General features: G+C 46.4%; 2 protein-coding genes and 2 pseudogenes across 9 annotated transcripts; all 4 read right to left on the bottom strand.

Annotated features, from left to right (window-relative positions):
* Positions 1 to 19888: 19888 nt before the first annotated feature.
* LOC139181368 (zinc finger protein 75D-like) lies at positions 19889 to 34523 on the bottom strand. Of its 7 annotated transcripts, none has more exons than XM_070784597.1 (8): positions 34299 to 34517; positions 31476 to 31999; positions 30125 to 30314; positions 29335 to 29426; positions 28879 to 29005; positions 23227 to 23378; positions 23010 to 23076; positions 19889 to 21457 (listed from the first exon to the last, which is right to left on the bottom strand). In XM_070784597.1, exons 1-7 carry the CDS (start codon positions 34348 to 34350, stop codon positions 23032 to 23034), a joined length of 1182 nt encoding a protein of 393 aa, XP_070640698.1. In that variant the 5' UTR covers positions 34351 to 34517; the 3' UTR covers positions 19889 to 21457; positions 23010 to 23031. The 7 variants fall into 7 exon arrangements, 3 of the variants coding, with proteins under 3 accessions (XP_070640698.1, XP_070640699.1, XP_070640697.1); XM_070784598.1 differs by having other exon boundaries at positions 19906 to 20091; positions 23227 to 23321; positions 34299 to 34523; XM_070784596.1 differs by having other exon boundaries at positions 19908 to 20091; positions 34299 to 34516.
* A 14099-nt stretch (positions 34524 to 48622) lies between these two features.
* LOC139181370 (small integral membrane protein 10-like protein 2A) lies at positions 48623 to 55711 on the bottom strand (annotated as a pseudogene).
* A 26905-nt stretch (positions 55712 to 82616) lies between these two features.
* Positions 82617 to 125458, bottom strand: LOC139181318 (zinc finger protein 75D-like). 2 transcript variants are annotated; one of them, XM_070784342.1, is made up of 7 exons: positions 125321 to 125458; positions 92056 to 92579; positions 90689 to 90878; positions 89896 to 89987; positions 89440 to 89566; positions 85746 to 86114; positions 82617 to 82806 (listed from the first exon to the last, which is right to left on the bottom strand). In XM_070784342.1, exons 1-6 carry the CDS (start codon positions 125340 to 125342, stop codon positions 85888 to 85890), a joined length of 1182 nt encoding a protein of 393 aa, XP_070640443.1. In that variant the 5' UTR covers positions 125343 to 125458; the 3' UTR covers positions 82617 to 82806; positions 85746 to 85887. The 2 variants fall into 2 exon arrangements, with proteins under 2 accessions (XP_070640443.1, XP_070640445.1); XM_070784344.1 differs by lacking the exon at positions 125321 to 125458 and adding an exon at positions 94579 to 94857.
* Positions 122180 to 125898, bottom strand: LOC139181319 (small integral membrane protein 10-like protein 2A; annotated as a pseudogene).
* Positions 125899 to 144179: the final 18281 nt, after the last annotated feature.

Raw genomic sequence — 144179 nt, 5'->3', positions numbered from 1 at the left:
TCCTCACTCACATCATGCATTTTGTGATAGCATTGGCACAAGGTGAGTTGTCCTGTGCCATAAAACCATTGACATGAATCTTGAAGAAAGGCAGGTTTCCAAGCAAAGTGATAGCCTCCTTGAAGCATAGCTTAAAAGAACACTTTCAGGACTAAAACATCCTGGCTTGTCAAGTCCCTTCTGAGTCTTAGGCAGAACCAATGTGAAGAAAGACAGAGTCTAGGGTAAATACATAGTTCACTAACATAGCTTAAGAAAAACATTTCCATAAGAAAAATGTATGGTTACCTCAGGGTTTGAGGCAAGTTAAGTTCAGGTGGAACCAGGTAAAGTCATGGCAACACAAAATTTTAAAAGAAATTAGAGAAGGGAAAAATCCGACACTTGTAGTTTGTTTCCTCCTGCTGCTTAAGGGAGAGAGAAAAAGTGTCTGACACTTGCTGCCTATCTCCTCCATTTGGAGACGCCTTTCCTTCCTGCCTGATACCCTCTCTAAAGGACATGGGAAATGTGGGGTTCAGGGTGCAAGTTGGCTCTGGCCTGAGTCAGAATTCTCTAAAGCAAGGGTCATGGGAAATGTTTGGCCCAGCTCTTAAGTTCCCTTTGGCCTGGGTCAGATTTCTGAGCCACAGAAGTCATAGGAAATGTGGGGATCAGGGCATCAGTTGTCTCTCACCTGAGTCAGACTTCTCTAAAGTCAAGGTCATGGGAAAGGTTGCATCCAGATGGTAAGATAGCTCTGGTGAGTCAGACTTCAATGCCGCAAGGGACATTCAAAATGAGGGGTTCTGGGTGTAGTGCGCTCTGGCTTGTGTCAGACTACTCTAAGCAAGGGTTATGGGAAATGTTGGGTCTGGAGGTAAGCTACCTCTGGCCTGAATCAGACATCTGTGCCGCAAAAGCCTTGGGTAATGTAAGCTCTGGGCAGAAGTTGAAAGTCGCTTGTTGTCAGAATTCTGTGCCATTGTGCAGAGCAGGGATATTGTGAATTGTGAGGTGTCTCATCTCTGTGTGTGGGTATGCTTTTAGAACTTTCCACGTTTGCTTTTGGCACTCTTCCGCTGAGCACACTCTGCACATTGGTTGGAAAAAGGAAGTCAGGTAGGTCTTGTCAATGAGCCGTCCTTGATACAGGCCTTTGTTTCCTTCCGGGCATGCACCAATGAGCCTGGATGTCCAGGAAACTCCTGAGTCAGGTGTGACGACTGGAGGATGAAAACCTTGGTTTCCTCTTGCTGGAGAGGGCTATGCCCCCAGGCTGTATCTGTCTCTCCCCTTGTGGATCTGCTAGATAGCCTTTTCTGCTAGGTGGTGGCTTCACTTCCATATGCGTCTTCAGGTTGGTGGGAATGATACTGCCTCAAGGGGACCTTATCTGCACTCTCAAGGAAGAAGGTGTTGTTAGTACCACAGTGAAGGGGAAGTTACACATTGTTTGTGGTGTTGTGCTACAGGAGTGGGTGAGCAGAAAGGGGAGCTCATTTTGGGGAGGGAAAGGGCCCAGTAGTTCCCCCATTTAAGGTCTTGCTTCCTCTTGATTAGGGAAATTTGGGTCAGCAGGGGTATGAGGAAGAGGCTCGGAGAGTGGACTGACAGTGGAGAGGACAAGGATCTTTGGTGTGAAACATATGGGAGACACTGTGAGTTCAGGGCTCTTTCTCCTGTCATCTAATCGTGTTCACTCACACTACCATTGGGTGGCCATAACTGTGATATAGAAGATAGTAAAGCACGTGGATAGGTGTGAAGTTTGTGAATTTGGACCTCTATTGAATGTTAGGCATTAATATTGGGTTCAAGTCTTCACTTTTCATTTTCCTAGTGAATTGTGGTCCTCTCTGCCAGGAGATGATTTCCCTACCTCTGCACTTTCTGCACACTGTTTAATTTTGTTTATAATGTTTCCTCCTCTTGCATAATAACATAACCTGAGGGAGTTCTGAGAAGGAACACCTCTTGCTTCTGCGGATGCTGTAATCCTCCTGAGATGCTACCTTCCCTCACCTTTTCATGATTTTCTCCTGCAGCTTTACTGACTCTTGTGCACTGCTTTGATGGTCTTTTCTTTCTCTGAGTGTCCAGGAGCTCTAGCACTTTCTGGTTTCAACTGCTTAAGTTGTTCTCTGACCTAGCACCACGCTTTGCAAGGATTTTCCTGCCAGGTCCTTAAAGGAGCATTCCTGAGTTGTCAAATTGGCAAGAGGCTTATTGAGCTTTTTAAATGATTTCCACACATATAAAGAGGCAGATGAAGAACTGACACGTTTTCCAAAGTTAACCTTCTAAAGCAAATGGAGGAGTGAAGGTGTGCTGTCAGTTTAATAGGGAAAATTAAAGCTTTGTTTCTTATGTAGCTTTGTATTTGCCTCCAATACCCTAACATGAGAAATCAGGTCTCTGCAGATTTCTGTCCCCCACAAATTGTGATTGCCACACCCTGGGCCAAATTCAGGCCACAGGGAACTTCTTTCAGTGGAACTTGTGCCAACAGTACCACAAGCAAGAGGAATAAGTAGGAGCCATTGTTCACCCTCCAGTTCATTTATATGTTGACCTTGTCCAACATGGGGTGGGTGGCTACCCATACTGCTCCTCGGGCGAAGCCATGGTCCTTGTCTTCTATGTGCACATGCACAGTCACACCCTGTTCCACATGGCCGCCACACATGTAGGGCACATGCTTGCACAAGGCTCATGTAACTTTGGATTGAGGGGGCAAACTTGGGTGCCTGGACAGCCTAAGGCAAGGAGGGCTAAGGAGGTCATTAAAACCTTGTGCTCATTGAAATCATCCTCCTGAGGAAAATAAAGCAAGACTGTGATAGTCTGTCCTGATTGAAGATGTGCCCGCTGGGTGGTGGGCTCAGGTTTCTCCCCAATTATTCAAAAGGACCTTCAAGACTGCAGGTGTCAGCAACACACATCTTGCCATCACGGTCAAGGGATCCCCAAAGCTGCAATGTGTGACCTCCCGCCCAAGGGGTTCCTCTGTATGTGGAGGTTGAAGGTCTTCTATACAGTCATTACAGCTGAAATTTCTTTCTTTGTCTCAGTATAATGACCTACTGGTGTTAAAGAATAACTTATCCATTAAGATGTGAGCTACCAGACTTAGCTATGCAAGTCCAAGTCAGCAGGCAGGAGAGAAACATGCTGAGATTTGGATGATGGAGCAGGTGGGACTACTTCTCACCAGTACTCCAAATACAGGATCTGTGGTTATCAATTACAAAATTAATCAATGGGCATGTTTTCTGTGTTATAAGAGACCAAGGCATTTTGAACCTGGGGAAGACTTGAGAGAGTGAGCATAATTTTTTCCATTTATTGAGGGCTTTTTATGGGCCAGGCTGTATGTTTCTCCCTCATAACTATTGATGTAAGGATAAATGTGATGATGCAAGGGCATCTATGTGAAACACAGGATATCCTGACACTCAGAAGGAGGGTCTCAGTGCACAGGCACATTCATATAGCAGCACACATAACTCCTGAACCTGGTGTGCACCTTTAGAACTCTGTTCTTCCAGTGGAGGTCAAGGACCTTGTAAATCGCTAAGGCTCACCTGCCCCTTCCACACCCCACCTCCCCCCACCCCCCCCCCCACACACACACATTCAGAGAGCAGGGGATCGCTGCCTAATTCTACTCATGTTTTTCCTTGAATGTGGTCTCACCTAGGAGATAAATGAATGGGTGACAGGTAGGTTATAGGAGAACAGGATCAGTAGGGACCTGCCCATTCTGGGTTCCTTTTCTGCTTTTTGTTCTGATTCTTTTCCCCACCGAAGGAATGCCAAGACATGAAAGGCCTAGACCACCTTTCTGCCAAGACTTTGGGATTGACTGGTGGTCATCTCATGATATTTGGGATGGATCTCCAGGCACGGAGGTATTCTGGTGATGCTTGGAGGAAGGGTGGACTCAGACTGGAAAGGCTGTGAGTATCTTGGAAGCCCCTAGGGCACAAGTCTCCTCTAGACAGAGGCAAATGCAGGCTAGTCTGTGCCTTGCTTCCAGTACTGGTGTCCTCTCAGCCTTCCTCCTGCCTCCCCATTCGTTTTTCTGTCACTATATCCCTCCAGTGATTTCTTTTTCCATCTGTCTGTATCCCAGGGACACAGGCTAGGACACAGGCTACAATTTCGTCCTAGTCTCCAGCCACAGTGGCACCGACATGAAGGTCCAGTTCCTGCTATGTGTGGTCTGAGTTTCTCTGCTGATTGTGACAAGTGATGTGGGTCTACTGGGGCAGCCATTACTCTTCCAGATGTAGATCTACTCTTAGTGACTGAACCAAGTCCCAGAAGATGACACACGACAATTTTCATACCCTGGTCCAGCCCTATGTTGTGGCAGCATGGAGCCCATCTCCTGAGGGAAGGACGAGGGTGGCAACTCTGACACTAAGGATTCCCGGTTCCACTGAACTTCACTGGTTAATGTCACTGTCCTAAGCCAGAATGCCATCACTACAAAAACCAGACACAAGTCTGGATTTACCAGGGACACCCTCACACTGACCAATGATCGATGGGCCAAGTTCTTGATCAGGCAATCCACAGAGAATAGTTCCAGAAGTCCAGTGAATATCTGGTATAATTTTCATTCAAATGCTTTTTGTCTGCCCCCGAGTATTATTCAAACACATGCAAAAAACAAACAAACACACACATGCAAACCAAAGAACTTAAGACTCGCCTTTTCCCTATAACATGTACAATGTTGGTTGGAAAATCTAACATTAAGAAAGCAGGGAAACCGGTGCTTTCATTCCATTCATGAGTGGATCAAATTTGAGAGACATCTTTTGTAGGAGCTTTGCACATATAATATAAAGTTGATAATGTGAATGACCTTTTGTCAGTGTGTGTGTGTGTTTACCTACACGTATGGAAGCCCTGGTGAACACTACTTCAGTGCAGACACTCAATGCTTTGACAGAAGGAGGAGCATCAAAGATCTGGACAGGCAGGCAAGTAGTGTCAGTAACAGGCCCACACCTGACCCCAGGAAGGGATGCCAGGAGGTGTGGCCATGCCAGGCCTCCCAAGGGAGGTACCAGAAGCATGGTTTAGGCAGGCAGATCCTCTAGGATATCTGGAGGCCAGCCCTCAGCCAGGTGGTGAGGGCTAAGTCTAGAGTCTGCCTCAGGGAGGCAGGATAGAGATCTGGCTCACGGGCTCTTGGAGGGATCCACTAAGGGCTGCCAATCCTTGGGGTCTCCATGCATGGCTGCTGAAACTCAAAATGCATCTGACACTTGCATTCAAGCACTACTGCAGGTGGCCACGGAGGTGGTCATTCCTCTTCTCAAGATGGTCCCCACAGGACTGACCTGGTTTAACATGTGGTTAATGGCTGCCTTTATGGCTTCTCTGGTGACACCATGGTCCTTGCCTTCGATGTCTGCACCCACAGCCACGCCCTGTTCCACGGGGCAGCAGACATGTTGTGCTTGTGCATGTGAAAGGCTCACGTGGTGTTGGAGTACGGTGACCATGGGTGCTCTGTCTCCCTCTTCTTCTGACCCTGCACTGACACCCAAATGGTAGATTTGAAAACAAATTGGATCTCAGTGGAGCTTACCACATCCAACTCATGTTTCTTTGCCTTGGGCCACTTATCTTTTTTCCCTTCATCATTTGCAAGTTATATCATTAACTCTCTTCGTCTCCCATGAGGCCAGAATATGTGTTCTTCCCTGAGAAGGCCATGTTCTTTCACATTCATGCTCCTCTGCACTCAGTTCAATTCAGTCACTGACTCGTGTCTGACTCTTTGCGACCCCATGAATCGCAGCACACCAGGCCTCCCTGTCCATCACCAACTCCCGGAGTTTACCCAAACTCACGTCCATCGAGTCAGTGATGCCATCCAGCCATCTCATCCTCTGTCATCCCCCACTCCTCCTGCCCCCAATCCATCCCAGCATCAGGGTCTTTTCCAATGAGTCAACTCTTTGCATGAGGTGGCCAAAGTATTGGAGTTTCAGCTTCAGCATCAGTCCTTCCAGTGAACACCCAGGAGTAATCTCCTTTAGGATGGACTGGTTGGATCTCCTTGCAGTCCAAGGGACTCTCAAGAGTCTTCTCCAACACCATAGTTCAAAAGCATCAATTCTGATGAGGAAACCAGAATTAAAAGAGACACGTGTACCCCAGTGTTCATCGCAGCACTGTTTATAATAGCCAGGACATGGAAGCAACCTAGATGTCCATCAGCAGATGAATGGATAAGAAAGCTGTGGTCGGGGGAGGAGCTAAGATGGCGGAGGAGTAGGACCGGGAGAACACTCTCTCCCCCACAAATTCATCAGAAGAACATTTAAACGCCGAGTAAATTCCACAAAACAACTTCTGAATGCCGGCAGAGGACATCAGGCACCCAGAAAAGCACCCCAAGTCTTCGAAAGGAGGTAGGAAAAAATATAAAAGACAAAAAAAGGGACAAAAGAGGGAGGGACGGAGTTCCATCCTGGGAAGGGAGTCTTAAAAAGAGAGACGTTTCCAAACACCAGGAAACCTCACTGCCGAATCTGTGCCGAGCCTTGGAAGCACAGAGGGCAACATAACAGGGAAGAAAAATAAATAAACAATTAAAACCCGCACATTGCGAGCCCTACGCTAACTCCCCCAGCGGAGAAGCAGCGCAGACACCTGCATCCGCCATTAGCAAGCGGGGGCTGGGCAGGGAGGCGCGGCGCGGGCTGCATCGCAAGAATCTGGCCTGAATACCCCGAGCGCTATCTGAGCGAAATAATTTGGGCTAGCAAACCAGACTGTGGAATATCTACCACGCGAAAAGCCAGCCCTAACCTATGACACCGCCAGGCCCGCGCACGGAACAAAGGACTGAACAGAGATACCGGCGGCAGACCATCCCCCTCTGGTGATAGGCAGCCAGAGCCGGAAGGGGACAATCGCTGCCCCAGAGAGACATTATCTACAAAACTGTAAGCAGGCTTCTTTGCTAACTAAAACTTCTTGGGGGTCTGGACGGTCAACATCTGCCTGAGAAGGTGTGCTGGTGCACACCTAGATAACCGAGCGGCAGGGAGGCGACAAGTCACAGCAATTGCGCGTGCCAAACACCTCATCACCTGAGCTGCTCGGATCTGGGAAGGGCACAAAACGCAGGCCCAACCGAGAGTCTATGCCTCTGAGGACTACCCGAGTGCCTGAACCTGAGCGGCTTGGACCTGGGAAGTACAGGCAGCCCAGGGCCGGCCATGGATGGTTCCCGGCGGAGCAACCTAGAGCCTGAGCAGTGTGGGCAGAGAGGCTACATGCACCGTGAACAGGGGGCAGACCCAATGTGGCTGAGGCACTGCGAGCACACACCAGTGTTATTTGTTTGCAGCATCCCTCCCTACCTCCCCACCTCCCCTCAGTGGGACTGAACAAGTGAGCCTAAAAAAAAAAAAAAAAAAAAAGTGTCCTCCACCGTCCCCTTTGTGTCAGGGCAGAAACCAGACACTGAAGAGACCAGCAAACAGAAGAAGTTATAACAGAGGGAACCGCCTTGGAAGCTACAGGCAATAGATTAAAACCCTGTGGTTACTACCAACTACATAGGAAGGGGCCTATAGATCTTGAGAAATATAAGTCAGACCAAGGAACTAGCCAAAAATGAACTGAACCCACAATACTCACAACAAAACCGGAGAAAGTCCTAGATATATTTTTACTATTTGTACGATCATTCTTTCTTTCTTTCTTTTTTTAATTTTTTTTAATTAAAAAAAAATTTAAGTCCTCTATTATTCCTTTAATTTCCACTTTTATAACCGATTACTTTGCAAAAAAAAAAAAGACCCTATTTTTTTAAAGCAAACTTCATATACATATATATATATATATTTTATAATTTTTTGACCTTTTTTTTTCCTTCTTTTCTCTAACATTGTATTTTTGAAATTCCAAACTCTACTCTAGATTTTTAATTTTAGCTTTTTGGTATTTGTTATCAATTTTGTACCTATAGTTTTTTTTTTTTTAATAATTTCTGTGACCCTTTTTATTTTTTATTTTTCTTTTTCTCTGTTTCTTTCTCTTCTTCTTTTAAATAACATTGTATATCTGAAATTCCAAACTCTACTCTAGATTTTTAATTTATGCTTTTTGGTATTTGTTATCAATTTTGTACCTGTATTTTTTTTTATAATTTATGCGACTTTGTTGGTTCTTGTTTGTTTTTTTTTTTTCCTCTCTCTTTTTCTTCTTCTTTTTTTAACATTGTATTTTTGAAATTCCAAACTCTACTCTAGATTTTTAACTTTTGCTTTTTGGTATTAGTTATCAATTTTGTACCTATATTTTCTTTATAATTTTCACGACCTTGTTTGTTTTTGTTTGTTCATTTTTTCTCTCTTTCTTTTCCTTCTTCTTTTCTTTAACATCGTATTTTTAAAATTCCAAACTCTACTCTAGATTTTTAATTTTTGCTTTTATGTATTTGTTACCAATTTTGTACCTTTAAGAACCCAATCTTCAGTACCCATTTTTCACTAGGGAGCGAGATTACTGGCTTAACTGCTCTCTCTCCCTTTGGACTCTCCTTTTTCTCCACCAGGTCGCCTGTGTCTCCTCCCTAACCCCTCTCTACTCTACCCAACTCTGTGAATTTCTGTGTGTTCCAGACAGTAGAGAACACTTATGGAACTGATTACTGGCTGGATCTGTCTCCCTCCTTTTCATTCCCCCCATGTATCCTCCTGGCCACCTCTGCCACCTTCCTCCTTCTTCTCTTCTCTATATAACTCTGTGAACAACTCTGACCGGTCCAGTGGTGGAGTGCACATAAGGAAGAGATTACTGAACAGCCCACTCTCTCCTCTACTGATTCCACCTCATCTCATTCGGGTCACCTCTAACTCCCTCCTCACTCTTCTCTTCTCCATATAACGCTGTAAACCTCTCTGGGTGAAACAAGTTTCAGGGCAAGACATACCAAGCAAATTCTTCAGCAGCAAGGAACACAGCCCTGAGCTCCAAGATACAGGCAGCCCAAAGTCACCCCAAAACCATAGACATCCCATAACTCATTACTGGACATTTCATTGCACTCCAGAGAGAAGAAATACAGCTCCACCCACCAGAACACCGACACAAGCTTCCCTAACCAAGAAATCTTGACAAGCCACCTGTACAAACCCACACAGAGCGAGGAAACGCCACAATAAAGAGAACTCCACAAACTGCCAGAATACAGAAAGGACACCCCAAACTCAGCAATTTAAACAAGATGAAGAGACAGAGGAATACCCAGCAGATAAAGGAACAGGATAAATGCCCACCAAACCAAACAAAAGTGGAAGAGATAGGGAATCTACCTGATAAAGAATTCCGAATAATGATAGTGAAATTGATCCAAAATCTTGAAATCAAAATGGAATCACAGATAAATAGCTTGGAGACAAAGATTGAGAAGATGCAAGAAAGGTTTAACAAGGACCTAGAAGAAATAAAAAAGAGTCAATATATAATGAATAATGCAATAAATGAAATTAAAAACACTCTGGAGGCAAAAGATAGTAGAATAACAGAGGCAGAAGATAGGATTAGTGAATTAGAAGATAGAATGGTAGAAATAAATGAATCAGAGAGGATAAAAGAAAAATGAATTAAAAGAAATGAGGACAATCTCAGAGACCTCCAGGACAATATTAAACGCTACAACATTCGAATCATAGGGGTCCCAGAAGAAGAAGACAAAAAGAAAGACCACGAGAAAATACTTGAAGAGATAATAGTTGAAAACTTCCCTAAAATGGGGAAGGAAATAATCACCCAAGTCCAAGAAACCCAGAGAGTCCCAAACAGGATAAACCCAAGGCGAAACACCCCAAGACACATATTAATCAAATTAACAAAGATCAAACACAAAGAACAAATAGTAAAAGCAGCAAGGGAAAAACAACAAATAACACACAAGGGAATTCCCATAAGGATAACAGCTGATCTTTCAATAGAAACTCTTCAAGCCAGGAGGGAATGGCAAGACATACTTAAAGTGATGAGAGAAAATAACCTACAGCCCAGGTTATTGTACCCAGCAAGGATCTCATTCAAATATGAAGGAGAAATCAAAAGCTTCTCAGACAAGCAAAAGCTGAGAGAATTCAGCACCACCAAACCAGCTCTCCAACAAATACTAAAGGATATTCTCTAGACAGGAAACACAAAAACGGTGTATAAACTCAAACCCAAAACAATAAAGTAAATGGCAACGGGATCATACTTATCAGTAATTACCTTAAACGTAAATGGGTTGAATGCCCCAGCCAAAAGACAAAGACTGGCTGAATGGATACAAAAACAAGACCCCTACATATGTTGTCTACAAGAGACCCACCTCAAAACAGGGGACACATACAGACTGAAAGTGAAGGGCTGGAAAAAGATTTTCCATGCAAATAGGGACCAAAAGAAAGCAGGAGTAGCGATACTTATATCAGATAAAATAGACTTTAAAACAAAGGCTGTGAAAAGAGACAAAGATGGTCACTACATAATGATCAAAGGATCAATCCAAGAAGAAGCTATAACAATTATAAATATATATGCACCCAACACGGGAGCGCCGCAATATGTAAGACAAATGCTAACAAGTATGAAAGGAGAAATTAACAATAACACAATAATAGTGGGAGACTTTAATTCCCCACTCACACCTATGGATAGATCAACTAAACAGAAAATTAAAAGGAAACACAAACGTTAAATGATACAATAGACCAGTTAGACCTAATTGATATCTATAGGACATTTCATCCCAAAACAATGAATTTCACCTTTTTCTCAAGCGCACATGGAACCTTCTCCAGGATAGATCACATCCTGGGCCATAAATCTAGCCTTGGTAAATTCAAAAAAATAGAAAGCATTCCAAGCATCTTTTCTGACCACAATGCAGTAAAATTAGATCTCAATTACAGGAGAAAAACTATTAAAAATGCCAACATATGGAGGCTGAACAACACGCTGCTGAATAACCAACAAATCACAGAAGAAATCAAAAAAGAAATCAAAATTTGCATAGAAACTAATGAAAATGAAAACACAACAACTCAAAACCTGTGGGACACTTTAAAAGCAGTCCTAAGGGGAAAGTTCATAGCAATACAGGCATACCTCAAGAAACAAGAAAAAAGTCAAATAAATAACCTAACCCTACACCTAAAGAAAGGTAATAGAAGGCTATAAAAATGAAAGTTAAAAGAGTAATAACCAAAATTTTTTAAAAATCAAAAAATAATCATAGTAAAAATACATCTAGGCATTTCTCTGGACCTTTTGTGGGCAGTGTGGGGTCAGTTCAGTGTCACTTCAGTTCAGTTCAGTCGCTCAGTCGTGTCTGACTCTTTGCGACCACATGAATCGCAGCACGCCAGGCCTCCCTGTCCATCACCAACTCCCGGAGTTCACTCAGACTCATGTCCATCGAGTCAGTGATGACATCCAGCCATCTCATCCTGTCGTCCCCTTCTCCTCCTGCCCCCAATCCCTCCCAGCATCAGAGTCTTTTCCAATGAGTCGACTCTTCGCATGAGGTGGCCAAAGTACTGGAGTTTCAGCTTTAGCATCATTCCTTCCAAAGAAATCCCAGGGCTGATCTCCTTCAGAATGGACTGGTTGGATCTCCTTGCAGTCCAAGGGACTCTCAAGAGTCTTCTCCAACACCACAGTTCAAAAGCATCAATTCTTTGGCACTCAGCCTTCTTCACAGTCCAACTCTCACATCCATACATGACCACAGGAAAAACCATAGCCTTGACTAGACGAACCTTTGTTGGCAAAGGAATGTCTCTGCTTTTGAATACGCTATCTAGATTGGTCATAACTTTCCTTCCAAGGAGTAAGTGTCTTTTAATTTCATGGCTGCAGTCACCATCTGCAGTGATTTTGGAGCCCCCCAAAATAAAGTCTGACCCTGTTTCCACTGTTTCCCCACCTATTTCCCATGAAGTGGTGGGACCGGATGCCATGATCCTCATTTTCTGAATGTTGAGCTTTAAGCCAACTTTTTCACTCTCCATTTTCACTTTCATCAAGAGGCTTTTAGTTCCTTTTCACTTTCTGCCATAAGAGTGGTGTCATCGGCATATCTGAGGTTATTGATGTTTCTCTTGGCAATCTTGATTCCAGCTTGTGCTTCTTCCAGCCCAGCGTTTCTCATGATGTACTCTGCATATAAGTTAAATAATCAGGGTGACAATATACAGCCTTGACGTACTCCTTTTCCTATTTGGAACCAGTCAGATAACCCCTTATTCTGGCTTGTCTATCTGGCATATATATCTTATATATATTCTGGCTCATCTCTGGCTTGAGATCTTGTTTTCAAGGTCTATAGGTGCCTCTCAAGTGCACAGTCTCAACATTAACTGCAGGGTTTTATTCTGTTGCACTTGTCACTTGCAGAGTGGTTCCCCCTTCTTTGTTTATTTTGGCTTCCTCTGTTTTCAGTTCTCTTCCATGTCTAATTTCTGCCCTGACTCAAGGGGGTGAAGGTGGCCACTTATTTAGGCTCATTTGTTTAGTTGTGTTGTGGGGAGGGAGGGGCACTGCAAACAAATACCACTGGCATGTGTGGGGAGTGCTTGCAGTGGAGGGACCACACTGGGTTTGCCACAGCCCAAGGTGGTGTGTACTTCCTGGGTCCACACTGCTCAGGCTCCAGGGTGCTCTGCAAGGGCATTGTCCCAAGTGGGCCCTGCATTTTGTGCACTTCCCAGGTCTAAGCCACTCAGGTTCTAGGGTGCTCTGCAGGGGCACAGACCCAGATGGGCTGTGGGTTTTGTGCCTTTCCCAGGTCTGAGCAACTCAGGTAACTGGGCGCTTGGTGAGTGCACTGTCCCAGGTGGGCCATGCATCTTGTGCACCGCACCGGTCCTGGCCACTTGGTTTCCTAGGTGCACAGTGACAGCCTCAGGTGTGCTACGTATCTCCTCTGGGGAGCTGATCTCAGGTTGTGACACTCCTGGCAGATGTGAACTGTCCAGTATCCCAGGAAGACATGATTAGCAACTGGGAGCCTGCTCACAGTTTGATAGAAGATGCAGTCTCTGGGGCCAAGATTGCAGCAGCCCCTTGCCTTCCAGCTCTGGCTGTCACACAGCTGCCTCTCTGGCACTGGGGAGGGAGGGCCCTAAATGGCAGCTGGCTTGCTCTCATTTGGTATTCGCTCAATCCTTTGTTCTGTGAGCACACCAGGGGTCATCGTGTAGCATTAGAGCCTTTCACAGGAAAGGTTTATTTCTTGTTTTTCATCTCTCTAGCAATCCCACGGTTTAGGTTGCTATCTCACATTGGCTTCCTCAGATTGTCCTCAGGGCATTCAGGCCCGGTCCTTACCATAAGGATCGATGATGCAGCCTGTACCTCCCAGTCCAGCCCCCACCTGCTGCTGGTGGAAGAGAGTGTCTGTGCCGCTTCTCCATCTCTGCTTGTAGTTGTGGTGAGGCGCATATTCTGTAGGGTATCCCCCCCGTCCTGTTATGTTGCCCGCTGAGATCCCAAAACTCCCCACAGACACACCTATGAAAGGGTTTTCTACAATGTGGAAACTTCTCCTTCACGACTCCCTTTCCAGGACGGGTCTCTGTTTCTAAATCTTTTGTCTGTTTTCATCTTTTATATTTTGTCCTACCTCCTTTTGAATAGATTGGGATGCTTTTCTGAGTGCCTGGTGTCCTCTGCCAGTGTTCAGAAATTATTTTGTGGAAGTAGCTCCACATTCAAACGATCTTTTGATGGATTTGGGGGTGAGAAAGTGGTCTCCCTATCCTTTTCCTCCACCATCTTGGGACCACCCCCCTTCTCTTTCTCATCTTGCCCATATCAAAACTGTCTGTGCTGGATGGCTGTTCCTGTACCTGAAGGTCATGGACACACAACACCCACAAGGCTTTGTGATGTCCTTCAAGAATTCCACATGCAGATGGCGCTGCCCCACTAAGTTTTCCAGTTATTTAAGTATCTACAGTCTCACATTGAGATATACTCCCTCTACTTTCTTCCTGTACCCCAAGACCTCTCTTCTCTTTCTTACCTGGCTCTTCTGAAGACTGGGTGTGCAGGAGGCACTGTCCCTATGACTGAAGGCCTTGGCAACACAACACCCACAGGCTTTTCTGATTTAGTTCAACAAATCCACTAGCAGATGGTGCTGCTCCACTACATTTCCTGAATTCTACCTGGCTCTACAGCCTCACATTGACATTTACTCTCCCACTCCCTTCCTGTGCCCCGAGACCTGTCTTTTCTTTCTTCTCTTGCCCTTATCAAACGTGACTGTGCAGGAGTGACTCTCCCTGTCGCTGAAAGCCTTGTTGACACAACACCTCCATGGCTCTCAGATGTAGTTCAAGGAATACACCATCAGAGGGCACTGATTCACTAGCTCTTCGAGTTCTACTTGGCTCCACAGTCTCACAATGATATCTACTCCCACTCCCTTCCTGTGCCTCAAGACCTCTCTTCTCTTTCTTCTTTTGTTCATATCAAAATTGTACGAGGGTGACTGTCTCTGTGTCTGAAGACCTTAGCAACACAATACTCCAAGGGACTTCTGGTGTAATTCAAGGAATCCACCAGCAGATGGCTCTTCTCCACTAGTATAGAAATCGGAAGCACAGAATCAGTTAATAGGTTCTTTTTTTATTTATGTATTTATTTGACTGTGATGGGTCATCCTTGCTTCAGTGGGCTTTTATCTAGTTGCAGCGATCCAGGGCTTCTCTTGGTTCAATTTTATGGGCTTCTCATTGCTGTGACTTGTTTCCTAGCACAGGCCCTAGTGATGGCTTCAATAGTTGTGGCGCCCTGGCTTAGTTCCCCCTTGGCATGTGGGGTCTTCCTGTACCAGAAATTGAACCTCTGTCCCTTGCACTGGCAGGTGGAATCTTAACCACTGGGACCCCAAGGGAAGACCTGGAAGGTGAAGTCTTAACTACTAGACCACTGTGGAAGTTCCCCCAGGTCATAGATTTAGATGCAGACATATGACGGGAGCTTGGTCCAAGAAACAAAGCATGAACAGGGTGCAACTGACCAAAATCGTGAAGAAATGCCTCAGCTGAACATCAAGCAAACTGGCTGCTAACCTTGAATCTCCCACCCCTAGTTCTGTGGCTTTTGTACATCATTGTGAGTCTTTTTAAACTCACTTAAAATACAGTTCACTTACGTTAACCTCTCAGTCCTCAAGCTACCAGGGCGTAGTGCTTCTCAAACTTTAATGTGCATGGAATCACCAGGCATATTATGAAAGTGCAAGTCCTGGTTCAATAGGCCTGTGATGGAGGCCTCAGAGCCAGAAATTCCCAGGTGATGCTAATGCTGCTGGTCCCTAGACCACACTTTGAGTAGCAAGCAAGCATATACTACAGAAGTGGCTTAAGGGCTCTCACTGCTGGTGTGGATGGAAGGTCAGAGGCAGAACTTTAGTCATCACGCCCTTGCAAGCTTCAGCCAGTGCCTTGCCTTTTGAGGTCCTGAGACTGTGGAGCTCGTCTGATCAGCTCTCAATCAAGCTGATCAGTAACAAAGATTTATCCTGGAGGATAGACTGCTTCCATGTGGTCAATGTTCCCCTTGGTCAGTGTTCATTGATTGATGTAAAATGAGTGGCCAACACATCCCCAGGGCTTTCTGATGTAGTTCATGAGATCCACCAGCAGATGGTAGGTTATTGAGTTACACTAGGCTCTACGGCCTCACATTGACATCCGCTCCTCCCACTCCTATGCTGTGCCCCAAGACCTCACTTCTCTTTCTCCTCTTGCCCTTATCAAAACTGACTCTTCTCGGGTGACTGTTCCTGTTGTTGAGGCCTTAGGAACACATCTCCCCTGGACCTTTCTGATGCAGTTCAAGGAATCCACAAGTAGAAGACGCTGCTCAAATATATTTTCGAGTTATACAAGATTCTATAGCCTCACGTTGACATCCACCACCACCCCCACTCCCTTCCTGTGCCCCCAAAGCTATCTTCTCTTTCTTCTCTTGACCTTATCAAAACTGGCTGTGCAGCAGTGACTGTGTCTGTGGTGAAGCCTTTGGCAACACAACACCCCAAGGGCTTTCTGATATAGTTCAAGGAATCAACCAGCAGATGGTGATGCTCCACTAACATAGATATCAGAACCTCATAATCAGTTCATAGGTTCTTTATAATTTTTTATTTATATATTTACTTTGGCTGTGCTGGGTCTTTGGAGAAGGCAATGGCACCCCACTCCAGTACTCTTGCCTGGAGAATCCCATGGATGGAGGAGCCTGGTGGGCTGCAGTCCATGGGGTCCCTAAGAGTCGGACATGACTGAACGACTTCACTTTCACTTTTCACTTTCATGCATTGGAAAAGGAAATGGCAACCCACTCCAGTGTTCTTGCCTGGCGAATCCCAGGGACAGGGGAGCCTGGTGGGAGGCTGTCTATGGGGTCGCACAGAGTCGGACACGACTGAAGCAACTTAGCAGCGGCAGCTGGGTCTTTGTTGCTGTGGTGGGCCTTTCTCTAGCTGCGGTGAGCCAGGGATACTCTTTTTTGCAGCGTTCAGACTTCTCATTGCCCTGACTTCTCTTGGTTCAGAGCACAGGACCTATGGCACCAGGGCTTCCACAGTTGTGGAGCCCAGCTTCGTTGCTCCGTGCAAAGTGGAATCTTCCCGGACCAGGGATCGAAGCCACGTGTCATGCACTGGCGGGCTGATTCTCAACCAATGAACCACCTGGGGAGCCCCCGAGGCTGAAATCTTAACTACTGGACCTCCAGGGAAGTCCCACAAGTCATGGATTTAGATGCAGGGACATGTGACAGGGGCTTTGTCCCAGAAACAAGGCATGAACTTGTCCTCTGGGATCAGAGGGAATCTGCCACAGGGTGCAACTGACCAGAATAGTGCAGAAAAGCCTAAGCCGAAAGTCAGGAAACCTGGCTGCTACCTTGCATCTCCCACCCACTAGTTGTGTAGCTTTGGGTGCATCATTATGAATCTTCCTTAGTTTGTTTGTACAACACAGTTCACTTACGTCAACCTCTTGGCCCTCAAGCTTCCAGGGAGTAGTGCTTCTCAGTACTGCACTACTTTGCAGGTGGCATGTATTTTGGTGTTGTCTCATGATATCTAGTTAATTTTTGTATGTTATGTGAGTTTGTTTTTAAAGATGTGCTTTTCCAATGTTTCCAGTAGTTTGCTAAAAATGTTATTTTTCTCTGTTGTACTGAATTTACATCTCAGTCAGAAGGCAATAGTCTTTCTGACTTACTTCACTCTGTATAATAGTTCCATCCACCTCGTAATTAGCCTCCAATTAAAATAAATTAAAAAAAGGCAATCGTCCATATAGTTTTGAGTATATTGTGAACTCTGTTCTGATCCATTGATCTGTAAATCTATCTTTATACCAAGATCACACTGAATTATTGTTGATCTATATCAAGTTTTGAAATGAAGTAGTATAAATCCTGCATCTTTGTTCTTTTTCAAAAATTTTGGCTCTCCTTAGCCTTTTGTATTTCTATGGAAAGGTGGAATCACTTTGTCAATTTATTTTCAAAGTCCTACTGTTGCTTCATTGGGAATGCTTTGAATCTATAGGTCAGTTTTCTAGAGCTCCCATCCAGCAATATTGAGTGTTCAAATCTGTGAGCATGAGATATCAATTTATGTTTGTAGTATTTAATTCCTTCTGTAATTTTCAGTGTACAGGTCTTCCAGAAATTTTGTCAAATTTATCCCAAAGTACTAGTATTTCTGCAAAGAAAACATATAAATGGCTACCAAACAAATGAACAGATGCTCCATGTCATTGAAAGTTGAAAGTGTCAGCTGCTCAGTCATGTCCAACTCTTTTGCAATTCCAGGGACTGTAGCCCACCAGGCTCCTCTGTCCATGAAATTCTCCAGGCAAGAATACCGGAGTGGGTAGCCATTACTTTCTCCAGGGGATCTTCCCAACCTAGGGATCAAACCCTGGTCTCCTGCACTGCAGGCAGATTCTTTACTGTCTGAGCCACCAGCAAGTCCAATTTCACATCATTAGCCTTAGGGAAATGCACATGAAAATTGCTTCACACATACTAGGATAACCGTAAATTAGAAAAGAAAAATAACAACTGTTGGAGAGTGTGGAATCATCATACATTACTAAGTGGGACTGTAAATGGTGCAGCCTCTATGTAAAACAGTTTGGTGAGTTCTTCCACTAGTTAAACATAGAATTAACATGTTATCCAGCAATTCTACTCCTAGTTGTGGACCCCCAAAATTGAAATCAGGTGTTCAAACAAAACCTGTACTTGAATGTCCATAGTAACCCTATTCACAATGGCAAAAAGGTAGAAACAACACAAATGTCCACAAACATATGACTGGATAAATAAAATGTCATATATCCATAAAATGGAATTTTATTCTCCCATTAAAAGAAACATACAATAATGTGAATGAACTACAGATAATGTGAATGAACTACAAAATATTACACTAAGAAGCCAGGTATAAAAGGTTACATATCATGATTCCATTTGTATGAAATACCCATAAAAAGTATATACATAGAGACAGAAAGCACGTTTGTATTTGCCAAGGAGTAGGGTAGGGAGGTATTGATGACTGACAATGCACATGGTGTTCTCATCTGTGGTGATGGAAATATTCTAGAATTAGATAATGGTGATGGTTACATATTGGGGATGTACTTCATGCTACTGAATTTGATACTTTAAAATGGTTAAAATGGTGACATTTGTTGTCTATTTTGCCATAATAGAAGACCCATCTCATCATAAATTTAAGGATTTGTTCATACTTTCTCAATCTGTTCCACTGATCTATGTGACTATCTTTGTACAAGATTCATACTGTTTTGATTACTGTGGCTTTATGACTTCTGGAATAGGTATGATAAATCCTTCAACTGTTTTCCTTTTTCAAAATGTTTTGGCTATTTAAGGTGATATAAATGTATATTCCGCATACATTTTAAGATCAGCTTGTCAATTTCTACAGGAAATTCAGCTGAGATTTTGATAGATATTGGGCTCAATCTACAGATAAACTTGGGGAAGGTTGCCATATTGAGTCTCCCAACCCATGAACTATCTTTACTAAGTTTAAATTTTCTCAGCTATGTCTTATAATGTTTTAAGTAATTTTTAGTTTTCAGGTCTTATTCATTTTTATGGGATTTATCCCTAATGTTTTATTCTTTTGAAGGCTATTGTGTATCCAGTTGCTTTCTTAACTTCATTTTTGGAATTTTTGGTGCTAGTATGTACAAGTATAAGCGATATTTTGATGTTGATATTGTGTCCTGTTGGCCTTGCTAAATTTGTTTATGGGTCTAGTGGCTTTTTTGTGTCTGTGCTTTACTTGTTATTTTCTCCATACAGGATGATCTGTGAATAAATAAAGCTTTATTTCTTCCTTTCCAATTCGGATGGATTTGTCAGGGTAGGGGGCTTATTCCATTTGCTCAAGCTTCCACTACAATGATGAATAGAAATGGCAAGAGTAGACACCATGCATTGTTCCCAATATTAGGAACATTCTTTCACCATTAAATATTATGTGCACTGAGGTTTTTTATAGACTATTTGCCAGAAGAATGAGTTCCTAACAATTTCAATGTTCTTAAAAGATTTTAAAATCATGAATGGGTACTGAATTTCACCAAATCCATTTTTTAAATCTTTTGGAATGATTATGTATTACCCCTTTGTTCTATTAATATGAAGTATAACATTCAATGGTTTCCTGCCATGACCCCACCCAATTATAGCCCTCAGGATGCTCCCCTCCCCCAGCTTCTGGCCACCAGAGTCGGGTGAGCTCACCAACAGACCCTTTCCTCCAAGGGGCACCACACCAGAAACAAGAGGCCTCTGTGTTTTTTTGTTTTTTTTTTTTATTGAACTAAAATAATTTTCTTTATTAACTTATACAGACACAAGATTTGACAACACTGAAAACAAGAACATTTCTCTGACCAGACTGCGCTGACTGGTGGAGAGTTCATCACACACAGAAAAGGGAAAGCTGTCTTATTCAAGTCGGTGATGGTGTAGAACCTCCACTGCCTGAAAAAGAGATTGCAAATAAAGTACACAGAGAGGAGAGCAGCAGAGGCCTAGTGAGGAGATGAGGAAGAGGTGGGAGAGCAGCAGCAGCAGCAAACTACTCAAGATCAAAATGGTAAGAAAAATAGTGGCAGGAGCACGTGCTGAGGACGTGTCCCCGCCCCTCCCACAGCCAATACCTTTGGGGGCGGACAGCCCCAGCCAGAGCCCCATGGGGAGGGGGGATTCTCTGCAGGTGATGATGGGTCTCTAAGCCCGGGGCCCCTGAATCTCCAACATACTTTCTCCACTTTAGGAAGCGGCCTCCCAGGGCCCAGGCAGCTCCAACAGAGCTGGGAGCCTGGGGAGGACAGGATGCCCGTCCCCCAGAGCACACCCACTAAACAGCTCAGCACCGTCTGCATCGCACAGCCACTCATGTGTGCATAAACACTCACACACACGCATTCACACATGCACACTGACATGTATATTCACACCCACACACACACTCTCACACCAGTACCTTCACACACCCACATCTGTGCACTCATACCCATACACTCATCCACACTTATACACCCACACATCCCCATGCTCACACTCAAGCCCTCATGCATGAACATGCAAATTCACACACACATCCCCACACTCACATGCACTCAACATGCGCACTCACACACAGGCACGCACATATTAAGTAAAGACCCTCCCTAGTGCCCTCCCCAGGTCCTCTCAGGCTGGCCCAGGAAGAGGCTGCGGCTGGGGATCCAGTCACCCAGAGCGTGAGACCCGAACTTGAAAAGGGCACATTTACGCATCAGCCCCAAGGAGGCCCCTGGTCCTCCGCTCCTCTCCTCCCCTGCAGCCCATGTCACAGTCTCTCAGAACTCCAGGGATGCAGTCCAAAGGCTGGCAGTCTCCCGGAAATGGTCCTGGAGGGACACAGTTGGGGTGGAGGAGGGGCCACCAGGACCAGGGGTTTCCAGGCAACTTGGCACAAGGGAGGAAGCCATCAGCACCCTTCCGTCTGTGGGAATCTGCGGGGGGCATGTAGTAGCCTGGGTGCAGCCTCAGGCCTCGGGGTGAGGCAGGCAGAGCTCTTCAGCCGGGCCCTGGGTGGCTGAGAAGGGCACATGGTGTGAGGCTCAGCCCCTGTGTCCCAGGGGCAACCAGGCTGCTGTGGTTCTTAGTCCCAGGAACTGAGGACCAGGACCGCGAGCAATCAGTGAGGGGGCAGATGTGGATGTGGGATGGGGGTGAGGGCCAGGGCCTCTCCCAGCTCCCCTCAGTGCCGCTCCTGGTGCACCAGTCAGCAGCACAGCCAGGACCGCTGCAGGCCCATCCAGAGCAGATGCTCCTGTGTGATCCTAGCAGGAGGGACAGCCTGGAGACAGAGATATGGGGTCATGCGTGGGTCTCAGCTCCACGCCACCCACTTGTATCCCTTCCCTCCTATTACACTCGGCCCCAGGAGCCAGCCACCACCCCACCCAAACTGAGAGGCCTGTGCCACTCGACACCAAGGAACCCCTGGTTAAGCCTTGCGTGGGGCTTGGGTTAGGGTGGGGAGGTTTGTGTGTAAGGACCTTGCTCCCCAAGGGGGTTCTGGGATTCATCTCTCCTGTGACCATATCAGCTCAGACTGTCCCCCAGTTCTTCCCTGTAACTTGCTCTCACCTTCCCTGCCACGGGCCTCTCTCTCTCTCTAGATCTCTTGGGAGTCTGTGCTCCCCTCCCCCATCCCACTGTGCCAGATCTCCCAGAGACTGGGGTGCAGGTAGGCAGTGAAGACCCAGAGGCAGGTTCAGCTCCCCCACTTTGATCTATGTGACAAGGGCAAATGTCTCCCTTCCCAGAGCCCAGCAGGTGGGGAGAACCTGCTCCACCAGAGTGTCTCTAGCTCCATCCTTCCTTCCCCATGCCAGTACTGGATCACCAGGCCACCCCTTCCCTCGGGCTCTCCACCTGGAAGGCCCTGCCTCTCCTCGAGGGGTCAGGCTCTTCTCTCGGGTGCTCCCCAGGCAACTCTAGGGTCAGGGGTGCCCCAGGCAGGGATTTGACTCTCTGGACAAGACCACAGAAGGGGCGGTTCACCTTCTATAAAACCAGTTCCTGCAAGAAAAACATGGGGACTTGAGAGCTGCCTCTTCACCCAGAGATGTCCCCGTCTCCCCAGTTGTTGCCTACCCTACAAGCCTCTTCTCCATCTGCTCTCCCACCCCGGCCTGACAGCTGCCCTCCACTCAAGGAGACCCCCACTTTCCCAAATCCTTTGGGACACAGGGGCTGCTGGAGGCTGTCCAGGACTGGAGCAGCACATTCTGTGGCACCAGGAGGGCACTGGTAGGAGGTGGAGGGAGCGTGGCTGAGATGGGGCAGGGCTGGGAGGAACATGTCTTTCCCTCTCTTCCCTGTCCCCTGATGCAAAGCTTTGGAGGGTGGAGAGGAACAAGAGAGACAACAGGAGCAGGCAGAGAGCAGTCCCACAGACCCGCCAGGAGGAAGTCTTGTGAAGGGCTGAGAAAGAGACAGACCTGGGCTTGGGCCAAGAACACAACCATCCATCCAGGCTGCCTCTCGAGGGGTGGAGGACAAGGGGGCCAGCATCCTCTCTCTTCTAGGGCTTTCTCAGGGCCTCTCCAGGGCCATTTCCCTCCATTCCCCCGTGTTCAGGTGACACTACCGGGGCCATGGTCCGAGGTGATGGGCTGATCCTCGGAGATGCCCAGGAAGTCGCCTCTCATCCCCAAGTTGGAAATATGACAAGGTTGTCCAGAGGGCCTGCGTGCACCCTGCCTTGCCTGCTCTCGGCTCGGCAGCTTTCCAGGCTGGCTTCCACGGGTCCCTTCCTCCCCCAAGCCCCCCAGGGGCTGGATATGTAGATGCCACAGCAACAGCCTCCCTCCAGCCCGCAAGTCCAACCTCTGGTCTCCTACCTTTTTGGTCAGGGTCAATCATTCATGTTTCTAATGAAGAATTTCTTCCTTCTGCTCCCTCCTTCGGCTAAAGTGAAACAACAGGTTGGCTGCACTCAGATAATTTCCTTGAGTTTCATGGAAAGGGCCCATTTTGAGAGTTTCAGTGCAGTTTGTCACCAGCCACGAAGTGGCTGGCGAGGGCTGGGGCTTCGGGACTGCGAGGTCGTTTCCGTACCCTGCATGTATCACCGTGATTTTCCTTGCCCACTGTTGTCTCAGCATCTTTCATTGTGGCCTTTCCTAATACTTCGCATCCTGATGGTTGTATCTCTAATGTAGGAAGAGATACAGGTGGGTCATTTTCAGGGTCATTTGTGAGCTTTAACCCTGTTGGAATAAACAGAAGAATCAGCCATCTGTTTCCCGGAACAAGAAAACTGTCGGCATGGAAGAAAAATCAATGCTGACAGCTTTTTAAAAATACAGGAACAAGGGATTTTTGGTCCAATCTGGACAAAATGGCACAGACCCATTTTCCCCTGGACTTCCTTTCTGGGCACAACTACAAATCCATTTAAGAATGCAAGATACAATGAACAGAGAATTCTATAAAGTGGTAAGAGGAAGGCAAAATGGGTTGGGACTCCAGGACTAGAAGAGTAACACAGTAGGTATCTTACATCCCCACATCCAAAAATGTAGGCAACCCAGATCTCGTGTTTTCCAAATCTCAACTGAGCAACAGAAGGCTGCCTCAATAGGCTAACTCTATCCACAATCGGAAATGGGAAACCGTCTGACAACATCAGAACTCCAATCGGAGACATCAGATTTGTCATGCAGAACTAGCAAGATGGACCTAGCTAACCAGCCACTAGCAGCCGGCCCCAGGAAGCCTCTTCATCCCTAAGGGTCAGAGGTTCCCACTGAGAGACACTCTAGCCTAAGTAAAGATCTTCCTCATTCCTCACTCTCTGGCAGCATGAGCAGGAGCACATGGGAATCCCAGCAGTACCACATAAATCGAGGAGACCAAAATAATACCATAAAGGCTCTGAAAATTAAGCTGTCACTAGACACATATTCCACAAAGTAGAAAAGAACTTACATGCTAAACTAAAACAGAGTGACTGCCCATTAAAATATTTAAATAGGACTCAGACTCTCCTAACATAATAGACAAAATGATCAGGATACAAAAAAACAGATCACAAATCACATAGAACACCTAGAACCCAAAAAAAAAAAACACAAAACACAACTTGAGTGAGAAAAAGCAATCTGACAAAAATGGAATCAGATTGGTAATCAAAACCACAAAGGCAAGAGAAAAATTTTAAATATATGGGGACAAATGGAAATATACTTCTTAATAATCCATGATTCAAAGAGAAAGTCTCAAGGGAAATTTAAAAATACATACTTAAATGAAAATGAAATTATATAATATAATCAAAATATGTGGAATGCAGCTATAGGAATGCTCAGAGGAAAATGTATAGCCCTAAAGGCACACAACAGAAAAGAGGAAAGCTCTCAAATAAATAATCTACGTTTCTACCTCAAGAAACTAGAATAAAAGGAAAATAAAAATTGAAGGAATAATAAAGATCACAGCAAAAATTAAACAAAAAACTTGCTCCTCAAAAAATTAATAGAACTGATAAACCTGTATTAACTTAGGCAAAAATGAAAGAAGATGCAAACCATCCATATCAGGAAGGAACTGGGTCTATCACTACACGTTCTGCAGCAATTAAAGAGATAATAAGGGAATACTATCAGCAACTTATGTTCACAAATGTTAAAAGTTAGGGGGAAATGGGTAAATTTCTCAAAATCTACAAACTACCAGAATTCAACCAGTGTGAAATAGATAATCTGAATAGCACTCTGAAAATTAAAACTTGAACTCATAATTAAAAAGCTGCCAAAACAGACATCTCCAGATTCATATAGTGTTACTGGAGCATTCTACAAAGTATCTATACAATTAACACCACTTTTATATCATCTCTTCCAGAAAACAAGAACTATTACCCAAATCATTTCATAAGGCCAGTAATTACCCTGATAACAAAATCACACAAAGACAGTACTCAGAAGGAAAACTACAGACTAACATCTCCCATGAACTTCAACACGAAAATCCTCAACAAAATATTGGCAAGCTGAATGTAACAGTATGTAAGCATTATATACCGTGATCAAGTAGGATTTCCATATTTGAAATCAACCAACATAACCCACCATATATCAACAAGCTTTGAAAGATCATAATCCCATTGACTGACACAGAAAAGTATTTGACAAACCCTACATCCATTAACGATAAAAAAACTCAAGAGAGACGTCCCTGGTGGACCAGTGGCTAAGACTCCACATTCCCAATACAAGCGGCCCAGGTTCAATTCCTGGTCAGGGAACTAGATACCGAAAGGACGCAACGAAGAATTTGTATGCCACAACTAAGTGTTCACACACTTCAACTAAAGAGATCCCGAGTGCTGCAATGAAGACCCAGCATAGCCAAAAATAAATAAATAAAACCCTAGGAAAGTTAGGAATTATTATCAACCTGATAAAGTATCAATAAAAACCCTGCACGAACATCACATGTAAAAGCGAAAGACATAACGTTTCCATGATAAAACTGAGAAGAAGGCAAGGATGTTTGCTCTCGCCATTCATATTCAACATTGTACCAGAAGTTGGACCTACTGCAACAAGGCAACAAATAAATAAAGAAATAAAAAGCACTGTAGATCATGTGACTATGTATAAAAACCCCAAGAAATTTACCAAAAAACGCCTTCCTAGAACTCATAAGCAAGTTCAGTAGGGTCACAGGATAAAAGAAGAAAACATAAAATTAGAGGCAGACCTATATAAAAACACTGAACATTTGTTTTAACAAAAATTTAAAATAATACCATTTACAGTTATGCCAATGAAAATTAAATGCTCCTGCATATACTTGGCAAACATGTAGAGGATCTGCACACTGAAAATTATAAAAAGTAGATGAATAACTATACTCTAACACAAACATAGATAAAATAAATTTTTTTCTCTATCAGAAAGTTGGTGATGGGACTTCCCTGGTGGTCCAGTGGTTAAGAATCCACCTTCCAATGCAGGGGACTCAGGTCTGATCCCTGGTTGGGGAACTAAAATCCCACATGCCCCAGGGCAATGAAGCTAGCACCCTGCAACTAGAGAGAGCCCTCGAGCTCTAACTAGGGAGGCTGCACACCACAGTAAAGACCCAGTGTAGCCAAAATAGATAAGTAGATAACATTTTTTAAATGATGAAAGAAATCAAAGAAAACTTGCAAAACATACTGTGTTCATTGTTTGGAAAAATCAACACAGTAAAGAGATCATTCCTCCTCAAATTCACATATAGTTTAATGTTATTTCTAGCAAAATTCCAAAAAAGTTTCTTATAGATAAGCGTATTCTAAACTTTACATGGAAAGGGACAGGCCCTAGCATAGCTTAAAATAAAATTGATCTTGACAAAATAAAGTGGGAAGAAAGACTCACACATAACTCGATGGAACAAAACAGATACACAAGTATGCCCAACTGATTTTGACCAAAGTGCAAAAGCAATTCAATGGAGGAAGGCCAGCCTTTTCAATAAACAAGGCTGAAGCAACTGGACCTACACAGGCAAAAACACAAATGAGCTTCAATCTAAATTTCGTATCTTATATAGAATCTACTCAATATGAATCACAGACTTAAATGCAAACTTAAAAAACTTTTAGGAAAAACATAGAAAATTTTAGGGATCTATGGCTAGCCCTGATAGCAAAGATACAACCGGTAAAAAGAAAAGTGAAAAACTGGGCATCAAAATAAAAAACTTACTCTGTGGAAACCCATGGGAAGAGGATAAAAGGAAAAATATACAGACTTGGGGAAACTACTTGCAAACCATATACGCTAGAAAGCACTACAATCTATACAAGAACTCTCAAAATTCAACACTTAAAAAACAACCAAATGAAAACCATGGCAAAGGCCGTTTCACTGAAGATAATATAAAGATGGCAAATAAGCACATGAAAAACTACATCATCATCAGCTATTAGCGAAATGCAAGTCCAAGCCACAATGAGATAACATTACATACTTAACAGAAAGCCAAAAAATTTTTAAGTGGTAATACTATTAAACAACGGCAAGAATGTGGAGAAAGGATCACATCCATTGCTGGCCAGGAAGGTCAAATAATGCAGCCACTCTGAAAACCAGTTTAGCATTCAACATCTGATTACCATATGAAACGGCAATTTCACTCTTTAACTCTCTATCCCAGAGAAACGCAAACTTACCATCTCTACACAAAATTCTGTACAGGAATGTTCATGGCAGCTTTATTCACAATAGCCCAAGACTGAAGACAGCAAAAATATCTTTCAATGGTTTATCAATATTACAGAACACTTCTCAGCAGTAAAAATGAATGAACTACTGATACACACAATAACTTAGATGAATTTCCAGGGAATTATTGTGAAGGAGAAAAGTTAATCTCCCAAAGCTGTATTTTTGAAATGACAAAATTTTTGAAAACTGTAAGCAGATCAGTGGTTGGCACAGGTTGGTGATGAGGTAGGGTGTGGGAGGGAAGGGTGTGTTGTTGTATTGATAAAAGGGCAACAGGAAGGATCCTTGTGGTAATGGATCTGCATTGGGGTGGTGAATATACAAACCTCCACGTGATCAAATCTTATATAACTAAATACATACACACCCACCAATGAATACAAGGAAAATGAAAGTATGAATACGGTCAGTGGACTGTACCCATTTTATTATCCTGGTTGTGACGTCATGTACGTTTGCAAAAGTTATCACTGAGGGAAAATGGGTAAAGCGTATATGGGTTCTTTGTAATTAAATGTAATTAAAATTACATTTTAAATATGCTTGTGAATCTACAAGTCAGTCAATAAAGAGGTTAATTTTTAAAAAATATAGAGGAACAAAATCTTAAAATTGTTAAGCCTTTATAAAGGCTCCTATTAAGGAATTTTCTCCTCTTCCTATATGTACGTTTACCTCAAAGAGACTCACCAAGAATGTCCTCGAACTCTTAGGGACGTTGGGTCTGTGGTTCTTGCCCTTGTGCTAAACAGATCACTTTAAGTTTAGGGTGCAATGATAACGCTCTGAGAATAAAACTTGGAGGTCATGGACTGCCATCTAAATTCCAGACTTATTTTCAGAAAAAGCGAATAACTCTCTATACTTTTATTTACTCCAAACATTTAAATGGGCAGAATCTTAAACTCAGTATCTTCTTTATATTCTACCGTGGCTGTGGCTGGATGTACAATGAGGAAGCTAGGAACTAACCCTAAGGACACATGGAAACGTCGTGGGACAGGAGTCTTGTGGTATTCCAGCAGACCTGGTTAGAGATGAGGTGGCAGAGACCAGGATGGTAAGAGCAGAAGAGGTTGAGACATGGTTGTATTCAGGAGCTATTTTGAAGACAGAGTTAAGAGTACTTGCTCCCTGATTGGCTGGGGGGTAGGGATAACCAAAGGACTGGAAAAAAGGATAACTGAGAGTTTTGGGGCCTGAACAACTGGGTAAACTGTGCTTTCTACGGACATGGAAAAGATCTGGCAAGAGTGGGCTTGCAGGGTAGGGCAAGAGTATGATAGATCAAGCAGTCTACTTAGGAGAAAGAGGTGTATTTGTAAAAAGCTCTCCAGGTGATCTGGATCTGCCTTCCCTCTCCCCTCACACCATCAAGCTGAGAACCAACCCACTGCTGGGACACTCTCACAGGTGTGCATTTTCCATGAACTGAGGATGTAACAGATTGCTCAACTGCTGTACAAAGGAAAGGAAGACTCTTTACCTACAGAGGCGACATCCTCATAGAGTTCCTGCATTACATCAAGGTAGAGGGTCTTCTCATCAGGGGTCATTATTTTCCATTCTTCCTTGGAAAAATACAAGGCCACATCTTCAAATGTCAATGGACTCTAGAGAAGAGAGTAAGTTGTAGTTCAGTACTCGCTACAACAGAAGCCGTCCTATCACTCATTTCTGAATTACATGGGAGGCCAGTTACCAAAAAAGTTAAGAGAAGATTCAAGGGAAAAGGAGTGAGATGACAGGAAAGGTGCCCAAGAGATCAGTACACAGCTTGGGAGGTGCCCAATCCCACAGCGCCAATCCTAGTTGCCTAGGGAACACCCTGGGCTAATGTGCCTCAGAGCATCTGCTGTGTAAGGCAGGATCATGGGCAGCAGAGAAAAGCAGACAAGGCCACATTCAGGCTGCCTGAAAACGCTTGTAAAGTACAGCTCACCTGGGACATAGGCAAGGTGAGCTTAGATGCCAACTTGCAGCTTGGGGTGCTTTTCTCCTCAGAAAAGGTTGGACTCTCTTCAGCAGGCACAGCTGTGGGGAAGGAGCCAGAAAAAAAAATATATTTTTTCTGTTTATGAATACCCCAAACCAACTTCTACAGTTTAGGACTCCCTCAGTAAAGACAGCTCACCTTCACGTGTGTGTGTGCACACGCGAGCTCACACATCTGCACCACAAGTGGCCTTCTCATAAATTAGAACCAAAAAGCCACCACTCCATAGAACTGGTTCCCAGTTTTCATTAAATGAAAGGAAATCCACTGCTTTTCCTCTCATTAAAGAAAATGTTCACTGAGCTAGGCAAGCATTAGAGGTGTTTGAAAATTAAAACCTTGGTGGGAAACATGGGAGATTTCTTTTATCACTTTTTTCCTGGTGTACAATTCTCTTCCCATTCTGCCACTGACAGCCCATTTCTGATCCCAATTTCTCCTCTAACTTCTAATGGTGAGATGACCCCCCTGCCTTGTCCCTGCTCTACCTTCTTCTCCCCTCTCAAATTTCTATAGAGAAAGGTCCACATTGTGAATACCAGGGTTCTGTGGTTTGGATGCTTCTGTACCCCAGAATGGCCTTCACCTTCACCCACCACAGACCTACTGTACTCTCACTAGAAACACATCCTAACTGAAAGCATGACTGGGCACCTGGAAAATTCCCATGCAATGCTCCCTGAACCAATTACTATCACAGCTCCCAGGAGAATATAATGATGATGAAACTCCTCACCTCCTTTATCCACAGGCTGGCTTTCTTTGTGAGTATTCCAGTCCGGATCCTGCAGTACTTGGTATATATTCGAACATGCTTCCTGGAACACACCCACTGGCTGGGGCTCTGCTGGCTTCCACTTAAAGCCTGGGGCCACTGCTGTTCCTCCCAAGAGCGCTGTGTCATTTCCCAGTTGATGGGTTGTGACCTAAAAATAACCCCCATCCTCATTAGAAAAGAGCTTTTGGTTTTGGGGTGGTGATGGAAGAACAAATAAGAGTAGAGTCCAGGTTTGGGGAGCAGTAAGGAAATTTTTAAAAATGAAGAGATATTGCGCTCACAAAGAACTGTACACATGATCTGGGAAAATCAGATTAAAATGAGAGAAGCTATGACTTGCTTGCCTCCACACCTCCTTGGACAGTCACAGCTCAGGCCAAGAGCAGGGTAGGGGTAGGCTGTCTGTTCTCTCACTGCCTCCAATCTCTTGCTTTCTAGACTTGGATCCTTGCTTTAGTGGACTTTGATTTTCTAGTTTCCTCTAAAGAATAAGAAAATGAATAAAAGAGGGTTTTCTGTCAGGTGGATTTTCCAATCCTCCCACGTCCAGGGAACAATTTCATGGAGAAAGGGGATGCAGCGGAGGAAAAAATGGGGAAAGAGCTGGATTCAACTTTCTGCCATATACTTCAGGTGTATAAGACACTTGTGCTCCTCAAGGCGGGGCTCTCAAGGAGAAGTAGGCTGCCATCGCCCCAGGGCAGACCTGGTTACCCACTCACCAGCAAGGCCAAGGCAAAGCAATGAAGGCAGGCCACGGAGACGCTTTTCTCCTGGCCCTGCGATGTGTGTTCCCAGCCCAGAGAGCACCACCCCTCAGCATTCAGATTTTCTCCATTTTATTGTTAGCTTTTTTCTTCTTTCTGATCCTTGTTTCCCTTTTCTCTTTCCATTTCCTCTCTTTGCAGTCTCCCCAGAAAGGTTTGATTTATACTTTGGCTGCTACCCTCTCCTGCCTTTGACCTTTAAAACCCTGCATTTGGAGGTTTTTTTCTCCCTTCCTAGCATTTTCTTGCCTTTTATTTCTTGGCTGCTAGGTCCTATCTCCTTGGCCATGCTAGGCCAGGCCCACCACCTTCAATTCACCCTGGCCCTAAAGAGGGCAAAATGCATTTCTTTTTCTAAGGCCAGGAAAAGACTCTCAGGAACTCCCCAACCTGGAAGCTGTCAGTGCAAGCCTGTGATTTCAGATTGCACTTAGTTATTCTAAAGGAACAACAGAAGAGTGACTTAATCCATCTCATTCTCCAATTATTGACCCCACTTTCACCCTCTTTCACAGTGTACATGTAAGAATCTTTCTGCTCACCTCATTGCTTATTCCACCACATTCTCTGTGAAAGCGGTCTACCAGGGCCACAGCCTCTTTGACGTTCTGTGGATGATACTTCTGCACCCAGTTCTGGATATGACTGGGCAGAACGTCCAGGAACTGCTCCAGCACCAGCAACTCCAAGATTTGCTCTTTTGAGTGGATCTCTGGCCTCAGCCACTGAGAGCATAATTCCTGCAGGTGGCTGACAGCCTCATACGGTCCAGGTGTGTCATGGTAACAGAAGCTCCGGAAGTGCTGGCGAGCACTCTCAGGATGAAGACTGCCCATCTGTGGGCTGGATTTCTTACTCTTATTGGAACTCTCTTTCACAGACCTCTTAGTCCCCTGTAAAACCTCCACATGTGGGTACAAGCATGCAGGCGCCTTCACAGGGCTCATCATTATTTGCTCTGGGAACAGCTTTTCTTCTATTTGTGACATCCTCCTGGGCCACCTGATAACTGAGGCCTTGTCAGCTTTGGTACAAAACCAATGAGTGGATCTTCTCCCCAAGGGCACTGAGAGAGGGGAGGGAAAAAAAAGTACACGTCAAGAAGAAAGCCACATGACGCACATTTACTTACTTATCAGAGAAGAAGAACAGAAAGTTATCAGAAAAGGAGGAACAGAAGTAACCGTTCTGCCTCCTCTTTAAAATTAACTGCCACTCGTGAAGGCTCAAGACTCAGGACATGTTTTCAACCTTTCCTCTGTTACCCAACTTTGAAACAAATATACAACTCTGGAAAGAGAAATGCTAGTTCATCACTTTTTCTTTAAGGTTGAGGGATGAAAAAACTTACATGCATTTGCTAAAAGGAGCTTTGATGTTATCCAATACTTAATCTGTGCACTTCCTGTCCCACCTTTATAAATGGGGGTATTTGACTTTCTCTACATTTTAATAGATCATTCCAGTTTCTTATCCTCACTGAGATGAGGGACAACTGCTCTGTCCCTTCATCTTCTTATGCAGACTGATTCCTTTGCTTCATGGAACATCTAGATTATCTTTTTCAGCATATTAATACTTGAAGGGAAACTGAAACACTCAGATCAGAAAAAAATTAGAGAAAGTGTGACCTTATTCCTATCAGCAAGTTTCGCACACTAAGCTATTAGATGGCATTAACACTGCTTCTTTGGCACCTTCTGGGAACACATATGAATGTCACTGTGCCCCTTGTTCACAGAACACAATGGCACCCCACTCCAGTACTCTTGCCTGGAGGGGGGAGCCTGGTGGGCTGCCGTCCATGGGGTCCCACAGAGTCGGACACGACTGAAACGACTTAGCAGCAGCAGCAGCAGCAGCAGGAGCCCCTTTCTACCTGTGTATGAAATTTTCTGCTCACTTAACTAGAAAAACTGACAGCTCGATTTGTTTCCAAGATATCCAAACGTCACACTCTTAAAACACACACACACACACACACACACACACACACACACACACGGAGAAACAGGGACGATAAAGGTTGTTCGGAAACAAGAAAGGTCCTAGAAAAGGTAACCCTTGTCTTGACTTGACATTTCCTCAGGGTCATAGAGATTTTTAAGCAAGGCTGACGATGGCCTTGAGAGTCTGATTTTCTCAGAGGTGACCCAAGAGAAACAACAACAAGGCTCTTTCAAGGAAGCCACAGGTGTTCAAAGGAATGGCTCCAGAGGTACAGGGACACTTCCTGCATTTCTCTGTCAGCAGAAACTAATGTCTTGGAGGCTGAAATGACCTCTTTCTCGGAGCTTCCCTGCTAGCTCAGTTCCGCCTGCAATGCAGGAGACCCCAGTTCGATTCCTAGGCCGGGAAGATCTGCTGGAGAAGGGACAGGCTACCCACTCCAGTATTCTTGGGACTTCCCCCTTGTGGCTCCGGTGGTAAAGAATCCGCCCACAATGTGGGAGACCTAGGTTCGACCCCTGGGTTGGGAAGATCCCCTGGAGACGGGAAACGCTACAGTTTCCCCAGTGTTCTGGCCTGGAGAATTCCACGGACTGCATTCGCAGAGAGTTGGACACAACTGCGCGACTTTCAAATTCACCAGTAATATGCTCATAAGCCGGCAGAAACGGGCAAGTTTCGCTGGGTGCCCTGGTAGGCCTTTCCGCCCTACGGCCCACCTCCACCTTCTGGGTCCAAAGTACCAAAAGCTCTCAACACACCAGCGGCCTCCGAGGCTACTTCAGCAGCAACCCTGGGGTTTGTTTCCACACGGTGTCCAGAAGTTTGCTTCCGGAGGTTAGATATGACTGTAGGTGCCGGCCTGAGTACCGGCCTCCTCGAGAACAGGTATCGCCGGGTCTCAGACCCACCCGCCGCCCGGCAAAGAAGCCACAGCGACATCGAAAAGGCCGCCCGCCCCGGCTAACTTCCGCCCTTCCCCCCACCCCCGCTGGCTCCTGAGGTATCTCTAAGGGTATGGCTCGGGATTTCTCGAGGCTCTCCCGACCAAACCCCCAAGGAAAATCAGCGTCTCGATTACCTCCACCCAGCTCTGGCTTCCGTGGACGCCAATTCCCTCTTCCTGGGCTCGGCTATCAAGTCACCACACCTCACGCCGTCGCGGGGAGGCAGGCAGGTGCGGGTTCCCGCGCCCCCGGGGGCGGTGCCGGGAAGGCGCGAGGCCCCGGGCGCGCGCGGACCTTGCGAGTTCAGTCACCGGCGTGACCCCTCTAGCGCCTCGAGACCGTACCCCGGCTCGCCATTCTGGGGTCTCGTGCTGTGGGCCGGGCGCCCACCGGAAACGAAAGGATGGCTTCCGGTGGCTGCGTGATAGCCACGCCCATCACACCCCCCCCCTCCTCTGCCCCCCAAACCTGCGTAGGCGCGCACACGCGAGTCAGGAAGCGTCCCGCACGTCCGCCCCATCCTGGGGTCAGCCCCGGATGCAGAAAAAAAGGACAGTTCAGGTCACCGAGTCTCGGGCTCACGGGAGTCCTGGCGGCGCCGCGAAGGAGGTTGTCTCCTGCGAGCGTCCGCGATCTCGGACCCCCCGACTTGCCGCGTGTCTTGCGTCCAGATTACTGCCGAATCGCGTTCCAACAGCCGGGGGTCTTTTCTCCCAGGAAGTTCGCCTGGCTAGGACCCCTATCTCCGAAAGTCATCACTAGGATTGTCCCGGGGACTCGAGTTAAGAGGCTTTTGGTCCTCCTGGCCAGACCCCTCGCTGGATCAGGAGCAGCAGTCCCTGATATTTTAAAAATCCTTTTCTGGTTTGCAGGCACGTGCTTCCCAACTATTATTGTTTATTCTTGATGCTGCTGCTGCTGCTGTGGCCGCCGCCGCCAAGTCGCTTGAGTCGTGTCCGACTCCGTGCGACCCCATGGACGGCAGCCCACCAGGCTCCCCCGGTCCCTGGGAGTCTCCAGGCAAGAACACTGGAGTGGGTTGCCATTTTCTTCTCCAATGCATGCAAGTGAAAAGTGAAAGTGAAGTCGCTCAGTCGTGTCTGACCCTCAGCGACCCCACGGACTGCAGCCTTCCAGGCTCCTCCGTCCATGGGATTTTCCAGGCAAGAGTACTGGAGTGGGGTGCCACGGCCTTCTCCGTTATTCTTGTTAGCTAGGTTTGAACCTCGTGGTGTCCCTTCCGTTTACATTTCACTTTGACGTATAAAGAAATTCAGATACAGGACGCGGCGTCCGCAGAGTCACGTGGATTACAGGTGGCAGATTTTAGACCAATTGTAGGTCTCCTGTTGTCATACCCCATGCTTTTGCTACTGTATTATGCATCCCTGAAGAACAGGACTCTTGTTTCATCTTACACGTCCTGTACTGCTTAGCCTAGTTCTTTGGAGAAGGCATCTTTCTAAGAACCCGGATATCTCATGTTGTCAGTGTCTCAAAATTTTCATTGTTTACCTATTATTGAGCCATTTGGCGGAGAAGGCAATGGCACCCCACTCCAGTACTCTTGCCTGGAAAATCCTATGCTCAGAGGAGCCTGGTAGGCTGCAGTCCATGGGGTGGATAAGAGTCGGAGAAGTCTGTGCGACTTCACTTTCACTTTTCACTTTCATGTATTGGAGAAGGAAATGGCAACCCACTCCCGTATTCTTGCCTCGAGAATCCCAGGGACAGGGGAGCCTGGTGGGCTTCCGTCTATGGGGTCGCACAGATTCGGACACGACTGAAGCGACTTTTCAGCAGCAGAGCCATTTGGACAAAAGTTATCTGTAAGACTCGAAGACAAGAAATTATGTGTAGCTCAGTTGTACACTGGAGATGAAACTGACCTTAGTGTGAAAAATCAGTGTGAGAAACTCCTCTGGCAAGGATACCAGAGATCTACATGCCAAGGAGGAAAATAAACAAGAGTGCCTGTTCGCCTTTTAACATGCAAAATAAGATTACACTCAGAAGATAAGGTTAACCCTTATTTGCAGAGCAAAGCTGCCCTAAAGTGTGAGAGGACACCGTGCATTATCTGTGATTGTAAAACTAGTAAACATGTTTGCTTCACCAAGGAGTCGTTTTCAGAATGATTCTTTCAAAGCTGTGTTCCTGAGGTCAGGCCTTTTCAACCGAATGTTTTACAACAATGGAAGAAAAGTCAGAGCATTGTTGCTTCTGGATAATTCCAGGCTTACCTTTCAGCTGGGTCACTCACCAGTGAGGATGGTCAGATAAAGGCATTTTCTTTTTCCTCTTTTTTAAATAGTGAGATTTGTAAACCATGTGAAATTTAATATTAATCTGCTCGAAGTTATTCCTTATAATTGTCTTCAATAGAAATTAGATTATACAGTTAGCCATTTAGAATGAATATGGAAATAAGTATAATGATCTCTTCAGTTTTCCTTATAACCTACTATGGCTTATATGCTTCAAAGAAAAGAAAAAAAAATTTAAATGGCTAGAGACTCCAGGAAGACAGGTTGTAATTCACTTAAATTTCGTTACATTTTATTAATATGATTAGTGGTTTAAACATACATTGACCCGTTTTAAAACGTTTTTCCGTTATAAAACTCTGCATAATTAAAGGTTTATAGTTTTCTTATAATTTAAATCCATAACGCCCAGATCCCTTCCATACTTATGTTTTGTCTAATATGTTTGAAACACTAAGTAAAAAAGAGAAACTATGAAAAAACTGTGTAAAAAGGATTTTCTTTCCTGTAAACACTTCAACTTTGAGTCACCCAAGGAATCAAGATGAGATCCTGAGCAGCAAACAACTTTATAGGTGGACGGAAGAATACTGGAGTGGGTTACCATGTCCTCTTCCAGTGGATCTTCTTGACCCAGGGATGGAACCCGTGTCTCTTACATCTCCTGCATTGGCAGATGGGTTCTTTACCACTAGTGAAAGCTTACCAGAAGGGGGGCTCAATTGGGGACTAGGTGAAGACCCCTGTTGGAATGCCTTTTTAGTGCCTAAGAGCAATTATATGGGCCTCCTCTTTGCTCCGGCGTCAAGGGAAACATTCCAAGTAGGAGCAACATCAGTTTGGTGACATCATAAGATCTGTATGGGGGCTATTACAGCGGCTGCAGTGGGGAGAGGGTATATCCTTATGAGACTTACCATTCACATCAATTACCATCTTACCCAGACAGAACTGCATGCTCACTGGTTCCGGTTTTGTTCCCTGTGACTTCTGCACTGATGTTCTGCAGAACCATGCTGGTCACCCTAACTTTGCCTCACTCTACCAGGAACTGCCCAACACCCCACAATATCTGAACATGTATTGTGGCTCTCATGTGGTAGGCAAAAGGATCACTTCACATAGGAAGGTGTCAGATTACCTACCACCTTTCTTACCTTAACCAGGGGAGAACTTCAGTTCCAGCCTGGAGACCCCTCCCCCTGCCACCCACCACCTCTCATCAATGCCCAGATTACGGAGCCCAGAGTCCCACTCGGTATCTGGTGTGATGCACACCCAGAGCCATATCTTCATCCATCATGCTTGTAGTCATCACAAATAATAACATCTACAAGTGGGAGCTTTTTCAACATACATATCTTACTGAAAAACATAAGCATTTTACAAATGCTTCTGCCAGCTGGGTTTGTCTCCTCCAAAACACTTGGGAAAGGGCTTGCATGTATCTTTTCAAGCTAGCATTTTTCTTTTTCTTTTGTGATACGTACCCAGGAGTGGAATTGCTGGATCATATGGTAGCTCTATTTTTTTGTTTGTTTGTTTCTGAGGAACATCCATATTGTTTTCCATAGTGGCTGCACCAATTACATTTCCACCAGTGGTGTAGGAAGATTCATATTTCTTCACATTTTTGTCAATACTTGTTACAGCTCTTCTTTTTCATAATGGCCATTCTAACAAGTGTGATGTGATATCACATTATCATTTTGATTTGCATTTCCCTGATGGTTAACAGCATAGTGCATCATTTTTTTCTATTTATTTTTAATTAAAAGATAATTGCTTTACAGAATTTTGTTGTTTTCAGTCAAACCTCAAAATGAATCAGCCATAGGTATATATATGTCCCTTACTTCTTGAACCTCCCTTCTATCTCCCTCCCCATCCCATCCCTCTACTCTAGGTTGTGGGTCTCAAACAGAGACCGTGTTTGATTTCCCTGAAACATACGGCAAATTCCCACTGCCTATCTATTTTACATATGGTAATTTAAGTTTCCATGTTACTCTCTCCATACATTTCACCCTCTTCTCCCCTCTCCCTGTGTCCATTAGTCTGTTCTCTATGTCTGTTTCTCCACTGCTGTCCTGCAAATAAATTGTTTGTTACCATCGTTCTAGATTTTGGGTATATGCATTCAGTTCAATCACTCAGTCGTGTCCGACTGGTTCCCAGCCCATGGACTGCAGCATGCCAGGCTTTCCTGTCCATCACCAACTCCCGGAGTTTACTCAAATTCATGTCCATTGAGTCAGTGATGCCATCCAACCATCTCATCCTCTGTCATCCCCTTCTCCTCCCGCCTTCAATCTTTCCCAGCATCAGGGTGTTTTCCAATGAGTCAGTTCTTTCCATCGGGTGGCCAAAGTATTGGAGTTTCAGCATCAGCATCAGTCACTGAATATTCAGGACTGACTTCCTTTAGGATTGACTGGTTAGATCTCCTTCCAGTCCAAGAGACTCTGAAGAGTCTCCTCCAACACCACAGTTCAAAAGCACCAATTCTTCAGCGCTCAGCTTTCTTTATAGTCCAACTCTCACATCCATACATGACTACTGGAAAAACCATAGCTTTGACTAGATGGACCTTTGTTGGCAAAGTAATGTCTCTGATTTTTAACATGCTGTCTAGGTTGGTCATAGCTTTTCTTCCATGGAGCAAGCGTCTTTTAATTTCATGGCTGCAATCACCATCTGCAGTGATTTTGGAGCCCAAGAAAATAAAGTCTGTCACTGTGTCCATTGTTTCCCCATCTATTTGCCATGAAGTGATGGGACCAGATGCCATGAGCTTAGTTTCCTGTATGTTGAGTTTTAAGCCAGCTTTTTCTTTCTCCTCTTTCACTTCTACCAAGAGGCTCTTTAGTTCTTCCTCACTCTCTGCCATAAAGGTGGTGTCATCTGCATATCTGAGGTTATTGAGATTTCTCCCGGCAATCTTGATTCCAGCTTGTACTTCATCCAGCCTGGCATTTCTCATGATGTATTCTGCATAGAAGTTAAATAAGCAGGGTGACAATATACAGACTTGACACGCTCCTTTCCTGCTTTGGAACCAGTCTATTGTTCCATGTACAGTTCTAACTGTTGCTTCTTGACCTTGACCTTCTTGATATATGCATTAGTGTACGACATTTATTTTTCTCTTTCTACTTACTTCACTCTGATAGGCTCTAGTTTCATCCACCTCATTAGAACGGACTCAAATGCATTCCTTTTATGGCTGAGTAATATTCCATTGTGTATATGTACCACAACTTCTTTATCCATTCATCTGTCAATGGACATCTAGGTTGCTTCCATGTTCTAGCTATTGTAAATAGTGCTGCAATGAACAGTGGAGTACATGTGTCTTTTTCAATTTTGGTTTCCTCAGGGTATATGCCTCTGAGTGGGATTGCTTGGTCATACGGTGGTTTTATTCCTGGTTTTTTAAGTAATCTCCATACCATCTTCCATAGTGGCTGTATCAATTTACATTCCCACCAACAGCACAGGAGGGTTCCTTTTTCTCCACGTTTATTGTTTGTAGACTTTTTGATGAGGGCCATTCTGACTAGTGTGAGGTGATATCTCATTGTAGTTTTGACTTGCATTTCTCTAATACTAAGTGATGTTGAGCATCTTCTCATGTACTTGTTAGCCATCTGTATGTCTTTGGAGAAATGTCTGTTTAGGTCTTCTCCCCACTTTTTGATTGGGTTGTTTGTTTTTCTGGTATTGAGTTGTATGAGCTGCTTATATATTTTGCAAATTAATCCTCTGTCAGTTGTTTCATTTGCTATTATTTTCTCCCATTCTGAGGGTTGTCTTTTCACCTTGTTTATAGTTTCCTTTGCTGTGCCAAAGCTTTTAAGTTTAATTAGGTCCCATTTGTTTACTCTTGTTTTTATTTCTATTACTCTAGGTGGTGGATCATAGAGGATCTTGCTTTGATTTATGTCATCAAGTGTTCTGCCTGTGTTTTCCTCTAAGAGTTTTATAGTTTCTGGTCTTACATGTATGTCTTTAATCCTTTTTGAGTTTATCTTTGTGTGTGGTGTTAGGAAGTGTTCTAATTTCATTCTGTACATGTAGCTGTCTAGTTTTCCCAGCACCACTTATTGAAGAGGCTATCTTTGCCCCATTGTATATTCTTACCTGCTTTGTCAAAAATAAGGTATGGATAGATGCATGAATTTATTTCTGGATCTTTTTCCATTGGTCTATATTTCTGTTTTTGTGCCAGTACCATGCTGTCTTGATGACTGTAGCTTTGTAGTATTATCTGAAGTCAGGAAGGGTGATTCCTCCAGCTCCATTCTTCTTTCCCAAGACCGCTTTGGCTATTCGGGGTCTTTTGTGTTTCCAAATGAATTGTGAAATTTTTGTTCTAGTTCTGTGAAAAATGCCATTGGTAATTCGATAGGGATCACATTGAATCTGTATATTGCTTCTGGTAGTATAGTCATTTTCACAATATTGATTCTTCCTACCCAGGAACATGGAATATCTCTCCACCTGTTTTTTTAATCTTTGATTTCTTTCATCAGTGTCTTATAATTTTCTGTATACAGGATACAGTTCTTTTGTCTCCTTGGGTAGGTTTATTCCTATATATTTTATTCTTTTTGTTGCAATGGTGAATAGGATTCATTCCTTAATTTCTTTTCCTGATTTTTCATTGTTAGTGTATAGGGATGCAAGTGATTTCTGTGTATTGATTTTGTATCCTGCAACATTGCTAAATTCACTGATTATCTCTAGTAATTTTCTGATAGTATCTTTAAGGTTTTCTATGTATAGTATCATGTCATCTGCAAACAGTGAGAGCTTTACTTCTTCTTTTCCAGTCGGGATTCCTTTTATTTCTTTTTCTTCTCTGATTGCTGTAGCTAGGACTTCCAAAACTATGTTGAATAATAGTGGTGAGAGCATCTTTTAATGTACCTGTTGGCCATCTGGGCTTCCCTGGTGGCTCAGAAGTAAAGAATCTGCCTGCGATGTGAGAGACCTGGGTTTGATCCTTAGGATGGGATGATCCGCTGGAGAAGGGAATGGCAACCCACTCCAGTATTCTTGCCTGGAGAAGTCCATGGACAGAGAAGCCTGGCCAGCTACAGTCCATGGAGTCTGCAAAGAGTCAGACACAAGTGAGTGAGTAACACTGGTCATCTGTATGTCTTTGGGAAAATTTCTATTCGGATCCTCTGCCCAGTTTTAATGGCACTATTCACTTTTCTGCTCTTGAGTTGTATGAGGTTTTTACATATTCTATTTCTTCCTTCAGGTGATCTTCCCTACCCAGGGGTCAAATCTGGGTCTCCTGAGTTGCAGGCAGATTCTTTACCATCTGAGCCACCAGGGAAGTTCCCATATTTTTTTTGGATATTAGCCCCTTATCAGATACATGACATGCAAGTATTTTGACCCATTTAATAGTTGCCTTTTCATTTCATTGATGGTTTCCTTTGCTGGGCAGAGGCCTTTTAGTTTAATATAGCCCTGCTTGCTTATTTTTTGCTTTTGTTCCTTTGATTTTGGTGTCAGAACCTCCTGACTTCTTCTGTGACCATGCATAGGAGCATACCAATCACTCTAATTCTGCCTTACCTTAGCAGGGTCAGGAGATTTCCTTAAACATTCTTATAGTCCTCAAATATGTATGTGTGGCCTTTGTGTTGTGGCCCAAAGGATAATTTCTTATAGGGATCTATTTATTTACCTACTCTCTTTCTTTCCTTAATGAATTGTTAAGCCTCAGAAATCACCAGTTATGCAGGGCAGCTTGAGAGACCTGGTATCTCACAGTGGGGCGTTTAGTCATCTAGTATCAGGGAGGCAATGAAAAGATGAAGAGAGCATGCTGTTCCTCTAGTATATGCCAGGAAGACTCTCATCTATTGGCTTGACATAGGCTTCTTACAGCCACCTGATATGCCCTACAGCACCATCACACAGCACACCACATGGCCTAGTACACTCACTTGCATTGGGTGGAGTCACCTGCAAAAGTTTCTTTTCCTATAAGGCTGTGTATTGTTCATGGACCTAGAAACTGAAAACATTATTCCTGCATCGAGGATGTCTGAATTATCTTACAAGCCAATAAAATGGAGGAATACAACAGATCCAAAAATTGCTTATTTAGTGTTATTCATAAGGCCTTCCAGTTCACCTTTGAAAGCAATTTCCTGCACGTACTCATATAGGGTTGATTTTGAATTAATTGCATAGTGGTAGGAAAGAGACGGAGAAGGCAATGGCACCTCACTCCAGTACTCTTGCCTGGAAAATCCCATGGGCGGAGGAGCCTGGTAGGCTGCAGTCCATGGGGTCGCTGAGGGTCGGGCACAACTGAGCGACTTCACTTTCACTTTCCTGCATTGGAGAAGGAAATGGCAACCCACTCCAATGTTCTTGCCTGGAGAATCCCAGGGATGGGGGAGCCTGGTGGGCTGCCATCTGTGGGGTCACACAGAGTCTGACACGACTGAAGTGACTTAGCAGCAGCAGCAGGAAAGAGAAGGGGGCAGAGATCGATTCTGATTGTGTATGGGTTGATACTTATTGCTCATAGATGATGAGAACATGCAGTATCTCTGTATTATTTTTCAACTTCCATGTGTTTTGATCATTGTCATGAAGTTTGTGAAATGCAATCTGTTTGGCGAGAAGCTACAAATGCAGGCCCTGGTGCACATGAAGTGCTCTTTTACCTCATTAGTCTCTGGAGAGCAAGAAAACAAACCTCACAGTGCACAATGTGCATCAGCGAGACGGGGTCAGAGGTGCTCTGGAGATGCAGTTTCATCCTAAACTTTGTGATTTCTTGAAAGATATTGAGAGAAGAATGGGATGGCTATATTTATGAACCATGTTATCTAGGAGAAGGAGGGTGAAATTGGCATTGGTTGGGGTGGGGCTGAAAACCTGGGAATGGGTAGACAGTGACAGGAAACTTGTAGAGAGTCAACAGCAACATAAGTTGTATCTAAACCAAAGCAAGGCTGATGGGGGATGGATTCAAGAAACAACAGGAAGTAGAGTCTTACTAACTGGATGCATGAGGGAGAAGGACACAGCCAGTAAAGAGATGACTCCTGATTTTGGAGTGGATGGTGGTGACACCACACAAGATAGGGAACCAAAAAAGAAAAGAAGGGTATTTTGGGTTTTTAGAAAAGACAAATTCAACTTGGAACAGTTGACTATGAACACTTGAGTGTGCCAAAAGCAGCTAGATCTCTGATGAGAATCTGCTTGGTTACCACTAAGGGTTGGTTCTTGATATTGCAGGGTAATGAACTCATTTTTGCAAGAGTCAAAAATTAAGATATACTCACCAGAGACTGATCTACAAGCTAGAATGCCAATCAGAACTACAGTGGGAACTATAATGGTCAGGGTAAAATACCAACACGAATTAGAAAGCAGAAAGTATTCTTGAGGGAAAGTGATGCCAGAACAGATGTATTTTAACTGGGGACCTCAGAAGCCCCAGGTGAAAAATAATAGTCTGCAGTTCCATAAATCTTCCAGAGGAAAACAATGTGGTTGACTTTGCAGGTTTAAGTCCTCTGTGGCATAAAAGGCTGAGCAAATCCGTATGCTCCATGGAGCACACAGGTGATGGAAAAGCATAGATAGGGATTGGTGGAGGCAGAGGGCAGAACCGAGGGAGGGCAGGAATCTAGCGGAGCTCTCAGCCTTCAGTTGCCCTCCCAGCGGCCCCACTCCCCGAACGCAGAAGGAGAGGCAGTAGTACCAACTGGCTTGCTCCTGTGGCTGCGGGAGGCCAAAGCTTCAGGTACACCAAAGAGACAGCAGGGGGAGGCTGTGAGGGGGTTTCAGCTGTAGTACACCCTGAAAGTCGCAGGGTGGCTTTGTCTTTCCCAAATCCAGGGAAGGTTGATGAATAGAATCCCTTCCATTTCCTGTTTTCTTTTTTCTTCCTTTGGATCTCGGCTACCCACTCTGTGCAGCTGAGGGCAAGCAGATGAGAACTGGGTGAAGGAGCTACAGATGAGGCGGAAGGAGTGAGTTGTTTCCGGATGGTGCGCAGTGGAGGCGCCCCCGCAGCCGGGTTCACACAGAAGTTGCCGCCCACCGAACCCGTCCCAGGACGAGCCAGGCCCTTACCCATGCTCGCGGCTGCACTGGACCCACGACAGTCGCCAGGTGGGTGCTACCCACGCCAATTTGACCAGTCACGAAGCTGCGGCTCAGAAATGCCGAGTGGCCTGCCCTGGTTAAGTGGTAGAGCTGCTGTGTCTAAATAGAGAGTTTATGCCCTTGACCCTGACGCGGTGCTCCGTTTTGACGTCCTGAGACTAAGCAGCTCTTCTGACCAGCTCAGAATCAAGCTGATCACTAACGAAGACGGGTCCTCATGGATAGACCGCTTCTGCGTGTCAGCCACTGTGCTCAGTGTCCACTGATTGATGTGATGTGAATTGCCAACACAACACCCCCTGGTTTTCTGATATAATTCAAAGAATCCACCAGTAGATGGCGCAGCTCCACTGGGTTTTCGAGTTATAGGAGGCTCTGCACACTCACGTTGACATATATTACTCCCACTCCCTTCGTGTGTCCCAAGGCCTCTCTTCTCTTTCTTATCTTGCCCTTATCAAAACTGGCTGTGCACGGATGACTGTCCCTGTCGCTGAAGGCCTTGGCAACACAACACCTTTAGGGCTTTCTGATGTAGTTCAAGGGATCAACCAGCAGGTGGCGATGCTCCACTCAGAAATCGGAAGAATGTAATCGGTTCCTGCTGCTGCTGCTAAGTCGCTTCAGTCGTGTCCGACTCTGTGCGACCCCATAGATGGCAGCCCACCAGGCCCCGCCGTCCCTGGGATTCTCCAGGCAAGAACACTGGAGTGGGTTGCCATTTCCTCCACCAATGCATGAAAGTGAAAAGTGAAAGTGAAGTCGCTCAGTCGTGTCCGACTCTTAGCGACCCCATGGACTGCAGCCTACCAGGCTCCTCCGTCCATGGGATTTTCCAGGCAAGAGTACTGGTGTGGGGTGCCATTGCGGTTCCTAAGTTATTTATTTTGGCTGTGCTGGGTCTTTTCTCTGGCTACAGCGAGCCAGGGCTACTCTTGGTTTCAGTACGTGGGCTTTTCATTGCCGTGGCTTCTCTTGTTTCGAAGCACAGGCTCTAGGGCCAGAAGGCTTCAACGGTTGTGGCTACCTGGCTTCGTTGCTCTGTGGCAAGTGGGATCTTCCTGGACCAGAGATGGAAGCCCTGTGCAGTGAACTGGCAGGATAATTCTCAACCACTGAACCATCAAGGGAGCACTGGAAGGTGAAATCTTAACTGCTGGATAACCAAGGAAGTCTCACAAGTCATGGATTTAGATGCAAGGACATATGACAGGGGCTTGGTTGCAGAAACAAGACATGAACTTGTCCCCTGGGACCAGAGGGGAATCTGCCACAGGGTGCAACTGATCAGAATCGTGCAGAAAAGCCTGAGCTGAAAGTCAGGAAACCTGGATGCTAATCTTGGCTCTGCCACCCATTAGTTTTGTGGTTTTGGGTACGTCACTGTACGTCCTTTTTCAGTTCATTTAAAATACAGTTTACTTATGTCAACCTCTCGACTCTCAAGATATCAGGGAGTAGTGCTTTTCAAATTCTAATGTGCACTGGAATCACCAGTTATTATGAAAGTGTAAGTCCTAATTCAATAGGCCTGTGGTGGAGGCCTCAGAGTGACAAGTTCCCAGGTGATACTGATGCTGCTGGTCCCTGGACCACACTTTGACTAGCAGGCAAGCGTCCACTACAGAAGTGGCTCAAGGGCGCTCACTGCTGGTGTGGAGGCCAGAGGCAGGACTCTAGTCACCAGCCCCTCCCCAGCTTCAGCAAGAGCAGCTTGTCTTTTGATGTCCTGAGACTGAGCAGCTGTTCTGACCAGCTCTGAATCGAGCTGATCACTAAAAAGATGGGGTCTTGTGTACAGACCACTTCCACGAGTCAGTCACCGTGCTCACTGTTCAGTGATTGATGTGTACTGGTTCACATGTTCCTCAGAGAACCATGGAATTACTCACCATCTCGCAGACGAAGTGAACGACAGAGAATCTGAATGTGCTCAGTCGCTCAGTCCTGTCTTACCCTTTATGACCCCCCATGGACCATAGCCCGCCAGGCTCCTCTGTCCTTGAAATTCTCCAGGCAAGAATGCTGGAGTGGGTAGCCATTCCCTTCTCCAGGGGATTTTCCTGACCCAGGGATCGAACCCGCCTCTCAAGCGGGTTTCAAGCAGATTCTTTACCACTCAGCCACCAGGGAAGCCCAGAGAGTCTGAAGGACCTGGCCAAAGTGACTCCGCTCAAGAGTCTGGGTTCGAACCCAGCTAGTTTCCCCTCCCAAGTCTGCTCCAAGCACCACGTGCCTGGTGTATAAGAGGTAATGACAATTTCCAGTACTGCTGGTGTTCTGAAAAGTCCCTGGTGACTTAAGGGGGTACCCTGCATCCCAGATGTACTTGCAAATCTTGTGGTGTGCATAGAAATCTGAAGCACATAGTCAGTTCATAGATTCTTATTTGCTCAAGATCTTGCACCTCCTATAACTTGAAAACCTGTATATCTCGTCCTCACGGTTTGTTCATTACAGAAAGCAAATTCTGCCAAAACTTGGTGAAGGCTCCATGCTCCAGTCCAAGGCTGGCCAGAGCTGATGGATCCCTTGAACTATATCAGAAAACCCTGTGGGTATTGTGTGACCAAGAACTTCATTGACAGAAACAGTCATGCATATACAGTCTGTTTTGTTTTTTAAATTGAAGTACAGCTGATATACAATATTATGTTAGTTTTAGGAGCACAGCAAAGTGATTCGGTTTTATATACGTATATTCTTTTTAAAATTTTTCTGAGTTATTAGAAAATAGTGAACATCGTTGCCTATGCTTTACAGTAAATCCTTGTTTATTTTATATATAGTAGTGTGTATACGGGAGAAGGCGATGGCATCCCACTCCAGTACTCTTGCCTGGAAAATCCCATGGACGGAGGAGCCTAGTAGGCTGCAGTCCATGGGGTCACGAAGAGTCGGACACGACTGAGCGACTTCGCTTTCACTTTTCACTTTCATGCATTGGAGGAGGAAATGGCAACCCACTCCAGTGTTCTTGCCTAGAGAATCCCAGGGACAGCGGGGCCTGGTGGGCTGCCATCTATGGGGTCGCACAGAGTCGGACACGACTGAAGTGACTTAGCAGCAGCAGCGGTGTGTATACGTTAATACCATACTCCTAATTTATCAAGTGTTTAATTTCCAAAATATACAAACAGATCAGGAAACTCAATATAAAAAAATGAAAAAAATGGGCAGAAAAGCTAAACAGACATTTCTAAAAAAAAGACATAGATGCTAAGGGGATGAGAAGAGAGGTCTTGGGGCACAGAAAGGGAGTGGGAGGAATGGTGCCAAGATGAGGTTGTAGAGCCTCTGCTTTAGCCATATAACTGGGATTCCCAGGGTGACAGAGACTGGCTTTCTGTTAAATTTGACCTTGCAGAAAGGGCGCCCGGCAAGGCAAGGTCAAACTGCAGTATTTCGCAGGTGGCATGTACATGGAGATTTGCCATCATCATGAAGTCATAGAAAATGAGAAAACAGAAACATAGAGAAAATAGTCTACTGGTCTCAAAACATCAAAGAGAACTGAGAAGTTGCTTCCCTGGGGCCTGCACTACTGTGCCTGTAGGCCAGGAAACGGGTGCAGGGAGGCACGGTGCCATGCCCACATGCCCAGAGCTGGTGATCTGTGGAGCTGGAACCCACCCGGCCTTTCATTCCTGGGCTGGGGCTCTGCCCTCTGTACTCCTGGGTGCAAAACCCTGTTGTAGAGAGAGGTAGGAAAAGCAGGATGGAGAACACTCCACGGGGTCTGGGTTAAGGATGTGCACAACATCTGAATAAAAAATGCTTTAAAAAGTGCTCCGATCTGCCGTGGTATTCACCTGGAAACAACTTTCGATAAGACTTTCCAAAAAAATTGCCTCGAGAACATCGATGGAATTACCTTCCAGTTGTATCTGGGGCATTCATTGGAATTCCTGCCACATGTGTCCTGACATTTCTTTTTAATCTGCACCATGTAAAAATGCAATCTTTGGCTGCCAGTCTCTGGGAACTGGGAAAGTCACCTATTGCCGGGGTCCAGCCCCGGCTGATCCAGGGTATTCGAAGGAGAGACGGCCTAGGCGACTATTTATAAGCTAATTAGAGATATAAAGAGTAATAGAATGAGCATAGCTCAGTCGGAAAATTCAGTGGAGAAAAGAGGCTGAGTAGCTTGGTTTACGCGGAAAATCAATATAACCGGTGACACCAGGTTAGCTCTGACCACGGAGGCCGCAGGCGCTCTCTCGAATAGCGGAAGGTGCCCCACCTTAGACACCTTCTCGAGTGGGTCTTAGAAGCCCAGGCAAATAAATGGTCGCAGAGGATATCCGCGCTCCAGATCGAGACTTCAGCCAGAAGTTAAAGGGAAGAATGACATGGGGAGACCAAGCGTTGGTGAGCAAGGCCCATAGCTTTATTTTCAACAGGGGTTTTTATACCCTAAGTTACACATAGAGGATAATAGGGGATGCAAAGTCAGCAGTTTTTGATCCTTATCAAAAACCAGGGTTTCTTTCCTGCAAATGTATCGTATACAAATGGTTTAGGTGATTTACATCATCTTCTGGCCAGAAGGCCTATTAACATTTTATGACTCTTGACAAGGACTTATCAACAAAGACTTATTTTCTCTAAGAGTAATTATTTTAAGGTTTGGCACCATCTTCCGAAGATAAAATTGCATTCCTATAGGGCGAATGTGTAATCGGTTTACAACAAAGGAAAGAATTTATTACTTTAAGGGTCTAAAGTTACTAACACCAAGGCCACTACATATTTTTTCTACATACCAACTATTAATTAATACATATCCAAGGATACAATTCAGGGGATGTGAAAACTTGGCAGCAGGCATTGACTCATCAATGAAATCTTTTACTAGTTTTATTCTGACAGTTTCTAACTCTCTGAGAGGCTCTAAGCTATTTGAATATCTTAAGCTTCCCGTGCCTCTCAAGGCTGGGAGACTGTAAACAATCCTTTGCATAGCTGTAGGAGTCCGGGTAAACTTGTCAGGCGAGTTAGAGAGCCATCTGAGGGGTTTGGATTTAAACACTCCTAATTGCCCAGGAATTTTATTAATTGGAGCTGTAAGTTAACTCTTTGACAGAGAGAGCGAGATGGTGGTGGGGGACAGCCCCCCAGTAAAGTCAGAGGTGAGAGCACAAAGCAATAAAGTAGGCAGACTCTGGTTTTTTTGGGGTAGATGCTCAAGAATATCCGGGGGGACTCCTGAGGCTCGATCCCGCCTTTGCGTATACCGAGCCTCCTTCCTCATGACCTTTGTCACGAGTGGAATGCCTCACCGGCTCCCGGGAACCTATGGCTCTGCTGGTCCGGGTGGCCAGGCTGCTCTGAGTTAACCTTGGACCTGGAGCTGGCCATAGCAATGACACCCCAGATTACTTCCTGGGTACACGAGGGGTCGCATTCCTCCTGACTGAACCCTCCCATGAGCCCTGCACCTATTATGCTCTCACATGGTCTGTGTGGGCTCCTCTGTCTGGTCCATGGGTTCAGTGCTCAGGGCCTACTTTGGGGTCGGGCATGGAGAGGAGCCCAGGAAATATGTCTTGCCAAATGAGCGGCTCAGGGTCTCTGAAGAATCACCTTCCCTGAGGCCCTCTGGGTGCCACTGTGACCCCATTATCAGGGTGAATGTTAATGAGCTACAGGGGATGTGTGGCATAAATTGGGGTGTGGGAGGCAGGGGAAGGAGGGATTCCTGAGAAGACCTCGGATTTCTGGGTAAGGGATGTTGTGGGTGGATGAGCATGGCGGTTGCTGCAGATGGACCCTGTGGTGGCCACAGAGAGGGAGGGCTGTCATGGCAGCCACTGAGGGAAGCCTCGAGAAAGGCTTGGTGACCAGGCAAGGGAGAAGCTGGCCTGAGGTAGCCTTGGGGACTGCTCTGCAGAAGAGGCAGAGGCTCCCAGGTTCAGTCTGGTTCCCAGTGCTGAGGTGGAACACAGCCTCAAGATAATCAGGGGCTTCTGCCACTGTCAGTGGGGCAGTGGGGAGTGAGATTGTCTCTGAGTGCGCAGGGTTGGGGGGGATACCCAGTGCCTTGGTGGGGAGCTGTGGCCCATGGAGGCCTACTGTTTGTGGAGGTTGGGAAAGTCGGTCATAGGCCCCAGGAGGCGCTCTGGCCAGAAGGGAAGCCCCACCATGCTGGCTTTCATGGGTAGGCACTGTCTGGGCATCTTCCTCCTGCCTGGTTGGGTGTGGGGGGCAGCAGAAGGGCTGGAATGGGCCTCCCTGGAGGGGCTGGGCAAGTGGGTGCAGGGAGCTGAGAGCTGGACGGGGTGCAGGGTGCAGGCTCAGAAGCAGCCTCAGGCCCAGGAAAATCATGGGTGCCAAGAAGGAGACCCAGAGGCAGCGAGAACACTGGACCAGAAGCCACAGGCTGTGCCTGGGCCCAGATGCTGAGTCAGCCCTTAGCTCAGGGTGGTGGAAGTGAAGGAGCAGAGCAGGAGGTGGCAGGAAGACACAGCAGGAGAGGTCTGGCTGAGACCAGAGGCTGAGGCTAAGGAGGGAGAGCAGACAATCATCTCTTGGGGCGGCCGAGGGTGCCCAGATAAGGGCTGGGGAGGCTGTGTGCTCTTCCTCCCTGCCTGGGTAGGTGAATGCAGGTGTGGAGGTAGGGTCTGAGCTGGATCCTGGTCTAAGGGTGGGCAGAGTCAGGAGGCAGACAGGGAGGATGGGGAGCAGAGAATGAGTCCCTCCAGTGGGGTGACAGGACCCTCAGGGAATGTCAGGGCCAGGCCTTAAGATCTGCCAGTAGCTCAGAGCCTTGGTCCTGTCGTGGGACTCTGCTTAAGCACAGGTCTTAGCCACCCCACGACCTGACGTTTCTGTTTCTGTGCGCAGAAGAGGGCCCTACCTTCCTTCCTCTGAGGTGGGTGCTGTGCTTCTCTGCAGGCCTCCCTCCCACAGCCTCTGACCACCACCCCCGCTCCCTCTGCAGCAGTCTCGGAGTCCCCACCCCGGGCCCTGTGATGGGACAGCTTGAGTCTAAGGTGGAGGGAAGGGAAGCTGGTCTCTGGTCCCCAACGTTGATCTTCTTCAAACCTGGGCACCAACCTGGCTGCCAGGGAAGCGATGGGTCCCTGCCACCTGCTGCTGCAGAGGGGCCTCCGGGTGACACAAAATGATCTGCAGACGGTCCATTTCACCTCACCTACCCCAGCCCATCCTTGGGGTTCAACTGAATTAAGTGCTTTCTAACACCAGGCTTTAAAATAAAGAAAACACTTAGCTGTCTGGTTATTCAAATAGTTTGTGAATGGGACAAACTGGGACACTCGCTACATCTTAGGCCAGGCCTGTGCTGCTGACTTCTCATCATGGGAGCAGCGCTCCAAGTCAAGTCCTGTCTCAGAGCATCTTCTGAACAGGCCACCATCCCTGCCATGACCCTACCCACTTATAGCCCTCAGGATGCTCCCCTACCCCAGCTTCTGGCCACCAGAGTAGGGTGAGCTCACCCCTAGCCCCTCTCCTCCAAGGGGGCACCACACCAGAAACAAGAGGCCTCCAGTTTTCATTTTATTCAATTCAAAGAATATTTTTTATTAACTTAGACAGACACAAGATGTGACAACACTGGAAACAAGAACATTTCTCTGACCAGACTGCGCTGACTGGTGCAGAGTTCATCACACACAGAAAAGGAACAGTGGTCTTATTCAAGTCAGTGATTGTGTGTAAGCTCCACTGCCTGAAAACCAGACTGCAAATAAAGTGCAAAGAGAGCAGCAGGGGCCCAGTCGGGAGATGAGGAAGAGACGGGAGAGCAGAAGCAGCGAACGACTCGAGATCAAAACGGTAAGAAGAGCAGTGGCAGGAACACGTGCTGAGGACGTATCCCCGCCCCTCCCACGGCCAACATCTTTGGGGGCGGACAGCCCCAGCCAGAGCCCCACAAGGAGTGGGGATTCTCTGAAGGTGACGAGGGGTCTCTGAGCCCGGGGCCCCTGAATCTCCAACATACTTTATCCACTTTGGGAAGCAGCCTCCCAGGGCCCAGGCAGCTCCAACAGAGCCACGAGCCCGGGAAGGACAGGGAGCCCGTCCTGCACTGCACACCAGCTAAACAGCTCTGCACCCTCTGCAGCGCATAGTCACTCGTGTGTACACAAGCAATCACACACTTGTGCACAGACACACACCCATTCACAAATGCACACTGACACGTGTATTCACACACACACACTCACATCCGCACATTCACACACAAACATCTGTGCATTCATGCATCTGTACTCATACCCACACACTCATCCACACACCCCCTCACACACTCACACACTCAAGCCCTCATGCATGTGCATACATACTCGCACATACATGCCCACACACACCCCACACTCACACATGCACTCAACATGTGCGCTCACACATCCATTCTCACACAGGCACACACATATTAAGTAAAGACACTCCCTAGTGCCCTCCCCAGGTCCTCTCAGGCTGGCCCAGGAAGGGGCTGCAGCTGGGGATCCAGTCACCCAGAGGGTGAGATCCAAACTTGAAAAGGGCACATTTACGCATCAGCCCCAAGGAGGCCCCTGGTCCTCCGCTCCTCTCCTCCCCTGCAGCCCAAGTCACAGTCTCTCAGAACTCCAGGGATGCAGTCCAAAGGCTGGCAGTCTCCCGGAAGTGGTCCTGGAGGGACACAGTTGGGGTGGAGAAGGGGCCACCAGGACCAGGGGTTTCCAGGCAACTTGGCACAAGGGAGGAAGCCATCAGCGCCCTTCCATCTCTGGGAATCTGCGGGGGGCATGTGGTAGCCTGGGTGCAGCCTCAGGCCTCGGGGTGAGGCAGGCAGAGCTCTTCAGCCGGGCCCTGGGCGGCTGAGAAGGGTACATGGTGTGAGGCTCAGCCCCTCTGTCCCAGGGGCAACCAGGCTGCTGTGGTTCTTAGTCCCAGGAACTGAGGACCAGGACCGCAAGCAATCAGTGAGGGGGCAGATGTGGATGTGGGATGGGGGTGAGGGCCAGGGCCTCTCCCGGCTCCCCTCAGTGCCGCTCCTGGTGCACCAGTCAGCAGCACAGCCAGGACCGCTGCAGGCCCATCCAGAGCAGATGCTCCTGTGTGATCCTAGCAGGAGGGGCAGCCTGGAGACAGAGACATGGGGTCATGCGTGGGTCTCAGCTCCACCCCAGCCACTTGTATCCCTTGCCTCCTATTACACTCGGCCCCAGGAGCCAGCCGACACCCCCACCCATACTGAGAGACCTGTGCCACTCAACACCAAGGAACCTCTGGTTAAGCCTTGCATGGGGCTTGGGTTGGGGTGGGGAGGCCTGACTGTGTGTGAATACCTTGCTCCCCAGGGGTTCTGGGACTCATCGCTCCTGTGACCATCTCAGCTTAGACTGTCCCCTGGTTCTTCCCTGTGACTTGCCATACACCCCACCTTCCCTGCCACGGGCCTTTCTCTCTAGGTCCCTTGGGAGCCTGTGCTCCCTTCCCCCATCCCACTGTGCCAGGTCTCCCAGAGACTGGGGGGCAGGTGGGGAATTCAGGCCCGGAGGCAGGTTCAGCTCCCCCACTTCTGATCTATGTGACAAGGGCAAATGTCTCCCTTCCCAGAGCCCAGCAGATGGGGAGAACAGAGCTCCACCAGAGTGTCTCTAGCTCCATCCTTCCTCCCTCATGCCAGTACTGGATCACCAGGCCACCCCTCCCCTTGGGCTCTCCACCTGGAAGGCCCTGCCTCTCCTCGAGGGGTCAGGCCCTTCTCTCGGGCGCTCCCCAGGCAACTCTAGGGTCAGGGGTGCCCCAGGCAGGGATTTGATTCTCTTGACCACAGAGGGGGCAGTTCACCTTCTATAACACCAGTTCTTGCAAGAAAAACATGGGGACTTGAGAGTTTCCTCCTCACCCAAAGACGTCCCTGTCTCCCCAACTGTCGCCTACCCTACAAGCCTCTTCTCCATCTGCTCTCCCATCCCAGCCTGACAGCTGCCCTCCACTCAAGGAGACCCCCACTTTCCCAAATCCTTTGGGACACAGGGGCTGCTGGAGGCTGTCCAGGACTGGGGCAGCGCATTCTGTGGCACCAGGAGGGCACTGATAGGAGGTGGAGGGAGCGTGGCTGAGATGGGGCAGGGCTGGGAGGAACACGTATTTCCCTCTTCCCTGTCCCCTGATGCAAAGCTTTGGAGGGTGGAGAGGAGCAAGAGAGACAGCAGGAGCAGGCAGAGAGCAGTCCCAGAGACCTGCCAGGAGGAAGTCTTGTGAAGGGCTGAGAAAGAGACAGACCTGGGCTTGGGCCAAGAACACAACCATCCGTCCAGGCTGCCTCTCGAGGGGTGGAGGACAAGGGGGCCAGCATCCGCTCTCTTCCAGGGCTTTCTGGGCCTCTCCTGGGCCATTTCCCTCTATTCCCCTGTGTTCAGGTGACACTACCGGGGCCGTGGGCCAAGGTGATGGGCTGACCCTCGGAGATGCCCAGGCAGCTGCCCCTCATCCCCATCTTGGATATATGACAAGGGAGTCCAGAGGGCCTGCATGCACCCTGCCTTGCCTGCTCTCGGCCAGGCAGCTTTCCAGGCTGGTTTCCTCAGGTCCCTTCCTCGTCTCCCCAAGCCACCCGGCAGCCTGGACATCTAGATGTCATGGCCACCACCTCCCTCCAGCCCGCAAGGCCAACCTCTGGCCTCCTACCTTTTCGGTCGGGGTCAGTCATTCATGTTCCTACTGAAGAATTTCTTCCTTCTGCTCCCCGCTTCGGCCAAAGTGAGGCAACAGGTCGGCTGCACTCAGATAATTTTCTCGAGTTCGATGCAAAGGGCCCGTTTTGAGAGTTTCAGTGCAGTTCGTCACCGGCCGCGAAGTGGCTGGCCAGAGCCGGGGCTCGGTGGTTGCGTCCTCCGCGGAGGTCTAGGGCCCGGAGGCCTGATCCGCTCCTTCCTCGCCCCCCGGAGCGTCCCGGCGGCCCCCGGCCCAGTGATCCTTCATGCTGATGCCCCTGCCGTCGCGGCCGGGCGAAGGTGGTAGCGGGCGTTCACTCGATCCTCACCTGCAGGCGCACGTTGAGCATCACCGAGGCCACGATGTAGAAATAGGGGAAGTTCCTGCGCAGACGCCAGGCCAGGTCGAAGAAGGCGATCAACGTGCGCGTGAGCCCCTTTCAGAAGGCACCGTAGGAGCCGCGGATCGCGGCTGAGCGCGCCAGCCGCACTGCCACGCCCGACAGGGCCGCTGCTGCCACCGCCGCAGACAGAGCCCCCGACGCCGCCATGGGCCCGGGCCGGCGCGGGCCCCGCGGACCGACCGCAGCACGAGCTGGCGGACAGGTGGACGCGAGGCCTGGAGCCGCTGGCCAACAGCAGTCGCGTCCCACTCCGCCCTGTTCCGCCGCGCCCCGCCTTCAGTCTCCCCTCAGGGGCTGGGCTCTCGATGACTCCTCCGCCACAGCCAAGGCCCCACCTGAGCTGCCTAGGGACAGCTCCGCCCCCTCGCCTGCACGCACATTGGCGACCGCCTGCGCAGCTCCGCCCCTAGCATGGCCCTGCCCCTTGTCGGGTACCACAGAGCTGCTGCGAACGACTCAGCCCCCACCCCCCGGTACCTGCCCCTCCGAGAAGCCCCGCCTCCTCCCAGACTCCTAAGAGAGCCGGAGGGCCTGAAAGCTTTTTTTGTCAAGTGCTGCGCTCCTGGGATCCTTTTGCAGAATGCGCTATTCTGCAAGGAAGGCCCACCCGGAGCTCTTTACCCGTTTACACCATCCCCTTTCCCTCACTGTCTCCGCAGAAAATCTGGCCAGCTAGCCACTGTACTTTTAATTCATGTTTTTTCTGGTAACTCTGCACTGTGGAATTTCACCAAACCTACATGCTCATTTTCCCCCCGTTCATGTGTATTTCGTGAATGCTCCTTTACCCCCATTGTCCTTACCTTTCATCCCATGGTGATTTCTATGCACTCCTCTTAGTCTGTCTTTGCCCTGGATGCTGCGCAAGGTCTTCTCAGCTATACATTTGCCCTCATTCATTGCTGTTTATCTGCTCTTGGGTTTTAAAGCCCTTTCGTGGTTTCACCTAATGTTTATCTAAACCAAATCCAATTCAAAGTCCATGACATTTTCAGAATTATTGAAATGTGCTTGCTTCATTGTAGTCAGGACTTTTAAAAAACCGTCTGCAAAAGTTGATTCATGAAGATTTCATCCCAGTTTTCACAAGGAGGGCTGGCCTAAGTTAATACCTTACTAATTCCTCTCAGAATGCCTGTTCAGTCATACTGAATATCTCTGTGACATCTGTATAAATGTTTAAGAAATCCAGCAGATTCATATACACTGATTGAGCAGTTGTCCTGGAGAAGAGAGAGTTTGAGAGGCACTAGGTTATTGGATCACAACAATATAACCATGCATGAATACGAATGCATAAAAAAAATCAGGGTAGATAAATGTCACATTATTGAACATCATTTACTCTGGTTAAGGAAGTAGGAAGAAAGACATACCTTTTGTTTTTCGTGTATATGTATGTATATCCATTTGTGTATCTGTAACTATTACTTGTATAATACAACAAAAATATTTGAAACAGAAGGGGCCACATGAATATAGACTTAAGCTACATAGAAACCTTTTTTTTTTTTTTTTCCTAGACTGGATCCTGCCTCATTCATGTGCAGAGCCTGTTCCCTCCAATCATTTCTGAAACCTCTTCTTGGCCACATCTCATTTATCTTTAGCATTTTATTTTGAAATAATTATAGACTCAGGGAAGTTGCACAAATAGCACAAAAAAGACCTTGTGCCTTTTACCCACGTACCCCAATGGTGACATGTTCTGTAGATGCAGTATAATATTAAAACTAGGAAACTGACACTGGTATATTACTCTTGACTAGACTACAGGCCCAATTCGGGTTTCTCCATTTTTCTAACCTGCATTAATTTGTGTGTATGTGTGCCTGTATCGCTCTAGCAATTTTATCCCATGTCAGGATTCATGCAACCACCACTATGATCAAGATACAAAAATATTCCAACACCACAAAAGAACTGATTTGAGCCACCTCTTTGTACTTACTCAGCAACCCTATACATATTTTGTTAGAGTTTCATCTATTTCATTTCCTTTAGAATGGCTGTAAATGGTACTGTGTGCTTAATTTTGGTTTCCACATGTTCACTTTTCATATACAGAATGCAATTATTTTTAAAATTTATTTATTTGGCTGCACCAAGGTCTTAGTTGTGGCACACAGGATCTTCCGTCTTCGTTGTGGCATGTGGGATCTAATTCCCTACCCAGGGATAGAACCTGAGTCCCCCTGCGCTGGGAGATCAGGGTCTTAGCTACTGAACCACCAGGGAAGTCCCTGCAATTGAATTTTTAATGAAACTTTTTATTTAGAGGTAACTGTAGATTTACATACAGTTGCAAGAAAAAAATAGATCCCGCGTACATTTTACCCAATTTTCCACAGTTTTCCACATCTTTCAAAACTGCAGTATGGTGCAATATCAAAATCAGGACATTGACACAATCTACCGATCTTGTTCAGATTTCCCCAATTTACTTTTTCGTTTGTGTGTGTGTGTTTGTGAATTGTTCTATGCAGTTTTATCACATATGTGCATTCATGCATCCACCATCACAGTCAAGATACAGAACAGTTTCATAACTATAAGGATCCCTCATGTTGCCCTTTTTTTTGACCACACCCACTTCTCTCCTGTTCGCCTTCCTTAATGCTTCACAACCACTAATCTGCTGTCTATTTCTATAATTTAGTCTTTTTGAGAATGTTGTAAAAATGGAATCTTATAGGATGTAACTTTTGGGGATTGGGTTTTTTTTTTTTTTTCTTTTACTTTGGAGATTGGCTTTTTCACTCAGTCTGGGATTTTTTTTTTTTTCTCATTCTTCTTTGGAGAGTCATCCAAGTTGCTGGAAATGTCAAGTGTCAATAGTTCACTGCTTTTATTGCTAAGTTAGTATTCCTTCGCATGGTTGCACCAGAATTTGTATACCTCCTACCCAAGAAGGACACCAGGGCTTCCAGTTTGGAACTATTAGGGATAAAGCTGCTGTGAATATTTGTTCACTGATTATTGTGTGAACAAAATTTTCTCTTTATCTGGGATAAATGCCCAAGAGTACAATTTCTAAGCTGTATGGTAAGTGCCTGTTTAGTTTCATAAGACTCAGTTAAAATTTCCAATGTGGCTGTAACATTTTACACTCTGGGTCAGCAATTTCTGAATATATTGTTTCTCTACATCCTTGTCAGCCTTTGATGTTATCACTATTTTTAAAAATTTTAGCCCTTATGATAGGTGTATTGTGATATCTTATTGTGGTTTTAATTTATATTGGGGTTAGCCTAAAAGTTAATTGAAACTTTTTGGCTAACCCAATATTTCCCTTATGGCTAATAATGGCGAAAATCTGTTTATGTGCTTATTTTCTATCTGTATATTGTCTGTGCATGCACGCTAAGTCGCTTCAGTTGTGTCTGACTCTTCACGACCCTATGGACTGTAGCCTGCCAGGCTCCTCTGTCCATGGGATTCTCCTGGCAAGAATACTGGAGTGGGTTGCCATGCCCTCCTCCAGGGAATCCATGGATCAAACCCACATCTCTTATGTCTCCTGCATTGGCAAGTGGGTTCTTTAAAACTAGCGCCACCTGGGAAACCCCATATATCCTCCTTAGCTAAATGTCTTGTCATGTTCTAATTGAACTGCTTGTTTTTATTATTAAGTTTCGTGAGTTCTATATAATATATTCTAGATATGACTCTTTTGTTGGATAGATGGTTTGCAAATATTTTTCCACCCAATCTGTAGCTTGTATTTTCATTCTGTTAACAAGGGCTTTCTCACAGCACAATTTTTGATTTGATGAGGTCCAATTTATTTATGGATCATGGCTCTGGTATTATATGTCAGAACTTTTTACCAGGCCTTAGGTCTCAAAGATATTCTCCTATGTTTTCTTTTAAATTTTTTAAAGTTTTATTTCACATTTAAGTCTGTAGTCCATTTTGAGTCCATATTTATGTAGGGTTTGGAGGTTTAAATCCAGGTTCAATTTTTGACTAAAAATGCCCAATTGCTAGAGCACAGTTTGTTTAAAAAAGCTATCCCTCCTCCCTTGAATTTTTTTTCTTTCATCTTTGTCAAAAACCAGTGGAGCATATTTCTGTGGGTCTATTTTGATGTTCTCTCTTCTGTTGCTTTGGTCTATGTGTCTATCCATCCTCTCTCCAATATCACACTATTTTGATTACTGTAGCTATAGAGTATATGTTACTATTGGTTAGAGTGATTCCTCACACTTTATTTTTCTTCTTCAACATTTATTTAGCTATTCTAGGGCTGGTGTTCATCTGTACAAATTTTAGGATAAACTTGTCTATGGGTACAAAATGCTTGCTAGCAAGTGTTAAACTTACAGATCAGTTTGGGTGAGAATGGACATCATTTATATGTTTAATATTTCAGTCCATGAACACAGTTGTTATTGTTGCTGTTCAGTCGCTAAGTCATGTCCAGCTCTTTGCAACTCCATGAACTGCAGCAGGCCAAGTTCCCTGTCCTTCACCATCTCCCAGAGTTTTCTCAAACTCAAGTCCATTGCATCGGTGATGCCATCCAACCATCTCATCCTCTGTCATCCCCTTCTCCTCCTGCCTTAAATCTTTTCAAGTAACAGGGTCTTTTCCAAATAAGTCAGCTCTTCGCATCAGGTAGCCAAAGTATTGGAGCTTCAGCTTCAGCATCAGTCCTTCCAATGAGTATTCAGGATTGATTTCCTTTAGGATTGACTTGTTTGATATCCTTGCAGTCCAAGGGACTTTCAAGAGTCTTCTCCAGAATCATACTTCGAAAGCATCAGTTCTTTGGCTCTCAGCCTTTTTTATGGTCCAACTCTCACATCTGTACATGACTACTGAAAAACCACAGCGTTGACTATATGGACCTCTATCGGCAAAGCAATGTCTCTGCTTTTTAGTATGTTGTTTAGGTTTGTCAATAGCTTTTCTTCCAAGGAGCAAGCATCTTTTAATTTTGTGTCTGCAGTCACTGTTTGCAGTGATTTTGGAACCCAAGAAAATAAAATCTGTCACTGTCGCAATTTTTTCCCCATCTATTTGCCATGAAGTGATGGGACCAGATGCCATGATCTTGGTTTTTTGAATGTTGAGTTTTAAGCCAGCTTTTTCACTCTCCTCTTTGACCTTCACCAAGAGGCTCTTTAGTTCCTCATTGCTTTCTGCCATTAGGGTGGTGTCATCTGCATATCTGAGGTTGTTAATATTTCTTCTGGCAATCTTGATTCCAGCTTATGACTCATTTGGCATTTCCCATGAGTATATCTCTTTATTTATTTATTTATATCCTTGATTTCTTTCACCAAAATTGGTATGATTTTCTGCATTCAGATCCTGTACATGTTTAATAAATTTCCCCAAAATTTGTGTAATTTTCTGCATTCAGATCCTGTACATGTTTAATAAATATGTTCTTAGGTATTCATTTTCTTTGAAGCAATTATAAATTATATATATATATATATATATTAGTTTACATTTTTACATGCTTATTGTTACCATATAGAAATTATGGAGAATTAATTAGAAGTGTGATTTTTTCCAACACATTTGGAGACTTTCTTGCTATCCTTCTGTTATTAATTTCTAGTTTGATCCCATTGTGGTCAGAAATTAAACTCTGTATACTTTCAATGCTTTTAAATACTTAAAGATTTGTTTTAAGACTTTAAGAAAAGCATTCTTCTGGAGTGTTTCCAGAGGAAGGCAATGTGGGTGATAAAAGAGCTGGATCCATGTCTTGTGATGAATGGATGAAAGAAACATTTGTGGTTTAGAGCAGCAGAGAATTGGTTGCCAACAGACCTTTTTGGCACCAAGGACTGATTCTGTGGAAGACAATGTTTCCATGGAACAGTGTTGGGGGGTGGTTTCAGGATGATTCAAATGCATTGCATTTATTGTGCACTTTATTCCTATTATTATCACATCAGCTCCACCTCAGATCATTAAGCATTAGATCCCAGAGGTGGGAGACACCTGGTTTAGAGAACAAAGACTTGGAAAGGACATATGACAGCATGTTCAAATACTTGAAAGTTTACCAGGCCCAAGAGAAATGAAATTACCGCTGTACTATTGCATGGTTTGGAATTAAGACCGGAGGGCTGCAACCGTCCTTGGTCAACCTAGGGAATGGATAGACTTGAGGAGTAGTGAGACGACTGCCATCTTAAGTATACTAGCATCACCTAGAAATTAATTGTTGGTCTAGGATATTGTTAAACTAAGTTTTCCATGATGAGGCCATTAAACTAGATGGCACAAAAGATCCTTCACAGTTCCAGGCTTGGTTGCTTTCAAGTTCACCATTGTTTATGTTATAAAATAAAGTAATTTTACTTTGTTGTGTGTAAGAAGCATAAAACTATGCTTAGAATGAATAAATCTTTAAAACACCATGAAAATTTGAAGTGAGGTTCTTGTGTACAGCATAGAATTTGGTGGTGTTTTTAAAAAATCTACTCTGCTAATTTCTTTTAATTGTTATTCCTACACCATTTACATTTAAAGTAATTATGTCATATTTAAGCTTAAGTCTGCTGCTTTATTATTTGTTTTCTGTTTCTCATTCCTCTGTTTTCCTTTTCTTGCTTTCTTGTAGGACACCTAAGCATTTTTTGGAAATTACTTTTGAATATAGCTCTTCATATAGTTTATTTTATTGTTTTATTTTATAGTTTTCAATGCAATATACATGTGTACATATCCCAGTTTACTGGTATCATCATTTCAATCACTTCATCAAGTAGAAAAATTTTGCTTCCATTTTGGTTCCTCTATCCTCCCACATTTAAATAGAAATAACTTAAGTATTTCCTCTGTGCACATTGAACTCACATCACATGATGGTACAGTTTTCGCTTTAACGATGAAACATGATCTTAAAAAATTCATGAGGAGTATTCTATTTGCCTTAACTTTTACTCACTTTATCGCTCTTCTTTCCTAAAGACCCATCCTTGTTGTGTTATAATTTCCTTCCTGGTTAATGAATTTCCTTTAGCCATTCTTTAAAGGTAGGTCTGTTGGCAACCAACTCTCTTAGATTTCCTTCATCTGAGAATATATTTATTTCACTTTCATTCCTGAAGGTTGTATTTGCTAGATACAGAATTGGCTGTTGACATAAAAAGGAACGAAATGTGCTATTTGAAGAAACATGGATGGATCTAGACACTGTCATACAGAGTGAAGCAAGTCAGAACGAGAAAAACAAATACTGTATATCACTTATATGTGGAATCTAGAAAACTGATGCAGATGAACTTATTTGCAAAGCAGAAATAGAGACACAGATATAGAGAACAAACATATGGATACAAAGAGGGGAAGGGGTGGGATGAATTGGGAGATTGAGATTGACATATATACTCTACTATGTATAAAATAGATAACTAATGAGAACCTACTTGTATAGCACAGGGAACTCTACTCAATGCTCTGTGGTAACCTAAATGGGAAGGAAACCCAAATCCAAAAAAGTTATATGTATATGTATTGGAGATGGAAATGGCAACCAACTTCAGTATTCTTGCCTGGGAAATCCCATGGACAGAGGAGATAGACAGGCTACAGTCCATGGGGTTGCAAAAGAGTTGGACATGAATTAGGGACTAAACAACAGCAACATTTATATGTACAGCTGATTCATTTTGCTGCACACTGAGAAACTAACAAAACATTGTAAAGCAACCATACTCCAATAAAAATTAATTAAAAATAAAAGCTAAAAACTAATAATAATTGGCTACTGACAGTGGGTAGAAAAGCAAAGGATTGATTAGTCCTGCCCTCTTATTTTCATGAGGAGGTTGAAGCGGGTATTGAAGACCAGCTCCCCACCCAGCCCTGCTGAAACTGCAGAAAAGAGACTTGGAGGAAGGTGACTATTGGCAAAAAGGTGCCCTGCTCTGTTAGGCCACCTTTTCCCAGTCCCTTGGTTATGGGGAAGAGCTTTTCTTGGAGCTTTTCTTTGTTGATGGTTCTGGATTGCAGGCTCCTCCAGTGCCCTTTTGGGGATATGTGAGAGGCAAAATAACACCCAGGGAGTTCACTGCCAGGCCTTTCCTTAAGCCCAAGGGTCCTGATGGAGTCCCTACTTCCACCTTTTCCTGTGTTTGAGGCATAATTAACATACAATGAAATGCAGTGCTAATAAGAACACATTTTGATGAGTTCTGTTAAAAGTATTCATTCCCCTGTGTAGCTATTGCCACAATCAGGATACCGAATATTTCCATCACAGCAGAAAGTTCCTTTCTACAGACAACGCCTTCTCTTCATGCCCAGTCCACCCTTGATCTGTTTTCTGTCATTCTACATTTGTTTTTGCTATTATAGATGTGTTATTCTGTTTCACATAAATGGAATTATACACTATGAACTCTAGCCTCCTGTGCTAAGCATATTATTTTTTGTTGTTTTGTTTTTTAATCTTTTTAAATTTGAACTAAAAAGCCTCTTGATGAAAGTGAAAGAGGAGAGTGAAAAAGTTGGCTTAAAGCTCAACATTCAGAAAACGAGGATCATGGCATCTGGTCCCATTACTTCATGGGACATAAATGGGGAAACAGTGGAAACAGTGTCAGACTTTATTTTTTGGGCTCCAAAATCACTGCAGATGGTGATTGCAGCCATAAAATTAAAAGACGCTTACTCCTTGGAAGAAAAGTTATGTCCAACCTAGATAGCATATTGAAAAGCAGAGACATTACTTTGCCAACAAAGGTCCGTCTAGTCAAGGCTATGGTTTTTCCAGTGGTCATGTATGGATGTGAGAGTTGGACTGTGAAGAAAGCTGAGCACTGAAGAATTGATGCTTTTGAACTGTGGTGTTGGAGAAGACTCTTGAGAGTCCTTGGACTGCAAGGAGATCCAACCAGTCCATCCTAAAGGAAATCAGTCCTGGGTGTTCATTGGAAGGACTGATGCTAAAGCTGAAACTCCAGTACTTTGGTCACCTCATGCGAAGAGTTGACTTATTGGAAAAGACTCTGATGCTGGGAGGGATTGGGGGCAGGAGGAGAAGGGGACAACAGAGGATGAGATGGCTGGATGGCATCACTGACTTGATGAACATGAGTTTGAGTGAACTCTGGGAGTTGGTGATGGACAGGGAGGCCTGGTGTGCTGCGATTCATGGGGTCACAAAGAGTCGGACATGACTGAGCAACTGAACCGAACTGATAGTTGATTTACAATATTATGTTAGTTTCCGGTGTACAGCAAGGTGATTCAGTTATACATACACATGTATTTTTTTCCCCAAATTCTTTTCCCATTTAGGTTGTTACATAATATTGAGCAGAATTCTCTGTACTATACTGTAGGTCCTTGTTTTCTTACCCATTTTAAATATAGTAGTGTGCATATAAGCATATTATTTTTGAGATTCATCCTTGTTGTTGCAAGTAAATATTTAATTCCTTTTTATTGCTAAGTAGTTTTCTATTATATAGATATGTCACTAATCACTGAGCAATTCACTTATGGTAATCAGCCTTTAAGTCTTCACCCAGTGATCCCAGCTGCTTGGTATTCACTCCCTTGGACAATTGCGGTCTTGAATGTAGGCTTGACCTACTGACATACATTTAATAACAACCCTTGGCAGTTTGATTCTTTTTTGAAAAATTAATTTGTTTTAATTGGAGGCTAATTACTTTACAATATTGTGGTGGTTTTTACCATACATTGACACGCATCAGCCACGGGTGTATACGTGTTCCCCAACCCTGAACCCCATCCCACCTCCCTCCCCAGCCCGTCTGAAGTGAAAAGTTGCTCAGTTGTGTCCGCTCAGTTGTGTCCGCTCAGTTGTGTCCGACTCTTTGTGACCCCCTGGACTATACAGTCCATGGAATTCTCCAGGCCAGATTACTGGAGTGGGTAGCCTTTCCCTTCTCCAGGGGATCTTCCCAATCCAGGGATTGAACCCAGGTCTCCCGCATTGCAGGCAGATTCTTTACAGGCTGAGCCACAAGGGAAGCCCAAGAATACTGGAGTGGGTAGCCTATCCCTTCTCCAGTGGATCTTCCTGACTCAAAAATCGAACCAGGTCTCCTACATTGCAGGTGGATTCTTTACCAACTGAACTATCAGGGAAGCCCTTACATATGGTAATAAACATGTTTCAATGCTGTTCTCTCAAATCATCCCGCCCTCGTGTACTGATATTTCACTGTGGATTTCTTTTGCATTTCCCTTACAAGTAATGATGCTGAGTATCTTTTCATGTGTGTGTTTGCCATTCAGTATCTATTTTCTTGTAGGGTATCCATTCAAATCTTTTACTCCTTTAACAAATTAGCTTGTTTACTTATTATTGAGTTGTAAGAGGGCTTTATGGGTTTCACTGGTCGCTCAGTGGTAAAGAATCTGCCTGCCGATGCAGGAGACATGGGTTTGATCCCTGGGTCAAGAAGATTCCCTGGAGGAAGCCATGGTAACCCACTCCAGTATTCCTGCCTGGGAAATCTAATGGACGAGGAGCCTGGCAGGCTATAGTCTGTGTGTTAGCAAAAGAATCGATCATGACTTAGCAACTAAACAACAACAATAAGAGGGCTTTATATTGATATATTCTAGATATCAAGCATTTGAGGGATATATGTTTTGAAAGTACTTTTTTCAACTCTGTGGCTTGCCATTAAGTATCACAAAGTATTTCAAAGATGACTTTTCTTTCAAATTTTGATGAAATTTATCAGTGTTTTCTTTATGGTTCATGGTTTTTGATGCTATGTAAGAAATCTGTGCATGTTACAAAGTTGCCAAGACCTCCTAAGCCTTGTTTTTGAGTTCTTTTAGTTTTACACTTTGATCTGTTACACACTTCAAAATAATTTTTGGTTTCCCCTGCCCTGCTGCAGTGGTGGCTGGGCACTTCTCGCTCATGGTGCAAAGGACTGCCAAGAGAGTAGGCAGGTGGGCCCGCTGGAGTTGTCTGCACACAGGAGAGAATTTGCCTGGTCTGGCCAAAAAATGTGTGCATATGGCATGGGATAAAAGAGAATGTTCATTTTATTTTTTTAGACACTTTTATTGAAGTAAAATTGACTCACAACATAAGGAATATATTTAAAGTATATGATTTAATAACTATTTAAGTATGTATGCCCACTTGAAATTACCAATCAGTACAATCAAGTGAATGTATCCATCACCCACAGGTCTTCTCAGGCCCCTTTGTAATTTCTTCCTCCTGTCCTTTCCTGTTTCCCACTTCTCATCAACCACCGATCTAGTTTCTGTCATTACAGATTCATAGAGGAAGGGGCACTCACCAGCAGCCACAATTGCAGAGGGACACAGCCACTGCGAGAGACACAGTGGAACTGAGTAGGACCCTATGGGGCCATAACCCTCCCCCATATCTTTTACTTTGGTTTCTCTCTGAAGTACCTAGATGATTCTATGTGATGCAAATTTCCTGAGTTTTTCCGATGCTAAACCCACCAAAATCAAATGGAAGAAATTAACTACTTGAGGATCATGATCACTAGTCCCTAGAACTTCTGGCGCCTAAGAATTGATCACCACCAGCCAAGCAGAGAATTGTGCACAAGCTGATCATAGGCCCTGACACATGCCTCCCTCATTTGGCCTTTAAAAGCGCTATGCTGCAACCTTCTGGGGAATTCAGGGTTTTAAAGTAGGATGCACTTGTCATCCTTGTATTGGAACCCTTAGGAAAAATGCTGCATTTTCCTTCACCACAACCTGGTGTTAGTATATTGGCTTGACTGCCTGTGGATGAATGGACCCAAGTTTGGTCTGGTGACAATAATGACAATTCAGGGTTGTGGTAGGGATTAAACACTTTGGCCTCTCCCCTCCCCCATCCTTGGAATTCATGAAGTTGCTTACCGTTGACCAAACCCAACCACCAGCCAGAGGCTGAGGGAACCCAGTCTGTGAGTTCCAGTCTTCTGGTACACATAGCACACAGCGATAGTTACGTGTACAGAGCATGCACAATAGTCAATTTTTCAGGACCTGTTGTTGGAAAAATTCAATACTGGTTAGCCTAGGGACTTGTGAAGAAAGTGGAGCCAGACCTAATTGTCAAGACCAGCCAGAAAAGTAGTACATCTCTATTTAGGGAGGTAGGAGTACTGGCAGAGGCAGCAATTCTCTCCTATCCTCTGTGCCATCACTAAAGTTGGTGCTGAAATGCATTCCCTGGGTCTCTAGAGACAGGAACTAACAGTAGGGGTAGGGTCACTCCAGGGCATTGCTGATTTGCTCCATAGTAGAGACAACCTACTCCTCTCACTGGTCAGTAGCATCTTTTTCCAGTCTATTTGTGTTCCTCTGTTCACTGTGGGTGCTGCTGTAACAAACAGATTGAGCTTATTAGACGGTTCTCATTTAAAATTAATCTAACTTTGACCTTCTCAGCACCAAAGTTCTGGTCTTTATTCTTCTAAGCACCAAAGTTCTGGTCTTTATTATTATGATTTACTAAAAAAAAAAAAAAAAAAAAAAGCCTTATCTTACTTGAGATAAATGCTCCAAGTGGTGTTATCAGAATGTCTTCAATCTCCCTGGTATTGATTAGCCAGTATGTAGCAGGGCTCTGGTAACTGGATCTGAGGACTTGTTTTTGCATTTTTAATCCTCTCAGCTTTGAATGTGTTCAGTTACTACTCAGTTCGTGGTTTGGGAGGAAATATAATTAAGACAGTTAGCTAGCTATTCAATTTAAAAACACACAACCCATGTGATGTGTCATCATCTTATAATCAGTAATCCCATGTGGGGAAAACTATTTCCACTCCTTGCATGTAAAAAATAATTTAACCTTTGATGTTAAAACACGTGGCATAACACAGAAAGCATCTGCAATGAATGAAAGATACTTTCAATAAAACATAATTTACACACAAAAAAGAAAGCCTCACCATAGTAGGAAGCAGCAGGAAGATGGACTGGACAGGAGTGTACAATAGGAGGACTCCTCTGGTGGCTTTGAGGAAGCTCACAGGTTGCTCAGTGGTAAAGAATCTGCCTATTGTGTAGGAGATGCAGGTTCGATCCCTGGGTGAAGAAGATCCCTTGGAGGAGGAAATGGCAACTCACTCCAGTGTTCTTGCCTGGGGAATCCCATGGACAGAGGAGCCTTGGGTCTACAGTCCATGGGGTCACAAAGGGTTGGACAAGACTGACTGAATGTGAATGGCTCAGGTGCCTTTGTCCCTGGGGTGAGGATGTAGATCTAAATATTATTTATTTCATGAATTTTTTGTGGGGGGAGGTCCCAAGGCGGCAGAGGAATAGGCCAGGGAGACTACTTTATTCCCCTCAAATTCATCAAAAGGTCATTTGAATGTTGAGCAACTTCTACAAAACAACTTCTGAATGCTGGTAGAGGACACCAGGCACCCAGAAAGGCAGCCCAATCTTTTCAAAAGGAGGTAGGACAAAATATAAAAGACAAAAACAGAAACAAAGGATTTAGGAACAGAGACCCATCCTGGGGAGAGGGGGTGAAGAAGGAGAAGTTTACACACAACAGAAAACCCTCTCATGGGCACGTCAGTGGGGAGCTTTGGGATCTCAGAGGGTAACATAACTGGGAAAAAAAAAAAGCCCATAGAATACATGCCTAACCACGAATATTTGTGGAGAAGCAGCTCAGAAGTTCACATCTGGCAGCAGTGAGTGGGGCCTGGGCAGGGAAGCATGGGCTGATTCATCGGTCCTTAGGGTAAGGACCAGACTTGAATGACCTGAGGACAATCTGAGGGAGTTAATGCGACATAAAAACCCAAACCTTGGGATTGCGAATGAGCCAAGAAAAAAAAAAAAAAAACGACCTTTCCTACGAAAGGCTCTAATGCCATACGGTGACCCCTGGCATGCTCAGAGAACAAAGGGTTGTGCCCTAGAGAACAAGCCCGTTGCTGTTTAGGGCCTTCCCTCCCCAGAGCCAGAGAGGCAGCTGTGTGACAGCCAGAGCCAGAGGGCAAGGGGCTGCTGCCCTCTTGGCCCCAGAGACTGCAGCTTCCACCAAACTGTGAGCAGGCTCCCAGTTGCTAACCGTGTCTTCCTGGGATCCTGGGCAGTTCACATCTGCCAGGAGTGTCACGGCCTGAGAGCAGCTCCCCAGAGGAGTCACACAGCACACCTGGAACTGTACCCTCACCTGGGAAACCAAGCAGCCAGACCGGGGAAGTGCATAAAATTCATGGCCCACCGGGTGCTCGCCAAGCACCCAGTATCCTGAGTGGGTTGGACCAGGGAAGGGCATAAAACTCACAGCCCTTCTGGGTCTGTGGCCTTGTGGAGCACCTGAGGACCTGAGTGGCTTAGACCTGGGAAGTGAATAAAACACAGGGCCCACTTGGGACAATGCCCTTGCAGAGCACCCTGGAGCCTGAGCAGGGTGGACCCAGGAAGGACACGCCACCTTGGGCTGTGGCAAACCCAGTGTGGTCCCTCCACTGCAAGCACTCCCCACACATGCCAGTGGTTTTTGTTTGCAGTGTCCCTCCCTCCCCACAACACAACTAAACAAGTGAGCCTAAATAAGTGGCCACCTTCGCCCCCTTGTATCAGGGCAGAAATTAGACATGGAAGAGACTTGCAAACAGAGGAAGCCAAAATAAACAAAGGGGGAACCACTCTGGAAGTGACAGGTGCAACAGATTAAAACCCTGCAGTTAATGCCGAGACTGTGCACTTGAGAGGCACCTATAGACCTTTTGAGAACAAGTACAAGCCAGAATAAGGGATTATCTGACACTGAACTGACCCCACACTGCCCACAACAGTTCTAGAGAAATACCTAGATATATTTTTACTATTATCATGTTTAGAGTTTTAAAAATTTTGATTCTTTATTACTCCTTTAACTTTCATTTTATAGCCTATAACCTTTCTTTAAAAAAAACCCTATTTTTAAAGACAATCTCTTCAACAAGTGGTGCTGGGAAAACTGGTCAACCACTTGTAATAGAATGAAACTAGAACACTTTCTAACACCATACACAAAAATAAACTCAAAATGGATTAAAGATTCAAATGCAGGACTAGAAACTATAACATTCCTAGAGGAGAACATATTCAAAGCACTCCCTTACATAAATCACAGTAGGATCCTCTATGACACACCTCCCAGAGTAATGGAAATAAAAGCAAAAATAAACAAATGGGACCTAATTAAAATTAAAAGCTTCTGTACAATAAAGGAAACTATAAGCAAGGTGAAAAGACAGCCTTCAAAATGGCAGAAAATAATAGCAAATGAAGCAACGGACAAAGAATTAATCTCAAAAATATACAAGCAACTCCCGCAGCTCAGTTCCAGAAAAATAAACGACCCAATCAAAAAGTGGGCCAAAGAACTAAATAGACATTTCTCCAAAGAAGACATATAGATGGCTAACAAACACATGAAAAGATGCTCAACATCATTCATTATCAGAGAAATGCAAATCCAACCACAATGAGGTACCATTTCACCCCAGTCAGAATGGCTGCTATCCAAAAGTCTACAAGCAATAAATGCTGGAGAGGATGTGGAGAAAAGGGAACCCTCTTACACTGTTGGTGGGAATGCAAACTAGTACAGCCACTATGGAGAACAGTGTGGAGATTCCTTAAAATAGAAATAGAACTGCCATACGACCCAGCAATCCCACTGCTGGGCGAAACCAGAATTGAAAGAGACACATGTACCCCCAATGTTCATCGCAGCACTGTTTATAATAGCCAGGACATGGAAGCAACCTAGATGCCCATCAGCAGATGAATGGATAAGAAAGCTGTGGTACATATATACAATGGAGTATTACTCAGCCATTAAAAAGAATACATTTGAATCAGTTCTAATGAGACGGATGAAACTGGAACCTCTTATACAGAGTGAAGTAAGCCAGAAAGAAAAACACCAATACAGTATACTAACGCATATATATGGAATTTAGAAAGATGGTAACAATAACCCTGTGTACGAGACAGCAAAAGAGACACTGATGTGTAGATCAGTCTTATGGACTCTGTGGGAGAGGGAGAGGGAGAGGGAGAGGGTGGGGAGATTTGGGAGAATGGCATTGAAACATGTATAATATCATGTATGAAACGAGTCACCAGTCCAGGTTCGATGCACGATACTGGATGCTTGGGGCTGGTGCACTGGGACGACCCAGAGGGAGGGTATGGGGAGGGATGAGGGAGGAGGGTTCAGGATGGGGAACACGTGTATACCTGTGGCGGATTCATTTCGATATTTGGCAAAACTAATACAATATTGTAAAATTTAAAAATAAAATAAAATTTAAAAAAAAGTAGGATTGATGTTAATTCTTCTTTAAAAGTTTGGTACAGTTAAGCCCCATGAAGCCATATGAGCCTGGTTTATTAACTGTGGTAAATTATTTGAGTTATGAAATTCAATCTATTAACTTTTTAAAGTCCAGTTAGATTTCTTATTTCTTTTTGAATCAGTTTTGATATTTTGTGTCTTTCTAGGAATGTTTCCATCTCATCTTGGTTATCTAATTTCTTGGCATACAACAAGTTCCTAGTACTCCTTTATAATTTTCTTTTTGACTGTCTGCATGCCATGTGAGATCTTAGTTCTCTGGCCAGGGATCAAACCCAGGCCCCTGCATTGGGAGTGCAGAGTCTTAAGCACTGGACCACCAGGGAAGTCATCCACTTTATTGTTGCTGCTCAGTCACTAAATACTGTCTGAGTCTTTGTGACATCATGGACTGCAGCACGCCAGGCTTCTCTGTCCTTCACCATCTCCCAGAGCTTGCTCAAACTCATGTCCATTGAGTCAGTGATGCCATCCAACCATCTCGTCCACTGTCGTCCCCTTCTCCTCCTGCCTTCAGTCTTTCCCAGCATCAGGGTCTTTTCCAGTGAATAGGCTGTTCACATCAGGTGGCCAAAATATTGGAGCTTCAGCTTCAGCATCAGTCTTTTCAACAAATATTCAGGACTGATTTCCTTTAGGATTGACTTTTTTAATCATCAATTCTTCAGCGCTCAGCCTTCTTTATGGTCTACATCTGACACCCAACACGACTACTGGAGAAACCATAGTTTTGACTATACAGACCTTAGTCGGCAAAGTAATGCCTCTGCTTTGTAACACACTGTCTAGGTTTGTCATAGCTTTTCTTCCAAGGAACAAGCATCTTTTAATTTCATGGCTGCAGTCACCATCTGCAGTGATTTTGGAGCCCAAGGAAATAAAATCTCCCACGGTTTCCACTTTTCCCCCTTCCATTTGCCATGAAGTGATGGGACTGGGTGCCATGATCTTTGTTTTTTTGAATGTTGAGTTTCAAGCCAGCGTTTTTGCTCTCCTCTTTCACTTTCATCAAGAGGCTCTTTAGCTCCTCTTCACTTTCTGCCGTAAGGCTGGTGTCATCTGCACATCTGAGGTGATTGATATTTCTCCCAGCAATCATGATTCCAGCTTGTGCTTTACCCAGCCTGGTGTTTCACATGATGTACTCTGCATAGAAGTTAAATAAGCAGGTTGACGATATACAGCCTTGATGTTCTCCTTTCCCAGTTTTGAACCAGTCCGTTGTTCCATGTCCAGTTCTAACTATTGCTTCTTGACCCACATACAGGTTTCTCAGGAGACAGGTAATGTGGTCTGGTATTCCCATCTCTAAGAATTTTCCACAGTTTGTTGTGATCCACACAGTCAAAGGCTTCAGCATAGTCAATGAAGCAGAAGTAGATATTTTTCTGGAATTCCCTTGCTTTCTCTGTGATTCAACGAATGTTGGCAATTTGATCTCTGGTTCCTCTGCCTTTTCTAAACACCCACTGTATAATGCTTTTTATTCCTATCATACCAGTAGTAATGTTCCATCTTTCATTCCTGATTATAGTAATATGAGTCTTCTCAGATTTTCCTTGGTCTACTTATCTGAAGGTTTGTCGATTTTATTGATCTTTTCAAAGAACTAGTGTCTTTGGTTTTTCTGCTCCCCTCACTTCTCTGAGCTCTAAATCTCTAAACATGAAGCTAGGTAAGAAATGGTGACAGCCTGCTTCCCCTGGGGAGAAATCTTAGCCCGTGGTCCTGAACTGCAGCCCAGAGGATTTGAGCTTCCAACATGCCAAAGTGGGAGTTGGATAAGGGAGCTGTTCTTACTGAGATTTAGTAGATTTTTTTTTAAAATAAAGGTTTCCCTATTTGCTGAATACTCTCTGAACTTTCAGAGACTTGAAATGGTTGTGTCCTTCAGAAACATTCACCTTTATGGTTGTTTCACTGGGAAGAAGGAACAGAGCTCTTCATGTTGCCATTTTATACATTTCTGCTCCAGCCTGGCATTCTTTTTGATACCCAAATGAATCTCTTCCATTTTAAATGAGCCCCCGTTCTTGTGCTGGGTCCTCCCTGAACTTGTCCAGCTCTCTGTATTCTCTTTACCTCAGTGTGTTGTGGAGTCATGAGCCAGCAGAGTTCCTGGTTTGTTCCTGTCAGTGTGAATTTGGTGACAATTTGGTTCTCTTTACTTGGGTCTTTACTAAGCTCTTTCCCTTCCATTCTTCTTGCTGCTGCCCATGTAGCTTCTAAAGTGGAATCTTCCATGCTTCAGGAGGCAGGCCCCTGGGCATGATAAGCCAGTTGGGGAGGGAGTGATGTAAGGTCCAACTTCTTGCCAACTAAGGACATATAAAAGCAGTTCAGTTAACATCTATGTAGTCGCCACTGTCTCAGAAAGCATAGATATTTCTTCTCAGGAAAGTAGGAAAATTCAAAATATTACATTAAAACATTTTGAAAACATTTTACTAATGAAACACTTCACATTGTCCTGTGGTTCATGGATGGTCACACAGCAAGCACTGGACCATGTGAGGTCATTCTGGAAGTACTTAGCTAAAGAACACACCTAGCTGAACCCTCAACCCCCACCCTCCCCCCATCTTGCCGCAATAACTGCACCACAACTCTCCTAACGCCCCCTCCCCTGTGCTCTCTGGCACATTCTTATAATTGGACATTTATTGATGATGAGTTGGACTGCCTTTCAAGACAGTGACCATGTTAAAAGCAAGGATCCCATCTTCCTCATCTCTGTGTGCCCAGCCAGGAACAGGTGCTGGGACTGGCAGAAAGTAGAGTCTCCACAAATGTTTGCTGAATGAGTGGATGGATAAGTGAAGGATAAGTCAATGAATTGTTGCCCGTTGTCAGAATCATAAAATCAACTTCTTAGTTGGTATCGGGGCCATCCTGATCTGGCCGCTGCACCATGTCCTACTGATCTTATCACTGTAAACTCTCCTTCTCAACGTGGACTCCATTCCAGCCCAACCAGTCTGTTCTCTCATCTTCAGAAATGTCCCACATGATTTCATCTTGCCCACAGCTCCGCTTCTTGGATGGTCTTCCTCCTCTACTTATGACCACTCTTGAGCCTGCCAAGACCTTTTCACAGAAATGGATGTCTCCTCAGAACAGACCAGGCCTATTTCTATAGGTTTGGTATGTTTGGGGTCGTGTTCCTGTTTTGCCAGAGAATTAACCTGGTGTGTCTTGCACTGGAACTTGTTGGCTCTTGAGTGGGGCTTGGTTGCAGTGTAGGTATGGAGACTTTTGGGTGAGCTCTTGTTTATTAATGTTCCCTGGAGTCAGGAGTTCTCTGATGTTCTAAAGTTCTGGAGTAGGGCCTCCTGCCTCTGGGTTTTGGTCCTCCTCTTACAGTAGCCTCCAGACTTCTCTATCCATACAGCACAGAAGATAAAACCCCTAGGTTAATGGTGAAACAACTCTCCACAGCCAGGAATACCCAGAGAGATTCACAGAGTTATATAGAGAAGAAAAGAGGGAGGAGGGAGATAGAAGTGATCATGAGGAGAAAAGGGAGAGTCAAAAGTGGAGAGAGCAATCAAGCCAGTAATCATATCCCTAAGTGAAAATGGATACTGAAGGTTTGATTCTTAACGGTACAAAATTGATAACAAATATCGAAAAGCAAAGGTTAAAAACCTAGAATAGAAGTTAGACTCTCAAAAACACAATATAAAAACTACAAAACAAAATCAATCAAAAAAATGAAAAATACATATGGAATTAATTTTAAAAAATAGGTTTTTTTTAAAAAAAGAAAGGTAATAGAAGGCTATAAAAATTAAAGTTAAAAGAGTAATAACCAAAATTTTTTAAAAAACAAAAAATGATCATAGTAAAAATACATCTAGGCATTTCTCTGGACCTTTTGTGGGCAGTGTGGCGTCAGTTCAGTGTCAGTTCAGTTCAGTTCAGTCGCTCAGTCATGTCTGACTCTTTGCGACCCCATGAATCGCAGCACGCCAGGCCTCCCTGTCCATCACCAACTCCCGGAGTTCACTCAGACTCACATCCATCGAGTCAGTGATGCCATCCAGCCATCTCATCCTCTGTCGTCCCCTTCTCCTCCTGCCCCCAATCCCTCCCAGCATCAGAGTCTTTTCCAATGAGTCAACTCTTCACATGAGGTGGCCAAAGTACTGGAGTTTCAGCTTTAGCATCATTCCTTCCAAAGAAATCCCAGGGCTGATCTCCTTCAGAATGGACTGGTTGGATCTCCTTGCAGTCCAAGGGACTCTCAAGAGTCTTCTCCAACACCACAGTTCAAAAGCATCAATTCTTCGGCGCTCAGCCTTCTTCACAGTCCAACTCTCACATCCATACATGACCACAGGAAAAACCATAGCCTTGACTAGATGAACTTTTCTTGGCGAAGTAATGTCTCTGCTTTTGAATACGCTATCTAGGTTGGTCATAACTTTCCTTCCAAGGAGTAAGTGTCTTTTAATTTCATGGCTGCAGTCACCATCTGCAGTGATTTTGGAGCCCCCAAAAATAAAGTCTAAGCCTGTTTGCACTGTTTCCCCATCTATTTCCCATGAAGTGATGGGACCAGATGCCATGATCTTCGTTTTCTGAATGTTGAGCTTTAAGCCAACTTTTTCACTCTCCTCTTTCACTTTCATCAAGAGGCTTTTTAGTTCCTCTTCACTTTCTGCCATCTAAGAGTGGTGTCATCTGCATATCTGAGGTTATTGATATTTCTCCCGGCAATCTTGATTCCAGCTTGTGCTTCTTCCAGTCAGTGCTTCTCATGATGTACTCTGCATATAAGTTAAATAAGCAGGGTGACAATATACAGCCTTGACGTACTCCTTTTCCTATTTGGAACCAGTCAGATAACCCCTTATTCTGGCTTGTATATCTGGCATATATATCTTATATATATTCTGGCTCATCTCTGGCTTGAGACCTTGTTTTCAAGGTGTATAGGTGCCTCTCAAGTGCACAGTCTCAACATTAACTGCAGGGTTTTAATCTGTTGCACCTGTCACTTCCATAGTAGTTCCCCCTTCTTTGTTTATTTTGGCTTCCTCTGTTTGCAAGTCTCTTCCATGTCTAATTTCTGCCCTGATACAAGGGGGCGAAGGTGGCCACTTATTTAGGCTCACTTGTTTAGTTGTGTTGTGGGGAGGGAGGGGCACTGCAAACAAATACCACTGGCATGTGTGGGGAGTGCTTGCAGTGGATGGACCACACTGGGTTTGCCACAGCCCAAGGCGGCGTGTCCTTCCTGGGTCCACCCTGCTCAGGCTCCAGGGTGCTCTGCAAGGGCATTGTCCCAAGTGGGCCCTGCATTTTGTGCACTTCCCAGGTCTAAGCCACTCAGGTTCTAGGGTGCTCTGCAGGGGCACAGACCCAGATGGGCTGTGGGTTTTGTGCCTTTCCCAGGTCTGAGCAACTCAGGTAACTGGGCGCTTGGTGAGTGCACTGTCCCAGGTGGGCCATGCATCTTGTGCACCGCCCCGGTCCTGGCCACTTGGTTTCCTAGGTGCACTGTGACAGCCTCAGGTGTGCTACGTATCTCCTCTGGGGAGCTGATCTCAGGTTGTGACACTCCTGGCAGATGTGAACTGTCCAGTATCCCAGGAAGACATGATTAGCAACTGGGAGCCTGCTCACAGTTTGATAGAAGATGCAGTCTCTGGGGCCAAGATTGCAGCAGTCCCTTGCCTTCCGGCTCTGGCTGTGACACAGCTGCCTCTCTGGCACTGGGGAGGGAGGGCCCTAAATGGCAGCTGGCTTGCTCTCATTTGGTATTCGCTCAATCCTTTGTTCTGTGAGCACACCAGGGGTCATCGTGTAGCATTAGAGCCTTTCACAGGAAAGGATTATTTCTTGTTTTTCATCTCTCTAGCAATCCCACGGTTTAGGTTGCTATCTCACATTGGCTTCCTCAGATTGTCCTCAGGGCATTCAGGCCTGGTCCTTACCGTAAGGACCGATGATGCAGCCTGTACCTCCCAGTCCAGCCCCCACCTGCTGCTGGTGGAAGAGAGTGTCTGTGCCGCTTCTCCATCTCTGCTTGTAGTTGTGGTGAGGCGCATATTCTGTAGGGCATCCCCCCCGTCCTGTTATGTTGCCCGCTGAGATCCCAAAACTCCCCACAGACACACCTATGAAAGGGTTTTCTACAATGTGGAAACTTCTCCTTCACGACTCCCTTTCCAGGACGGGTCTCTGTCCCTAAATCTTTTGTCTGTTTTCATCTTTTATATTTTGTCCTACCTCCTTTTGAATAGATTGGGCTGCTTTTCTGGGTGCCTGGTGTCCTCTGCCAGTGTTCAGAAATTATTTTGTGGAAGTTGCTCAACATTCAAATGATCTTTTGATGAATTTGGGGGTGAGAAAGTGGTCTCCCTATCCTTTTCCTCCACCATCTTGGGACCACCCCCCTTCTCTTTCTCATCTTGCCCATATCAAAACTGTCTGTGCTGGATGGCTGTTCCTGTACCTGAAGGTCATGGACACACAACACCCACAAGGCTTTGTGATGTCCTTCAAGAATTCCACATGCAGATGGCGCTGCCCCACTAAGTTTTCCAGTTATATAAGTATGTACAGTCTCACATTGAGATATACTCCCCCTACTTTCTTCCTGTACCCCAAGACCTCTCTTCTCTTTCTTACCTTGCTCTTCTGAAGACAGAGTGTGCAGGAGCAACTGTCCCTGTGACTGAAGGCCTTGGCAACACAATACCCACAGGCTTTTCTGATTTAGTTCAACAAATCCACTAGCAGATGGTGCTGCTCCACTACATTTCCTGAATTCTACCTGGCTCTACAGCCTCACATTGACATTTACTCTCCCACTCCCTTCCTGTGCCCCGAGACCTGTCTTTTCTTTCTTCTCTTGCCCTTATCAAACGTGACTGTGCAGGAGTGACTCTCCCTGTCGCTGAAAGCCTTGTTGACACAACACCTCCATGGCTCTCAGATGTAGTTCAAGGAATACACCATCAGAAGGCACTGATTCACTAGCTCTTCGAGTTCTACTTGGCTCCACAGTCTCACAGTGATATCTACTCCCACTCCCTTCCTGTGCCTCAAGACCTCCCTTCTCTTTCTTCTTTTGTCCATATCAAAATTGTGCGAGGGTGACTGTCTCTGTCTGAAGACCTTAGCAACACAACACCCCAAGGGCTTTCTGATATAGTTCAAGGAATCAACCAGCAGATGGTGATGCTCCACTAACATAGATATAAGAACCACATAATCAGTTCATAGGTTCTTTATAATTTTTTATTTATATATTTACTTTGGCTGTGCTGGGTCTTTGGAGAAGGCAATGGCACCCCACTCAAGTCCTCTTGCCTGGAGAATCCCATGGATGGAGGAGCCTGGTGGGCTGCAGTCCATGGGGTCCCTAAGAGTCGGACATGACTGAGCGACTTCACTTTCACTTTTCACTTTCATGCATTGGAGGAGGAAATGGCAACCCACTCCAGTGTTCTTGCCTGGAGAATCCCAGGGACAGGGGAGCCTGGTAGGAGGCTATCTATGGGGTTGCACAGAGTCGGACACAACTGAAGCGACTTAGCAGCAGCAGCTGGGTCTTTGTTGCTGTGGTGGGCCTTTCTCTAGCTGCGGTGAGCCAGGGATACTCTTTTTTGCAGCGTTCAGACTTCTCATTGCCCTGACTTCTCATTTCAGAGCACAGGACCTAGGGCACCAGGGCTTCCACAGTTGTGGAACCCAGCTTCGTTGCTCCGTGCAAAGTGGAATCTTCCCGGACCAGGGATCGAAGCCACGTGTCATGCACTGGCGGGCTGATTCTCAACCAGTGAACCACCTGGGGAGCCCCCGAGGCTGAAATCTTAACTACTGGACCTCCAGGGAAGTCCCACAAGTCATGGATTTAGATGCAGGGACATGTGACAGGGGCTTTGTCCCAGAAACAAGGCATGAACTTGTCCTCTGGGATCAGAGGGAATCTGCCACAGGGTGCAACTGACCAGAATAGTGCAGAAAAGCCTAAGCCGAAAGTCAGGAAACCTGGCTGCTACCTTGCATCTCCCACCCACTAGTTGTGTAGCTTTGGGTGCATCATTATGAATCTTCCTTAGTTTGTTTGTACAACACAGTTCACTTACGTCAACCTCTTGGCCCTCAAGCTTCCAGGGAGTAGTGCTTCTCAGTACTGCACTACTTTGCAGGTGGCATGTATTTTGGTGTTGTCTCATGATATCTAGTTAATTTTTGTATGTTATGTGAGTTTTTTTGTTTTTAAAGATGTGCTTTTCCAATGTTTCCAGTATTTTGTTGAAAATGTTATTTTTCTCTGTTGTACTGCATTTACACCTCAGTCAGAAGGCAATAGTCCTTCTGACTTACTTCACTCTGTGTAATAGTTTCATCCACCTCTTAATTAGCCTCCAATTAAAATAAATTTTAAAAAAGGCAATCCTCCATATAGTTTTGAGTATATTGTGAACTCTGTTCTGATCCGTTGATCTGTAAATCTATCTTTATACCAAGATCACACTGAATTATTGTTGATCTATATCAAGTTTTGAAATGAAGTAGTATAAATCCTGCATCGTTGTTCTTTTTCAAAAATTTTGGCTCTCCTTAGCCTTTTGTATTTCTGTGGAAAGGTGGAATCACTTTGTCAATTTATTTTCAAAGTCCTACTGTTGCTTCATTGGGAATGCGTTGAATCTATAGGTCAGTTTTCTAGAGCTCCCATCCAGCAATATTGAGTGTTCAAATCTGTGAGCATGAGATATCAATTTATGTTTGTAGTATTTAATTCCTTCTGTAATTTTCAGTGTACAGGTCTTCCAGAAATTTTGTCAAATTTATCCCAAAGTACTAGTATTTCTGCAAAGAAAACATATAAATGGCTACCAAACAAATGAACAGATGCTCCATGTCATTGAAAGTTGAAAGTGTCAGCTGCTCAGTCATGTCCAACTCTTTTGCAATTCCAGGGACTGTAGCCCACCAGGCTCCTCTGTCCATGAAATTCTCCAGGCAAGAATACCGGAGTGGGTAGCCATTACTTTCTCCAGGGGATCTTCCCAACCTAGGGATCAAACCCTGGTCTCCTGCACTGCAGGCAGATTCTTTACTGTCTGAGCCACCAGCAAGTCCAATTTCACATCATTAGCCTTAGGGAAATGCACATGAAAATTGCTTCACACATACTAGGATAACCGTAAATTAGAAAAGAAAAATAACAACTGTTGGAGAGTGTGGAATCATCATACATTACTAAGTGGGACTGTAAATGGTGCAGCCTCTATGTAAAACAGTTTGGTGAGTTCTTCCATTAGTTAAACATAGAATTAACATGTTATCCAGCAATTCTACTCCTAGTTGTGGACCCCCAAAATTGAAATCAGGTGTTCAAACAAAACCTGTACTTGAATGTCCATAGTAACCCTATTCACAATGGCAAAAAGGTAGAAACAACACAAATGTCCACAAACATATGACTGGATAAATAAAATGTCATATATCCATAAAATGGAATATTATTCTCCCATTAAAAGAAACATACAATAATGTGAATGAACTACAGATAATGTGAATGAACTACAAAATATTACACTAAGAAGCCAGGTATAAAAGGTTACATATCATATGATTCCATTTGTATGAAATACCCATAAAAAGTATATACATAGAGACAGAAAGCATATTTGTATTTGCCAAGGAGTAGGGTAGGGAGGTAATGAAGACTGACAATGCACATGGTGTTCTCATCTGTGGTGATGGAAATATTCTAGAATTAGATAATGGTGATGGTTACATATTGGGGATGTACTTCATGCTACTGAATTTGATACTTTAAAATGGTTAAAATGGCGACATTTGTTGTGTATTTTGCCATAATAGAAGACCCATCTCACCATAAATTTAAGGATTTGTTCATACTTTCTCAATCTGTTCCACTGATCTACATGACTATCTTTGTACAAGGTGCATACTGTTTTGATTGCTGTGGCTTTATGACTTCTGGAATAGGTATGATAAATCCTTCAACTGTTTTCCTTTTTCAAAATGTTTTGGCTATTTAAGGTGATATAAATGTATATTCCGCATACATTTTAAGATCAGCTTGTCAACTTCTACAGGAAATTCAGCTGAGATTTTGATAGATATTGGGCTCAATCTACAGATAAACTTGGGGAAGGTTGTCATATTGAGTCTCCCAATCCATGAACTATCTTTACTAAGTTTAAATTTTCTCAGCTATGTCTTATAATGTTTTAAGTAATTTTTAGTTTTCGGGTCTTATTCATTTTTTATGGGATTTATCCCTAATGTTTTATTCTTTTGAAGGCTATTGTGTATCCAGTTGCTTTCTTAATTTCATTTTTGGAATTTTTGGTGCTAGTATGTACAAGTATAAGCGATATTTTGATGTTGATATTGTGTCCTGTTGGCCTTGCTAAATTTGTTTATGGGTCTAGTGGCTTTTTTCTGTCTGTGCTTTACTTGTTATTTTCTCCATACAGGATGATCTGTGAATAAATAAAGCTTTATTTCTTCCTTTCCAATTCGGATGGATTTGTCAGGGTAGGGGGCTTATTCCATTTGCTCAAGCTTCCACTGCAATGATGAATAGAAATGGCAAGAGTAGACACCATGCATTGTTCCCAATATTAGGAACATTCTTTCACCATTAAATATTATGCACACTGAGGTTTTTTATAGACTATTTGCCAGAAGAATGAGTTCCTAACAATTTCAATGTTCTTAAAAGATGTTAAAATCATGAATGGGTATTGAATTTCACCAAATCCATGTTTTAAATCTTTTGGAATGATTATGTATTACCCCTTTGTTCTATTAATATGAAGTATAACATTCACTGGTTTCCTGCCATGACCCCACCCAATTATAGCCCTCAGGATGCTCCCCTCCCCCAGCGTCTGGCCACCAGAGTCGGGTGAGCTCACCAACAGACCCTCTTCTCCAAGGGGGCACCACACCAGAAACAAGAGGCCTCCGTGGTTTTTTTTTATTGAACTCAAATGATTTTTTTTTATTAACTTAGATAGACACAAGATTTGACAACACTGAAAACAAGAACATTTCTCTGACCAGACTGCGCTGACTGGTGGAGAGTTCATCACACACAGAAAAGGGAAAGCTGTCTTATTCAAGTCGGTGATGGCGTAGAACCTCCACTGCCTGAAAAAGAGATTGCAAATAAATAAAGTACACAGAGAGGAGAGCAGCAGAGGCCTAGTGAGGAGATGAGGAAGAGGTGGGAGAGCAGCAGCAGCAGCAAACTACTCAAGATCAAAATAGTAAGAAAAATAGTGGCAGGAGCACGTGCTGAGGACGTGTCCCCGCCCCTCCCACAGCCAATACCTTTGGGGGCGGACAGCCCCAGCCAGAGCCCCATGGGGAGGGGGGATTCTCTGCAGGTGATGATGGGTCTCTAAGCCCGGGGCCCCTGAATCTCCAAAATACTTTCTCCACTTTGGGAAGTGGCCTCCCAGGGCCCAGGCAGCTCCAACAGAGCTGGGAGCCTGGGGAGGACAGGATGCCCATCCCCCAGAGCACACCCACTGAACAGCTCAGCACCGTCTGCAACGCACAGCCACTCATGTGTGCATAAACACTCACACACACGCATTCACACATGCACACTGACATGTATATTCACACTCTCACACCCGTACCTTCACACACACACATCCGTGCATTCATCTGCACTCATACCCATACACTCATCCACATACACCCACCCACACACACATCCCCACGCTCACACACTCAAGCCCTCATGCATGAACATGCAAATTCACACACACATCCCCACACTCACACATGCACTCAACATGCACACTCACACACCCACACACAGGCACGCACATATTAAGTAAAGACCCTCCCTAGTGCCCTCCCCAGGTCCTCTCAGGCTGGCCCAGGAAGGGGCTGCAGCTGGGCATCCAGTCACCCGGAGGATGAGATCCAAACGTGAAAAGGACATATTTATGCATCAGCCCCAAGGAGGCCCCTGGTCCTCCGCTCCTCTCCTCCCCTGCAGCCCATGTCACAGTCTCTCAGAACTCCAGGGATGCAGTCCAAAGGCTGGCAGTCTCCCGGAAGTGGTCCTGGAGGGACACAGTTGGGGTGGAGGAGGGGCCACCAGGACCAGGGGTTTCCAGGCAACTTGGCACAAGGGAGGAAGCCATCAGCGCCCTTCCGTCTGCGGGAATCTGCGGGGCGCATGTGGTAGCCTGGGTGCAGCCTCAGGCCTCAGGGTGAGGCAGGCAGAGCTCTTCAGCCGGGCCCTGGGTGGCTGAGAAGGGCACATGGTGTGAGGCTCAGCCCCTCTGTCCCAGGGGCAACCAGGCTGCTGTGGTTCTTAGTCCCAGCAACTGAGGACCAGGACCGCAAGCAATCAGTGAGGGGGCAGATGTGGATATGGGATGTGGGTGAGGGCCAGGGCCTCTCCCAGCTCCCCTCAGTGCCGCTCCTGGTGCACCAGTCAGCAGCACAGCCAGGACCGCTGCAGGCCCATCCAGAGCAGATGCTCCTGTGTGATCCTAGCAGGAGGGGCAGCCTGGAGACAGAGACATGGGGTCATGTGTGGGTCTCAGCTCCACCCCACCCACTTGTATCCCTTCCCTCCTATTACACTCGGCCCCAGGAGCCAGCCGACACCCCCACCCAAACTGAGAGGCCTGTGCCACTCAACACCAAGGAACCCCTGGTTAAGCCTTGCATGGGGCTTGGGTTGGGGTGGGGAGGTTTGTGTGTAAGGACCTTGCTCCCCAAGGGGGTTCTGGGACTCATCTCTCCTGTGACCGTATCAGCTCAGACTGTCCCCCAGTTCTTGCCTGTGACTTGCTCTCACCTTCCCTGCCACGGGCCTCTCTCTCTCTCTAGATCTCTTGGGAGCCTGTGCTCCCCTCCCCCATCCCACTGTGCCAGGTCTCCCAGAGACTGGGGGGCAGGTAGGCAGTGCAGACCCAGAGGCAGGTTCAGCTCCCCCACTTCTGATCTATGTCACAAGGGCAAATGTCTCCCTTCCCAGAGCCCAGCAGGTGGGGAGAACCTGCTCCACCAGAGTGTCTCTAGCTCCATCCTTCCTTCCCCATGCCAGTACTGGATCACCAGGCCACCCCTCCCCTCGGGCTCTCCACCTGGAAGGCCCTGCCTCTCTTCGAGGGGTCAGGCAATTTTCTCGGGTGCTCCCCAGGCAACTCTAGGGTCAGGGGTGCCCCAGGCAGGGATTTGACTCTCTGGACAAGACCACGGAAGGGGCGGTTCACCTTCTATAAAACCAGTTCCTGCAAGAAAAACATGGGGACTTGAGAGTTGCCTCTTCACCCAGAGATGTCCCCGTCTCCCCAGTTGTTGCCTACCCTACAAGCCTCTTTTCCATCTGCTCTCCCACCCCGGCCTGACAGCTGCCCGCCACTCAAGGAGGCCCCCACTTTCCCAAATCCTTTGGGACACAGGGGCTGCTGGAGGCTGTCCAGGACTGGAGCAGCGCATTCTGTGGCACCAGGAGGGCACTGGTAGGAGGTGGAGGGAGCGTGGCTGAGATGGGGCAGGGCTGGGAGGAACACGTATTTCCCTCTCTTCCCTGTCCCCTGATGCAAAGCTTTGGAGGGTGGCGAGGAGCAAGAGAGACAGCGGGAGCAGGCAGAGAGCAGTCCCACAGACCCGCCAGGAGGAAGTCTTGTGAAGGGCTGAGAAAGTGACAGACCTGGGCTTGGGCCAAGAACACAACCATCCGTCCAGGCTGCCTCTCGAGGGGTGGAGGACAAGGGGGCCAGCATCCGCTCTCTTCTAGGGCTTTCTCAGGGCCTCTCCAGGGCCATTTCCCTCCATTCCCCCGTGTTCAGGTGACACTACCGGGGCCATGGGCCGAGGTGATGGGCTGACCCTCCGAGATGCCCAGGAAGCTGCCTCTCATCCCCAAGTTGGAAATATGACAAGGTTGTCCAGAGGGCCTGTGTGCACCCTGCCTTGCCTGCTCTTGGCTTGGCAGCTTTCCAGGCTGGCTTCCACGGGTCCTCTTCCTCCCCCAAGCCCCCCAGGGGCTGGATATGTAGATGCCATGGCAACAGCCTCCCTCCAGCCCGCAAGTCCAACCTCTGGCCTCCTACCTTTTCGGTCAGGGTCAATCATTCATGTTTCTAATGAAAAATTTCTTCCTTCTGCTCCCTCCTTAGGCTAAAGTGAAACAACAGGTTGGCTGCACTCAGATAATTTCCTTGAGTTTCATGGAAAGGGCCCGTTTTGAGAGTTTCAGTGCAGTTTGTCACCAGGCACGAAGTGGCTGGCGAGAGCTGGGGCTGCGGGACTGCGAGGTCGTTTCCGTACCCTGCATGTATCACCGTGATTTTCATTGCCCACTGTTGTCTCAGCATCTTTCATTGTGGCCTTTCCTAATACTTCGCATCCTGATGGTTGTATCTCTAATGTAGGAAGAGATACAGGTGGGTCATTTCCAGTGTCATTTGTGAGCTTTAACCCTGTTGGAATAAACAGAAGAATCAGCCATCTGTTTCCCAGAACAAGAAAACTGTCGGCATGGAAGAAAAATCAATGCTGACAGCTTTTTAAAAATACAGGAAACAAGGGATTTTTGGTCCAATCTGGACAAAATGGCACAGACCCATTTTTCCCCTGGTCTTCCTTTCTGGGCACGACTACAAATCCATTTAAGAATGCAAGATACAATGAACAGAGAATTCTATAAAGTGGTAAGAGGAAGGCAAAATGGTTTGGGACTCCAGGACTGGAAGAGTAACACAGTAGGTATCTTACATCCCCACATCCAAAAATGTAGGCAACCCAGATCTCGTGTTTTCCAAATCTCAACCGAGCAACAGAAGGCTACCTGAATAGGCTCACTCCATCCGCAATCGGAAACGGGAAACCATCTGACAACATCAGAACTCCAATCGGAGACGTAAGATTGGTCATGCAGAACTAGCAAGATGGACCTAGCTAACCAGCCACTAGCAGCCGGCCCCAGGAAGCCTCTTCATCCCTATGGGTCAGAGATTCCCACTGAGAGACACTCTAGCCTAAGTAAAGATCTTCCTCATTCCTCACTCTCTGGCAGCATGAGCAGGAGCACATGGGAATCCCAGCAGTACCACATAAATCGAGAAGACCAAAATAACATAAAGGCTCTGAAAATTAAGCTGTCACTAGACACATATTCCACAAAGTAGAAAAGACCCAGTGTAGCCAAAATAGGTAAGTAGGTAACATTTTTTAAACGATGAAAGAAATCGAAGAAAACTTGAAAAACATACTGTGTTCACTGTTTGGAAAAATCAACACAGTAAAGAGATCATTCCTCCTCAAATTCACATGTAGTTTAATGTTATTTCTAGCAAAATTCCAAAAAAGTTTCTTATAGGTAAGCGTATTCTAAACTTTACATGGAAAGGGACAGGCCCTAGCATAGCTTAAAATAAAATTAATCTTGACAAAAGAATAAAGTGGGAAGAAAGACTCACACATAACTCGATGGAACAAAACAGATACACAAGTATGCCCAACTGATTTTGACCAAAGTGCAAAAGCAATTCAATGGAGGAAGGCCAGCCTTTTCAATAAACAAGGCTGAAGCAACTGGACCTACACAGGCAAAAAAACAAATGAGCTTCAATCTAAATTTCGTATCTTATATAGAATCTACTCAATATGAATCACAGACTTAAATGCAAACTTAAAAAACTTTTAGGAAAAACTTAGAAAATTTTAGGGATCTATGGCTTGCCCTGATAGCAAACATACAATCAGTAAAAAGAAAAGTGAAAAACTGGGCATCAAAATAAAAAACTTACTCTGTGGAAACCCATGGGAAGCGGATAAAAAGAAAAATATACAGACTTGGGGAAACTACTTGCAAACCATATACGCTAGAAAGCACTACAATCTATACAAGAACTCTCAAAATTCAACACTTAAAAAACAACCAAATGAAAACCATGGCAAAGGCCGTTCCACTGAAGATAATATAAAGATGGCAAATAAGCACATGAAAAACTACATATCATCAGCTATTAGCGAAATGCAAGTCCAAGCCACAATGAGATAACATTACATACTTAACAGAAAGCCAAAAAATTTTTAAGTGGTAATACTATTAAACAATGGCAAGAATGTGGACAAACGATCACATCCATTGCTGGCTAGGAAGGTCAAATGATGCAGCCACTCTGAAAACCAGTTTAGCATTCAACATCTGATTACCATATGAAACGGCAATTTCACTCCTTCACTCTCTATCCCAGAGAAACGCAAACTTACCATCTCTACACAAAATTCTGTACAGGAATGTTCATGGCAGCTTTATTCACAATAGCCCAAGACTGAAGACAGCAAAAATATCTTTCAATGGTTTATCAATATTACAGAACACTTCTCAGCAGTAAAAATGAATGAACTACTGATACACACAATAACTTAGATGAATTTCCAGGGAATTATTGTGAAGGAGAAAAGTTAATCTCCCAAAGCTGTATTTTTGAAATGACAAAATTTTTAAAAACTGTAAGCAGATCAGTGGTTGGCACAGGTTGGTGACGAGGTAGGGTGTGGGAGGGAAGGGTGTGTTGTTGTATTGATAAAAGGGCAACAGGAAGGATCCTTGTGGTAATGGATCTGCATTGGGGTGGTGAATATACAAACCTCCACGTGATCAAATCTTATATAACTAAATACATACACACCCACCAATGAATACAAGAAAAATGAAAATATGAATAAGGTCAGTGGACTGTACCCACTTTATTATCCTGGTTGTGACATCATGTACGTTTGCAAAAGTTATCACTGAGGAAAATGGGTAAAGTGTATATGGGTTCTTTGTGTTACATTTTAAATATGCATGTGAATCTACAAGTCAGTCAATAAAGAGGTTAATTTTTAAGAATATAGAGGAACAAAATCTTAAAATTGTTAAGCCTTTATAAAGGCTCCTATTAAGGAATTTTCTCCTCTTCCTATATGTACGTTTACCTCAAAGAGACTCTCGAAGAATGTCCTCGAACTCTTAGGGACGTTGGGTCTATGGTTCTTGCCCTTGTGCTAAACAGATCACTTTAAGTTTAGGGTGCAATGATAACACTCTGAGAATAAAACTTGGAGGTCATGGACTGCCATCTAAATTCCAGACTATTTTCAGAAAAAGTGAATAACTCTCTATACTTTTATTTACTCTAAACATTTAAATGGGCTGAATCTTAAACTCAGTATCTTCTTTATATTCTACCGTGGCTGTGGCTGGATGTGCAATGAGGAAGCTAGGACCTAACCCTAAGGACACACGGAAACGTCGTGGGACAGGAGTCCTGTGGTATTCCAGCAGACCTGGTTAGAGATGAGGCGGCGGAGACCAGGATGGTAAGAGCAGAAGAGGTTGAGACATGGTTGTATTCAGGAGCTCTTTTGAAGACAGAGTTAAGAGTACTTGCTCCCTGATTGGCTGGGGGGTAGGGAATAACCAAAGGACTGGAAAAAAGGATAACTGAGAGTTTTGGGGCCTGAAGAACTGGGTAAACTGTGCTTTCTACGGACATGGAAAAGATCTGGCAAGAGTGGGCTTGCAGGGTAGGGCAAGAGTATGATAGATCAAGCAGTCTACTTAGGAGAAAGATGTGTATCTGTAAAAAGCTCTCCAGGTGATCTGGATCTGCCTTCCCTCTCCCCTCACACCATCAAGCTGAGAACCAACCCACTGCTGGGACACTGGGACACTCTCACAGGTGTGCATTTTCCACGAACTGAGGATGTAACAGATTGCTCAATTGCTGTACAAAGGAAAGGAAGACTCTTTACCTAGAAAGGTGACATCCTCATAGAGTTCTTCCATTACATCAAAGTAGAGGGTTTTCTGTTCAGGGGTCATTATTCTCCATTCTTCCTCGGAAAAATACAAGGCCACATCTTCAAATGTCAATGGACTCTAGAGAAGAGAGTAAGCTGTAGTTCAGTACTCGCTACAACAGAAGCCGTCCTATCACTCATTTCTGAATTACATGGGAGGCCAGTTACCAAAAACGTTAAGAGAAGATTCAAGGGAAAAGGAGTGAGAGAACAGGAAAGGTGCCCAAGAGATCAGTACACGGCTTGGGAGGTGCCCAATCCCACAGCGCCAATCCTAGTTGTCTAGGGAACACCCGGGGCTAATGTGCCTCAGAACATCTGCTGTGTAAGGCAGGATCATGGGCAGCAGAGAAAAGCAGACAAGGCCACATTCAGGCTGCCTGAAAATGCTTGTAAAGTACAGCTCACCTGGGACTTAGGCAAGGTGAGCTTAGATGCCAACTTGCAGCTTGGGGTGCTTTTCTCCTCAGAAAAGGTTGGACTCTCTTCAGCAGGCACAGCTGTGGGGAAGGAGCCAGAAAAAAGAATATATTTTCTGTTTATGAATACCCCAAACCAACTTCTACAGTTTAGGACTCCTTCAGTAAAGACAGCTCACCTTCACGTGTGTGTGTGCACACGCGAGCTCACACATGTGCACCACAAGTGGCCTTCTCATAAATTAGAACCAAAAAGCCACCACTCCATAGAACTGGTTCCCAGTTTTCATTAAATGAAAGGAAATCCACTGCTTTTCCTCTCATTAAAGAAAATGTTCACTGAACTAGGCAAGCATTAGAGGTGTTTGAAAATTAAAACCTTGGTGGGAAACATGGGAGATTTCTTTTATCACTTTTTTCCTGGTGTACAATTCTCTTCCCATTCTGCCACTGACAGCCCATTTCTGATCCCAATTTCTCCTCTAACTTCTAATGGTGAGATGACCCCAAACCCCCGCCTTGTCCTTGCTCTACCTTCTTCTCCCCTCTCAAATTTCTATAGAGAAAGGTCCACATTGTGAATACCAGGGTTCTGTGGTTTGGATGCTTCTGTACCCCAGAATGGCCTTCACCTTCACCCACCACGGACCTACTGTACTCCCACTAGACAGTCATCCTAACTGAAAGCATGACTGGGCACCTGGAAAATTCCCATGGAATGCTCCCTGAACCAATTACTATCACAGCTCCCAGGAGAAGATAATGATGATGAAACTCCTCACCTCCTTCATCCACAGGCTGGCTTTCTTTGTGAGTATTCCAGCGCGGCTCCTGCAGTACCTGGTATATATTCGAACTTTCTCCCTGGAACACACCCATTGGTTGGGGCTCTGCTGGCTTCCACTTAAAGCCTGGGGCCACTGCTGTTCCTCCCAAGAGCGCTGTGTCATTTCCCAGTTGGTGGGTTGTGACCTAAAAATAACCCCCATCCTCATTAGAAAAGAGCTTTTGGTTTTGGGGTGGTGATGGAAGAACAAACAAGAGTAGAGTCCAGGTTTGGGGAGTGTGTAAGGAAATTTTTAAAAATGAAGAGATATTGCGCCATGATTTTCTCACAAGGAACTGTACACATGATCTGGGAAAATCAGATTAAAATGAGAGAAGCTATGACTTGCTTGCCTCCACACCTCCTTGGACAGCCACAGCTCAGGCCAAGAGCAGGGTAGGGGTAGGCTGCCTGTTCTCTCACTGCCTCCAATCTCTTGCTTTCTAGACTTGGATCCTTGATTTAGTGGACTTTTATTTTCTAGTTTCCTCTAAAGAATAAGAAAATGAATAAAAGAGAGTTTTCTGTCAGTTGGATTTTCCAATCCTCCCACGTCCAGGGAACAATTTCATGGACAAAGGGGATGCAGCGGAGGAAAAAATGGGGGAAGAGCTGGATTCAACTTTCCGCCATACACTTCAGGTGTATAAGACACTTGTGCTCCTCAAGGCGGGGCTCTCAAGGAGAAGTAGGCTGCCATCTCCCCAGGGCAGACCTGGTTACCTACTCACCAGCAAAGCCAAGGCAAAGCATGAAGGCAGGCCACGGAGACGCTTTTCTCCTGGCCCTGCGATGTGTGTTCCCAGCCCAGAGAGCACCACGCCTCAGCATTCTGATTTTCTCCATTTTACTGTGAGCTTATATCTTGTTTCTGATCCTTTTTCCCCTTTTCTCTTTCCATTTCTTCTCTTTCTTTGCAGTCTCCCCAGAAAGGTTTGATTTATACTTTGGCTGCTACACTCTCCTGCCTTTGACCTTTAAAACCCTGCATTTGGAGGTTTTTTCCTCCCTTCCTAGCATTTTCTTGCCTTTTATTTCTTGGCTGCTAAGTCCTGTCTCCTTGGCCATGCTAGGCCAGGCCCACCACCTTCAATTCACCCTGGCCCTAAAGAGGGCAAAGTGCATTTCTTTTTCTAAGGCCAGGAAAAGACTCTCAGGAACTCCCCAACCTGAGAAGCTGTCAGTGCAAGCCTGTGATTTCAGATTGCACTTAGTTATTCTAAAGGAACAACAGAAGAGTGACTTAATCCATCTCATTCTCCAATTATTGACCCCTCTTTCACCCTCTTTCACAGTGTACATATAAGGAATCTTTCTGCTCACCTCATTGCTTATTCCACCACATTCTCTGTGAAAGCGGTCTACCAGGGCCACAGCCTCTTTGACGTTCTGTGGATGATACTTCTGCACCCAGTTCTGGATATGACTGGGCAGAACGTCCAGGAACTGCTCCAGCACCAGCAACTCCAAGATTTGCTCTTTTGAGTGGATCTCTGGCCTCAGCCACTGAGAGCATAATTCCTGCAGTTGGCTGACAGCCTCATACGGTCCAGGTGTGTCATGGTAACAGAAGCTCCGGAAGTGCTGGCGAGCACTCTCAGGATGAAGACTGCCCATCTGTGGGCTGGATTTCTTACTCTTATTGGAACTCTCTTTCACAGACCTCTTAGTCCCCTGTAAAACCTCCACATGTGGGTACAAGCATGCAGGCGCCTTCACAGGGCTCATCATTATTTGCTCTGGGAACAGCTTTTCTTCTATTTGTGACATCCTCCTGGGCCACCTGATAACTGAGGCCTTGTCAGCTTTGGTACAAAACCAATGAGTGGATCTTCTCCCCAAGGGCACTGAGAGAGGGGAGGGAAAAAAAAGTACACGTCAAGAAGAAAGCCACATGACGCACATTTACTTACTTATCAGAGAAGAAGAACAGAAAGTTATCAGAAAAGGAGGAAGAGAAAGTAACCGTTCTGCCTCCTCTTTAAAATTAACTGCCACTCGTGAAGGCTCAAGACTCAGGACATGTTTTCAACCTTTCCTCTGTTACCCAACTTTGAAACAAATATACAACTCTGGAAAGACAAATGTTAGTTCATCACGTTTTCTTTAAGGTTGAGGAAGAAAAAACTTACACGCATTTGCTAAAAGGAGCTTTGATGTTATCCAATACTTAATCTGTGCACTTCCTGTCCCACCTTTAAAAACGGGGGTATTTGACTTTCTCTACATTTTAATAGATCATTCCAGTTTCTTATCCTCAGTGAGATGAGGGACAAATGCTCTGTCCCTTCACCTTTTATGCAGAATGATTCCTTTGCTCCATAGAACATCTAGATTCTCTTTCACATCATATTAATACTTGAAGTGAAACTGAGACACCAGATCAGAAAAAAATAGAGAAAAAGTAACCTTATTCCTTTCAGCAAGTTTCCCCCTCTAAGCTATTAGATGCCATTAACACTGCTTCTTTGGGACCTCCTGGGAACACATATGAATGTCACTGTGCCCCTTGTTCACAGAAGGCAATGGCACCCCACTCCAGTACTCTTGCCTGGAGAATCCCAGGGAGGGGGGAGCCTGGTGGGCTGCCGTCCATGGGGTCCCACAGAGTCGGACACCACTCAAGCGACTTAGAAGCAGCAGCAGCAACAGCAGCCCCTTTCTACCTGTGTATGAAAATTTCTGCTCACTTTACTAGAAAAACTGACAGCTGGCTTTGTTTCCAAGATATCCAAACGTCACACTCTTAAAACACACACACACACACACACACACACACACACACACACACACACACACGGAGAAACAGGGACGATAAAGGTTGTTCGGAAACAAGAAAGGTCCTAGAAAAGGTAACCCTTGTCTGGACTTGGTATTTCCTCAGGGTCATGAGAGGTTTTTAAACAAGGCTGACGATGGCCTTGAGAGTCTCATTTTCTCAGAGGTGACCCAAGAGAAACGACAACAAGGCTCTTTCAAGGAAGCCACAGGTGTTCAAAGAAATGGCTCGAGAGGTACAGGGACGCTGCCTGCGCTTCTCTGTCAGCACAAACTACTGTCTTGGAGGCGGAAATGACCTCTTGCTCGGAGCTTCCCTGCTAGTTCAGTTTGAGTAAAGAATCCGCCTGCAACGCAACGCAGGAGACCCCAGTTCGATTCCTAGACCGCGAAGAATTGCTGCAGAAGGGATAGGCCACCCACTCCAGTATTCTTGGCACTTCCCCTTTGTGGCTCAGGTGGTAAAGAACCCGCCCACAATGTGGGAGACCTAGGTTCGACCCCTGGGTTGGGAAGATCCCCTGGAGACGGGAAACGCTACAGTTTCCCCCAGTGTTCTGGCCTGGAGAATTCCACGGACTGCATTCGCAAAGAGTTGGACACAACTGCGCGACTTTCAAGTTCGCCAGTAATATGGGCATAAGCCAGCAGAAACGGGCAAGTTTCGCTGGGTGCCCTGGTAGGCCTTTCCGCCCTATGGCCCACCTCCACCTTCTGGGTCCAAAGTACCAAAAGCTCTCCACGCACCAGCAGCCCCCGGAGTCTACTTCAGCAGCAACCCTGGGTTTTGTTTCCACACGGTGTCCAGAAGTTTGCTTCCGGAGGTTAGATATGACTGTAGGTGCCTGCCTGAGTACCGGCCTCCTCGAGAACAGGTATCGCCGGGTCTCAGACCCGCCCGCCGCCCGGCAAAGAAGCCACAGCGACATCGAGAAGGCCGCCCGCCCCGGCTAACTTCCGCCCTTCCCCCCACCCCCGCCGGCTCGTGAGGTATCTCTAAGGGTACGGCTCGGGATTTCTCGGCGCTCTCCTGACCAAACCCCCAAGGAAAATCAGCTTCTCGATTACCTCCACCCAGCTCTGGCTTCCGTGGACGCCAATTCCCTCTTCCTGGGCTCGGCTATCAAGTCACCACACCTCACGCCGTCGCGGGGAGGCAGGCAGGTGCGGGTTCCCGCGCCCCCGGGGGCGGTGCCGGGAAGGCGCGAGGCCCCGGGCGCGCGCGGACCTTGCGAGTTCAGTCTCCGGCGTGACCCCTCTAGCGCCTCGAGACCCTACCCCGGCTCGCCATTCTGGGGTCTCGTGCTGTGGGCCGGGCGCCCACCGGAAACGAAAGGACGGCTTCCGGTGGCTGCGTGATAGCCACGCCCATCACCCCCCCCCCCCTCCTCTGCCCCCCAAACCTGCGTAGGCGCGCACCCGCGAGTCAGGAAGCGTCCCGCACGTCCGCCCCATCCTGGGGTCAGCCCCGGATGCAGAAAAAAAGGACAGTTCAGGTCACCGAGTCTCGGGCTCACGGGAGTCCTGGCGGCGACGCGAAGGAGGTTGTCTCCTGCGAGCGTCCGCGATCTCCGACCCCCCCGCCCCACCCCCCCCCCCCACCTTGCCGCGTGTCTTGCGTCCAGATTACTGCCGAATCGCGTTCCAACAGCCGGGTGGCCTTTTCTACCGCGCAGTTCGCCTGGCTAGGACCCCCGTCTCCGAAAGTCATCACTAGGATTGTCCCGGGGACTCGAGTTAGGAGGCTTTTGGTCCTCCTGGCCAGACCCCTCGCTGGATCAGGAGCAGCAGTCCCTCATGTTTTTAAAATCCTTCTCTGGTTTGCAGGCACGTGCTTCCCAACTATTGTTGTTTATTCTTGTTGCTGCTGCTGCTGCTGCTGCCGCCGCCGCCGCCGCCACCGCCAAGTCGCTTGAGTCGTGTCCGACTCTGTGCGACCCCATGGACGGCAGCCCACCAGGCTCCCCCGGTCCCTGGGAGTCTCCAGGCAAGAACACTGGAGTGGGTTGCCATTTTCTTCTCCAATGCATGCAAGTGAAAAGTGAAAGTGAAGTCGCTCAGTCGTGTCCGACCCTCAGCGACCCCACGGACTGCAGCCTTCCAGGCTCCGCCGTCCATGGGATTTTCCAGGCAAGAGTACTGGAGTGGGGTGCCACGGCCTTCTCCGTTATTCTTGTTAGCTAGGTTTGAACCTCGTGGTGTCCCTTCCGTTTACATTTCGCTTTGACGTATAAAGAAATTCAGATACAGGACGCGGCGTCCGCAGAGTCACGTGGATTACAGGTGGCAGATTTTAGACCAATTGTAGGTCTCCTGTTGTCATACCCCATGCTTTTGCTACTGTATTAGGCGTCCCTGAAGGACAGGACTCTTGTTTCATCTTACACGTCCTGTAGTGCTTAGCATAGTTCTTTGGAGAAGGCATCTTGCTAAGAACCCGGATATCTCAGGTTGTCAGTGTCTCCAAATTTTCATCCTTTACCTAAGCATTGAGCCATTTGGCGGAGAAGGCTATGGCACCCCACTCCAGTACTCTTGCCTGGAGAATCCCATGGACGGAGGAGCCTGGTGGGCTGCCGTCCATGGGGTCCCAACAGAGTCGGACACGACTGAAGCGACTTAGCAGCAGCAGCAGCAGCAGCCCCTTTCTGCCTGTGTATGAAAATTTCTGCTCACTTTACTAGAAAAACTGACAGCTGGCTTTGTTTCCAAGATATCCAAACGTCACACTCTTAAAACACACACACACACACACACACACACACACACACACACACACACACACACACGGAGAAACAGGGACGATAAAGGTTGTTCGGAAACAAGAAAGGTCCTAGAAAAGGTAACCCTTGTCTGGACTTGGTATTTCCTCAGGGTCATGAGAGGTTTTTAAACAAGGCTGACGATGGCCTTGAGAGTCTCATTTTCTCAGAGGTGACCCAAGAGAAACGACAACAAGGCTCTTTCAAGGAAGCCACAGGTGTTCAAAGAAATGGCTCGAGAGGTACAGGGACGCTGCCTGCGCTTCTCTGTCAGCACAAACTACTGTCTTGGAGGCGGAAATGACCTCTTGCTCGGAGCTTCCCTGCTAGTTCAGTTTGAGTAAAGAATCCGCCTGCAACGCAACGCAGGAGACCCCAGTTCGATTCCTAGACCGGGAAGAATTGCTGCAGAAGGGATAGGCCACCCACTCCAGTATTCTTGGCACTTCCCCTTTGTGGCTCAGGTGGTAAAGAACCCGCCCACAATGTGGGAGACCTAGGTTCGACCCCTGGGTTGGGAAGATCCCCTGGAGACGGGAAACGCTACAGTTTCCCCCAGTGTTCTGGCCTGGAGAATTCCACGGACTGCATTCGCAAAGAGTTGGACACAACTGCGCGACTTTCAAGTTCACCAGTAATATGGGCATAAGCCAGCAGAAACGGGCAAGTTTCGCTGGGTGCCCTGGTAGGCCTTTCCGCCCTATGGCCCACCTCCACCTTCTGGGTCCAAAGTACCAAAAGCTCTCCACGCACCAGCAGCCCCCGGAGTCTACTTCAGCAGCAACCCTGGGTTTTGTTTCCACACGGTGTCCAGAAGTTTGCTTCCGGAGGTTAGATATGACTGTAGGTGCCTGCCTGAGTACCGGCCTCCTCGAGAACAGGTATCGCCGGGTCTCAGACCCGCCCGCCGCCCGGCAAAGAAGCCACAGCGACATCGAGAAGGCCGCCCGCCCCGGCTAACTTCCGCCCTTCCCCCCACCCCCGCCGGCTCGTGAGGTATCTCTAAGGGTACGGCTCGGGATTTCTCGGCGCTCTCCTGACCAAACCCCCAAGGAAAATCAGCTTCTCGATTACCTCCACCCAGCTCTGGCTTCCGTGGACGCCAATTCCCTCTTCCTGGGCTCGGCTATCAAGTCACCACACCTCACGCCGTCGCGGGGAGGCAGGCAGGTGCGGGTTCCCGCGCCCCCGGGGGCGGTGCCGGGAAGGCGCGAGGCCCCGGGCGCGCGCGGACCTTGCGAGTTCAGTCTCCGGCGTGACCCCTCTAGCGCCTCGAGACCGTACCCCGGCTCGCCATTCTGGGGTCTCGTGCTGTGGGCCGGGCGCCCACCGGAAACGAAAGGACGGCTTCCGGTGGCTGCGTGATAGCCACGCCCATCACCCCCCCCCCCCTCCTCTGCCCCCCAAACCTGCGTAGGCGCGCACACGCGAGTCAGGAAGCGTCCCGCACGTCCGCCCCATCCTGGGGTCAGCCCCGGATGCAGAAAAAAAGGACAGTTCAGGTCACCGAGTCTCGGGCTCACGGGAGTCCTGGCGGCGACGCGAAGGAGGTTGTCTCCTGCGAGCGTCCGCGATCTCCGACCCCCCCCGCCCCCCCCCCCCCCCCGACTTGCCGCGTGTCTTGCGTCCAGATTACTGCCGAATCGCGTTCCAACAGCCGGGGTGGCCTTTTCTACCGCGCAGTTCGCCTGGCTAGGACCCCCGTCTCCGAAAGTCATCACTAGGATTGTCCCGGGGACTCGAGTTAGGAGGCTTTTGGTCCTCCTGGCCAGACCCCTCGCTGGATCAGGAGCAGCAGTCCCTCATGTTTTTAAAATCCTTCTCTGGTTTGCAGGCACGTGCTTCCCAACTATTGTTGTTTATTCTTGTTGCTGCTGCTGCTGCTGCCGCCGCCGCCGCCACCGCCAAGTCGCTTGAGTCGTGTCCGACTCTGTGCGACCCCATGGACGGCAGCCCACCAGGCTCCCCCGGTCCCTGGGAGTCTCCAGGCAAGAACACTGGAGTGGGTTGCCATTTTCTTCTCCAATGCATGCAAGTGAAAAGTGAAAGTGAAGTCGCTCAGTCGTGTCCGACCCTCAGCGACCCCACGGACTGCAGCCTTCCAGGCTCCGCCGTCCATGGGATTTTCCAGGCAAGAGTACTGGAGTGGGGTGCCACGGCCTTCTCCGTTATTCTTGTTAGCTAGGTTTGAACCTCGTGGTGTCCCTTCCGTTTACATTTCGCTTTGACGTATAAAGAAATTCAGATACAGGACGCGGCGTCCGCAGAGTCACGTGGATTACAGGTGGCAGATTTTAGACCAATTGTAGGTCTCCTGTTGTCATACCCCATGCTTTTGCTACTGTATTAGGCGTCCCTGAAGGACAGGACTCTTGTTTCATCTTACACGTCCTGTAGTGCTTAGCATAGTTCTTTGGAGAAGGCATCTTGCTAAGAACCCGGATATCTCAGGTTGTCAGTGTCTCCAAATTTTCATCCTTTACCTAAGCATTGAGCCATTTGGCGGAGAAGGCTATGGCACCCCACTCCAGTACTCTTGCCTGGAGAATCCCATGGACGGAGGAGCCTGGTGGGCTGCCGTCCATGGGGTCCCAACAGAGTCGGACACGACTGAAGCGACTTAGCAGCAGCAGCAGCAGCAGCAGCAGCAGCAGCAGCAGCCCCTTTCTACCTGTGTATGAAAATTTCTGCTCACTTTACTAGAAAAACTGACAGCTGGCTTTGTTTCCAAGATATCCAAACGTCACACTCTTAAAACACACACACACACACACACACACACACACACACACACACACACACGGAGAAACAGGGACGATAAAGGTTGTTCGGAAACAAGAAAGGTCCTAGAAAAGGTAACCCTTGTCTGGACTTGGTATTTCCTCAGGGTCATGAGAGGTTTTTAAACAAGGCTGACGATGGCCTTGAGAGTCTCATTTTCTCAGAGGTGACCCAAGAGAAACGACAACAAGGCTCTTTCAAGGAAGCCACAGGTGTTCAAAGAAATGGCTCGAGAGGTACAGGGACGCTGCCTGCGCTTCTCTGTCAGCACAAACTACTGTCTTGGAGGCGGAAATGACCTCTTGCTCGGAGCTTCCCTGCTAGTTCAGTTTGAGTAAAGAATCCGCCTGCAACGCAACGCAGGAGACCCCAGTTCGATTCCTAGACCGGGAAGAATTGCTGCAGAAGGGATAGGCCACCCACTCCAGTATTCTTGGCACTTCCCCTTTGTGGCTCAGGTGGTAAAGAACCCGCCCACAATGTGGGAGACCTAGGTTCGACCCCTGGGTTGGGAAGATCCCCTGGAGACGGGAAACGCTACAGTTTCCCCCAGTGTTCTGGCCTGGAGAATTCCACGGACTGCATTCGCAAAGAGTTGGACACAACTGCGCGACTTTCAAGTTCACCAGTAATATGGGCATAAGCCAGCAGAAACGGGCAAGTTTCGCTGGGTGCCCTGGTAGGCCTTTCCGCCCTATGGCCCACCTCCACCTTCTGGGTCCAAAGTACCAAAAGCTCTCCACGCACCAGCAGCCCCCGGAGTCTACTTCAGCAGCAACCCTGGGTTTTGTTTCCACACGGTGTCCAGAAGTTTGCTTCCGGAGGTTAGATATGACTGTAGGTGCCTGCCTGAGTACCGGCCTCCTCGAGAACAGGTATCGCCGGGTCTCAGACCCGCCCGCCGCCCGGCAAAGAAGCCACAGCGACATCGAGAAGGCCGCCCGCCCCGGCTAACTTCCGCCCTTCCCCCCACCCCCGCCGGCTCGTGAGGTATCTCTAAGGGTACGGCTCGGGATTTCTCGGCGCTCTCCTGACCAAACCCCCAAGGAAAATCAGCTTCTCGATTACCTCCACCCAGCTCTGGCTTCCGTGGACGCCAATTCCCTCTTCCTGGGCTCGGCTATCAAGTCACCACACCTCACGCCGTCGCGGGGAGGCAGGCAGGTGCGGGTTCCCGCGCCCCCGGGGGCGGTGCCGGGAAGGCGCGAGGCCCCGGGCGCGCGCGGACCTTGCGAGTTCAGTCTCCGGCGTGACCCCTCTAGCGCCTCGAGACCCTACCCCGGCTCGCCATTCTGGGGTCTCGTGCTGTGGGCCGGGCGCCCACCGGAAACGAAAGGATGGCTTCCGGTGGCTGCGTGATAGCCACGCCCATCACCCCCCCCCCTCCTCTGCCCCCCAAACCTGCGTAGGCGCGCACACGCGAGTCAGGAAGCGTCCCGCACGTCCGCCCCATCCTGGGGTCAGCCCCGGATGCAGAAAAAAAGGACAGTTCAGGTCACCGAGTCTCGGGCTCACGGGAGTCCTGGCGGCGACGCGAAGGAGGTTGTCTCCTGCGAGCGTCCGCGATCTCCGACCCCCCCCGCCCCCCCCCCCCCCCGACTTGCCGCGTGTCTTGCGTCCAGATTACTGCCGAATCGCGTTCCAACAGCCGGGGTGGCCTTTTCTACCGCGCAGTTCGCCTGGCTAGGACCCCCGTCTCCGAAAGTCATCACTAGGATTGTCCCGGGGACTCGAGTTAGGAGGCTTTTGGTCCTCCTGGCCAGACCCCTCGCTGGATCAGGAGCAGCAGTCCCTCATGTTTTTAAAATCCTTCTCTGGTTTGCAGGCACGTGCTTCCCAACTATTGTTGTTTATTCTTGTTGCTGCTGCTGCTGCTGCCGCCGCCGCCGCCGCCGCCACCGCCGCCACCGCCAAGTCGCTTGAGTCGTGTCCGACTCTGTGCGACCCCATGGACGGCAGCCCACCAGGCTCCCCCGGTCCCTGGGAGTCTCCAGGCAAGAACACTGGAGTGGGTTGCCATTTTCTTCTCCAATGCATGCAAGTGAAAAGTGAAAGTGAAGTCGCTCAGTCGTGTCCGACCCTCAGCGACCCCACGGACTGCAGCCTTCCAGGCTCCGCCGTCCATGGGATTTTCCAGGCAAGAGTACTGGAGTGGGGTGCCACGGCCTTCTCCGTTATTCTTGTTAGCTAGGTTTGAACCTCGTGGTGTCCCTTCCGTTTACATTTCGCTTTGACGTGTAAAGAAATTCAGATACAGGACGCGGCGTCCGCAGAGTCACGTGGATTACAGGTGGCAGATTTTAGACCAATTGTAGGTCTCCTGTTGTCATACCCCATGCTTTTGCTACTGTATTAGGCGTCCCTGAAGGACAGGACTCTTGTTTCATCTTACACGTCCTGTAGTGCTTAGCATAGTTCTTTGGAGAAGGCATCTTGCTAAGAACCCGGATATCTCAGGTTGTCAGTGTCTCCAAATTTTCATCCTTTACCTAAGCATTGAACCATTTGGCGGAGAAGGCTATGGCACCCCACTCCAGTACTCTTGCCTGGAGAATCCCATGGACGGAGGAGCCTGGTGGGCTGCCGTCCATGGGGTCCCAACAGAGTCGGACACGACTGAAGCGACTTAGCAGCAGCAGCAGCAGCAGCAGCAGCCCCTTTCTACCTGTGTATGAAAATTTCTGCTCACTTTACTAGAAAAACTGACAGCTGGCTTTGTTTCCAAGATATCCAAACGTCACACTCTTAAAACACACACACACACACACACACACACACACACACACACACACGGAGAAACAGGGACGATAAAGGTTGTTCGGAAACAAGAAAGGTCCTAGAAAAGGTAACCCTTGTCTGGACTTGGTATTTCCTCAGGGTCATGAGAGGTTTTTAAACAAGGCTGACGATGGCCTTGAGAGTCTCATTTTCTCAGAGGTGACCCAAGAGAAACGACAACAAGGCTCTTTCAAGGAAGCCACAGGTGTTCAAAGAAATGGCTCGAGAGGTACAGGGACGCTGCCTGCGCTTCTCTGTCAGCACAAACTACTGTCTTGGAGGCGGAAATGACCTCTTGCTCGGAGCTTCCCTGCTAGTTCAGTTTGAGTAAAGAATCCGCCTGCAACGCAACGCAGGAGACCCCAGTTCGATTCCTAGACCGGGAAGAATTGCTGCAGAAGGGATAGGCCACCCACTCCAGTATTCTTGGCACTTCCCCTTTGTGGCTCAGGTGGTAAAGAACCCGCCCACAATGTGGGAGACCTAGGTTCGACCCCTGGGTTGGGAAGATCCCCTGGAGACGGGAAACGCTACAGTTTCCCCCAGTGTTCTGGCCTGGAGAATTCCACGGACTGCATTCGCAAAGAGTTGGACACAACTGCGCGACTTTCAAGTTCACCAGTAATATGGGCATAAGCCAGCAGAAACGGGCAAGTTTCGCTGGGTGCCCTGGTAGGCCTTTCCGCCCTATGGCCCACCTCCACCTTCTGGGTCCAAAGTACCAAAAGCTCTCCACGCACCAGCAGCCCCCGGAGTCTACTTCAGCAGCAACCCTGGGTTTTGTTTCCACACGGTGTCCAGAAGTTTGCTTCCGGAGGTTAGATATGACTGTAGGTGCCTGCCTGAGTACCGGCCTCCTCGAGAACAGGTATCGCCGGGTCTCAGACCCGCCCGCCGCCCGGCAAAGAAGCCACAGCGACATCGAGAAGGCCGCCCGCCCCGGCTAACTTCCGCCCTTCCCCCCACCCCCGCCGGCTCGTGAGGTATCTCTAAGGGTACGGCTCGGGATTTCTCGGCGCTCTCCTGACCAAACCCCCAAGGAAAATCAGCTTCTCGATTACCTCCACCCAGCTCTGGCTTCCGTGGACGCCAATTCCCTCTTCCTGGGCTCGGCTATCAAGTCACCACACCTCACGCCGTCGCGGGGAGGCAGGCAGGTGCGGGTTCCCGCGCCCCCGGGGGCGGTGCCGGGAAGGCGCGAGGCCCCGGGCGCGCGCGGACCTTGCGAGTTCAGTCTCCGGCGTGACCCCTCTAGCGCCTCGAGACCCTACCCCGGCTCGCCATTCTGGGGTCTCGTGCTGTGGGCCGGGCGCCCACCGGAAACGAAAGGATGGCTTCCGGTGGCTGCGTGATAGCCACGCCCATCACACACCCCGCCCTCCTCTGCCCCCCAAACCTGCGTAGGCGCGCACACGCGAGTCAGGAAGCGTCCCGCACGTCCGCCCCATCCTGGGGTCAGCCCCGGATGCAGAAAAAAAGGACAGTTCAGGTCACCGAGTCTCGGGCTCACGGGAGTCCTGGCGGCGACGCGAAGGAGGTTGTCTCCTGCGAGCGTCCGCGATCTCCGACCCCCCCGCCCCCCCCCCCCCGACTTGCCGCGTGTCTTGCGTCCAGATTACTGCCGAATCGCGTTCCAACAGCCGGTGGCCTTTTCTACCGCGCAGTTCGCCTGGCTAGGACCCCCGTCTCCGAAAGTCATCACTAGGATTGTCCCGGGGACTCGAGTTAGGAGGCTTTTGGTCCTCCTGGCCAGACCCCTCGCTGGATCAGGAGCAGCAGTCCCTCATGTTTTTAAAATCCTTCTCTGGTTTGCAGGCACGTGCTTCCCAACTATTGTTGTTTATTCTTGTTGCTGCTGCTGCTGCTGCCGCCGCCGCCGCCGCCGCCACCGCCACCGCCAAGTCGCTTGAGTCGTGTCCGACTCTGTGCGACCCCATGGACGGCAGCCCACCAGGCTCCCCCGGTCCCTGGGAGTCTCCAGGCAAGAACACTGGAGTGGGTTGCCATTTTCTTCTCCAATGCATGCAAGTGAAAAGTGAAAGTGAAGTCGCTCAGTCGTGTCCGACCCTCAGCGACCCCACGGACTGCAGCCTTCCAGGCTCCGCCGTCCATGGGATTTTCCAGGCAAGAGTACTGGAGTGGGGTGCCACGGCCTTCTCCGTTATTCTTGTTAGCTAGGTTTGAACCTCGTGGTGTCCCTTCCGTTTACATTTCGCTTTGACGTATAAAGAAATTCAGATACAGGACGCGGCGTCCGCAGAGTCACGTGGATTACAGGTGGCAGATTTTAGACCAATTGTAGGTCTCCTGTTGTCATACCCCATGCTTTTGCTACTGTATTAGGCGTCCCTGAAGGACAGGACTCTTGTTTCATCTTACACGTCCTGTAGTGCTTAGCATAGTTCTTTGGAGAAGGCATCTTGCTAAGAACCCGGATATCTCAGGTTGTCAGTGTCTCCAAATTTTCATCCTTTACCTAAGCATTGAGCCATTTGGCGGAGAAGGCTATGGCACCCCACTCCAGTACTCTTGCCTGGAGAATCCCATGGACGGAGGAGCCTGGTGGGCTGCCGTCCATGGGGTCCCAACAGAGTCGGACACGACTGAAGCGACTTAGCAGCAGCAGCAGCAGCAGCCCCTTTCTACCTGTGTATGAAAATTTCTGCTCACTTTACTAGAAAAACTGACAGCTGGCTTTGTTTCCAAGATATCCAAACGTCACACTCTTAAAACACACACACACACACACACACACACACACACACACACACACACACGGAGAAACAGGGACGATAAAGGTTGTTCGGAAACAAGAAAGGTCCTAGAAAAGGTAACCCTTGTCTGGACTTGGTATTTCCTCAGGGTCATGAGAGGTTTTTAAACAAGGCTGACGATGGCCTTGAGAGTCTCATTTTCTCAGAGGTGACCCAAGAGAAACGACAACAAGGCTCTTTCAAGGAAGCCACAGGTGTTCAAAGAAATGGCTCGAGAGGTACAGGGACGCTGCCTGCGCTTCTCTGTCAGCACAAACTACTGTCTTGGAGGCGGAAATGACCTCTTGCTCGGAGCTTCCCTGCTAGTTCAGTTTGAGTAAAGAATCCGCCTGCAACGCAACGCAGGAGACCCCAGTTCGATTCCTAGACCGGGAAGAATTGCTGCAGAAGGGATAGGCCACCCACTCCAGTATTCTTGGCACTTCCCCTTTGTGGCTCAGGTGGTAAAGAACCCGCCCACAATGTGGGAGACCTAGGTTCGACCCCTGGGTTGGGAAGATCCCCTGGAGACGGGAAACGCTACAGTTTCCCCCAGTGTTCTGGCCTGGAGAATTCCACGGACTGCATTCGCAAAGAGTTGGACACAACTGCGCGACTTTCAAGTTCACCAGTAATATGGGCATAAGCCAGCAGAAACGGGCAAGTTTCGCTGGGTGCCCTGGTAGGCCTTTCCGCCCTATGGCCCACCTCCACCTTCTGGGTCCAAAGTACCAAAAGCTCTCCACGCACCAGCAGCCCCCGGAGTCTACTTCAGCAGCAACCCTGGGTTTTGTTTCCACACGGTGTCCAGAAGTTTGCTTCCGGAGGTTAGATATGACTGTAGGTGCCTGCCTGAGTACCGGCCTCCTCGAGAACAGGTATCGCCGGGTCTCAGACCCGCCCGCCGCCCGGCAAAGAAGCCACAGCGACATCGAGAAGGCCGCCCGCCCCGGCTAACTTCCGCCCTTCCCCCCACCCCCGCCGGCTCGTGAGGTATCTCTAAGGGTACGGCTCGGGATTTCTCGGCGCTCTCCTGACCAAACCCCCAAGGAAAATCAGCTTCTCGATTACCTCCACCCAGCTCTGGCTTCCGTGGACGCCAATTCCCTCTTCCTGGGCTCGGCTATCAAGTCACCACACCTCACGCCGTCGCGGGGAGGCAGGCAGGTGCGGGTTCCCGCGCCCCCGGGGGCGGTGCCGGGAAGGCGCGAGGCCCCGGGCGCGCGCGGACCTTGCGAGTTCAGTCTCCGGCGTGACCCCTCTAGCGCCTCGAGACCCTACCCCGGCTCGCCATTCTGGGGTCTCGTGCTGTGGGCCGGGCGCCCACCGGAAACGAAAGGACGGCTTCCGGTGGCTGCGTGATAGCCACGCCCATCACCCCCCCCCCCTCCTCTGCCCCCCAAACCTGCGTAGGCGCGCACCCGCGAGTCAGGAAGCGTCCCGCACGTCCGCCCCATCCTGGGGTCAGCCCCGGATGCAGAAAAAAAGGACAGTTCAGGTCACCGAGTCTCGGGCTCACGGGAGTCCTGGCGGCGACGCGAAGGAGGTTGTCTCCTGCGAGCGTCCGCGATCTCCGACCCCCCCGCCCCCCCCCCCCGACTTGCCGCGTGTCTTGCGTCCAGATTACTGCCGAATCGCGTTCCAACAGCCGGGTGGCCTTTTCTACCGCGCAGTTCGCCTGGCTAGGACCCCCGTCTCCGAAAGTCATCACTAGGATTGTCCCGGGGACTCGAGTTAGGAGGCTTTTGGTCCTCCTGGCCAGACCCCTCGCTGGATCAGGAGCAGCAGTCCCTCATGTTTTTAAAATCCTTCTCTGGTTTGCAGGCACGTGCTTCCCAACTATTGTTGTTTATTCTTGTTGCTGCTGCTGCTGCTGCCGCCGCCGCCGCCGCCGCCACCGCCGCCACCGCCAAGTCGCTTGAGTCGTGTCCGACTCTGTGCGACCCCATGGACGGCAGCCCACCAGGCTCCCCCGGTCCCTGGGAGTCTCCAGGCAAGAACACTGGAGTGGGTTGCCATTTTCTTCTCCAATGCATGCAAGTGAAAAGTGAAAGTGAAGTCGCTCAGTCGTGTCCGACCCTCAGCGACCCCACGGACTGCAGCCTTCCAGGCTCCGCCGTCCATGGGATTTTCCAGGCAAGAGTACTGGAGTGGGGTGCCACGGCCTTCTCCGTTATTCTTGTTAGCTAGGTTTGAACCTCGTGGTGTCCCTTCCGTTTACATTTCGCTTTGACGTATAAAGAAATTCAGATACAGGACGCGGCGTCTGCAGAGTCACGTGGATTACAGGTGGCAGATTTTAGACCAATTGTAGGTCTCCTGTTGTCATACCCCATGCTTTTGCTACTGTATTATGCATCCCTGAAGAACAGGACTCTTGTTTTATCTTACATGTCCTGTAGTGCTTAGCATAGTTCTTTGGAGAAGGCATCTTTCTAAGAACCTGGATCTCATGTTGTCAGTGTCTCAAAATTTTCATTGTTTACCTAGTATTGAGCCATTTGGCGGAGAAGGCAATGGCACCCCACTCCAGTACTCTTGCCTGGAAAATCCTATGCTCGGAGGAGCCTGGTAGGCTGCAGTCCATGGGGTCACTAAGAGTCGGAGAAGTCTGTGCGACTTCACTTTCACTTTTCACTTTCAGGTATTGGAGAATGAAATGGCAACCCACTCCCTTATTCTTGCCTCAAGAATCCCAAGGACAGGGGAGCCTTGTGGGCTTCCGTCTATGGGGTCGCACAGATTCGGACACGACTGAAGCGACTTTTCAGCAGCAGAGCCATTTGGACAAAAGTTATCTATAAGACTCGAAGACAAGTAAGTATGTGTAGCTCAGTTGTACACTGGAGATGAAACTGACCTTAGTGTGAAAAATCAGTGTGAGAAACTCCTCTGGCAAGGATACCAGAGATCTACATGCCAAGGAGGAAAATAAAAAAGGAGTGCCTGTCCGCATTTTAACATGCAAACTAAGATTACACTCAGAAGATAAGGTTAATCCTTATTTGCAGAGCAAAGCTGCCCTAAAGTGTGAGAGGACACCGTGCATTATCTGTGATTGTAAAACCAGTAAACATGTTTGCTTCACCAAGGAGTCGTTTTCAGAATGATCCTTTCAAAGCTGTGTTCCTAAGGTCAGGCCTTTTCAACCGAATGTTTTACAACAATGGAAGAAAAGTCAGAGCATTGTTGCTTCTGGATAATTCCAGGCTTACCTTTCAGCTGGGTCACTCACCAGTGAGGATGGTCAGATAAAGGCATTTTCTTTTTCCTCTTTTTTAAATAGTGAGATTTGTAAACCATGTGAACTTTAATATTAATCTGCTCAAAGTTATTCCTTATAATTGTCTTCACTAGAAATTAGATTATACAGTTAGCCATTTAGAATGAATATGAAAATAAGTATAATGATCTCTTCAGTTTTCCTTATAACCTACTATGGCTTATATGCTTCAAAGAAAAGAAAAAAAAATTTAAATGGCTAGAGACTCCAGGAAGACAGGTTGTAATTCACTTAAATTTCATTACATATTAATATGATTAGTGGTTTAAGCATACATTGACCCGTTTTAAAACGTTTTTCCGTTATAAAACTCTGCATAATTAAACGTTTATAGTTTACTTATAATTTAAATCCATAACGCCCAGATCTCTTCCATACTTATGGTTTGTCTAATATGTTTGAAACACTAAGTAAAAAAGAGAAACTATGTAAAATCTGTGTAAAAAGGATTTTCTTTCCTGTAAACACTTCAACTTTGAGTCACCCAAGGAATCAAGATGTGATCCTGAGCAGCAAACAACTTTAAAGGTGCACGGAAGAATACTGGAGTGGGTTGCCATGTCCTCTTCCAGTGGATCTTCTTGACCCAGGGATGGAACCCGTGTCTCTTACATCTCCTGCGTTGGCAGATGGGTTCTTTACCACTAGTGAAAGCTTACCAGAAGGGGGGCTCAATTGGGGACTAGGTGAAGACCCCTGTTGGAATGCCTTTTTAGTGCCTAAGAGCAATTATATGGGCCTCCTCTTTGCTCCGGCGTCAAGGGAAACATTCCAAGTAGGAGCAACATCAGTTTGGTGACATCATAAGATCTGTATGGGGGCTATTACAGTGGCTGCAGTGGGGAGAGGGTAAATCCTTATGAGACTTACCATTCACATCAATTACCATCTTACCCAGACAGAACTGCATGCTCACTGGTTCCGGTTTTGTTCCCTGTGACTTCTGCACTGATGTTCTGCAGAACCGTGCTGGTCACCCTAACTTTGCCTCACTCTACCAGGAACTGCCCAACACCCCACAATATCTGAACATGTATTGTGGCTCTCATGTGGTAGGCAAAAGGATCACTTCACATAGGAAGGTGTCAGATTACCTACCACCTTTCTTACCTTAACCAGGGGAGAACTTCAATTCCGGCCTGGAGACCCCTCCCCCTGCCACCCACCACCTCTCATCAATGCCCAGATTACGGAGCCCAGAGTCCCACTCGGTATCTGGTGTGATGCACACCCAGAGCCATATCTTCATCAATCATGCTTGTAGTCATCACAAATAATAACATCTACAAGTGGGAGCTTTTTCAACATACATATCTTACTGAAAAACATAAGCATTTTACAAATGCTTCTGCCAGCTGAGTTTGTCTCCTCCAAAACACTTGGGAAAGGGCTTGCATGTATCTTTTCAAGCTAGCATTTTTCTTTTTCTTTTGTGATACGTACCCAGGAGTGGAATTGCTGGATCATATGGTAGCTCTATTTTTTTGTTTGTTTGTTTCTGAGGAACATCCATATTGTTTTCCATAGTGGCTGCACCAATTACATTTCCACCAGAGGTGTAGGAAGATTCGTATTTCTTCACATTATTGTCAATACTTGTTACAGCTCTTCTTTTTCATAATGGCCATTCTAACAAGTGTGATGTGATATCACATTATCATTTTGATTTGCATTTCCCTGATGGTTAACAGCATAGTGCATCTTTTTTTTTCTATTTATTTTTAATTAAAAGATAATTGCTTTACAGAATTTTGTTGTTTTCAGTCAAACCTCAAAATGAATCAGCCATAGGTATATATATGTCGCTTACTTCTTGAACCTCCCTCCTATCTCCCTCCCCATCCCATCCCTCTACTCTAGGTTGTGGGTCTCAAACAGAGACCCTGTTTGATTTGCCTGAAACATACTGCAAATTCCCACTGCCTATCTATTTTACATATGGTAATTTAAGTTTCCATGTTACTCTCTCCATACATTTCACCCTCTTCTCCCCTCTCCCTGTGTCCATTAGTCTGTTCTCTATGTCTGTTTCTCCACTGCTGTCCTGCAAATAAATTGTTTGTTACCATCGTTCTAGATTTTGGGTATATGCATTCAGTTCAATCACTCAGTCGTGTCCGACTGGTTCCCAGCCCATGGACTGCAGCATGCCAGGCTTCCCTGTCCATCACCAACTCCCGGAGTTTACTCAAATTCATGTCCATTGAGTCGGTGATGCCATCCAACCATCTCATCCTCTGTCATCCCCTTCTCCTCCCGCCTTCAGTCTTTCCCAGCATCAGGGTGTTTTCCAATGAGTCAGTTCTTTGCATCGGGTGGCCAAAGTATTGGAGTTTCAGCATCAGCATCAGTCAATGAATATTCAGGACTGAATTCCTTTAGGATTGACTGGTTAGATCTCCTTCCAGTCCAAGAGACTCTGAAGAGTCTCCTCCAACACCACAGTTCAAAAGCATCAATTCTTCAGCACTCAGCTTTCTTTATAGTCCAACTCTCACATCCATACATGACTACTGGAAAAACCATAGCTTTGACTAGATGGACCTTTGTTGGCAAAGTAATGTCTCTGATTTTTAACATGCTGTCTAGGTTGGTCATAGCTTTTCTTCCATGGAGCAAGCGTCTTTTAATTTCATGGCTGCAATCACCATCTGCAGTGATTTTGGAGCCCAAGAAAATAAAGTCTGTCACTGTGTCCATTGTTTCCCCATCTATTTGCCATGAAGTGATGGGACCAGATGCCATGAGCTTAGTTTCCTGTATGTTGAGTTTTAAGCCAGCTTTTTCTTTCTCCTCTTTCACTTCTACCAAGAGGCTCTTTAGTTCTTCCTCACTCTCTGCCATAAAGGTGGTGTCATCTGCATATCTGAGGTTATTGAGATTTCTCCCAGCAATCTTGATTCCAGCTTGTACTTCATCCAGCCTGGCATTTCTCATGATGTATTCTGCATAGAAGTTAAATAAGCAGGGTGACAATATACAGACTTGACACGCTCCTTTCCTGCTTTGGAACCAGTCTATTGTTCCATGTACAGTTCTAACTGTTGCTTCTTGACCTTGACCTTCTTGATATATGCATTAGTGTATGACATTTATTTTTCTCTTTCTACTTACTTCACTCTGATAGGCTCTAGTTTCATCCACCTCATTAGAACGGACTCAAATGCATTCCTTTTATGGCTGAGTAATATTCCATTGTGTGTATGTACTACAACTTCTTTATCCATTCATCTGTCAATGGACATCTAGGTTGCTTCCATGTTCTAGCTATTGTAAATAGTGCTGCAATGAACAGTGGAGTACATGTGTCTTTTTCAATTTTGGTTTCCTCAGGGTATATGCCTCTGAGTGGGATTGCTTGGTCATACGGTGGTTTTATTCCTGGTTTTTTAAGTAATCTCCATACCATCTTCCATAGTGGCTGTATCAATTTACATTCCCACCAACAGCACAGGAGGGTTCCTTTTTCTCCACGTTTATTGTTTGTAGACTTTTTGATGAGGGCCATTCTGACTAGTGTGAGGTGATATCTCATTGTAGTTTTGACTTGCATTTCTCTAATACTAAGTGATGTTGAGCATCTTCTCATGTACTTGTTAGCCATCTGTATGTCTTTGGAGAAATGTCTGTTTAGGTCTTCTCCCCACTTTTTGATTGGGTTGTTTGTTTTTCTGGTATTGAGTTGTATGAGCTGCTTATATATTTTGCAAATTAATCCTCTGTCAGTTGTTTCATTTGCTATTATTTTCTCCCATTCTGAAGGTTGTCTTTTCACCTTGTTTATAGTTTCCTTTGCTGTGCCAAAGCTTTTAAGTTTAATTAGGTCCCATTTGTTTACTCTTGTTTTTATTTCTATTACTCTAGGTGGTGGATCATAGAGGATCTTGCTTTGATTTATGTCATCAAGTGTTCTGCCTGTGTTTTCCTCTAAGAGTTTTATAGTTTCTGGTCTTACATGTATGTCTTTAATCCTTTTTGAGTTTATCTTTGTGTGTGGTGTTAGGAAGTGTTCTAATTTCATTCTGTACATGTAGCTGTCTAGTTTTCCCAGCACCACTTATTGAAGAGGCTATCTTTGCCCCATTGTATATTCTTACCTGCTTTGTCAAAAATAAGGTATGGATAGATGCATGAATTTATTTCTGGATCTTTTTCCATTGGTCTATATTTCTGTTTTTGTGCCAGTACCATGCTGTCTTGATGACTGTAGCTTTGTAGTATTATCTGAAGTCAGGAAGGGTGATTCCTCCAGCTCCATTCTTCTTTCCCAAGACCACTTTGGCTATTCGGGGTCTTTTGTGTTTCCAAATGAATTGTGAAATTTTTGTTCTAGTTCTGTGAAAAATGCCATTGGTAATTCGATAGGGATCACATTGAATCTGTATATTGCTTCTGGTAGTATAGTCATTTTCACAATATTGATTCTTCCTACCCAGGAACATGGAATATCTCTCCACCTGTTTTTTTAATCTTTGATTTCTTTCATCAGTGTCTTATAATTTTCTGTATACAGGATACAGTTCTTTTGTCTCCTTGGGTAGGTTTATTCCTATATATTTTATTCTTTTTGTTGCAATGGTGAATAGGATTCATTCCTTAATTTCTTTTCCTGATTTTTCATTGTTAGTGTATAGGGATGCAAGTGATTTCTGTGTATTGATTTTGTATCCTGCAACATTGCTAAATTCACTGATTATCTCTAGTAATTTTCTGATAGTATCTTTAAGGTTTTCTATGTATAGTATCATGTCATCTGCAAACAGTGAGAGCTTTACTTCTTCTTTTCCAGTCGGGATTCCTTTTATTTCTTTTTCTTCTCTGATTGCTGTAGCTAGGACTTCCAAAACTATGTTGAATAATAGTGGTGAGAGCATCTTTTAATGTACCTGTTGGCCATCTGGGCTTCCCTGGTGGCTCAGAAGTAAAGAATCTGCCTGCGATGTGAGAGACCTGGGTTTGATCCTTAGGATGGGATGATCCGCTGGAGAAGGGAATGGCAACCCACTCCAGTATTCTTGCCTGGAGAAGTCCATGGACAGAGAAGCCTGGCCAGCTACAGTCCATGGAGTCTGCAAAGAGTCAGACACAAGTGAGTGAGTAACACTGGTCATCTGTATGTCTTTGGGAAAATTTCTATTCGGATCCTCTGCCCAGTTTTAATGGCACTATTCACTTTTCTGCTCTTGAGTTGTATGAGGTTTTTACATATTCTATTTCTTCCTTCAGGTGATCTTCCCTACCCAGGGGTCAAATCTGGATCTCCTGAGTTGCAGGCAGATTCTTTACCATCTGAGCCACCAGGGAAGTTCCCATTTTTTTTTTTTGGATATTAGCCCCTTATCAGATACATGACATGCAAGTATTTTGACCCATTTAATAGTTGCCTTTTCATTTCATTGATGGTTTCCTTTGCTGGGCAGAGGCCTTTTAGTTTAATATAGCCCTGCTTGCTTATTTTTTGCTTTTGTTCCTTTGATTTTGGTGTCAGAACCTCCTGACTTCTTCTGTGACCATGCATAGGAGCATACCAATCACTCTAATTCTGCCTTACCTTAGCAGGGTCAGGAGATTTCCTTAAACATTCTTATAGTCCTCAAATATGTATGTGTGGCCTTTGTGTTGTGGCCCAAAGGATAATTTCTTATAGGGATCTATTTATTTACTTACTCTCTTTCTTTCCTTAATGAATTGTTAAGCCTCAGAAATCACCAGTTACGCAGGGCAGCTTGAGAGACCTGGTATCTCACAGTGGGGCATTTAGTCATCTAGTATCAGGGAGGCAATGAAAAGATGAAGAGAGCATGCTGTTCCTCTAGTATATGCCAGGAAGACTCTCATCTATTGGCTTGGCATAGGCTTCTTACAGCCACCTGATATGCCCTACAGCACCATCACACAGCACACCACATGGCCTAGTACACTCACTTGCATTGGCTGGAGTCACCTGCAAAAGTTTCTTTTCCTATAAGGCTGTGTATTGTTCATGGACCTAGAAACTGAAAACATTATTCCTGCATCGAGGATGTCTGAATTATCTTACAAGCCAATAAAATGGAGGAATACAACAGATCCAAAAATTGCTTATTTAGTGTTATTCATAAGGCCTTCCAGTTCACCTTTGAAAGCAATTTCCTACACATACTCATATAGGGTTGATTTTGAATTAATTGCATGGTGGTAGGAAAGAGACGGAGAAGGCAATGGCACCTCACTCCAGTACTCTTGCCTGGAAAATCCCATGGGCGGAGGAGCCTGGTAGGCTGCAGTCCATGGGGTCGCTGAGGGTCGGGCACAACTGAGCGACTTCACTTTCCTGCATTGGAGAAGGAAATGGCAACCCACTCCAATGTTCTTGCCTGGAGAATCCCAGGGATGGGGTAGCCTGGTGGGCTGCCATCTGTGGGGTCACACAGAGTCTGACACGACTGAAGTGACTTAGCAGCAGCAGCAGGAAAGAGAAGGGGGCAGAGATCAATTCTGATTGTGTATGGGTTGATACTTATTGCTCATAGATGATGAGAACATGCAGTATCTCTGTATTATTTTTCAACTTCCATGTGTTTTGATCATTGTCATGAAGTTTGTGAAATGCAATCTGTTTGGCGAGAAGCTACAAGTGCAGGCCCTGGTGCACATGAAGTGCTCTTTTACCTCATTAGTCTCTGGAGAGCAAGAAAACAAACCTCACAGTGCACAATGTGCATCAGCGAGACGGGGTCAGAGGTGCTCTGGAGATGCAGTTTCATCCTAAACTTTGGGATTTGTTGAACGATATTGAGAGAAGAATGGGATGGCTATATTTATGAACCATGTTATCTAGGAGAAGGAGGGTGAACTTGGCATTGGTTGGGGTGGGGCTGAAAACCTGGGAATGGGTAGACAGTGACAGGAAACTTGTAGAGAGTCAACAGCAACATAAGTTGTATCTAAACCGAAGCAAGGCTGATGGGGGATGGATTCAAGAAACAACAGGAAGTAGAGTCTTACTAACTGGATGCATGAGGGAGAAGGACACAGCCAGTAAAGAGACGACTCCTGATTTTGGAGTGGATGGTGGTGACACCACACAAGATAGGGAACCAAAAAAGAAAAGAAGGGTATTTTGGGTTTTTAGAAAAGACAAATTCAGCTTGGAACAGTTGGCTATGAACACTTGAGTGTGCCAAAAGCAGCTAGATCTCTGATGAGAATCTGCTTGGTTACCACTAAGGGTTGGTTCTTGATATTGCAGGGTAATGAACTCATTTTTGCAAGAGTCAAAAATTAAGATATACTCACCAGAGACTGATCTACAAGCTAGAATGCCAATCAGAACTACAGTGGGAACTATAATGGTCAGGGTAAAATACCAACACGAATTAGAAAGCAGAGTGTATTCTTGAGGGAAAGTGATGCCAGAACAGATGTATTTTAACTGGGGACCTCAGAAGCCCCAGGTGAAAAATAATAGTCTGCAGTTCCATAAATCTTCCAGAGGAAAACAATGTGGTTGACTTTGCAGGTTTAAGTCCTCTGTGGCATAAAAGGCTGAGCAAATCCGTATGCTCCATGGAGCACACAGATGATGGAAAAGCATAGATAGGGATTGGTGGAGGCAGAGGGCAGAACCGAGGGAGGGCAGGAATCTAGCGGAGCTCTCAGCCTTCAGTTGCCCTCCCAGCGGCCCCACTCCCCGAACGCAGAAGGAGAGGCAGTAGTACCAACTGGCTTGCTGCTTTGGCTGTGGGAGGCCAAAGCTTCAGGTACACCAAAGAGACAGCAGGGGGAGGCTGTGAGGGGGTTTCAGCTGTAGTACACCCTGAAAGTCGCAGGGTGGCTTTGTCTTTCCCAAATCCAGGGAAGGTTAATGAATAGAATCCCTTCCATTTCCTGTGTTCTTTTTTCTTCCTTTGGATCTCGGCTACCCACTCTGTGCAGCTGAGGGCAAGCAGATGAGAACTGGGTGAAGGAGCTACAGATGAGGCGGAAGGAGTGAGTTGTTTCCGGATGGTGTGCAGTGGGGGCGCCCCCGCAGCCGGGTTCACACAGAAGTTGCCGCCCACCGAACCCGTCCCAGGACGAGCCAGGCCCTTACCCATGCTCGCGGCTGCACTGGACCCACGACAGTCGCCAGGTGGGTGCTACCCACGCCAATTTGACCAGTCACGAAGCTGCGGCTCAGAAAGGCCGAGTGGCCTGCCCTGGTTAAGTGGTAGAGCTGCTGTGTCTAAATAGAGAGTTTATGCCCTTGACCCTGACGCGGTGCTCCGTTTTGACGTCCTGAGACTAAGCAGCTCTTCTGACCAGCTCAGAATCAAGCTGATCACTAACGAAGACGGGTCCTCATGGATAGACCGCTTCTGCGTGTCAGCCACTGTGCTCAGTGTCCACTGATTGATGTGATGTGAATTGCCAACACAACACCCCCTGGTTTTCTGATATAATTCAAAGAATCCACCAGTAGATGGCGCAGCTCCACTGGGTTTTCGAGTTATAGGAGGCTCTGCACACTCACGTTGACATATATTACTCCCACTCCCTTCGTGTGTCCCAAGGCCTCTCTTCTCTTTCTTATCTTGCCCTTATCAAAACTGGCTGTGCACGGATGACTGTCCCTGTCGCTGAAGGCCTTGGCAACACAACACCTTTAGGGCTTTCTGATGTAGTTCAAGGGATCAACCAGCAGGTGGCGATGCTCCACTCAGAAATCGGAAGAATGTAATCGGTTCCTGCTGCTGCTGCTAAGTCGCTTCAGTCGTGTCCGACTCTGTGCGACCCCATAGATGGCAGCCCACCAGGCCCCGCCGTCCCTGGGATTCTCCAGGCAAGAACACTGGAGTGGGTTGCCATTTCCTCCACCAATGCATGAAAGTGAAAAGTGAAAGTGAAGTCGCTCAGTCGTGTCCGACTCTTAGCGACCCCATGGACTGCAGCCTACCAGGCTCCTCCGTCCATGGGATTTTCCAGGCAAGAGTACTGGTGTGGGGTGCCATTGCGGTTCCTAAGTTATTTATTTTGGCTGTGCTGGGTCTTTTCTCTGGCTACAGCGAGCCAGGGCTACTCTTGGTTTCAGTACGTGGGCTTTTCATTGCCGTGGCTTCTCTTGTTTCGAAGCACAGGCTCTAGGGCCAGAAGGCTTCAACGGTTGTGGCTACCTGGCTTCGTTGCTCTGTGGCAAGTGGGATCTTCCTGGACCAGAGATGGAAGCCTTGTGCAGTGAACTGGCAGGATAATTCTCAACCACTGAACCATCAAGGGAGCACTGGAAGGTGAAATCTTAACTGCTGGATAACCAAGGAAGTCTCACAAGTCATGGATTTAGATGCAAGGACATATGACAGGGGCTTGGTTGCAGAAACAAGACATGAACTTGTCCCCTGGGACCAGAGGGGAATCTGCCACAGGGTGCAACTGATCAGAATCGTGCAGAAAAGCCTGAGCTGAAAGTCAGGAAACCTGGATGCTAATCTTGGCTCTGCCACCCATTAGTTCTGTGGTTTTGGGTACGTCACTGTACGTCCTTTTTCAGTTCATTTAAAATACAGTTTACTTATGTCAACCTCTCGACTCTCAAGATATCAGGGAGTAGTGCTTTCAAACTCTAATCACCAGTTATTATGAAAGTGTAAGTCCTAATTCAATAGGCCTGTGGTGGAGGCCTCAGAGTGACAAGTTCCCAGGTGATACTGATGCAGCTGGTCCCTGGACCACACTTTGAGTAGCAGGCAAGCGTCCACTACAGAAGTGGCTCAAGGGCGCTCTCTGCTGGTGTGGAGGCCAGAGGCAGGACTCTAGTCACCAGCCCCTCCCCAGCTTCAGCAAGAGCAGCTTGTCTTTTGATGTCCTGAGACTGAGCAGCTCTTCTGACCAGCTCTGAATCGAGCTGATCACTAACAAAGATGGGGTCTTGTGTACAGACCACTTCCACGAGTCAGTCACCGTGCTCAGTGTTCAGTGATTGATGTGTACTGGTTCACATGTTCCTCAGAGAACCATGGAATTACTCACCATCTCGCAGATGAAGTGAACGACAGAGAATCTGAATGTGCTCAGTCGCTCAGTCCTGTCTTACCCTTTATGACCCCCCATGGACCATAGCCCGCCAGGCTCCTCTGTCCTTGAAATTCTCCAGGCAAGAATGCTGAAGTGGGTAGCCATTCCGTTCTCCAGAGGATTTTCCTGACCCAGGGATCGAACCCACCTCTCAAGTGGGTTTCAAGCAGATTCTTTACCACTCAGCCACCAGGGAAGCCCAGAGAGTCTGAAGGACCTGGCCAAAGTGACTCCAGTCAAGAGTCTGGGTTCGAACCCAGCTAGTTTCCCCTCCCAAGTCTGCTCCAAGCACCACGTGCCTGGTGTATAAGAGGTAATGACAATTTCCAGTACTGCTGGTGTTCTGAAAAGTCCCTGCTGACTTAAGGGGGTACCCTGCATCCCAGATGTATTTGCAAATCTTGTGGTGTGCATAGAAATCTGAAGCACATAGTCAGTTCATAGATTCTTATTTGCTCAAGATCTTGCACCTCCTATAACTTGAAAACCTGTATATCTCGTCCTCATGGTTTGTTCATTACAGAAAGCAAATTCTGCCAAAACTTGGTGAAGGCTCCATGCTCCAGTCCAAGGCTGGCCAGAGCTGGTGGATCCCTTGAACTATATCAGAAAACCCAGTGGGTATTTTTTGACCAAGAACTTCATTGACAGAAGCAGTCATGCATATACAGTCAGCTTTGTTTTTTAAATTGTAGTACAGCTGATATACAATATTGTGTTAGTTTTAGGAGCACAGCAAAGTGATTCGGTTTTATATACGTATATTCTTTTTAAAATTTTTCTGAGTTATTAGAAAATAGTGAATATCGTTCCCTATGCTTTACAGTAAGTCCTTGTTTATTTTATATATAGTAGTGTCTATATGGGAGAAGGCGATGGCACCCCACTCCAGTACTCTTGCCTGGAAAATCCCATGGACGGAGGAGCCTAGTAGGCTGCAGTCCATGGGGTCACGAAGAGTCGGACACGACTGAGCGACTTCACTTTCACTTTTCACTGTCATGCATTGGAGAAGGAAATGGCAACCCACTCCAGTGTTCTTGCCTAGAGAATCCCAGGGACGGCAGGGCCTGGTGGGCTGCCATCTATGGGGTCGCACAGAGTCGGACATGACTGAAGTGACTTAGCAGCAGCAGCAGTGTGTATACGTTAATACCATACTCCTAATTTATCAAGGGTTTAATTTCCAAAATATACAAACAAATCAGGAAACTCAATATAAGAAAATGAAAAAAATGGGCAGAAAAGCTAAACAGACATTTCTAAAAAAAACGACATAGATGCTAAGGGGATGAGAAGAGAGGTCTTGGGGCACAGAAAGGGAGTGGGAGGAATGGGTGTCAAGATGAGGTTGTAGAGCCTCTGCTTTAGCTATGACTGGGATTCCCAGGGTGACAGAGACTGGCTTTCTGTTAAATTTGACCTTGCAGAAAAGGCGCCCGGCAAGGCAAGGTCAAACTGCAGTATTTCGCAGGTGGCATGTACATGGAGATTTGCCATCATCATGAAGTCATAGAAAATGAGAAAACAGAAACATAGAGAAAATAGTCTACTGGTCTCAAACTATCAAAAAGAACTGAGAAGTTGCTTCCCTGGGGCCTGCACTACTGTGCCTGTAGGCCAGGAAACGGGTGCAGGGAGGCACGGTGCCATGCCCACATGCCCAGAGCTGGTGATCTGTGGAGCTGGAACCCACCCGGCCTTTCATTCCTGGGCTGGGGCTCTGCCCTCTGTACTCCTGGGTGCAAAACCCTGTTGTAGAGAGAGGTAGGAAAAGCAGGATGGAGAACACTCCACGGGGTCTGGGTTAAGGATGTGCACAACATCTGAATAAAAAATGCTTTAAAAAGTGCTCCGATCTGCCGTGGTATTCACCTGGAAACAACTTTCGATAAGACTTTCCAGAAAAATTGCCTCGAGAACATCGATGGAATTACCTTCCAGTTGTGTCTGGGGCATTCATTGGAATTCCTGCCACATGTGTCCTGACATTTCTTTTTAATCTACACCATGTAAAAATGCAATCTTTGGCTGCCAGTCTCTGGGAACTGGGAAAGTCACCTATGGCTCTGCTGCTCCGGGTGGCCAGGCTGCTCTGAGTTAACCTTGGACCTGGAGCTGGCCGTAGCAACGACACCCCAGATTACTTCCTGGGTACACGAGGGGTCGCATTCCTCCTGACTGAACCCTCCCATGAGCCCTGCACCTATTATGCTCTCACATGGTCTGTGTGGGCTCCTCTGTCTGGTCCATGGGTTCAGTGCTCAGGGCCTACTTTGGGGTCGGGCATGGAGAGGAGTCCAGGAAATATGTCTTGCCAAATGAGCGGTTGAGGGTCTCTGAAGAATCACCTTCCCTGAGGCCCTCTGGGTGCCACTGTGACCCCATTATCAGGGTGAATGTTAATGAGCTACAGGGGATGTGTGGCATAAATTGGGGTGTGGGAGGCAGGGGAAGGAGGGATTCCTGAGGAGGCCTCGGATTTCTGGGTAAGGGGTGTTGTGGGTGGATGAGCAGTGGCGGTTGCTGCAGATGGACCCTGTGGTGGCCACAGAGAGGGAGGGCTGTCATGGCAGCCACTGAGGGAAGCCTCGAGAAGGGCTTGGTGACCAGGCAAGGGAGAAGCTGGCCTGAGGTAGCCTTGGGGACTGCTCTGCAGAAGAGGCAGAGGCTCCCAGGTTCAGCCTGGTTCCCAGTGCTGAGGTGGAACACAGCCTCAAGATAATCAGGAGCTTCTGCCACTGTCAGCGGGGCAGTGGGGAGTGAGATTGTCTCTGAGTGCACAGGGTTGGGGGGGGGGATACCCAGTGCCTTGGTGGGGAGCTGTGGCCCATGGAGGCCTACTGTTTGTGGAGGTTGGGAAAGTCGGTCATAGGCCCCAGGAGGCGCTCTGGCCAGAGGGGAAGCCCCACTGTGCTGGCTTTCATGGGTAGGCACTGTCTGGGCGTCTTCCTCCTGCCTGGTTGGGTGTGGGGGGCAGCAGAAGGGCTGGAATGGGCCTCCCTGGAGGGGCTGGGCAAGTGGGTGCAGGGAGCTGAGAGCTGGACGGGGTGCAGGGTGCAGGCTCAGAAGCAGCCTCAGGCCCAGGAAAATCATGGGTGCCAAGAAGGAGACCCAGAGGCAGCGAGAACACTGGACCAGAAGCCACAGGCTGTGCCTGGGCCCAGATGCTGAGTCAGCCCTTAGCTCAGGGTGGTGGAAGTGAAGGAGCAGAGCAGGAGGTGGCAGGAAAGACACAGCAGGAGAGGTCTGGCTGAGACCAGAGGCTGAGGCTAAGGAGGGAGAGCAGACAATCATCTCTTGGGGGCGCCGAGGGTGCCCAGATAAGGGCTGGGGAGGCTGTGTGCTCTTCCTCCCTGCCTGGGTAGGTGAGTGCAGGTGTGGAGGTGGGGTCTGAGCTGGATCCTGGTCTAACGGTGGGCAGAGTCAGGAGGCAGACAGGGAGGATGGGGAGCAGAGAATGAGTCCCTCCAGTGGGGTGACAGGACCCTCAGGGAATGTCAGGGCCAGGCCTTAAAATCTGCCAGTAGCTCAGAGCCTTGGTCCTGTCATGGGACTCTGCTTAAGCACAGGTCTCAGCCACCCCACGACCTGACGTTTCTGTTTCTGTGCGCAGAAGAGGGCCCTACCTTCCTCCCTCTGAGGTGGGTGCTGTGCTTCTCTGCAGGCCTCCCTCCCACAGCCTCTGACCACCACCCCCGCTCCCTCTGCAGCAGTCTCGGAGTCCCCACCCCGGGCCCTGTGATGGGACAGCTTGAGTCTAAGGTGGAGGGAAGGGAAGCTGGTCTCTGGTCCCCAACGTTGATCTTCTTCAAAACGAGCACCAACCTGGCTGCCAGGGAAGCGATGGGTCCCTGCCACCTGCTGCTGCAGAGGGGCCTCCGGGTGACACAAAGTGATCTGCAGACGGTCCATTTCACCTCACCTACCCCAGCCCATCCTTGGGGTTCAACTGAATTAAGTGCTTTCTAACACCAGGCTTTAAAATAAAGAAAACACTTAGCTGTCTGGTTATTCAAATAGTTTGTGAATGGGACAAACTGGGACAATCGCTTCATCTTAGGCCAGGCCTGTGCTGCTGACTTCTCATCATGGGAGCAGCGCTCCAAGTCAAGTCCTGTCTCAGAGCATCTTCTGAACAGGCCACCATCCCTGCCATGACCCCACCCACTTATAGCCCTCAGGATGCTCCCCTGCCCCAGCTTCTGGCCGCCAGAGTAGGGTGAGCTCACCCCCAGCCCCCCTCCTCCAAGGGGGCACCACACCAGAAACAAGAGGCCTCCAGTTTTCATTTTATTCAATTCAAAGAATATTTTTTATAAACTTAGACAGACACAAGATGTGACAACACTGGAAACAAGAACATTTCTCTGACCATACTGCGCTGACTGGTGCAGAGTTCATCACACACAGAAAAGGAGCAGTGGTCTTATTCAGGTCAGTGATTGTGTGTAAGCTACACTGCCTGAAAACCAGACTGCAAATAAAGTGCAAAGAGAGCAGCAGGGGCCCAGTCGGGAGATGAGGAAGAGACGGGAGAGCAGAAGCAGCGAACGACTCAAGATCAAAACGGTAAGAAGAGCAGTGGCAGGAGCACGTGCTGAGGACGTGTCCCCGCCCCTCCCACGGCCAACATCTTTGGGGGCGGACAGCCCCAGCCAGAGCCCCACAAGGAGCGGGGATTCTCTGCAGGTGACGAGGGGTCTCTGAGCCCGGGGCCCCTGAATCTCCAACATACTTTATCCACTTTGGGAAACAGCCTCCCAGGGCCCAGGCAGCTCCAACAGAGCCACGAGCCCGGGAAGGACAGGGAGCCCGTCCTGCACTGCACACCAGCTAAACAGCTCTGCACCCTCTGCAGCGCATAGTCACTTGTGTGTGCACAAGCAATCACACACTTGTGCACAGACACACACCCATTCACAAATGCACACTGACACGTGTATTCACACACACACACACTCACATCCGCACATTCACACACAAACATCTGTGCATTCATGCATCTGTACTCATACCCACACACTCATCCACACACCCCCTCACACACTCACACACTCAAGCCCTCATGCATGTGCATACATACTCGCACATACATGCCCACACACATCCCACACTCACACATGCACTCAACATGCACACTCACACACACATTCACACACAGGCATGCACATATTAAGTAAAGACCCTCCCTAGTGCCCTCCTCAGGCCCTCTTAGGCTGGCCCAGGAAGAGGCTGCAGCTGGGGATCCAGTCACCCAGAGGGTGAGATCCAAACTTGAAAAGGGCCCATTTACGCATCAGCCCCAAGGAGGCCCCTGGTCCTCCGCTCCTCTCCTCCCCTGCAGCCCAAGTCACAGTCTCTCAGAACTCCAGGGATGCAGTCCAAAGCCTGGCAGTCTCACGGAAGTGGTCCTGGAGGGACACAGTTGGGGTGGAGGAGGGGCCACCAGGACCAGGGGTTTCCAGGCAACTTGGCACAAGGGAGGAAGCCATCAGCGCCCTTCCATCTGTGGGAATCTGCGGGGGGCATGTGGTAGCCTGGGTGCAGCCTCAGGCCTCAGGGTGAGGCAGGCAGAGCTCTTCAGCCGGGCCCTGGGTGGCTGAGAAGGGCACATGGTGTGAGGCTCAGCCCCTGTGTCCCAGGGGCAACCAGGCTGCTGTGGTTCTTAGTCCCAGGAACTGAGGACCAGGACCGCAAGCAATCAGTGAGGGGGCAGACGTGGATGTGGGATGGGGCTGAGGGCCAGGGCCTCTCCCGGCTCCCCTCAGTGCCGCTCCTGGTGCACCAGTCAGCAGCACAGCCAGGACCGCTGCAGGCCCATCCAGAGCAGATGCTCCTGTGTGATCCTAGCAGGAGGGGCAGCCTGGAGACAGAGACATGGGGTCATGTGTGGGTCTCAGCTCCACCCCACCCACTTGTATCCCTTCCCTCCTATTACACTCGGCCCCAGGAGCCAGCCAACACTCCTACCCAAACTGACAGGCCTGTGCCACTCAACACCAAGGAACCCCTGGTTAAGCCTTGCGTGGGGCTTGGGTTGGGGTGGGAAGGCCTGACTGTGTGTGAATACCTTGCTCCCCAGGGGTTCTGGGACTCATCTCTCCTGTGACCATCTCAGCTTAGACTGTCCCCTGGTTCTTCCCCGTGACTTGCCATACACCCCACCTTCCCTGCCACGGGCCTTTCTCTCTAGGTCCCTTGGGAGCCTGTGCTCCCTTCCCCCATCCCACTGTGCCAGGTCTCCCAGAGACTGGGGGGCAGGTGGGGAATTCAGGCCCGGAGGCAGGTTCAGCTCCCCCACTTCTGATCTATGTGACAAGGGCAAATGTCTCCCTTCCCAGAGCCCAGCAGGTGGGGAGAACAGAGCTCCACCAGAGTGTCTCTAGCACCATCCTTCCTCCCTCATGCCAGTACTGGATCACCAGGCCACCCCTCCCCTTGGGCTCTCCACCTGGAAGGCCCTGCCTCTCCTCGAGGGGTCAGTCCCTTCTCTCGGGCGCTCCCCAGGCAACTCTAGGGGCAGGGGTGCCCCAGGCAGGGATTTGATTCTCTTGACCACAGAAGGGGCAGTTCACCTTCTATAACACCAGTTCTTACAAGAAAAACATTGGGACTTGAGAGTTGCCTCCTCACCCAAAGACATCCCTGTCTCCCCAACTGTCGCCTACCCTACAAGCCTCTTCTCCATCTGCTCTCCCATCCCAGCCTGACAGCTGCCCTCCACTCAAGGAGACCCCCACTTTCCCAAATCCTTTGGGACACAGGGGCTGCTGGAGGCTGTCCAGGACTGGAGCAGCGCATTCTGTAGCACCAGGAAGGCACTGATAGGAGGTGGAGGGAGCGTGGCTGAGATGGGGCAGGGCTGGGAGGAACACGTCTTTCCCTCTTCCCTGTCCCCTGATGCAAAGCTTTGGAGGGTGGAGAGGAGCAAGATAGACAGCAGGAGCAGGCAGAGAGCAGTCCCAGAGACCCGCCAGGAGGAAGTCTTGTGAAGGGCTGAGAAAGAGACAGACCTGGGCTTGGGCCAAGAACACAACCATCCGTCCAGGCTGCCTCTCGAGGGGTGGAGGACAAGGGGGCCAGCATCCGCTCTCTTCCAGAGCTTTCCGGGCCTCTCCAGGGCCATTTCCCTCTATTCCCCTGTGTTCAGGCGACACTACCGGGGCCGTGGGCCGAGGTGATGGGCTGACCCTCGGAGATGCCCAGGCAGCTGCCCCTCATCCCCATCTTGGATATATGACAAGGGAGTCCAGAGGGCCTGCATGCACCCTGCCTTGCCTGCTCTCGGCCAGGCAGCTTTCCAGGCTGGTTTCCTCAGGTCCCTTCCTCATCTCCCCAAGCCACCCAGCAGCCTGGACATCTAGATGTCATGGCCACCACCTCCCTCCAGCCCGCAAGTCCAACCTCTGGCCTCCTACCTTTTCGGTCGGGGTCAGTCATTCATGTTCCTACTGAAGAATTTCTTCCTTCTGCTCCCCGCTTCGGCCAAAGTGAGGCAACAGGTCGGCTGCACTCAGATAATTTTCTCGAGTTCGATGCAAAGGGCCCGTTTTGAGAGTTTCAGTGCAGTTCGTCACCGGCCGCGAAGTGGCTGGCCAGAGCCAGGGCTCGGTGGCTGTGTCCTCGGTCGAGGTCTAGGGCTCAGAGGCCTGATCCGCTCCTTCCTCGTCCCCCGGAGCGTCCCGGCGGCCCCCGGCCCAGTGATCCTTCATGCTGACGCCCCTGCCGTCGCGGCCGGGCGGAGGTGGTAGCGGGCGTTCACTCGATCCTCACCTGCAGGCGCACGTTGAGCATCACCGAGGCCACGATGTAGAAATAGGGGAAGTTCATGCGCAGACGCTAAGCCAGGTCGAAGAAGGTGATCAAGGTGCGCGTTGAGCCCCTTGAAGAAGGCACCGTACGAGCCGCGGATCGCGGTTGAACGCGCCAGCCGCACTGCCACGCCCGACAGGGCCGCTGCCGCCGCCGCCGCAGACAGAGCCCCCGACGCCGCCATGGGCCCGGGCCGGCGCGGGCCCCGCGGACCGACCGCAGCACGAGCTGGCGGACAGGTGGACGCGAGGCCTGGAGCCGCTGGCCAACAGCAGTCGCGTCCCACCCCGCCCTGTTCCGCCGCGCCCCGCCTTCAGTCTCCCCTCAGGGGCTGGGCTCTCGATGACTCCTCCGCCACAGCCAAGGCCCCACCTGAGCTGCCTAGGGACAGCTCCGCCCCCTCGCCTGCACGCACATTGGCGACCGCCTGCGCAGCTCCGCCCCTAGCATGGCCCTGCCCCTTGTCGGGTACCACAGAGCTGCTGCGAACGACTCAGCCCCACCCCCGGTACCTGCCCCTCCGAGAAGCCCCGCCTCCTCCCAGACTCCTAAGAGAGCCGGCGGGCCTGAAAGCTTTTTTTGTCAAGTGCTGCGCTCCTGGGATCCTTTTGCAGAATGCGCTATTCTGCAAGGAAGGCCCACCCGGAGCTCTTTACCCGTTTACACCATCCCCTTTCCCTCACTGTCTCCGCAGAAAATCTGGCCAGCTAGCCACTGCACTTTTAATTCATGTTTTTTTCTGGTAACTCTGCACTGTGGAATTTCACCAAACCTACATGCTCATTTTTCCCCTGTTCATGTGTATTTCGTGAATGCTCCTTTACCCCCATTGTCCTTACCTTTCATCCCATGGTGATTTCTATGCACTCCTCTTCTGTCTTTGCCCTGGATGCTGCACAAGGTCTTCTCAGCTATACATTTGCCCTCATTCATTGCTTTTTATCTGCTCTTGGGTTTTAAAGCCCTTTCGTGGTTTCATCTAATCTTTTTCTAAACCAAATCCAATTCAAAGTCCATGACATTTTCAGAATTATTGAAATGTGCTTGCTTCATTGTAGTCAGGACTTTTAAAAAGCCGTCTGCAAAAGTTGATTCATGAAGATTTCATCCCAGTTTTCACAAGGAGGGCTGGCCTAAGTTAATACCTTACTAATTCCTCTCAGAATGCCTGTTCACAGTCATACTGAATATCTCTGTGACATCTGTATAAATGTTTAAGAAACCCAGCAGATTCATATACACTGATTGAGCAGTTGTCCTGGAGAAGAGAGAGTTTGAGAGGCACTAGGTTATTGGATCACAACAATATAACCATGCATGAATATGAATGCATAAAAAAATCAGGGTAGATAAATGTCACATTATTGAACATCATTTACTCTGGTTAAGGAAGTAGGAAGAAAGACATACTTTTTGTTTTTCATGTATATGTATGTATATCCATTTGTGTATCTGTAACTATTACTTGTATAATACAACAAAAATATTTGAAACAGAAGGGGCCACATGAATATAGACTTAAGCTACATAGAAACCTTTTTTTTTTTTTTTTCCTAGACTGGATCCTGCCTCATTCATGTGCAGAGCCTGTTCCCTCCAATCATTTCTGAAACCTCTTCTTGGCCACATCTCATTTATCTTTAGCATTTTATTTTGAAATAATTATAGACTCAGGGAAGTTGCACAAATAGCACAAAAAAGACCTTGTGCCTTTTACCCACGTTCCCCAATGGTGACATGTTCTGTAGATGCAGTATAATATTAAAACTAGGAAACTGACACTGGTATATTACTCTTGACTAGACTACAGGCCCAATTCGGGTTTCTCCATTTTTCTAACCTGCATTAATTTGTGTGTATGTGTGCCTGTATCGCTCTAGCAATTTTATCCCATGTCAGGATTCATGCAACCACCACTATGATCAAGATACAAAAATATTCCAACACCACAAAAGAACTGATTTGAGCCACCTCTTTGTACTTACTCAGCGACCCTATACATATTTTGTTAGAGTTTCATCTATTTCATTTCCTTTAGAATGGCTGTAAATGGTACTGTGTGCTTAATTTTGGTTTCCACATGTTCACTTTTCATATACAGAATGCAATTATTTTTAAAATTTATTTATTTGGCTGCACCAAGGTCTTAGTTGTGGCACACAGGATCTTCCGTCTTCGTTGTGGCATGTGGGATCTAATTCCCTACCCAGGGATAGAACCTGAGTCCCCCTGCGCTGGGAGATCAGGGTCTTAGCTACTGAACCACCAGGGAAGTCCCCGCAATTGAATTTTTAATGAAACTTTTTATTTGGAGGTAACTGTAGATTTACATACAGTTGCAAGAAAAAAATAGATCCTGCGTACATTTTACCCAATTTTCCACAGTTTTCCACATCTTTCAAAACTGCAGTATGGTGCAATATCAAAATCAGGACATTGACACAATCTACCGATCTTGTTCAGATTTCCCCAATTTACTTTTTTGTTTGTGTGTGTGTGTTTGTGAATTGTTCTATGCAGTTTTATCACATATGTGCATTCATGCATCCACCATCACAGTCAAGATACAGAACAGTTTCATAACTATAAGGATCCCTCATGTTGCCCTTTTTTTTGACCACACCCACTTCTCTCCTGTTCGCCTTCCTTAATGCTTCACAACCACTAATCTGCTGTCTATTTCTATAATTTAGTCTTTTTGAGAATGTTGCAAAAATGGAATCTTATAGGATGTAACTTTTTGGGATTGGGTTTTTTTTTTCTTTCTTTCTTTTACTTTGGAGATTGGCTTTTTCACTCAGTCTGGGATTTTTTTTCTCATTCTTCTTTGGAGAGTCATCCAAGTTGCTGGAAATGTCAAGTGTCAATAGTTCACTGCTTTTATTGCTAAGTTAGTATTCCTTCGCATGGTTGCACCAGAATTTGTATCCCTCCTACCAAAGAAGGACACCAGGGCTTCCAGTTTGGAACTACTAGGGATAAAGCTGCTGTGAATATTTGTTCACTGATTATTGTGTGAACAAAATTTTCTCTTTATCTGGGATAAATGCCCAAGAGTACAATTTCTAAGCTGTATGGTAAGTGCCTGTTTAGTTTCATAAGACTCAGTTAAAATTTCCAATGTGGCTGTAACATTTTACACTCTGGGTCAGCAATTTCTGAATATATTGTTTCTCTACATCCTTGTCAGCCTTTGATGTTATCACTATTTTTAAAAATTTTAGCCCTTATGATAGGTGTATTGTGATATCTTATTGTGGTTTTAATTTATATTGGGGTTAGCCTAAAAGTTAATTGAAACTTTTTGGCTAACCCAATATTTCCCTTATGGCTAATAATGGCGAAAATCTGTTTATGTGCTTATTTTCTATCTGTATATTTTCTGTGCATGCACGCTAAGTCGCTTCAGTTGTGTCTGACTCTTCACGACCCTATGGACTGTAGCCTGCCAGGCTCCTCTGTCCATGGGATTCTCCTGGCAAGAATACTGGAGTGGGTTGCCATGCCCTCCTCCAGGGAATCCATGGATCAAACCCACATCTCTTATGTCTCCTGCATTGGCAAGTGGGTTCTTTAAAACTAGCGCCACCTGGGAAACCCCATATATCCTCCTTAGCTAAATGTCTTGTCATGTTCTAATTGAACTGCTTGTTTTTATTATTAAGTTTCGTGAGTTCTATATAATATATTCTAGATATGACTCTTTTGTTGGATAGATGGTTTGCAAATATTTTTCCACCCAATCTGTAGCTTGTATTTTCATTCTGTTAACAAGGGCTTTCTCACAGCACAATTTTTGATTTGATGAGGTCCAATTTATTTATGGATCATGGCTCTGGTATTATATGTCAGAACTTTTTACCAGGCCTTAGGTCTCAAAGATATTCTCCTATGTTTTCTTTTAAATTTTTTAAAGTTTTATTTCATATTTAAGTCTGTAGTCCATTTTGAGTCATATTTATGTAGGGTTTGGAGGTTTAAATCCAGGTTCACTTTTTGACTAAAAATGCCCAATTGCTAGAGCACAGTTTGTTTAAAAAAGCTATCCCTCCTCCCTTGAATTTTTTTTCTTTCATCTTTGTCAAAAACCAGTGGAGCATATTTCTGTGGGTCTATTTTGATGTTCTCTCTTCTGTTGCTTTGGTCTATGTGTCTATCCATCCTCTCTCCAATATCACACTATTTTGATTACTGTAGCTATAGAGTATATGTTACTATTGGTTAGAGTGATTCCTCACACTTTATTTTTCTTCTTCAACATTTATTTAGCTATTCTAGGGCTGGTGTTCATCTGTACAAATTTTAGGATAAACTTGTCTATGGGTACAAAATGCTTGCTAGCAAGTGTTAAACTTACAGATCAGTTTGGGTGAGAATGGACATCATTTATATGTTTAATATTTCAGTCCATGAACACAGTTGTTATTGCTGCTGTTCAGTCGCTAAGTCATGTCCAGCTCTTTGCAACTCCATGAACTGCAGCAGGCCAGGTTCCCTGTCCTTCACCATCTCCCAGAGTTTTCTCAAACTCAAGTCCATTGCATCGGTGATGCCATCCAACCATCTCATCCTCTGTCATCCCCTTCTCCTCCTGCCTTAAATCTTTTCAAGTATCAGGGTCTTTTCCAAATAAGTCAGCTCTTCGCATCAGGTAGCCAAAGTATTGGAGCTTCAGCTTCAGCATCAGTCCTTCCAATGAGTATTCAGGATTGATTTCCTTTAGGATTGACTTGTTTGATATCCTTGCACTCCAAGGGACTTTCAAGAGTCTTCTCCAGAATCATAGTTTGAAAGCATCAGTTCTTTGGCTCTCAGCCTTTTTTATGGTCCAACTCTCACATCTGTACATGACTACTGAAAAACCACAGCATTGACTATATGGACCTCTATCGGCAAAGCAATGTCTCTGCTTTTTAGTATGTTGTTTAGGTTTGTCAATAGCTTTTCTTCCAAGGAGCAAGCATCTTTTAATTTTGTGTCTGCAGTCACTGTTTGCAGTGATTTTGGAACCCAAGAAAATAAAATCTGTCACTGTTGCAATTTTTTCCCCATCTATTTGCCATGAAGTGATGGGACCAGATGCCATGATCTTGGTTTTTTGAATGTTGAGTTTTAAGCCAGCTTTTTCACTCTCCTCTTTGACCTTCACCAAGAGGCTCTTTAGTTCCTCATTGCTTTCTGCCATTAGGGTGGTGTCATCTGCATATCTGAGGTTGTTAATATTTCTTCTGGCAATCTTGATTCCAGCTTATGACTCATTTGGCATTTCCCATGAGTATATCTCTTTATTTATTTATTTAGATCCTTGATTTCTTTCACCAAAATTTGTATAATTTTCTGCATTCAGATCCTGTACATGTTTAATAAATTTCACCAAAATTTGTATAATTTTCTGCATTCAGATCCTGTATATGTTTAATAAATATGTTCTTAGGTATTCATTTTTTTGGAAGCAATTATAAATTATATATATATATTAGTTTACATTTTTACATGCTTATTTTTACCATATAGAAATTATGGAGAATTAATTAGAAGTGTGGTTTTTTTCAACACATTTGGAGACTTTCTTGCTATCCTTCTGTTATTAATTTCTAGTTTGATCCCATTGTGGTCAGAAATTAAACTCTGTATACTTTCAATGCTTTTAAATACTTAAAGATTTGTTTTAAGACTTTAAGAAAAGCATTCTTCTGGAGTGTTTCCAGAGGAAGGCAATGTGGGTGATAAAAGAGCTGGATCCATGTCTTGTGATGAATGGATGAAAGAAACATTTGTGGTTTAGAGCAGCAGAGAATTGGTTGCCAACAGACCTTTTTGGCACCAAGGACTGATTCTGTGGAAGACAATGTTTCCATGGAACAGTGTTGGGGGGTGGTTTCAGGATGATTCAAATGCATTGCATTTATTGTGCACTTTATTCCTATTATTGTCACATCAGCTCCACCTCAGATCATTAAGCATTAGATCCCGGAGGTGGGGGACACCTGGTTTAGAGAACAAAGACTTGGAAAGGACATATGACAGCATGTTCAAATACTTGAAAGTTTACCAGGCGCAAGAGAAATGAAATTACCACTGTACTATTGCATGGTTTAGAATTAAGACTGGAGGGCTGCAACCGTCCTTGGTCAACCTAGGGAATGGATAGACTTGAGGGGTAGTGAGATGACTGCCATCTTAAGTATACTAGCATCACCTAGAAATTAATTGTTGGTCTAGGATATTGTTAAACTAAGTTTTCCATGATGAGGCCATTAAACTAGATGGCACAAAAGATCCTTCTCAGTTCCAGGCTTGGTTGCTTTCAAGTTCACCATTGTTTATGTTATAAAATAAAGTAATTTTACTTTGTTGTGTGTAAGAAGCATAAAACTATGCTTAGAATGAATAAATCTTTAAAACACCATGAAAATTTGAAGTGAGGTTCTTGTGTACAGCATAGAATTTGGTGGTGTTTTTAAAAAATCTACTCTGCTAATTTCTTTTAATTGTTATTCCTACACCATTTACATTTAAAGTAATTATGTCATATTTAAGCTTAAGTCTGCTGCTTTATTATTTGTTTTCTGTTTCTCATTCCTCTGTTTTCCTTTTCTTGCTTTCTTGTAGGACACCTAAGCATTTTTTGGAAATTCCATTTTTATTTATGTATAGTGCTTTTGAATATAGCTCTTCATATAGTTTATTTCATTGTTTTATTTTATAGTTTTCAATGCAATATACATGTGTACATATCCCGGTTTACTGGTATCATCATTTCAATCACTTCATCAAGTAGAAAAATTTTGCTTCCATTTTGGTTCCTCTATCCTCCCACATTTAAATAGAAATAGCTTAAGTATTTCCTCTGTGCACATTGAACTCACATCACATGATGGTACAGTTTTTGCTTTAACGATGAAACATGATCTTAAAAAATTCATGAGGAGTATTCTATTTGCCTTAACTTTTACTCACTTTATCGCTCTTCTTTCCTAAAGACCCATCCTTGTTGTGTTATAATTTCCTTTCTGGTTAATGAATTTCCTTTAGCCATTCTTTAAAGGTAGATCTGTTGGCAACCAACTCTCTTAGATTTCCTTCATCTGAGAATATATTTATTTCACTTTCATTCCCGAAGGTTGTATTTGCTAGATACAGAATTGGCTGTTGACATAAAAAGGAACGAAATGTGCTATTTGAAGAAACATGGATGGATCTAGACACTGTCATACGGAGTGAAGCAAGTCAGAACGAGAAAAACAAATACTGTATATCACTTATATGTGGAATCTAGAAAACTGATGCAGATGAACTTATTTGCAAAGCAGAAATAGAGACACAGATATAGAGAACAAACATATGGATACAAAGAGGGGAAGGGGGTGGGATGAATTGGGAGATTGAGATTGACATATATACTCTACTATGTATAAAATAGATAACTAATGAGAACCTACTTGTATAGCACAGGGAACTCTACTCAATGCTCTGTGGTAACCTAAATGGGAAGGAAACCCAAATCCAAAAAAGTTATATGTATATGTATTGGAGATGGAAATGGCAACCAACTTCAGTATTCTTGCCTGGGAAATCCCATGGACAGAGGAGCTAGGCAGGCTACAGTCCATGGGGTTGCAAAAGAGTTGGACATGAATTAGGGACTAAACAACAGCAACATTTATATGTACAGCTGATTCATTTTGCTGCACACTGAGAAACTAACAAAACATTGTAAAGCAACCATACTCCAATAAAAATTAATTTAAAAATAAAAGCTAAAAACTAATAATAATTGGCTACTGACAGTGGGTAGAAAAGCAAAGGATTGATTAGTCCTGCCCTCTTATTTTCATGAGGAGGTTGAAGCGGGTATTGAAGACCAGCTCCCCACCCAGCCCTGCTGAAACTGCAGAAAAGAGACTTGGAGGAAGGTGACTATTGGCAAAAAGGTGCCCTGCTCTGTTAGGCCACCTTTTCCCAGTCCCTTGGTTACGGGAAAGAGCTTTTCTTGGAGCTTTTCTTTGTTGATGGTTCTGGATTGCAGGCTCCTCCAGTGCCCTTTTGGGGATATGTGAGAGGCAAAATAACACCCAGGGAGTTCACTGCCAGGCCTTTCCTTAAGCCCCAGGGTCCTGATGGAGTCCCTACTTCCACCTTTTCCTGTGTTTGAGGCATAATTAACATACAATGAAATGCAATGCTAATAAGAACACATTTTGATGAGTTCTGTTAAAAGTATTCATTCCCCTGTGTAGCTATTGCCACAATCGAGATACCGAATATTTCCATCACAGCAGAAAGTTCCTTTCTACAGACAACACCGTCTCTTCATGCCCAGTCCACCCTTGATCTGTTTTCTGTCATTCTACATTTGTTTTTGCTATTATAGATTTGTTATTCTGTTTCACAGAAATGGAATTATACACTATGAAATCTAGCCTCCTGTGCTAAGCATATTATTTTTTGTTGTTTTGTTTTTTAATCTTCTTAATTTGAACTAAAAAGCGTCTTGGTGAAAGTGAAAGAGGAGAGTGAAAAAGTTGGCTTAAAGCTCAACATTCAGAAAACTAAGATCATGGCATCTGGTCCCATTACTTCATGGGATATGAATGGGGAAACAGTGGAAACAGTGTCAAACTTTATTTTTTGGGCTCCAAAATCACTGCAGATGGTGATTGCAGTGATGAAATTAAAAGACGGTTACTCCTTGAAAGAAAAGTTATGTCCAACCTAGATAACATATTGAAAAGCAGAGACATTACTTTGCCAACAAAGGTCCGGCTAGTCAAGGCTATGGTTTTTCCAGTGGTCATGTATGGATGTGAGAGTTGGACTGTGAAGAAAGCTGAGCGCCGAAGAATTGATGCTTTTGAACTGTGGTGTTGGAGAAGACTCTTGAGAGTCCTTGGACTGCAAGGAGATCCAACCAGTGCATCCTAAAGGAAATCAGTCCTGGGTGTTCATTGGAAGGACTGATGCTAAAGCTGAAACTCCAATACTTTGGTCACCTCATGCGAAGAGTTGACTTATTGGAAAAGACTCTGATGCTGGGAGGGATTGGGGGCAGGAGGAGAAGGGGACGACAGAGGATGAGATGGCTGGATGGCATCACTGACTTGATGAACATGAGTTTGAGTGAACTCTGGGAGCTGGTGATGGACAGGGAGGCCTGGTGTGCTGGGATTCATGGGGTCACAAAGAGTCGGACATGACTGAGCAACTGAACCGAACTGATAGTTGATTTACAATATTATGTTAGTTTCCCGTGTACAGCAAAGTGATTCAGTTATACATACACATGTATTTTTTCCCCAAATTCTTTTCCCATTTAGGTTGTTACATAATATTGAGCAGAATTCTCTGTACTATACTGTAGGTCCTTGTTTTCTTACCCATTTTAAATATAGTAGTGTGCATATAAGCATATTATTTTTGAGATTCATCCTTGTTGTTGCAAGTAAATATTTAATTCCTTTTTATTGCTAAGTAGTGTTCTATTATATATATATGTCACTAATCACTGAGCAATTCACGTATGGTAATCAGCCTTTAAGACTGCACCTAGTGATCCCAGCTGCTTGGTATCCACTCCCTTGGACAATTGCAGTCTTGAATGTAGGCTTGACCTACTGACATACATTTAATAGCAACCCTTGGCAGTTTGATTCTTTTTTGAAAAATTAATTTGTTTTAATTGGAGGCTAATTACTTTACAATATTGTGGTGGTTTTTACCATACATTGACATGCATCAGACACGGGTGTACACATGTTCCCCAACCCTGAACCCCGTCCCACCTCCCTCCCCAGCCTGTCTGAAGTGAAAAGTCGCTCAGTTGTGTCCGACTCTTTGTGACCCCCTGGACTATACAGTCCATGGAATTCTCCAGGCCAGATTACTGGAGTGGGTAGCCTTTCCCTTCTCCAGGGGATCTTCCCAACCCAGGGATTGAACCCAGGTCTCCCGCATTGCAGGCAGATTCTTTACAGGCTGAGCCACAAGGGAAGCCCAAGAATACTGGAGTGGGTAGCCTATCCCTTCTCCAGTGGATCTTCCTGACTCAAAAATCGAACCAGGTCTCCTACATTGCAGGTGGATTCTTTACCAACTGAACTATTAGGGAAGCCCTTACATATGGTAATAAACATGTTTCAATGCTGTTCTCTCAAATCATCCCGCCCTCATGTACTGATATTTCACTGTGGATTTCTTTTGCATTTCCCTTACAAGTAATGATGCTGAGTATCTTTTCATGTGCGTGTTTGCCATTCAGTATCTATTTTCTTGTAGGGTATCCATTCAAATCTTTTACTCCTTTAACAAATTAGCTTGTTTACTTATTATTGAGTTGTAAGAGGGCTTTATGGGTTTCACTGGTCGCTCAGTGGTAAAGAATCTGCCTGCCGATGCCGGAGACATGGGTTTGATCCCTAGGTCAAGAAGATTCCCTGGAGGAAGGCATGGCAACCCACTCCAGTATTCTTGCCTGGGAAATCTAATGGACGAGGAGCCTGGCAGGCTATAGTCTGTGCGTTAGCAAAAGAATTGATCATGACTTAGCAACTAAACAACAAAAATAAGAGGGCTTTATATTGATATATTCTAGATATCAAGCATTTGAGGGATATATGTTTTGAAAGTACTTTTTCCCACTCTGTGGCTTGCCGTTAAGTATCACAAAGTATTTCAAAGATGACTTTTCTTTCAAATTTTGATGAAATTTATCAGTGTTTTCTTTATGGTTCATGGTTTTTGATGCTATGTAAGAAATCTGTGCATGTTACAAAGTTGCCAAGACCTCCTAAGCCTTGTTTTTGAGTTCTTTTAGTTTTACACTTTGATCTGTTACACACTTCAAAATAATTTTTGGTTTCCCCTGCCCTGCTGCAGTGGTGGCTGGGCACTTCTCGCTCATGGTGCAAAGGACTGCCAAGAGAGTAGGCAGGTGGGCCCTCTGGAGTTGTCTGCACACAGGAGAGAATTTGCCTGGTCTGGCCAAAAAATGTGTGCATATGGCATGGGATAAAAGAGAATGTTCATTTTATTTTTTTAGCCACTTTTATTGAAGTAAAATTGACTCACAACATAAGGAATATATTTAAAGTATAAGATTTAATAACTATTTAAGTATGTATGCCCACTTGAAACTATCAATCAGTACAATCAAGTGAATGTATCCATCACCCACAGGTCTTCTCAGGTCCTTTTGTAATTTCTTCCTCCTGTCCTTTCCTGCTTCCCACTTCTCATCAACCACCGATCTAGTTTCTGTCATTACAGATTCATAGAGGAAGGGGCACTCACCAGCAGCCACAATTGCGGAGGGACACAGCCACTGCGAGAGACACAGTGGAACTGAGTAGGACCCTATGGGGCCATACCTCTCCCCCATATCCTTTACTTTAGTTTCTCTCTGAAGTACCTAGATGATTCTATGTGATGCAAATTTCCTGAGTTTTTCCGATGCTAAACCCACCAAAATCAAATGGAAGAAATTAACTACTTGAGGATCATGATCACTAGCCCCTAGACCTTCTGGCACCTAAGAATTGATCACCACCAGCCAAGCAGAGAATTGTGCACAAGCTGATCATAGGCCCTGACACATGCCTCCCTCACTTGGCCTTTGAAAATGCTATGCTGCAACCTTCTGGGGAATTCAGGGTTTTAAAGTAGGATGCACTTGTCATCCTTGTATTGGAACCCTTAGGAAAAATGCTGCATTTTCCTTCACCACAACCTGGTGTTAGTATTCTGGCTTGACTGCCTGTGGATGAATGGACCCAAGTTTGGTCTGGTGACAATAATGACAATTCAGGTAGGGATTCAGGTAGGGACAATTGTGGTAGGGATTAAACACTTTGGCCTCTCCCCTCCCCCATCCTTGGAATTCGTGAAGTTGCTTACCGTTGACCAAACCCAACCACCAGCCAGAGGCTGAGGGAACCCAGTCTGTGAGTTCCAGTCTTCTGGTACACATAGCACACAGCGATAGTTATGTGTACAGAGCATGCACAATAGTCAATTTTTCAGGACGTGTTGTTGGAAAAATTCAGTACTGGTTAGCCTAGGGACTTGTGAAGAAAGTGGAGCCAGACCTAATTGTCAAGACCAGCCAGAAAAGTAGTACATCTCTATTTAGGGAGGTAGGAGTACTGGCAGAGGCAGCAATTCTCTCCTATCCTCTGTGCCATCACTAAAGTTGGTGCTGAAATGCATTCCCTGGGTCTCTAGAGACAGGAACTAACAGTAGGGGTAGGGTCACTCCAGGGCATTGCTGATTTGCTCCATAGTAGAGACAACCTACTCCTCTCACTGGTCAGTAGCATCTTTTTCCAGTCTATTTGTGTTCCTCTGTTCACTGTGGGTGCTGCTGTAACAAACAGATTGAGTTTATTAGATGGTTCTCATTTAAAATTAATCTAACTTTGACCTTCTCAGCACCAAAGTTCTGGTCTTTATTCTTCTAAGCACCAAAGTTCTGGTCTTTATTATTATGATTTACTAAAAAAAAAAAAAAAAGCCTTATCTTACTTGAGATAAATGCTCCAAGTGGTGTTATCAGAATGTCTTCCATCTCCCTGGTATTGATTAGCCAGTATGTAGCAGGGCTCTGGTAACTGGATCTGAGGACTTGTTTTTGCATTTTTAATCCTCTCAGCTTTGAATCTGTTCAGTTACTACTCAGTTCGTGGTTTGGGAGGAAATATAATTAAGACAGTTAGCTAGCTATTCAATTCAAAAACACACAACCCATGTGATGTGTCATCATCTTATAATCAGTAATCCCATGTGGGGAAAACTATTTCCACTCCTTGCATGTAAAAAATAATTTAACCTTTGATGTTAAAACACGTGGCATAACACAGAAAGCATCTGCAATGAATGAAAGATACTTTCAATAAAGCATAATTTACACACAAAAAAGAAAGCCTCACCATAGTAGGAAGCAGCAGGAAGATGGACTGGACAGGAGTGTACAATAGGAGGACTCCTCTGGTGGCTTTGAGGAAGCTCACAGGTTGCTCAGTGGTAAAGAATCTGCCTATTGTGTAGGAGATGCAGGTTCGATCCCTGGGTGAAGAAGATCCCTTGGAGGAGGAAATGGCAACTCACTCCAGTGTTCTTGCCTGGGGAATCCCATGGACAGAGGAGCCTTGGGTCTACAGTCCATGGGGTCACAAAGGGTTGGACAAGACTGACTGAATGTGAATGGCTCAGGTGCCTTTGTCCCTGGGGTGAGGATGTAGATCTAAATATTATTTATTTCATGAATTTTTTGTGGGGGGAGGTCCCAAGGCGGCAGAGGAATAGGCCAGGGAGACCACTTTATTCCCCCCAAATTCATCAAAAGATCATTTGAATGTTGAGCAACTTCTACAAAACAACTTCTGAACGCTGGTGGAGGACACCAGGCACCCAGAAAGGCAGCCCAATCTTTTCAAAAGGAGGTAGGACAAAATATAAAAGACAAAAACAGAAACAAAGGATTTAGGAACAGAGACCCATCCTGGGGAGGGAGGGGTGAAGAAGGAGAAGTTTACACACAACAGAAAACCCTCTCATGGGCACGTCAGTGGGGAGCTTTGGGATCTCAGAGGGTAACATAACTGGAAAAAAAAAAAAACCCATAGAATACGTGCCTAACCACGAATATTTGTGGAGAAGCAGCTCAGAAGTTCACATCTGGCAGCAGTGAGTGGGGCCTGGGCAGGGAAGCATGGGCTGATTCATCGGTCCTTAGGGTAAGGACCAGACTTGAATGCCCTGAGGACAACCTGAGGGAGTTAATGCGACATAACAACCCAAACCTTGGGATTGCCAATGAGACCAGAAAAAAAAAAAAAAAAAAAGGACCTTTCCTACGAAAGGCTCTAATGCCATATGGTGACCCCTGGCATGCTCAGAGAACAAAGGGTTGTGCCCTAGAGAACAAGGAGAACAAGCCCGTTGCTGTTTAGGGCCTTCCCTCCCCAGAGCCAGAGAGGCAGCTGTGTGACAGCCAGAGCCAGAGGGCAAGGGGCTGCTGCCCTCTTGGCCCCAGAGACTGCAGCTTCCACCAAACTGTGAGCAGGCTCCCAGTTGCTAACCGTGTCTTCCTGGGATCCTGGGCAGTTCACATCTGCCAGAAGTGTCACGGCCTGAGATCAGCTCCCCAGAGGAGTCACACAGCACACCTGGAACTGTACCCTCACCTGGGAAACCAAGCAGCCAGACCGGGGAAGTGCATAAAATTCATGGCCCACCGGGTGCTCGCCAAGCACCCAGTATCCTGAGTGGGTTGGACCAGGGAAGGGCACAAAACTCACAGCCCTTCTGGGTCTGTGGCCTTGTGGAGCACCTGAGGACCTGAGTGGCTTAGACCTGGGAAGTGAATAAAACACAGGGCCCACTTGGGACAATTCCCTTGCAGAGCACCCTGGAGCCTGAGCAGGGTGGACCCAGGAAGGACACGCCGCCTTGGGCTGTGGCAAACCCAGTGTGGTCCCTCCACTGCAAGCACTCCCCACACATGCCAGTGGTATTTGTTTGCAGTGTCCCTCCCTCCCCACAACACAACTAAACAAGTGAGCCTAAATAAGTGGCCACCTTCGCCCCCTTGTATCAGGGCAGAAATTAGACATGGAAGAGACTTGCAAACAGAGGAAGCCAAAATAAACAAAGGGGGAACCACTCTGGAAGTGACAGGTGCAACAGATTAAAACCCTGCAGTTAATGCCGAGACTGTGCACTTGAGAGGCACCTATAGACCTTTTGAGAACAAGTACAAGCCAGAATAAGGGATTATCTGACACTGAACTGACCCCACACTGCCCACAACAGTTCTAGAGAAATACCTAGATATATTTTTACTATTATCATGTTTAGAGTTTTAAAAATTTTGATTCTTTATTACTCCTTTAACTTTCATTTTATAGCCTATAACCTTTCTTTAAAAAAAAACCCTATTTTTAAAGACAATCTCTTCAACAAGTGGTGCTGGGAAAACTGGTCAACCACTTGTAATAGAATGAAACTAGAACACTTTCTAACACCATACACAAAAATAAACTCAAAATGGATTAAAGATTCAAATGCAGGACTAGAAACTATAACATTCCTAGAGGAGAACATATTCAAAGCACTCCCTTACATAAATCACAGTAGGATCCTCTATGACACACCTCCCAGAGTAATGGAAATAAAAGCAAAAATAAACAAATGGGACCTAATTAAAATTAAAAGCTTCTGTACAATAAAGGAAACTATAAGCAAGGTGAAAAGACAGCCTTCAAAATGGCAGAAAATAATAGCAAATGAAGCAACTGACAAAGAATTAATCTCAAAAATATACAAGCAACTCCCGCAGCTCAGTTCCAGAAAAATAAACGACCCAATCAAAAAGTGGGCCAAAGAACTAAATAGACATTTCTCCAAAGAAGACATATAGATGGCTAACAAACACATGAAAAGATGCTCAACATCATTCATTATCAGAGAAATGCAAATCCAACCACAATGAGGTACCATTTCACCCCAGTCAGAATGGCTGCTATCCAAAAGTCTACAAGCAATAAATGCTGGAGAGGATGTGGAGAAAAGGGAACCCTCTTACACTGTTGGTGGGAATGCAAACTAGTACAGCCACTATGGAGAACAGTGTGGAGATTCCTTAAAATAGAAATAGAACTGCCATACGACCCAGCAATCCCACTGCTGGGCGAAACCAGAATTGAAAGAGACACGTGTACCCCAATGTTCATCGCAGCACTGTTTATAATAGCCAGGACATGGAAGCAACCTAGATGTCCATCAGCAGACGAATGGATAAGAAAGCTGTGGTACATATACACAATGGAGTATTACTCAGCCATTAAAATGAATACATTTGAATCAGTTCTAATGAGGTGGATGAAACTGGAGCCTATTATACAGAGTGAAGTAAGCCAGAAAGAAAAACACCAATACAGTATACTAACACATATATACGGAATTTAGAGAGATGGTAACAATAACCTTGTATGTGAGACAGCAAAAGAGACACAAATGTATAGAACAGTCTTTTGGACTCTGTGGGAGAGGGAGAGGGTGGGAAGATTTGGGAGAATGGCATTGAAACATGTATAATATCATATGTGAAACAAATCGCCAGTCCAGGTTCAATGCATGATACAGGATGCTCTGGGCTGGTGCACTGGGATGACCCAGAGGGATGGTACGGGGAGGGATGTGGGAGGGGTGTTCAGGATGGGGAACACGTGTACACCTGTGGCGGATTCATGTTGATGTATGGCAAAATCAATACAATGTTGTAAAGTAATTAGCCTTTAATTAAAATAAATAAATTTATATTAAAAAACCCCTATTTTAAAAATCAATTCCATATATATTTTTCAATTTTTGTGATTGATTTTGTTTCATATTTTTTATATTGTGTTTTTGAGAGTCTAACTTCTAGGTTTTTAACCTTTGCTTTTTGATATTTGTTATCAATTTTGTACCTTTAAGAATCTAATCTTCAGTATCCATTTTCCCTTAGGGATATGATTACTGGCTTGATTGCTCTCTCCACTTTTGACTCTCCCTTTTCTCCTCATGATCACTTCTATCTCCCTCCTCCCTCATCTCTTCTCTATATAACTCTGTGAATCTCTCTGGGTATTCCTGGCTGTGGAGAGTTGTTTCACCATTAACCTAGGGGTTTTATCTTCTGTGCCGTATGGATAGAGAAGTCTGGAGGCTACTGTAAGAGGAGGACCAAAACCCAGAGGCAGGAGGCCCAACTCCAGAACTTTAGAACATCAGAGAACTCCTGACTCCAGGGAACATTAATAAACAAGAGCTCACCCAAAAGTCTCCATACCTACACTGCAACCAAGCCCCACTCAAGAGCCAACAAGTTCCAGTGCAAGACACACCAGGTTAATTCTCCAGCAGAACAGGAACGCGACCCTGAACATTAATCGATGCCCTGCCCAATACATACCAAACCCATAGATACCCCCAAACTCACTACTGGACACTTCATTGCATTCCAGAGAGAAGAGATCCAACTCCACCCACCTGAACTACAGCAAAATGCTCTGAAGTTGTTGTGTTGGCAAGGCCTTCAGGCACAGGGACAGTCATCCTTCACAGACAGTTTTGATAAGAGCAAGAGGAGAAAGAGGAGAGGGGTTTCGCCACAGGAAGGGGGTGGGAAGAATAGATGTCAATGTTAGGCTAGAGCCTCATAGAACTTAAAAACGGAGTGGAGCACTGCCATCTGCTGGTGGATAAATTCTACATCAGAAAGCAGTTGGAGTGTTGTGTTTCTAAGTCTTTAAGTCAAAGAGTCAGTCTTCCGTGCACAACCAGTTTTTATAAGGGCAAGAAAAGAAAGAGAAGAGAGGTTTTGGGTCACAGGAAGGGACTGGGGGAAGTAGATGTCAATAGTTGCTTGTACAGCCCCATGCAACTAAAAAACCTAGTGATATTTCACCATCTGCTTGCAGATTACTTTGAAGTACATCACAAAGACATGGGTTATTTTGGTGCTATGGCCTGCAGTGGCATGAAATGTCACCTCTGCACAGCCAGTTTTGATAAAGACAAGAGAGGAAAACAAAGACATGTCTTGGGGCACAGGAAGCCAGTGAGAGGGAGTAGATGTCAATAAGAATTTGTAGAGCCTCCTATAACTTGCAAACCTGGTGGAGCAGCCCCATATGCTGTTGCATTTCTTGGTATACATCAGAGAACCATGGGGGTGTTTTGTTGTCAAGGCCTTCAGCGACATAGACCACTGTGTACACAGCCAGTTTTCAGAAGGGCAAGAGAAGACCGATAAGAGAGTTCTTTGTGCAGAGGAAGGTTGTGGGTAGATGAGATGTCAATGTGAGGTTATAGAACATCGTATCACTGGAAAACATAGTGGAGCAGGGCCGTCTACTGGTGGATTCCTTGAAAGACAGCAGAAATCCCTAGGAAGATGTGTTTTCAAGGCATTCAGCGGCAGGGACAATCATCTATGCACAGTCAGTTTTGATACGGACAAGAAAAGAAAAAGAAGAGAGATCTTGGGGCACAGGAAGGGAGTGGTAGGGATATATGTCAATGTGATGCTTTAGAGCCTCATATAACTCGAGAACTTAGTGGAGCTGTGCCATTTGCTGGTGGATGCCTCGAGCTATATAAGAAAGCCTGGTCAGTGTTGTGTTCCAAAGCATTCAGTGACCGGGTCTGACTCCCCTGCACAGACAGTTTTGATAAGGGCTAGAGAAGAAATAAAAGAGAGATCTTGGGCACAGGAAGGGAGTGGGTAGAAGATGTCAATGTGAGGCTGTACAGCCTCATATTATTAGAAAACCTAAGAAACACAAGCTGGAATCAAGATTGCCGGGAGAAATATCAATAACCTCAGATATGCAGATGACACCATCCTTATAGCAGAAAGTGAAGAGGAACTCAAAAGCCTCTTGATGAAAGTGAAAGAGGAGAGTGAAAAAGTTGGCTTAAAGC

Source organism: Bos indicus, chromosome X (assembly GCF_029378745.1).
Source record: "Bos indicus isolate NIAB-ARS_2022 breed Sahiwal x Tharparkar chromosome X, NIAB-ARS_B.indTharparkar_mat_pri_1.0, whole genome shotgun sequence".
Lineage (NCBI taxonomy): Eukaryota > Metazoa > Chordata > Mammalia > Artiodactyla > Bovidae > Bos > Bos indicus.
This window is presented reverse-complemented; position numbering and strand designations above follow the sequence as displayed.

Coding starts and splice junctions, on each gene's coding strand:
- LOC139181368 (XM_070784597.1), bottom strand. CDS start 34,350: ATGGGGCGGACGTGCGGGACGCTTCCTGACTCGCGTGTGCGCGCCTAC. Junction 29,427..30,124: donor CCAGCCTGTGGATAAAGGAG/GTGAGGAGTTTC, acceptor CCTTCCCCACAG/CTGTGCCTGCTGAAGAGAGT. Junction 29,006..29,334: donor TCACCTTGCCTATGTCCCAG/GTGAGCTGTACT, acceptor TCTCTTCTCTAG/AGTCCATTGACATTTGAAGA.
- LOC139181318 (XM_070784342.1), bottom strand. CDS start 125,342: ATGACTGACCCCGACCGAAAAG. Junction 92,580..125,320: donor GACTGACCCCGACCGAAAAG/GTAGGAGGCCAG, acceptor CCCCTCTCTCAG/TGCCCTTGGGGAGAAGATCC. Junction 89,988..90,688: donor CCAGCCTGTGGATGAAGGAG/GTGAGGAGTTTC, acceptor CCTTCCCCACAG/CTGTGCCTGCTGAAGAGAGT.